We start from the raw sequence: 144,179 nt of genomic DNA on the forward strand, positions 1-144,179 counted from the left end.
CACATCAGGTTTTCTTGCAAATTGCATATTAACATTGCCAATATCAATGTATCTAATGGTTTATTGCTATTCATAACACTGCTGCGAATACTGGTACACTTACTAATATAAACAATATTAACATATATTTTTTAAAACTAATTTCCAATTTATTCACACAAGTTAAGTTTACAAATATTTATGAATAACGAACAATAACAGGAAATACAGGAAACAATAATGTCAAAATACATATGATGATCTCTACAATTGCATTTTAATGCTTCATTTTATATTAATATTTTATAACAAGAACAACAATGAAATTTAAACATGATTTCTAAGGAGCAAAGGCAATTTGAATATATATTATGTTACAGGGAGATGGATCAACATCTATTATTTGTATTTCTAGTGCTGTATGCGACAGTAAGTTAACTCGTAATCACGATATTAGAAACACAAGGCAAGAAAATGGGGAGAAAAAGAAGCAATGTTTATGGATAAGCATCCACTATAAAACAGTAAGACTCTTAAAGCAAGCAAATGTAAACTCCATAGTGTTTTTGAATTTGTGCTCTCATCTGCGCCATTTTAAATGAGGAAATAACACACCCATAGGTCATGACGTGCAGCACAAATATCCACACTAGTGGGTTTTTACGCCTCTTCCCTGAGAAACTGAGTCTTGTCGCGGCACGCTTGTGACTAGTGGCACAATCTCTGCAACAACTATCAGTAGTCTGCAAGCATGTTGCAATTTCACTTTCCTTGATAACGACGTTCGAGTTCCTTGAGGTCCTGATGAAATTTCTCTCCTTGTTCCTCACTCACGACTCCAAGATTGTCTGGAAAATAGTCCAAATGGGAAAACAGCATATGCACTTTCAAACTCATGTTACAACCCAATTCTTTACAACACAGTAGCATTCTCTCCACCATGTCTTTATAGTTTGGATCCTTTCTGTTGCCAAGAAAGTTTTTCGCTACATCTCGGAAAGCTTGCCATGATGAACGCTCGTCCTGGTTCATGACATTTTCAAAATTTGAGCCACCAAAAAGTTTGGACCATCGAAGATGCCCTCTAATTTTTGCATTACTGATGCCAGGAAATTTTTGACACAGATATTTGAGGCACTCACCTTCAGTATCTAGAGCTTTTACGAATGCTTCAAGTCAAGCTTAATGTGAAGGGGAGGTAAGAGTATATCATGTGCATTAACAAGACTTGCGCGTTGTAAGTTTTTCGAACCAACATTCCACTGCCTATCTGGCCATTCCTTTTGAGTCCAGTGGACTGCCCTGCCTGACTGTCCCACTCACACAGAAAACATGGGAATTTGGTATAGCCTGGGAATTTGGGACTTTTGACCCAACAGAAGGCCGATGACTTTAAAATCCCCACATATTTGCCATTGATGTTCGTGGTACTTTATCTTGCTCAATATCAAATCAAGGTTGTTGTAGCTTTCCCTCATGACAACAGAATAAGCAACTGGAACGGATGCTGGCTTGTTTCCGTTGTGTGGTAGTACACAATTCAAACTCCGCTTGGAAGCATCGATGAAAAGTCTCCATTGGGATCGATCATAGTCAGGCGATCCTAATTCTAGTATTAACTCCGTAATGTTGTTGGAAAATACTATATTATCTTCTTCAGAAACGAAAGCAGCAAATTCTTGTTCACGATGCCTGTACCAATAGTACGTCGTCTCAGGCATCAACAGGTTTCTCTCCTTTAGTTGTGATCCCAGTAGTTCGACAGATTCCTTTATGAGACCAAGGTCACGAACTAAATCATTTAAACCGCTCTGTCCGAAAAGTATAGGCTCTGTTGATTCTTGTGGGTCAAAGTCCGAATCGTCATTGTTGTCAATAGGAGATTCGGAAGAGGCTTCGATTAATTGGTTTGGTGGCTGTGGGACAAGTATGTCAGGACCATGGGATACTGGTAGACTGACGGATGGAATTGTAGTTGGGTAAGCAATTTTAACCCTGTTCCTACTGTTGAAACCTTTCACATTCACAGAACAAAAGTAACAATTGGTGCTATGGTCAGTAGGCTCACGCCACACAGTGGAGATTCCAAACGGCAATGCTCGTCTGTCACATTTCATCCATTGCCGCAGTTGTTCGACAAAACTTGTGGTGCCCAAGACTTGTCCTGATCTCCCAATGCTATACCAAAATACGCAAGATAAGTCTTTCGCACAAAGGAGGTTACATTGCGCCGTTATTTCATGGGCACAAATGTCCCATATATAGAATAGAATATATCTGGATTATTCTTACAATTACGACGCTGCATTTCGAAAAATGCGAACAAGCACTTCACTTTCGTCAATAAATACTAAGCACACACCACGATATTAGGGACTTCAAAGCACTGAGCACAATTAGGTAGTTTACAACGAAACTGTGTGAATCATTCGCAGGAAAAGCAATATACTAAACAAAACAATGCCGCTAGGTATTACTATCGTACCGTACCGCTAGGCGGACACGATAAGCTGCTGTTTAGCTACTGCTACAACATTTCAAACCATGAGAATAATAGCATTTCAGCCAATCAGAATGTTTAGTCCTCCTGGCTTGAGACGCATATGAATGAATAAGTAAAATGATTATATCGATTTTGTCACAAAATGTGATGTGATGAGACAAAACTAACTTCACTTTTAGGCTTAGGTGGTAATCACCACATCACAGAAATATATTGCACTTGTGCAATAAAATCATCGCAGGCTAGTGGAATTGATAAATATCTTTCGGAATACTACCAGTAATTTATATAAAAGGTAAGGCCGTAGCTACGGGATGGGGTGTTCAGCTTGCACAAAGCTTTCGGTTGTTGCTGAGAGAAATATACAAGAAATAAGTAATTAAAACTGTAAGATTAACTCAAGCTACTCCTTTCTCTAAATTCATGTCTGCTCCCCGTGTATTAGGCCTCTTTCACACTACACGCCGCGACGTTTCTACAAAAGTCGTGCCGTGAAACATACACCTTTTGTCGTGAACATTACGACAGCTTTTTTGCGGGCCAAACTGATTTGTCGTTTTTACGATAGAGATAGGTTACATGATCGAGATAGGTTATTATCAGGGCCCGGATCTTGTTGACAAGTCAACTTTTTTCTGTTACGCATAGGACAAGGCTAGTTCAAATAGAAACGTTATCCATCAACTCTAGGTTCTAAAAATATAGTTTTTTAGGGTCAACGTTTGGTCACTTTTTGCCGTTTTGAAATTTCAGGTCATTTTTTAATATTTTAAGGTGACTTTTAGGTCACTTATGGTCTTTTTATTCTCTTTCTTCTTCATAAGGAAATCTTTAAATGAACACGGTTTACGGATGTGGAAAAGACGAAGTTGAATAATCTCTTTTCTTTCTTCCTGACTATTGGGGTGGAAAAACTGCATTCTTAACAAGCTAATGAAAACTAAGTTGTAGCTGGTTAACGAAAGGTGGGGGTTGGTAGGTGGCCAAACAGATAGTTTTGGGTTGTTGACCACAAAGGATGTGATCAATGATCAATGGATTGCCACTGACTGAAACAATTTTTTTTGAATATGAGTAGAAATGTTAATTAAAAATCCAATGGATATTAAAAAATATCAATGTTTAATGAAATAAACGTTTAAGAAAACGCAAGTTTTAAGGTCAATTTTTGTGATTTTTAGGGTCATTTTACAGGAATTTTAGTGTCATTTTATAGGTCACTTTTTAGAAAATTTTAGGTCAACAAGATCCGGGCCCTGGTTATTATATCTGTACTGGTTCTACTTAAAATCTAAAACACGAAGGCACAGAGGAAGAAAAAGGGTTCGTTTCTTGAATATTCAAAGACCTATAGCTGATGCACTTCTGCTATTATTTAGTAACTTAAGAAGTGATGAAACTAAGTTTTTGAAAATTATTTTCGTATGTCGATAGCAACCATTGATGAGTTGTTAGAGAAAATAAAAGACAAATTTTAAGGCAAAATGTCCACTTTAGACATGCCATCGACTGAAAGACTTGCCGTAGCTCTGAAGTATAGTTGGAAAGTCTACGTTTCGAAAATGTTTGATGTTCATATTTACACATTTGTATCCAATTGTAACTTGGTTTTGAAAACATACAATATATATCCTAAGTAATACAATATCAAATTTAATTTTAAAAAAGCAGGATCTAAATCGCATTCTCCAAAGTATTAATAATACAAGATTAAACTATACAATTTTATCAGGCGCATACCGTCTAGTCTGCAGAGAACGATAAGTGACAATAGTAATAAACACGCCGTAAACGGCGAGGCGCCGCGCTGCGTCTTGAAGGAATGCTTGATGTTTACGGCGGCCGCACGCGGCGGAAACTCCGTAGCCGGATAATCTGAAAAGTCTCATATATATTAATGGTAATCAAATAATCACGCCGTCGTCCCGGAAGCGGCACGCGGCAAACGCCGCATAATGTGAAAGGGGCCTTAGTGTTCTGGCTATGGATGTTACACAAGGTAACAAAAAATGTATGATGTGATAAAAAAAAAACATAGTCATAGACACAAATAGCATTGCTGCTGACGCCCAAACTAAATGTCCAATAATCAATAAATAAATAAATAAATAAATAAGACACATAAGCTTACCAGTTAATCTCCACAATTATGTGAAAGAGTAAAAGTGAGACCGTGCATCATCACCCAGGCCGTGCTACTATAGGAATGAACTTGAAATTTGTAGAGAATACTCCTTTTGTCATAAAAGCAAGGGAAAAGGAACAGTTTATGAAGACACCCTTCTCTCGTCAGGATAAGTAAAGAAGACTTCTCAATTTTGCTACGAGGGATGTATCTCAGGAATCCTTGATGTTAGACAGATGATAAGCTCTTCATAAAAAATAAGGAAACACCTGTTTCAGCTTTTTTGAACATTCAGCTCTTTAAGGGGGATGTTTTAAAGATACAATTTCTCTTCGTTTAATCACAAAGTGTCGAATGTAAGGCTTCGCGTTAGTTTTAGATCTGAAATTAGGTATTATCATCATCATCATCATCATCATAGGTATTCTGCCATTATTAACAGGTCACTTGCCGGAACTGAGAAGCTTTCAAATTCTTCATGGTTTTCTATTTACTTCGTCTTCACCTACGATTTATCTATTTTGAGTCCATATTAATTGTAGTCTCCTTCACCCCCTTCCTCTCTTTCCTGCCACTATATCCTCTAGCACATTCCTCATAATACAGTTCCTCCTTAGTCAATGTCCCAAACAGTTTCTCGTTCTCTTCTTAATAATATCTGAAACTGTTCTTTTCTCCCCCACCATTTCTAACATCCTCTCATTCGTTTTTCGCTCTACCCAGCTAATTTTCTTCATTCTTCTCCACACCCATTTTCGAAACCCAGTCTTTTTGTCATTATTTCTATCTAATGCCTATGTTTCTGCCCCATTTAGTATTTTATGAATCTTTTTCTCACCTTTTTATTTAAGGCCTCATAAAATAGTATTTTCGTCCTTCTAAGGGCTTCTTTCGCCATTCCTATCCTTGTTTTTAATTCACGTTCACACTTCATATCATCACTATTAAAAGTAAGAAAACATGTATGTGAGTGTTTGTGAAAATACAGCTTCTGAGGGGAAGAAAGGAGTAGTTTTATCAATACTGAAGTTTACTTTTACTTATTCACAGAGCGCCAAATGTACGGTATATACGGATTCGCTTGACTTAGGTGAAATTTGGAATATGAAGTCTTAAATAAAAGTAATGGAACATGTGTTTCGTATTTTCCAAAAGTTTGTTCCTAAAGAGAATAAAACAGGGTCATTTCTATAATATTCAATTACCCTTCCTTTAATGAAAAATTGCTCAATATAAGAATTTGCTTAAGTTGAAGGTAGGAAATTCTCTTAAATAAAAATAAGAATACGTATTGAACGTTTATGAAAATTCCGCTTCTATCGGCAGCAGTGGAAGGAAGAATTTCTATAATATTGAAATTTCCCTTTATTTACTTACAAAGTGTGGAATTCTGACATATACTAAAGATATGAATTTATATAAACTGTTAAATAAAAATAACTAATTGAACTTGCGCTGTCTACTCATCATTCTGTTGGGCCGCGGTGGCTCAGTGGTAGAGCGTTCACCTCTGGTGCTTGGGGTCCCGGGTTCGATCCCAGCCCCCGCCAAGTGAACTTTGTGGTGGACAAACACCGTGTGCGTGGGTTTTCTCGGGGTTCTCCCGTTTCCTCCCACTTTCTTCATTCCACCATTTCATTCATTACTCATTATCACCGTCTCCTTTAGCCTAACCGGCATAACCGTGGGACGTAAAACTCAAAGATTTCATTTCATTTTTTCATCATTCTGTTATGACCGTGAATCTCGTTCGCATTGTGCATGTCACCTTACTCACAAAGGAAGTGAATTGCTATGTAGAGATGTTGGAGTGAATTTGCAGCAAATTTGTAGAAGTAACACAATATCAAGTGGAAATATTTTTTTCTAATAAATTCATATCCGTCCGAGTACGCCTCTTTGCGTCTCTTGAGGCCTTTGAAGTGGCGATAGGGTTTGCCATTCAGATTTAAGCAAAGCGCCTGCAATGTCCGTCAACCCGCCATACGTAACTTCTCTACTGGTTGCCTAGGACCATAGTGTCGGCCTGCAACAATGTTAAACTTATCAGCTCAAAACTACCCCTACAATTTTAAATAGAACAATAACGACACACTTTTTGAAAATTTGAATGAGAACTGGACAATTTACAAAAAATTTCAAATCTATCAGCGAAAACTGCACATTTCTAGCATGTGTGGTTTTCGAGATCTCATTGTTGAAAAGATTGCGGAGAAACATACAAACCTAGCATTTTAACATATAGACTAGCTGAACCTGCGCTCTCTACACAGCGCATCATTCACATATGAGCATGAATCTCCTTGTTATTCCTCACATACACGTCCCTTTACACACACAAGTGAAAGACGTCTTGATAAAAATTGGCAAGAGATACCATAAAGGGGAGATTTTTTGGATTATTTTTTCAATATCTCGCACCATTTGCAAGATTTGAGCCTACTTCCGGTTGGAGTTTTTAATTCATGTATGATCAATGTTTTCATTCTTCTTGCCTACAATTTGTAATAAGCAAATACATTACACACACAATTAATTATAATGTCAGTGATATATGGTGTTCATTGGGCAAAACACTCCAAACAATAAAGATTCAATTTAGAGTGGAGAAATAGTTATCCTTCGTTTTTCATTATCATTTCGCCATGAAACAAACGCCTGAGAGGTATGCAACTCATGTATACAATTAAGTGGTGTTGGAATGTATGATGCGTAGGATATGATGCTTTATTTTTCTTTTAATTTCAACATTTCCAGTGTACTTGTGAAAATGTAATAAAGAAATAATAGCCATGTTTTTTAAATATCCAATTAGAACCGGACAATCTACATAAAATTTACAATCGATTAGTGAAAACGTCATCTTTCTACAGCCTGTAGTTTCCGAGACCTCATTGTCGAAAGAATTGGCACAAACATATAAACGTCCACAAACGTATAGTTTATAAGAACTCCAAAGATGGCAGCACAACTCATTTACAATGATTTCGGAAAAGGCTTATTAAAATACAAAGGCTTTGAACAATAATTTAACTTTATGAAAAAGGTCTATTTAAATATTTTTTTAAAAGTACACACAATTTAAAACTTTTGTCGTTATTAAACGTAAAATCACAAATAACCGTAAATTGAAATCAAAGGTTATAGGTTGGAGCTCAGGCGCTTTTGTTGCTACTGTAGCATTTTAATAGATAAATAGAACGCGTGTATCAGCCTTGTCGATTATTCCGATCCTAATGGGAAAATGGGATCATTTCTGTAACATTGAAACTTCCCATTCTTCATGCAGGAGTTGACAAATGTGAGGATTTGCTTTATTTAAAGAAGTGAACTCTTAAATAAAAATTCAAGTGTTCCAGCCTCTGCGAAAATTTCGCTTTTAAGAGTCTTCATCCCGGCGAAATTAAAATACCACTAATTTTACAGTAATTATGTGAGCGCCCTAGACAATATTATTTTACATGGGAAACCGTTATCACGACTCATTTATCTGCTTTCGATTTCGAACCATTTTGAAAATCGGCATTTATTTTCGCGTTTCTAAACAGCTGAAAACGGAAAGCCGCTAGGTGACTTGTGATAACGGTACCTCACCTAAAATAATATTGTCTAGGGCACTCTTGTTCCATATTTCAATTATCTTTCATCTATTTGAAGTTGTCACATAATTACTGTAAAATTAGCGGCAGTTTAATTTCGGCGGGATGAAGACTCTTAACTAGAAAGCGGGATAATTTCTGCAATTATTTCAGAATACACAGTGGGTCACAGTGCGTCAGAGTGGGTTGTGAGTCCAGTGAGTCGGGGTCAAGTTTTCATTGGTCCACACCATCTGTAGTAGAGTTCACAATTTATGCAAATATAGAATATTTTGTTGTGTTTTCTAAAAATTATACTTTCATTGAAATGTGTATTTAGAGGAGAAAAGGATATTCAAATATTTTCCATAAACATTCTTCTTGTGTTAAGAACCGACATTTCACCGCCTCTGTTTTTTCAGTGATGAAGGCATACCGTCTCTGGTTTTCCAATGATTAAAATATATTGTCACTGGAAAATAGATGCTAAATACCTTTAAAAAATCCATTTTTATACACAGTAGTTGAAGAATAGCTCTGCACGTAAAAGGTTTTATTTCTCATGTAGAAAAGTTGACAACACCCGACATTTTTCTCACCTTTTTCCTATCTTTTTTTTTTTTTTTTTTTATGAAATGCCTGCAAAGAAGTCAAGTAGTTTATATTTCGATGTGTCATATTGATTTTTTTTCTTTGTTATGTATGTGTGTGTCCTCTTGCATTAATGCATATATATGCCGTGTTTTGAGCATGGGTAGGTTTAGGACTTGTCTGGTGTGGGAGCGGACCTTCCGGGGGTTTCAAATACCCCGCGGTCGAGTGAAAGACCGGGAAAAATGAAATCTTTGAGTTTTACGTCCCACGGTTATGCCGGTTAGGCTAAAGGAGACGGTGATTATGAGAAATGAATGACAATGGTGGAATGAAGAAAGTGGGAGGAAACGGGAGAACCCCGAGAAAACCCACGCACACGGTGTTTGTCCACCACAAAGTTCATTTGGCGGGGGCTGGGATCGAACCCTGAACCCCAAGCACCAGAGGTGAACGCTCTACCACTGAGCCACCGCGGCCCCCTGGAAGACCGGGAGTTTTCCCGCAGGAAATTATTAATATCCTCGTTCGGTTTTTGAACATTTTCGTTTATAATTCTTTATAATACAACATAAGAGGATATTATTTTTTCGAAAAGTTGGAGGAGATCAAAGTCTCTCCCTGCTCCCCCCCCCCCCCGCGTTACTACAGATAAGCTCTCTAATGGTTTACAGTCATTATGTAAATAGAAATGCTATCTTTTAGGTAACATATCCTCACTGCATTTCAACCTGTATGTCAAGTCAAAATCGTAATAAAACAAACCGCCTATATTTTTTCCCCACTTCGAACACTGAGTGGGAAGAATGTTTAGGAAGGATCAGAATGAGAAAAGTGAAACTTCTAAATCGGGAAAGGAAAGAGAATGTGAATACGGGTAAAAATTTGGGAACATGTATAGTATGAAACAATATGTCTGTTTGGATCGATTAAAATTTATGTATAGGCAGGGGTGCCCACAAGGGGGGCTATGACGCAAACTGCGTCATTGAAATATTTGGGGGGGGGGTAAAAATCTATATAAATATGTTTGAGAGGGTGTAAAAATTAATCGAAAAGATTTTTTTTCAAGGAAGAACACCTACGGATAGGCAATTGAGGGGGGGGGTGCGTCGTGGACATGAGGGGGGAGGGCACCACTGGTATAGGTGTACATAGTGTATGGAAAAGATAATTGTAACTCTTTCCTCCACTTACTACGACGCTGACAGTCTTGAATTCAGACTTTTGTACAAGGATGGACTGTAAAAATTTAAGGGGGGCTCTCTTCTAGATTGCAATAGAGCAGCAGGAATCTGTCACAACAAAACTCGCGACTTGTTATTGTCTGGTTGGTTGCAATAACCAACATGTTGACATTTTCCCAAACTAACGTTGTAAAGCGTTTGTGTGCTCTAAAACTAATTTCCTAGTTTTTTTTTTTTTATTTAAGTTCGACTTTAGGGGTCTATATGAGAGCGCGGTTTGTTAATTAGAACAATTAGGTTGTTCAAAAGAATAAACTAATTTTCTTTAAGAAAAACAAAAACCCTTGCTTTTAAGACTTTTATTTCCAAAAAATAAATAAATAAATAAATAAATAAATAAATAAATAAACAGAAAAAAGCAAATATTTCAATGCAAGTGTGTAGACATTCTAGTTTGGCGCATATACAGTATATTCTCAGTCCCCCCTCTCCCGCCCCCCAGACTCAGTGAATTCAACACTGAACATCGACCAAATCTTATGATAAAAATCCCGCCTCCAGTCGTCATCCATTCAGCGCAGGAGAGGATCCTAGATGGCAGCACAAAGAGGAATTGATCTGAAATGTACGCTTCCACTCTGCCCTCTGATGAAGCCTATGTGAACTAAGTAATGGACAGCCAAGTAAAACGTGTGTTACTTGTTTATTGGGTTTGTGTTATGCAGAAGCATAGAAGGTTGAAAAGTCTGTCCGTTGGGGGTATTCCAGCGATTTGAGCCGTTAAGTTGAGGATCTTACAATGGGTGCGAGTCCCACTGAAGAGTCTCGGTGCATAGTTCTGGATAGTTCGGTCTTCATATCCCTGTTATTAATGCTCCAACTATCACTTCAAGTGAAAAGTAACCCATGCATATCAAGTGATCATTTTTAAACCATTAATAAATGGAAAGAAGTGGTGGCGAACTGTCTTTTTTACATATGAACTCTGTAACACTTGCTCTGGTACGTATTAACTATATGTTCATTTATTTGATTAGAAATTGTGAATTTTCTATTTTACCATTAGAAAAAAAACAACATATTGATCTTGCATTATATGCATCCTTGGGGAATCCGGACTGAAATTTAAATATTTAAATTTGACTGAATCTAAAATTGCTACCTTCCATTTAATTTTGACATTCATCAAACAGGGACTGAAAACAAATTTAAACTGACACGTTATAAATTTGACTACCCTCAAACCTATTACGACCCTACATCCCGAAAAGAGGTTCAATTCTCGTCGGTCTCTCCAGGTCCGTAGCCAGCCCAAAATTGTAGGGGGGGGGGCTGACTGAAGTTAGGGGGACCCGATCCAACCATATGACAGTTCACCACCATATTATAGTTCATTTGCAAGCCTACCATGAAAATTTTAGGGGGGCCAGCAAAAATCTAGGGAGGCTCGGTCCCCCTAAACCCCCCCTGAATACGGGCCTGGGTCTCTCTGTATTGGAATTGGAACTAGCAGATTGAACATTATGTTTAAATATGGGGTCGTCATAATTTTGAGAGAATCATTAACACTATTGATTGAATAGGCCAATCAATTCCTAGATTACAGAGATCATTAATAGCCTATATGTTAACAATGCAAGTAGTGTTCAGATTGTTGTTTGTTAATTGAGTGTTGTGTGTGTACTTGTAAATTCCCTTCAAAAGTTTCTAATGTCAACAACCAGTTTTCTGTTATATAAACACCTCCGAAATCAAGATCACGGTATTATTTATTATTCAACATTTCTCGAATTTACACATAGTTTTGTTTGATATGGCGGTAAAAGCTTTGGCTAGGCCTAAAAATACTGTAGTTTTCCTTTTGTTACAGTCATTTTTTTACAAATAAAGTTTACAAATTTATATTTAACTAGCTGAAATACTCATTCTTCGAATGGGTCAGATAAAATATCTATGTAAACAAACTGAACAACGAACGAAAAAAATATAGGTCATTTTCTACTACTTTTAAATATCCCGGTAAACGCCAATAAGACGCCTAGTTCGAATTTTAAAAAAAAGTCTCTAGTCTCCAGCCGGTGGGGACTGTATTTAGAAGTTAACGCCTGTGGGAGTATTATCATTCATCTCAGCAACCGCGAAAAATATGAATTTGACACTAATATCTGTCATTTTGGATTATTTTTACATGCCTAAGTAACTCCCCCCCCCCCCCGGAGGTGACCCCGGACCGCATACAATGGTAGCTGAATTTGAAAGTCATCGCTAATGGAACTGTCATCATTCATCTCAGCGGCCACGAAAACTATAGATTTGACATTAATATCGGTCATTTTGGATTATTTTTGCATGTCTTGTCTAGGTGTTTACATACTTTGGTATCCCCCGGCGACCCCCGGCCCGTAGCAGAATGGGATGAAACTGGAAGCTAATGCGATAGGAGTTTCACCATTGATCTCAGCGACCGCGAAAACTATGAATTCGATGCTAATATCGGTCATTTTCTACTACTTTTACATGTCCCGGTAACCGTCTCCTAAGACCCCCTGGTTCGTTTTTTTAAAAAAGGTTCTCGTCTGGAGCCTGGATCAAGGTACCCGTGATCAAAATTTGGTAACTCCTGGTACACTCACCTATTTCCCAGGCCGAACACAGGCACACAAACAAACTCTTTGTTGTATTTGTATTAGATGTAATAATTAATATTGCTATTACTTCGTAAAGTGATTTATGGTATAAAAAGTTTCTATGCAGATGACTATTATGTTTCTGATACATTTCACCCATAATTTAGCAAAATTACTAAATTTTACTATCTTGTTAGCATTTGATGGGAAACGGAGACGTTGAACAAAATGATACGGGTGAGGGTAGAAGCTTACGCGTAGTTTTTGAGAGAATGAATAAAAACAAATGAAGAACAAAACTTACGCCATCTGTTAGGCGTGTCGTCATATGAAGCTCTTTCTTATGATGCTAGGAAGACGACAATAGATGGCAAGGATAATAAGATACAGCCCAAAATTAACAAAAAAAAAAAAAAAAAAAATCTTACGAGGTACATTAGTGTGGAGCGTTTTGCACTTTGTTGGAAATTCGATGACGGCTAGTGCGGAAAAGGTGCCATTAGTGGCATTAATTTTACTGACTTTTTTTTTTCTTTTTTTTGGACAACCGCTTACCCTGCCCCAACAAGTTTTTTAAGTGTTTAGTTAGGCAATATGCACAACACCAATGACAGAAAAGCTACTTGTGGTCGTTTTTTAGAGTTACCTGATGGCTATAATACAATTATCTTATTAAAAGAAACTTGTAGCAATGCCAGTAAATAATTTTAAAATGTTTATGAGTCAAAGTACAGCCATATTAGCTCAGTTGTTGGAATTAATGTCCAGATTTTGTTTGGAATGCCACGTTAACGATGATTATAGGCATAGCTCTTGATATAACACGATTTGTTTTTGGCAACTCTTCGCTTGTTAATTACACCGACAAAAATTGCTATCTAGCGGCAGGCTACACAACTTCGTGGTTGCTTACTTTGGCCACGCTCTTCGAGTGTCGTCGCAACGTCCGGCTGCGTCCAAAAGATTCGCGCACTTCCCGCTTGCCTCGTTGGCTCCAGAACCTACGCCGACGTTTCTAGAGCCGCAGCCAGAAGACCGACGCCGCCCACGTGACTTCATTGTTCCGAAATTAAACTTTACAACTGAAAATTACTACGTAACACGGTGGTACGAAATGTTTAAAACGTGGCCAAACAAAGTGCACATCAATGAGTGTGCTACAGTTTATGACCTCACTGATCACGAACTCGATGCCAAAATTGAAAACTTCAAAATGGCGGATCCAATATGGCAGATCAAATTTTGAAAAAAGTGGAATAAAGTAACAAAAAATTTTATGCTGGAGCTTTTAACCATCTACAGAATAACTCAATTGAACAGAAATAAATATATAACATCCAATATTTAACGTTTAAACGACATTTAACAAAAAAAAAAAAAAAAAAAAAAAAACATACCGCCTTGAGAAAGAAAACTTCTGTAACGGGACAAGCAATTACGCATGAAATATTCAGACTTTCTTCCTTCTGATAATGGATCACGAAAATTGGTACCGTTTCGTGTAAAAGTAGGAAATTAGATCATTACAGGTATTTTTCTCAAATTAATCCAACTTGTGAATTGTAGTTGAAATATTTTATTTTTCGATATGGATTCTCGACACATATTTATAATGAAATGGACTTGTAAGAAACAAATAGGGCATTTTCTGAATAATAACAAAAAAGAGCTTAAGATTGCTAATTGTTTGGTACATTTAAAAGCAAAGGAAAATCTCGTATTTATGAAATCATTGCACAGTAAGTACTGGATATTCCAGCAAAAGAAAGAAGCTCAAAGATAGAACATAATAAATTTCATTCAGCTGGGCACACTGATTTGGGTGCAAATAAATTGGCATGCGTAGTCTTCGACAAAATCCACAAAAGCAATCCTGAAAATATATGCTCCACTGTAAATACATTACACTCTAAAATGAAACTAATCCTAAGATATCCACTAATCGAACCCATGTCCACGCGCACCAAAACGTAAGTAAGTATATTGTGTAAGGTTGCACACAAGCTTATTGGGCGATAACAATTCAATCTTTATTATTTTAGTTATTTCTTTTATTCAAAAGATGTTTTATTCCACGAATGATTAAATATACATTTCAATTTAGAAAAGAGAATAGAAACACAGAAAAAAAGCTAAATAATTCAAATATTAAAGTGATACCTAATACTGGAAATATTAAAATGTTATCTATGTTGTACTTTTTGGACTGAAATGAAATGAAATATTACGTCCCACGGTTATGCCGGCTAGGTTAAAGCAGACGGTGATGATGAGAAATGAAGAAAGTGGGAGGTAACGGGAGAACCCCAAGAAAACTCATGAACACGGTGTTTGTCCACCACAAAATTTCATTTGGTGCGAGCTGGGATCGAACCAAGAACCCCATGCACCAGAGGTGAACGCTCTACCACTTAGCACTTTTACGACTGAGTGTCAATACCAACCTCTCAAGTACAAAAAATGTTTTGTGTGGGATATTATGGGCAAAGAGAAATCCAAAGAATTGTTGACGATCAGACGGTGGCAGAGGAACCTCCATTGTTGAGCCGTTAAAAAATTCGTACTCTAATTTTCACATTGGATACTTGCGAGAAACCAAACTCCTTACCGCGATATACACTGTGACATTTCTTGTTTCTTTCTTTTTTCTTTTTCTTTTCTTTTCTTTCTTTCTTTTTTTCACTCTTTCTTTCTTTCTTTTTCTTTTTCTTTTCTTTCTTTCTTTTTTTTTTTTTTTTTTTGGTTATAAGTGAGATACGTAAGTAAAATTGAGTTCCTGAAACAACTGGAATGGGCTCTGTTGGTTTTGCATTGTAACCTGCATTTCAACCATTCCGCGCCATAGTAAACATTTGAGTGAAATTTTAATTTTCTTTGTATTAATTTGAAAAGTATCTGATAAGGGTGATAAATATTCTAATTATTGAAGTAGAACAAATTCCGCTTATTTGTTTTGTTTTCTGAATATTACAATGTCTAACTTAACGTGGAGCCTGACGAGCTTCTTCTGAGACATGTAGGGGACGTCAGTTTGAAACACGTGACAACTTAAAACGGCCAGTTTTGGAGGGAAACAGTCATTCTGTACTTTATTGTCAGACACTGTTGTTCGCAAGAAAAAGCTTGTGGTTCTCTTGGAAATAGCTCCGAACTTGTCGCTGCATTTGGTGTCCCGTCCGTAGGGAAAAAGTTAAAAAAAAAAACATTTTACATAATATAAAATAATAATATCATTCTGAAAACATGTAAGCAAAGCAAATAACCTAACATCAATTTGAACTCGAAGTTTAATCAACCAGTTGGTCGTATTTAACATATAAAAGACTTGAAATTGTGTCCCGTCCGTAAGATTTGGTATGTCCTTCCGTAAATACTACCCGGCACTATTAAAATTGCTGTTTGATAGCATTTGTATTTGTTGCAAGAGGTTTGACTTTTAGTTTTAGTACCTTTACTTCAAATTTCAAAAACCAAATCTGATAAAATGACTTGAAAGCAGTTTTTTTTTTTTTTTTAACCGATAGATGGTAGAACTCCCTTTCTTTCCCATGTACTTTTTTGTGTCTACGAAAAATCAAAATTGCTCTTACAAATTTTAACCAAGAGAACTTTCAGAGAAGAACCTTCAAAGCCGATGTTGATTTTATATTTTTTCATTGTTGAAGGTTTACTTGTTCAGTGAAACAAGTAAGCTATTTCAACAATGAAAGAAGTACAAAGTCAAACCATGTAACTGGTGAATGGAGTTTTCTTTGCAACGTCACACGGGAAAGGACCCTTCGGCAGGATATGTGCACATTGAAGCAGTGTTGCCAATTTGGGGGAAAAGTCGCTAAATCTAGGGGATTTGCCTTCCAGGATAGCGACAAAAAATAATTTTTCCGATTAGCGACTTTTTTGGTGATTTTAAAATGACTATTTGGCGACTTACTTACAAATCTAGCGACTTTGCGCTGAGATAAACTTGTCATAAAATAAGTACTATTAACTCGAATCAGTTCAGATACAGTATATGTTTATTTTTCTTTTGCTTATTTGAATCAGTGCAGATGTTGACGAGCTGGGAAAGTACGTAACATTTATCTCTCTATTCCCGCTTTGATTGCTGTTATCTCTTACCTTCCTTCTAACGGGGATGAACTCCAGCTTTTAATGTCCTTTAGTTTACAGAGCTTCCGTTTAGAGGCACAAATAATACATTACCGATAGCAAACATATTATCTGTAGAAGCGTGTATAGACCTTTTAGACCAAGATTTTTTTCTAGACCTTTAATTTTGCTCGTTTTTCTAAACTCATTTTTGATTTTGTTGAAGCAAAATTGATCATAAAGTTAAAAATATATAAAAGTGAAATTATTGTTAGTTATATATGAGTCTTTGAGTCTTTTATATACGTTCTTGTAGCGTAGATAGCACTATGGCTTGAATTGATAACGTATCTTATATATATGTATCTTATATATATGAGACGAAATTCCACGAACATTTTTTAGCGACTTTTCACCCAAAATTGGAGTCATTTTATCTCCAATTTAGCGACTTTTGGTATCAACTTGTTGGCAGCACTGCATTGAAGAGAATAGTCTGAGAAATAGTAAGGACATGGCAAATGGATATGTCCACAGCAAGGGATTTTTACAAATGTTGCAGCGAACTTTCAACTTTGTAAACCTCAAGGAATTCAACTCTTTGTTGGTGAAGAAACTGTGGGTGAACACCGTAAAATACTAGAAAAATGTGGAATAATGTTTGTTCTATTCTACAAGGTCAGTCTCGATATTACTTTCGCCCTGTTGATGAACGTTGCATTGAAACCGGGAGAACTGTTCACTCTCAAGAACATCAGTACACAGCACGGGCGGATCCAGGACGGACTCCTGCGGGGGGGGGGGAGGCTGTAATACTGCTACTTAGAGCTACTTTTAAGAGCTCCAAACTCTGGGATGGGTTTAATTTATATATAAAATAAAAAAATACCTCTTCTGGGGGGGGGCAATCGCCCCGATCGCCACCCCCTGGATCCGCCACTGGTACTGTACACAGTGTGGAAGCATAGTAAGGAAGTATCATCAGATTCAGATTTCATTGATGATCACCTTCAAACAGCGGGTGAGGGTTTATTCGAATTCTGAAGAAGAAAATGGAATTCTACATGTTAAGCAGGGTGACATTAGAAGTGGTCATTAAAAGTTGCAGAGTTACTGCAAGTGCAATGTCATATGTAAATGATGAGACGCAATTTGTGTGAGACGTTTCGACTGTATAATATCATTCTGTAATTTAAGTCTGGAAATATTAAGTGTAGTTTTACTTCCTTTTAGAATAACAATTAATATAAGTGTGCAATAAAGAGCACATTAAAGGAGACCTTATGCATTCGAGTCCCGTCGGTAAGATATTTTTTGTCCCGTCCGTAAGATTAGTTGATTTCTTTTTCAATTTAGAGAAAGTATTTTTTTTTTTTTTTTAAGTTAAACGTAGGCCAATATATAGGGAAACATGTTCCACAAATCATAAGAAAAATGTAGCCTACTACGATTTTACAAGTCAGCAAATTAAGCTAAAATCAGTGCGTGTGACAAAACGTGTCAGAAAAATGTCCCGTCCTTAAGATTAATTACTGATCATTATAAATGCCGTAAAATATTTCCGTTATTAATAATAATAAGGCTGTAGCTGCAAAATGTCTTTGGTGATCACTCTGAGTTATCGGAACTGTACATTTTAGCAACTATCAACAATTTTTATTAAAGGTCTCGCTGACTTATAGGCCAGAATGTCCCGTCCGTAAGAACGGGATGGCTGATTTACATTTACGATTATATTTATAAAAACGTATTTAATCCCGTACTGGTTCTGTTGCTTGTAATTAACTGACTATATAAGTCTGTCTCTTCGTCGTATAAAAGTTATTACTCCCCCTTTTAAAATTAGTTTTCGAAATTTAGTAGACCTATTTTAGTTTTGACATTTACCTTTAATTTTTTTTTTATAGGAAGTCACAAACCGCATGTTTCCCAATAATAATAATTAAGAAAGAAAGATAATTAAGAAATAATATAGACATTTATTCCTATGTACAAACATAGAACGGCCGAACAAAATAAATAACTATTTGAACATGGAATCTGTAACCTTGTTCGTTATTTATGAGAGATTGGGCAATATACTGTAAGTCACGATGTTTGTTGTTACCCTCTGTTTATGTTCTGACTTCGTTCTTCCCAACGATCACCTGCCTCACAGAGCAACTCTTTAAAACGCCAGCCTTTACGTACCATATAATCACACATTTTCCGTGACTAGACAACGGAATTTGTCTCGTCGGTATGTGAGACCACGGGAGAAGAGGAGAACCTGCTAAGAAAATATGTGATATTTCATAAAGGATTAGACGAATGCACGGTAGAATTCCCAACGTGATGCTCATATTCCAATTATTACGAAGGAAAAATTAAAAATACAGTAGGACGTCGATAATCCGAACGTCAAAAACTCGAACGCGGTTCCTAGAAGTTAGTGACAGTACACTAATTCAATTTTCTTTGTGTGAAGCAGGGGCGGATCCAGGGGGGGCGATCGGGGTGATCGCTCCCCCAGAAGAGGAAACTTCCTTATTTTATATATATAAATAAAACCCATCCTAAAGTTTGGAGCCCTTAAAAGTAGCAGTATGACAACCCACCGCCCCCCCTCAGAAGTCGGTCCTGGATCCGCCCGTGGTGTGAAGTCAGTGTTTTTGCAAAAGCTCATTCATATGTAATTGTTTGTCATACATTTTTTATTTTTATTTTCACTTAGGCCTATACAAGTTAAGTTTTAAGTGTGAGTTACAAGAACAGTGTAATTTAGTATTCGAGCAGATTCTTCAGAAACATGAAATATAAGTAGCCTTACCTATGGTACTGTAATTACTGTATGAACTGTATAAGCACTGTATCGATAAAAGAGCATACCGTACAGTATATTTAAGCCTAAATGGCATTTTATTGGTCATTTTCGAAAATCCGAACTACTTGTGATTCCAAATAGTTCGCATTTTCGACTTCCCACTGTTTTTTCTTAGTATAATTTACGATTTTGGAATTTAATAACATTTGATGCATTTTTATCTAACTTTTTCCGCAAGCATTTGGAGAACGATTGAATTATTTTATATTGGTTTAAAACTGAAATATTACTGAGAAAGCAGATACAGAAAGCTACTGAGAAATAAGTAACTGTTACACTCGTAATTCATATAAATAATAATAAAATAACAATAAGAAGAGAACAACCAATTATTAACTCATGCTGGGTAGGTTTAGGGTAGACAATACTCACAGGGTTTAGTGAATTTGGTCTCGAGTAGACTTGCAGAAATATGCATATATTGAAGCTTTATCATGGATATATGCTTTGAAAATGCATGAGAAGGGATACTAGGGCATGGGATACCAGGGTTCAGATAAGATTTTATACATATGTAAACAGAAAAGATATTTCTTTTAAAAATATCCAAAAACAGGTCACAGTCAATAACATAGTAAAAAATACAATTTCTTCAAACTTGTTAGTTACATCTTCTGAAGCTAAGTCTTCATTTTCAGGACTTATTTTAATAACAGAGACCATAGAAAGAATACGCGTATCTGTGGCATATATTTTTTATTGCTTTACCCTCATTGCAGATCATGGAAAGGATAAGGCATTGAAAACTGAAACTAACAAAATCCAGCCGACAGCAAGTGTGAAGTAGAGTGGGTTTTTGTGAGTGCAGAAAGCCGTTAGAGGCAGCGACCGCGAAGACGTTTGGATATTGTTGTATTATACAATTGTCCCTCGTTTCAGCATCATTTCTCTGGCATAAAGACATTTGTCGACCACAGTTAATTTAAAATGTAAAGCATTATCAAATATTTTTAAAAGTAATCACGTGCCCAAATCGTAAGACTTATTTGTTATTTATACATGCAAGGATGTTTTACGAAGTCAATATGGCAGTTCATACACTGAGAAAAAAAATGTAAGTGGCGTACTTAAAAAGATAGGTTACATGCGTAATTCCTGTAGTTTTTGGACTTAACGTACAGCAGACGTATAACTGAAAACGCATTTTTTATAGTACTTTCCGTATAAGTGTTTCATCTATACGTACTTTCCGTATGAAACAATATAAGCGGTCAGGATCTCACATACAAATGGATGTATATAACATATAGCTGACGAAGGTAACATAAGTATATGCATGTCATATACGGAAAACTGTTAGATGTCAGACATCCAGCAATGGCATGATGTAACACCTAAGGGCAGTGCCTATGTAGCATACGGATAATGTATGTCCGTACTGATTTCTATAGTATGCAAGAGGATACCGTATATTTGTACAATATACAGCTGTCCGGAGAACGGATTTTTCTCTGTGTAAAATTGCAAAAGTCAACGAAAATACATACATTTGGAAGGAACATTTTTAAGCATTTTCTTTGTGTCAAACTAAACAGTAACTAGTCCAAAAAATGATTTATTTTAATTTATCAACTTTTTCTAGTTTTTAATGTACTTTCGTATTTTACGCGTTACTTACATAAGTAGAGTTGCAAGTTTCAGCACAATTTTCCGCCAATGAATTTTCTAGACAAAAAACAAATGAAAACACTTTTTTAAATACACTTTGAACATGCATTAAAATAATTTACTATTATTTCTTCTGTTCCTTGGATATTTGATAAGTTTTGAAATCCGTTTTCGTCTAATACTTATTCAACAGAGCTATTTCTAATTTAAATATAGACATAAAATTTTTTGAGAGTCCACATTAGATATTTTAACATACTTCTCGTGTTGTGTCGATTCTCGTCTTGAAAACGGAGAATTATAATCTATCTCGTCTGGTCTCGAATTTAATAGCCCTATATGCATTTTCGTGTTGTTTTCGACACGAGAAGCGAGATGAAACAGGAAATATTTTCCGGGTAATACTATTCACTTTTCCATTACGTTAGTTTCTCTATCATCTATTCCTTGCATTTATGAGCTGTTTCCTGGAAACTGCGGTAAACGGACGAGCCCGCCGGGAAACCGAGCAAATTTCCAGTGTACGGCGTCCCCCAGTTATATACATAGTATCAGCATTAAAAGTATCCTGCAAAGTCATTATCAAATTATATTATTACAAGAAGACAGTTATAGATGTGTAACAATTATTTTCGACATGAGTGTACCACCATCCTTTACATGGACCCACTCAGGGGGGACGGTAACTTAGTCAGGGGTGCCCACAAGGGGGGGCTATGACGCAAACTGCGTCATTGAAATATTGTGGGGGGGTTAAAAATCCATATAAATATGTTTGATGGGGGGGGTAAAATTAATCGAAAAGAAGATTTTTTTCATGGAAGAACACCTACGGATAGACACTTGGGGGGGTGCGTCATGGACATAAGGGGGGGTGGGCACCACTGACTTAGTGGTAGAAAACTTACTTCTGGTGTATGGCTTGTCTTTAAAGCACGGAGACTATATGAGACGTGGGTAGACCCTACGTATACAGCTAAAGATAGAATCTGAATCATCGTATTGGGTTGAAGTTTCAGTCCTCTTCCACTCAACCGAACCGAGGACTCCGTATCAAAGTCACTTGCGCGCTAGCCACTAGACCACTGGTAATTGCTATTTTTTTTTAAATGTTGGTAATAAAAGAAGAAAATACAGAGTTTATTAGAATGTTTTAAATAGTTGAACTCTATCGAGAAATATCAAAAAAGTTGTTTTATCTTTATGGTATTAAATTATGTACAAATTATTATTTGTGTAAAGGACACGTATTTAAGATTCTCAACTGTAATGTGTGACCCGCAGTTGCAGGAGCGGATCCAGGACAGACTTCTGGGAGGGCCGGTGGGTTGTAATAATGCTACTTAGAGCTACTTTTAAGAGCTCCAAACTCTGGGATGGTTTTCATTTATATATAAAACAAAAAAAGTTTCCTCTTCTGGGGGGGCAATTGCCCCGATCGCCCCCTCGATCCACCCTTGAGCAGTTGACTTGAATTTTATTTTTTTCTGCCGTTTTTACTAATGTTCAATCTAAGAAGACCACTGTTTGAGAAACTCTGGGCATCAAATGTTTCATTTCACTCCGTCAAACAAGAAGGCCGAAGCTTTCTCTTTGCATTTGTTGACTACGCTTTGGAATCTTCTTAGGTGGCACCACTGTAGCTTTCCCGCTCATAGTTTGTTACTGAAATTGTTACGCCATTTTTTTTTATATATATACTTTCCTTTTTCACAGTTACTTTATTCACTAAATATCAAACATTATTATTAAGGGACTGGTGACGTAATTCTTACGTTTGGAAGGAGAAGGAATGTGGAATTGTATGTGAAATGGCAATCAGATTCTAACTTCGGCGCCTGACACGATTCAACTGCGAAGTCTTCGGTGATCGTCAATGGTTTTTGCGGTTAAATCATCAAGATCTGCATAGATTCAGCAGGGAAGGAAGGAACCAACTTTTAAGGTATGTGTTTTTATTTTTATTTTATTTATTTATTTATTTATTTTAAATGTAGAACAGTCTTTGCATGTAAATGGTAACGATCGAAACTTTAGTTCTTGTTCTGTACGTGAAGTAGGCCTATTCATTGCAGAAGCTGAAACTTTCTGCTAATACGTAGAACACTCCGGTACCAATTCCGTATTCAATGGTGAAATGAAATGCAATCTTTAAGTTTTACGTCCCACGTTTATACCGGCTAGGCTAAAGGAGATGGTGAGGATGAGAAATGTATGAAATGATGCAATGAAGAAAGTGGTAAGAAACGGGACAGCCCCTGATAAAACCCAAACACACGGTGTTTGTCACTTGGCGCGAGGTGGGATTGAACCAAGGATCCCATGCACCAGAAGTGAATGCTGAGCCACTGCGGCCTCCGTATTCAGTGGTGTAGGGTTAAATCAGCGTACGCAATCGTGACTGTAGAATATTTCCCCCAGGGGGACTCTCAATTCACGAGAATGAAGGAAATACTGTTAATATACTGGTAACCAGGCAGTCAACCAGCCAAAAATATAATTAGAGAAGGAGAAGTCACTAAAAATTATAAATACGTTTACATCAATAGTTATTCACATTATCATTATATTTCTTCATTCTACTTCCAAGCTATTATTATTATTATTATTATTATTATTATTAATAATAATAATAATAATAATAATAATAATAATAATAATAATAATAATAATAATAATAATAATAATAAACATTTCAAATAAGTTTCTAACCCATTATACATATAAAATATACAAAGACAAACACTCCTGTTGGGTGTTTGAGAGACTTCCAATATTTAAATTTTATCCATTGAAGTATGTAGTAGGTAACTCAGCATCTTCGTACCGCAATGGAGCTATTAATTTTATATACACTCATATCCAAAATGATTGTCGCATATCTATAACAGTCTTGTGGGAATATGATTGGATAATGATATCGCAGGGTACTTTTAACACACTTCCTATGTGTATAATCGGCAGAGACATGTGTGTGGCAAATTGCATGTCAAAAGAGCTGTAAAATAAGAACAATATAATGAAAAAAAACTGTTTCTTGTCCATTTAGCAACATTTTGTTTTACTCATTCTAATTTTCGTATTCATAATTTTTTTTTTCTATGAAATTTACCACAAATATACATTTCCCGATAATACACATAGTATCAGTGTTAACAGTACCCTGCGATATCATGATCCAATTATATTCACACTACAAGACTGTTAAAGATATGCGATAATCATTTTGGACATGAGTGTACATTAACTCTATTTTAAAACTTTTTCTTTTGTCACAATTTCTTTTCCACCAAATACCATTAAACTGTTTTTTTCTCCTTAAGAGTCTTCATCCCGGCGAAATTAAAATACCGCTAATTTTACATTAATTATGTGATATCTTCAAATAGATAAAAGATAATCAAAATGTGGAACAAGAGCGCCCTAGACAATATCATTTTACATGAGAAACCGTTATCACGACTCACTTATCTGCAATCTATTTCGAGCCATTTTGAAAATCGGCATGTATTTTCGCGTGTCTAAACAGCTGAAAACATAAAGCCACAAGGTGACTTGTGATAACGGTACCTCACGCAAAATAATATTGTCTAGGGCGCTCTTGTTCCATATTTCAATTATCTTTTATCTATTTGAAGATATCACATAATTACTGTAAAATTAGCGGTATTTTAATTTCGCCGGGATGAGGACTCTTAAATTAGAAATAGATTAGAATATTTTATGCATAATAACTCTTACTTAAAGAACTATTTAGAATCCGAAAATATCCTGAAAACAACTAAAAATAGACGTAAAACGAAACAAGTAAAAGTACGGACTCTCTCACTAAACTTTCTCTCGCTTCAACTTTCAGTGACTCAGCTTATATTGCAGTTATTACTGAAACATTTATTCATGAAATTTCAATAAAATTATAATAGACATTTTCGGAAAACTTCGAAGAAACCAACAATAAACTAGCCGTTGTGGAGTTTTCATTAGAAATGAATTACATCATATATATAGGGGTTATTATTAAATATATACACACATATATATATATATATATATATATATATATATATATATATATATATATATATATATATATATATATATGAAAATGAACAAAATTGCTTCAGCAGTGTTTGGGAAAATTATCCAAAAAATTTGCCCCACAGAACAAACTACCCCTTATTAGTCTTTTCAGGAGGAATAACACGTTCCACTTTATAGGGTTATTGATGAAATATTCAGTTCTATGAAATAAGCTCAAAATCATTATATATGGTAAAATGGCCTGGAAAAACTGATTTCCAAAAATAAACTAGTTGTTCTGGAATTTTAAATGACAAACCATTTACCACATTGTAGTGATATTGATAAAAATACATGATTATGAAATATGAACAAAATTATTTAAGATGTATTTTTAAAAAATCTTCCCCAAAATCTGCCCTCCAAGAATAAACTATCCCTTGTTATTAGTGTTGTCTACGATAGGAGAAATACATTTTTTTAATTTGAGACGAGACTAGAAACATTACAATGACTAGAATCGAGACGAGACATTTCTCGAATCTCGTAGGGAATACTAATTCAGTCAAGCTTTATATCTCAAAGACTGTCTTAGTTCTAAGTGATTCATAATATTAATACTATAAATTGATAAAGTGATTCCACGAACAGAATGAGAGCATTTATCAACGCAAGCCATATGGTTTAAATGTTGTTATATCACACACCCCTCGTGGATTTCTCGTGAGGATTGAGGTAACTTCTAAAATAAAATAAAAAATTAGGAAAATAAATGTTGTACAACCCGCAGCAAAAAAACTGCAACATGAGCATGTAAGTTTATTGTGAAACAACGAAGTCTTTTCCAAAATAAGTATGCAGGGGAGGACGCCGGGGGTTCTCTTGGCGTGATTCGTGCCACGTAGGCGCTATGTTGATTTCCTGCGCTGTTAGGCGTAGTTTCACAATAAACTTACATGCTCATGTTGCAGGTTTTTTGCTGCGGACTGTACATAGTAAATATACAAAATGAGACAAGAAAATGTGTTCCGAGATTCGAGACGAGACCACAAAGAAATATTCGAGAATCGAGGTGACACGAGAATTCAATAAAACAAATTACGAGACAGAACGAGAAAACGCTATTCTTTGGGTTGTTTTCGTCTTGTGCGCAACAGTAGTGTTTACGTAGTCTATTTCTTTGTAAAATTTGAATTTTTTTTTCCCCCACATTTTGCTGTTCTTTACTTACTTTTTCTTTTGAAACTATTTATTTCAATTAAAGATTTAACTTACATATTTGTCTGTAGCTTTCTATCCATGCTTTCCCATTGACATTTCACAGGTCAATCAGTTTAAAATGCACTTTAAGAATATTGCTTCGTTAATTAAATACTTGCAAGGTAAAAAAAAAAAAAAAAAAAAAAAAAACTTACATCAACTGTTATTAAAGTCCTGAATTGTAAAATGCATTAAGTCAATATTTTATTTCTTCCCTTACTATATATATATGAGCGTCACAAAGCAAACAATTACTTTTTGAAAACCTACCGCGGAGCCTTCTCGCCTTGAATGACTGACGTCAGTCTTTCTTCTGCCGTTCGTCTGAGGCTCTCCTTCCATAACAAGCAACATACATGTCTTTAAATTACGATAAAATCCATCAAAAAATCATCTAATGTTTGTGAACTTCAACAGCCATTTTATCAGTTGAATTGAAATAACTCATCATCGATTCGAGAACTGGATGCACCATCGTTGGATTGTGAATTGGTTGTGTTTGTGCAGACTGCTATTGTCCCAATTTTCAGTAGTGCTTCTTTCGGCAGGTCATAATCCTTATAAATACTTCTTATTTCTTCGAACACCCACGTGAATCATAATGATTACATTGAGATTTTTCAAGCTAATTAGCAGTGGTGTATTTACGATTTTGTTTCGGGAGGGGCTTTGCTAACTTTCGGGGGGGCTTTGCCTGGAAATGTGAAAATTCTGCAAGATATTTCATTTACTTTACTATACTAAGCAAGATTTCGGGGAGGCTTAAGCCCGGAAGTCAGGCCCCTAAATACGCCCTTGTTAATTAGATATCCTGTTTTTTTTCCTTTAATAAACAAAAACAATCTCTGTGGCTTGAAGAACCAAACAGTTTACTAGATTTGTATTAGAAAACCTTCATTCTCGCATGAAATACGAAAATTATAATAGGTCTAGTTAAGAAGTAACAAACGGGGCCGTTACGGAGCGACATTAAAGTTCTTTGAGTCGATAAGTATTGTTAAGTAGTTGTAAATCTGTAGGTGGGAAGAGGGAAAAAGAATAAAAAAAGAAGTGTTTGTTGCGTAATAAAACACCCTCTGTCTAGAGAACTCAATTAATACGATATAATGACAAGTAGGCTAATTTAAAAAAATACATTTCATTTTCAAATTAAAAAAAATACTTTTAGAATTAATTTAACGACTAATAAAAAAGCCAAAAAATGGCAAAACAGTTTCATAAAACAAGCAATATTTAAGGCTGTAAACATTTTGTAGATTTGTAAGGCTAAATGCTTCTCCAAATAGGCTAGATTCAGCCAAAAAAATAGGAAAATTGACATCACTGCATGTCAGAACTTGTTCTACAAGTAATTGCAGTCGCTATATTTCAGTACTCATATTGTATTGCTCAAATACAGTAAAGAAATAATTATTAAATTAAAAATTAACTGTCAAAATAGTCACTGGAAACTTAGTTTCGTAAGGCGACTAAGAGGGGAAAAAATGTTTTTCTTTTACAAAGCTTACATCTTCACGCACTTATTTCAAGTTATTCGTAATCCTCCATCGATATTATTTCTTCTCTCACTCGCTAGAGGGGGTTAGATTATGTAAACAGGACAACACCCACTTGTGCATAATAAAGAAAATAAATGTACGATTTGTTTGGTTTCGATAAACTAATTTCATTGTTGTAAAGGGAAATGATCAAAATACAGTAAAAACACTTCTTTCAAAACACTGAAAATTACCAAATTTTTAAAAATTCTGTAAATAAATGATATTATCAAAAGGTATTTATATATATTATATATTGTATATTCCTACTACTCTTCTGTTACATGGGTACATGACGTAATCGTGTCGTGATCACAACTAGAAAATCTTAATTATTATTTCAACTAACACGTAACTAATCATTAAAGAAATATGTTAATAGCCGACTAAATGTGAGTAGTTATAATGGAACTCAACAAAGACTTGCTTTCTGCAAATTCCTTATGAATAATCTAAAGATGTTTTTAAACTATATTTTCTAAAGGCAAGAGGAATAACTTTCACAGTCTATAAAGAAAGGCAGTAGAACTGGCTGCCACAGAGAAGATTGGTATCATTCCAACTTCTTAAATGCAATTTCTAGGTGTTCAGATTGTACGCCATTACTTCCAGGTACGCTTCATGCTTTCATACAGTAATTCTTGTCGGAAACGTCATAATCAGGATTAGAATTTTTAAAAGGAAGGAAAATATGCTATTCTGTTCTTTGTTGGTTGGGATTGAAATTTTTCCATTTATTTTTTTTAAACAAAGATACTTCTTTTTGCTCGTTTCTGCAACACATTAGTATAATATATCCTAAACTGAGCAGGAGTAATAGTATAAGTCAAAAAACAGGTTTTCAGGAGGCGATTTTTTTATTTTACCAGGCATAAGTATGAATCACTTATACTAATAGTTCCAAGACGCGATTATTCAACTCACGTTTAGAGCTGACTTATACCAAGTTAAGCGGAAGTGGAGCATGACACATAGATATTCAATTTTGACTTACGTATCTAATTTTGTCCAGTTTCTAACTAATATTGTTTCTTCTGCATAGTCTAGAATTACAATATATATATATATAAAATACAACGTGAGGCAAAAGTCCCGCGCCACTCTTGTATTTTTGAAATGACTTGAGGAAAGATGACGAAGGTTTCGATATGGGTAATTGGGTTGGGGGTGCACCAGATGGTGCCATTTGACATTATTAACATGTGGCCATCTTGAAATCCGCCATTTCGAATTCAGACCCAATATTTCAAATGAAGAGGGGCATATGACACATGACTTTAGACTAGAATTTCACCAGAAATACGAATCTGAAATTAATTTTCACCTAACTTTAATCAATAATGAAATTTTGTAAAGTAAACGTTGCATATTCCATCATGTAATGAATTTTGAATTGTGCCTTTAGGTGATGTAATATGACTCTTACCCGCCAAGATAGGATTGAAATTGTTCTCAACAGTGTGGAACGCAGTACATCGCTGATTACTTCAATGCCCGGCATGCACATGACAACATTGCATATACTACATTGTCGAGTATTTTGCAGAAATTTAGAGTTTCTGGATCTGTACACGGCAAATAACACAGAGAACAACCAAGGACTGCAACGTATGAGGCAACAGAAACGGCAGTTGTAGCACCCTTGGTGAAAAGTCCGAAAGGCAGTACGAGACGTATAGCTGCAGATGGATACACAGTCAAGTAACATCCATAAAACTCCAACTGCAGCAATACCTAACGGAGGATGACCCAGATAGAAGAATGCAATTTGCAGAATGAGCTGTGATGAAGTGTAACGAGGATCAAATGTTTCCTCTTAGTGTGTTTAGTGTTGAGGTTCTGTTCCATAGGAACGGTGAGGTCAATGAACAGAATCACTGTTATTGGTCAGATAGAAATCCAGCACGGACAGTTGCCTCAAGAGTAATTGGTGCGGGAAAGGTGATGGTATGGTGTAGCATTTGGAATATTCGTATCATCAGGCTGTTCTTTATCCATGGGAACCTAAATGAGGACAGATATCTTGATGTTGCAAGAACAGATTTTCCCATCACTGCTGAATCCAAAAGGTGACTTCCTTTACCATTTTCCAACAAGATGGTATGCCTCCTCAGTACGCATTGTGTCAGGCAATGATTTGATGCACAGTTTCTGGGGCACTGGATTGGTCATCGACCGCCAATTAAGTGGCCGCCCCGTTCGCCCAACCTGAAGACTCTTAGACATATATTTGTGGGGCCATCTCAAATGACTTGTTTATCAAGAAAAAAAATTACTGATCTCCGATACTTTGAACAACGAGTCGGGCACGGAGATGGTCGATAATTTTCCGAGATATCCTGCTCCGGATAATTTTCGGAGATGGTTGAGCAACCATTTTCACTACCTTTGGACCACTTCAGACGGATTGACGCATCGGCAAAACCTTCTGCATGCGTTGCACGAATGTGATCCGGACCGACGTGTTGAGTTCTGTGAGTAGTTTCTCGTTCTGAAAGAAGCTAACAGAGACTTCTGGAACTGTTGGACGGTTCGGAAGAATTTAAAGATTTGTTGTTAATCATAAAGAAGCTTCTGGTTTTCTCTCATGGACAGGCTGCTGTCGAACGAGGCTACAGCATAAAGATCTGCTTGTTGAAAATATGAAGGAGAAATCATTGGTCGATTTGAAAAAATGAAATGAAATCTTTGAGTTTTACGTCCCATGTTTATGCCGGTTAGGCTAAAGGAGACGGTGATGATGAGAAATTAATAAAATGATGGATTGAAGAAAGTGGAAGGAAACGGGGAACCCAGAGAAAACGCACGAGTACGGTGTTTGCCCACCACAAAGTCCACACGGCGCGAGCTGGGATCGAATCAGGGACCCCAAGCACCGGAGGTAAACGCTCTACCACTGACCCAACACGCCCCTTGGTCGGTTTGAGATTAGTATATGAAAACATTTTCCATAAGGACCTCACTTCATTCAACATCACGAAAGAAATGATGCATCATGCCTTCCTATACGGCAGAGCTGGAAAACATAAGAACTGTTGAAAGAGAGAGTCAAATGCAAAGCAAGAGGAAAGAGATAAGTGAAAATGTACAGCAGCTGCAGAGAAAGAAAAGGAAATTGATGTAAACAAGAAAAGCTTTGGAGACTGAAGCAAACCAGCTTGCACATGAAGTAGAACAGAAATCTTGTTTTACTTTATTGACAAAAGTCAAATTCTATCCGTAGAGCAGGTTGGCTAAAGAAGAAAGATATTATGTTTACATATGAGGAAATTACACAACTCCGTACTCAGTTTTTTTTAAATGCCATATACAAAAAATAAATTCTTGTTGTTTGTTTTATTCTGTGCACCATTAAAATGTGATGTAGAAAGAATGAAAATACATGTGTTGGATGTAGGTAAAGCGGATGGATATAAGGATAGTTGGGAAGCCACACACACACAAAAAAAAAGCACCATGTTACGATCCGCTTTGTGTATTAATACTGTCCTTGTTTTAATATTAACTGGATAACGTACTGTACTTTTCATTTCACTGCTGTGAGTTTTGAACCTACAGTTGCAATCCTGTTATATTCTCCTTTGTTGATGTCCTGGAAAATTGGTGATTTGTCCTGGGAATGTCCTGGAATTTTTTTTTGGGGGGGAAAGAAAGTGAGAACCCTGAAATTAACTCAACATGTAGATCACTATTTAACATCAGAGGCGAAGGCGAAGGAGATATTGAGGACTACATCAAAAGTAAGAAGCAGAACGTGTTGCACCAGCGAAATGCTCAAATTAGATATCGCTCACATTCCGTAAAGGAAAAGAAGTATGAGTAAACTCTGCTAAATATTTACATGTGTGGAGGATCACGCGAAATGTTTACATGTACGAAATATTGATACTAATAGTTAAAATCGTCGTTACCCACTAAAACCATTCAAAAATTTGCTTGTATGGAATATGGGCTGTATGTAGTCTCCGTTCAAGTCTTCGCTATTCGTTAACGAGTTGACTCCACTAAGAACTTACTCTAGTAATCTATTGCAAAAAAAAAAAGAAAAGAAAAGAAAAGAAAAAGAAAGAAAGAAAGAAAGAAAAGAAAAAGAAAAAAGAAAAAAACAGAATTTTAAAAATTCACGTTCTTTCAAGATCGTGGGGTGTAACGGACGAAGGGACTAGCAACATAATCTTATCACTTTCAATGCGTGATCCTAATGAACTATAAACTTTCATCTTGTGGCCCGGTTTCTAGTCTGAAAATCCGGGAACGTAATATTGTCACCCCTTTAATTAAAACAATATAAAAAGAGACTCTGTTGTCAATTACATTTATTGTGCCTATAGGTATCCAGGCTTGACTAGAAAACACAGGAAACCAAGGGAGACATTTGTTTACACACTTTACAACACGAATCCCATCGTCACGCTTGCAAGCTACCCAGGAGAAAAGGGATTCGAGCACTTCACGAAGCCAAAGATCATCAGTAACTGTAACTTGTCTGTCAGATGTCTTGCAGTGTAGTTGGTGCATAGTCTGGATGACAATAGACAATCCATAATATACGATGCCGTGTCCTGAGGGGGAAAGGCGAGGGGTGACGGCCCCGGGTGCCGAAGTAAGGGGGCGCAAAATTCGGAAGAAAAAAGAAAAGAAAAGAAGGAAAGGAAAAAGAGAGAGGAAAATGTTACTCATGTTACGAAAATGCATATGCCATATATAAAATGAAAGGAAAAAAGTAATAAAAAGTAATGAAAAATAATCAAGGGAAAGCAGGGTTTATTTTTGAAAATTTTCTTAGACCGCGCCAACCATGATGGCGCTTCGCGGCTGGTCTGTCAACATCATATGTACGGCGGCGCCCTCGTATACTGTCGCTCTGGGCACTGAGTTTCCATCGCACTGGTAATATAGTACTATCCAGAGATGGAGTGGGTCAGTGGGTCAAGTGGGTCAAGTTTTCTGAGTGGGTCAGTGGGTCGTGGCTCAACAGCATGTGACCCACTGTGACCCACCACCCACCATGACCCACTGCGACTCACCACCCACCGTGACCCACTGCGACCCACCGACTCAGTATGATCTATCGACCCTCTCTGCTCACTGCATTGTAGACAGTATCTTCTGAAGACTGGTAAATTTGTCTCCGTTTTACTTTCAAGACCTTCATTTCCCTTCCTTTTCCATTTGTTTCTGTCTACTTACCTGAGGTGAGTATATCTAACCAAGTGGAAAAAGAACTTCAGGCACTTTTGAATATTGATATTTTTAATAGTAATAATAGCAATAGGACTTACACTACAACTTGGCTCTCGAGACCTGTGAGTTTTTAGTGCTAACTACTGGAAAAAAAATACATTTTTGAATCACTGTAATATATAAATTGTTATATAAAAAATTGAATGTAACTATGTGTACCTGATCATCACGGTCAAATTGCAAAGTCAAATGAAATTACTTTTGGTATATAGTTAGGCCTTAATCCAAACTGGGATGTTATATTGCTTTCATTATAATGTAAAATATCCTAAGGGGGTAGTGAGGATCCGAATTTTTGCCCCCCCCCCCCAAAAAAAAATGAGTATCTCGCAAGCCGTTAAACTTACGGAGCTGAAATTCAGTGTATTAACTCTTTATTAAAAATAAACAGAATGTGTCCTAGCATTTTTTTAAATTCTCCTTTATGTGGGGGTGGGGGGGCACTTTCTATATATGGAAAATCGGTAGTGAGTTGGTTTGTAAAAATGATCGAAAACGATCGATGTTATTTAAGAAAAAAATCAGAAACAAAAAATACAGTGGTTGGCTTCATATATCCATTGCTTTCTGCTATAATAATTGCTGAAGCTTATGTTTATTATATGGAGCGCTTACAGCACAGGGCAATCAATCCATAAAGTTGTGAGAAAAATAGGCATAAAATTTGTATTGTAAGCTTAATTACACGGAAATTTGAAGTTTGGATTGTACGCATAATTGTATGGAAAATTTTACACTTTTTTTCCCTTTACGTTAGTCTACTTACTTTCATTTGGAACTTTGAAATTTCATCCTTTTTTCCACTGAAAAGTATTGATAATTCAACAAAGAAATAATTATACTATGATAATTAAATTGAAATTCATCGTAATTTGGCCCATGGCAAACAGCAGTGTGGTAATTGAAGTTGAAGAAGGAGGGAAATTCCCATTCACCTTCGTTCCCTTTCGCTTTCTAGACGGGGGAGGGAACTTGGTAATGGTATCAAACCTTCATGTGTAATTACAAAAATTAAATTTATAAACAAATAAGAAATCATCAGTTTATCAGGCTTTAATTGATAATTTACTCACAAGATTCCCTATCAAAGGCGTGGTAGATGAAGTTTCTGTTCTACATGGGTCGACATTGCCAACTGACATGGTCGATATGGGAAAGATGTTGTATGGTGATAGAGAGATGATACTTCTTGCTGAGTATTTCAAACCTGGCCAAGAAAAATCGTTATCAGACTTAAGTCTAACAAGCAGATAGTCGATGAGGAGTTGCAGAAATCGGGTAGAAGTATTATCAATTTCCATAACAGAGTGCGAACGGGGATTTTCCCTTATGAATTTACAGATGACTGATATTAGAAATAGATTAAGTGCTCAAACATTGTATAACTTGTTGCTCATCAATGTTAATGGCCCACCGCTAGACATGCTCAAAGTAGACGAGCTAGTTATTTTTTGGATGTCCATCTGCGGATGATTTACCGCCAAAAAGTTACCAACAGGAAATAAATCTGATTTCAGATTTGTTTTAAGGTGGAAAATTACGAGTTACGGAAAATGTATATTTGTATTACTAATGGCTTATTTGTGTTATTCAACTTTGTACCTAATTTTTAGTAAGTCTCTTCTTTGCTTTAGGTAAACTACTTTGAATAAATATTCATAATAATTGCAATTATGCATATTTGTAACTTAAATTTAACGTGGTGTTTTAGTGATTATACAAATTACAATTACGAGCATACTTTATGGAGATGCTCTCACAGAGGGTACCCGAGCACCTTACCCTATGAACAACTGATTTTTCAAGTCTTTTGTGAGAAAAACACTGTGAACTGAGAAACCATAACCTTTTCCATATTGCACAGGGGTATTTTCCTGCGAATAGAAGTTTCTTGTGGAATGCGTTCAGAAATTAACACTTGCAAGAATACTCTCTTAGTACAAGTATATTTTAGGCACACGCTAATTTCCTCCCACCTCGAACTGTTTCAATTTCCTCACTGACAAACACTACCATTTTATATCGTAAAGGTCAGATCCACCGTTATTGTAATAGAGTGGTCTTGAGCGATTGACTAGAAATTCAAACTCCGATTAGTGATAATTTCACAGTCTTGTTTTATTACAAGTGTAAACTCTTTAGTCAGTACAGAAGGGGCCGAGGATCGTGTTCAGAGTTGATGACGATGGATTTTGGTGAGTCAGAGTAGGTCAAAGTGGATGAGAGTGGTTCATGGTTGGTGGTGGGTCACGGTGGGTCAGTGGGTCGTGGGTCAAGTTTTCATTGACCTACGCCAACTCTGGCGGTTCCTACGTTTTTGTAGAAATTGATTTTTATAGACAAATTTAACCCCCTTTCCCGTTGTTTTGTTAATATCCTCAAATGTAAAACAGCAAAAGATATACTGGAAAAGTTTGAAAGAAATAAAAATTACTCTAGTGCAGCCAAGTTCCAACATAGACAACTGGTCAATCTAACAAAGTAACAAATAACTTGTGTTTTAGAGGAAGAAGCAGGTTTCTCAAAAATGAGGCCCAGGTTAGGCCGTTAGTCAACCTACAGAGATATTTTCCTATAAATGTCGGTCCCGGCGTCCCCCACAAAGGACATAAAATATGACGATATTATTCTTTCTTTACAACTTTAAAATCAGACTGGCAGACGATCAGACAGATGATCATAAATGGATCGTGGCCTGTAAACAGTTTTCAATGTTGCCAGTCTGATTTTAAAGTTGTAAAGAAAGAATAATATCGTCATATTTTATGTCTCCTGTGGGGGACAACGGAACTGACATGGTATATAATATCTTGATTGTAGCCATTTGTTTAAGTCTGACGTTAAAAACAACGAAACTACATGCATTTTTATAGAAACGACAATATCCTGCATAATGTATCTTGACTACATTACCAAGTTTGCCATGAAAATAATAATAATCTATTTTTAGTGCTACGAACAGCTTTGAGCACACACACACACAAAAAGTTCAGTATCATTATGTAAAGGAAAAGAAAGAAAAAGAGAGAGAAAGCTAATAACATACAATGGAAAATTAAGGCCAATTAAAGCAGAAAAAAGTACAACATTCCACCTTTTTAAATTCAATATGTGTAGAACAGACAAATAAAAAATAAACTAAAGGAAGTAGTTTTTAAAGTAACATCTACTGGAATGTTTCTATTCAACACAGTTCAGTCAAGTTACGTAAAAGAATGAACCAATCTTTTTTTTTTTTTTTTTTTTTTTTTTAAATTTCGTATTTCTATTGTAGTAGGACTAAACTTGTATTACTTCACATATTCTGGTTTGAAACTTTGAAGTTAATGTTATGTAAACAATATTTTCTGTGGTATATACAGTAGACTCCCTAAAACCCAGCACTCGACAACCCAGCAGTCCGGACCAGAGAGGTCATTTTTTCCTAACCCTCCCTCACCCTCACCCTCAATTGACGCCCATCACACTCACCCTCCATTGACGCCCTCCCCTCACCCTCCCTCACACTCACCCTCCATTGACGTTCTCACACTCACCCTTCCTCACACATCACCCTAGATTGACGCCCTCCCCTCACCCTCCCAGACACTCACCCTCCATTGACGCCCTCACACTCACCTTCCTTCACACTCACCCTCCATTGACGCCCTCACACTCACCCTCCATTGACGCCCTCACACTTACGTTCCCTCACACTCACCCTCCATTGACGCGCTCACACTTACCCTCCCTCACACTCACCCTCAATTACTTTATCGCCCTCACCTTCCAACGCCCTCACCCTCAACTACTAAAATGAGGGTGAGGGCGGCCCTCATGAGGGCAAAATGAGGGAGGATGACCATCTCTGGTCCGGACAACTCGTCCACACCCTGACAGGGCGAGGAAACCCCGCGCGTAGACGCGCTTATGCCTTCATAAAGTATTTTTCTGAGGTCTGTCTTATCAAGTAAATTACTGTTCATTAATTTTCTTTTTCATGTATAGTAAAAGCTCTATACCTTCATAAAGTACGTACTTTTCCTTTGTTTAAGGGTAATTGGATAGTTTATTCTCTGTTGTATTCTCAAGCAATTAATACAAACAAGTACAGTACTCTATTTTCTGAGGAAACACTCGTACTTATTCTTGTTTTCAACCACATTCCCGATAACCCGGCATTTTCACAAACTCGGTCAATTGTGTTTGTCAAAGTTTTAGAAATACTAGTCCATGATACAAATCCAAATTTTAGTTTCGGTGTAACAAGTAATTTGTATAAATTCACAAATGTTCTAACGTTTAGAAAAGCATGGCTCTTTTAAAAGTAAAACTTGTTGTCCTTCCAGCCAGTGCTGCCACCAATAGTATGATTAAGTCCCTACAACTAAGTTAAAACGTCTCAATCTTACACCGAAAAGTCCCTACAGGAAATTTTAACTTAAATAATAACACTGAATATGTGATAATACATTATTAACGACACTATTTATAATGTCACTACATCATCTTCTTATTGAAACGTTTTTGCCAGTTAGCTAGGGTAAACTTTTCAGATCGCTGTCTTCCACTTTTTCTATCTTGCATTATATCTACTGTGACACCACACTGCAACCTATCATTCTTCACAAAATCTCCTCACTTCTTCTTTGGCCGGTCTCACAAGGTACATTCGCGAAGTGTCCCCTCGGGATTCGTCTAAAATTTATTTAAATGCAAAGTTCTCCGCGGCCCAAAGTGTATTGTACTAATTTTAGCGGCCCATACGGGTAATTTGCATATTTATGGGCCTTCTTATGTCCGGAATTCATACACTACTATAATGCTTGGTCACAAAATTGCTTTTAGTTTCTTTAGATGTAACTGAACATGAATGTGGGTATATGCAAAACAATTTGGATCAAGTACTGCTTCTCTGACATGTGTTACCCACCCAGCCGCCATCTTGGATCCGCCATATTAGATTCAACTTTCGTTTTTTCAAATAGTAATAGGTGCATGTGATACATCAAATTCATACAATATTTTCTCGGAAATTCATTGGTGTACTGAGTTTTACGGTAGATTGTATCATTTGCAAGATATTGCATGTTAAATGTGAGGCCCTTCACAACTGCAACCATTAAAAAGTTGTGCAGGGCCCTGTATGTATATGTGATCTATTATGTGATTTATTGTTGACGAAATGTTTTCTGAATTTACATACATACAGACACACAGACGTAAATAGGATATAGTAGATCTTCACCAAAATCTGGTCATATCTAGATTTACATTAGGCAGTTTGTTCGTAATACAATACTTCCTTGTTATAGTATAACATGGAAGTAATAACAATCACTTACAGAAATGTAAGATTATGACACCAATGTTGTAGAGAGTTTGTTTATACCTACAGTACTTTTCCACTTAGAAATTGTTTTGATTTGTCAACATCAAAAATGTGAGCGTAACTGATATTACTCTGCAATGTCTATTTGCGAAGTGCCTAGAGGGATTCAACATGTAATATCTCGCAAATGGTACAAGATACCGTAAAACTCACTACACCAATGAATTTCCGAGAAAATTTTATATGAATTTGATGTATCACATGCACCTATTCCCATTTGAAAAACTGAAAGGTGAATCCAATATGGCGGATCCAAGATGGCGTCCGGTGTGGATAACACGTGTCAGAGAAGCAGTACTTGAGCCAATTTGTTTTGCATATGCCCACATTCATGTTCAGCTACATCTAAAGAAACTAAAAGCAATTTTGTGACCGAGCGTTATAGTAGTGTATGAATGAATTCCGGGTATATGAAGGCTCATAAAGATGCAAATTACCCATATGGGCCGCTAAATTTAGTACAATACATATTGAGCCATGGAGAACTTTGCATTTAAATCAGTTTTATATGAATCCCGAGGTGACACTTCGCGAATGTACCTTGTCAGACTACTTTCCCATTCATTTCTATAGCGTCCACTCGGTGAGCTACATATTCCGAAGGTATTCTTCTTACATGCCCAAACTATCTCAGTATGCTTCCTTGTAGTTTTTTTTTCTAGTATTGGTTTCACTTTTACAGTTTCCAGCATCACTTCGTTCTTAATTCTGTCCTTCCGTGTCACTCCCACACATCCACCGCAGTATCTTCATTTTCACAACTTCTGTCCCTCTCTCTTTTTTCCCGTTCAATATTCCATTTCACATAATATGGCAGTTCTCATTAGTGTTTTGTAAACGTTTCCTTTAAGGGGTATCGGTACTCTATGATCATACAATACTCCTGCGCCTTTTCTCCATTTTCTCCAAGCACTGATAAATTCTGCTGTTTGCAACTTCTTCTATTTATGCATTTTCTTGTAGTATTGATCCCAAGTACTTCAATTTTTCGTCAATACCACCTCTTCTCCGTCCATTCGTATTCTTGTACTCTCGATTACATTTTTTTCTGGAAGTACAATGTAAATATTCTGTCTTGGTTCCACTAATTCTAAGTCGTTCCTCTCCAATGCTTCTCACTAGGCACGTAATTTCTCTTGCAGTGCTACCTTGTCTCAACCAACAGCATGATGTCATCCGGAAATAGCATATTCTAAGGAGCTAACTCTTGGATATCCTTTGTAAGGTCGTCCACCACCACTGCAAGAAAAAAAAAGTGGGCTAAGATTAGATCCCTAATAAAGTTCCGCCTTAACTGTGAATTCTTCTTTTACTCCACACGCGCTTTTCACTCCTGTCCTACATCCATCATACATATTTTGGATTACACACATGTATGTGTTCGGAACATCCTTCTTGTTCAGTGTAGAGCATATAAGAATCCCATGGCACCCTATCATACGCTTTCTCTAGATCGATGAAAACTATATGGATTTCCTGGTGGTATTCTGTGTACTTTTTCATTAGCATCCTAAGTGCAAATATTGCATCCGATCGATCGTCCTGGCATGAAAGCAAATTAATTCTCCGTTAATTTGAAGTGCTTTCCTCACTCTCTGCCAGAGCTTCATTGCATGGCTCATAAGTTTAATTTTCCTGTAGTTAACACATTCTTGCACATCTGCTTTGTTTTTAAAAACCAGTACAATATAGCTGATTCTCCACTCGTTTGGCATATTTCGTGTTTCCAATATCCTATTAGAAAGAGGAAAATGAAAGTGTCATCTTTAAGTTTTACGTCCCACGATTATGCCGGCTAGGCAAAAGGAGACCATGATGGTGAGAAATGAATGAAATGGTGGAATGAAGATATTAGAAGGAAACAGAAGAACCCCAAGAAAATCCATGCACGCGGTGTTTATCCACCACAAAGTTCACTTGAGGCGAGCTGGAATCAAACCAAGGATCCCATGCACCAGAAGTGAACGCTTTACCACTGAGCCACCACAACCCCCTATTAAAAATTCAAGTAAACAACAGCATTCCTTCTCTACCTATACGTAACACGAGTGTGTATTTTTACTCACTAGAAATCCTTCATTCATGCTGATATTTCCTGTTCATTATATTCTTTGCTAAAAACATCACTGCGAAATTAAAATACCGCTAATTTTACAGTAATTATGTAATATCTTCAAATAGATAAAAGATAATCGAAAAGTGGATCAAGATCTCCCTAGACATTATTAATTTGCGTGAGATACCGTTATTGCGACGCATTTATATGCTTTCGATTTCCAGCCATTTTGAAAATCGGCATTTATTTTCGCGTTTCTAAACAGCTGAAAACATAAAGCCACTAGGTGACTTGTGATAACGGTACCTCATGCTAAATAACATCGTCTAGGGAGGTCTTGATCCACTTTTCGATTATCATTTGTCTATTTGAAGATATCACATAATTATTGTAAAATTAGCGGTATTTTAATTTCGCAGTGATAGGGACTCTTAAATGTATGCTTCTAATTCATATGTGGCTCTTTTCTAACATCTCTAGTTTCCACTATCGTGAAGAACAAGCGAACTTTTATAATACTTTGGTTGTAAAGATATATGCGCTTATCCGTTATGTCAAAGATTCTACAGACTCTTTCTTGAACATTTACATTTACGTTGTTGAACGCCTTCATTGAACATTTACAATTAGAAGCCTCTGGCACCATTTTGTTTCTCTTCTTTGTTTTAGAGTCATGACCATACTGGAAATTCGTTTCAGTCAGCTCAAAGTCTACAGCATTTTCTTCTTTGTTTTCTAAAGTTGGAATCTGATTGGTTCGAAATTAAGGTTGGTAACTCTGATACAATTACAATTTATGACGATAATGTGAAATACAAGTGACATTGAGCAATTAATATTACCAGTATAACAGTAAGTTGTGTTTTATTTTCATTCATTAAATGCTATTGAAAATTTCCAGATTTCCTACCAATGTACAAAATACGCTCCTTTAGTTATCAAAAATGTCTAAATATCCGTATGTTTATAGACATATCCTTACAGTTGGCAACACTATGGGTATTAACATTTATATGGCAAAAAAAAAAAAAAAAACTGTCTGTCAAATGTGATTCTTAAATCTTTAGTAGTCTTTTTGCTCTGTGTTTACACCATTAACCTTGTCTAATTACTAATTATTATTTTTTGTTTTCTTTGAACATGTCATAAAATTTGTTTTCATAGTATTGATTTGCAGTAAATTACTTTTATAGCATGCATTTATTGCATGTAGGTCTGTTATTATATTCGTTGTTAACTGCTCTAAAATATTAATAATAACTAGCTGAACCTTCGCTACTTACACCGCACACAGTTCTAATATGAGCATCAATCTCCTTTGCACTTATCCTTATATCTGTGCAAGTCCCTTTACGAACACAAGTAAAGCACGGGAAAACTCTCAAAGGGAGTGAATTGCTATAGACAAACATATAAATGGAGTATTTTAATATATGGAATGTTGGGAGAGTTTGTGGCAAACTTGGATAAGGTGATAAATGATACCAAATGCATTTTTTTTCTTATAATTTCATATCCGAATACGCCTCATTGTGGCTCCACAAGCCTTCGCATTTGCCAGCTTGCAATAGGTTTCCTCATTCAAATTAAAGCAAAGCGCCTGAAATGTCCAGCAACCCGCTATACATAGCTCCTCTACTGGTTGCCTTTCACAAGGGTATCAACCTTAAGGTCCTAGTGGCAATACTAGAGTCAAAACGACGCTTAAATGTGGAATAGAAAAATAAAGACAAGTTTTTGAAAATTTGAATGAGAACTGGGAAACCTACATAAAATTTGGAATCGACCAACGAAAACAGCACGTTTGTAGCACTTGTGATTTTCGAGATCTCATTGTCGAAAGGATTGGCCACCAACATAAGAAACTTCTCTTGACTAGAAAGATGTAAACCTAGCATTTTAATATATAGACTAAGTGAATCTGCGCTCTCTATACAGTTGCATCATTCACATATGAGCATGAATTTCCTTGTCATTCCTCACAACATCTGTACATGTCCCTTTACAGACACAATTGAAAGACGTCTTGATAAAGATCGGCAAGATGTGTCATAAAAGGATGATTTTTTCGATTATTTTTTCAATATCTCGCATCGTTTGCAAGATTTGAACCTACTTTCGGTTGGAGTTTCTAATCCATATATGATAAGTGTTTTCTTGCTTCTTGTATGCAGTATGTAATAAGCAAATACATTACATACAGAATTAATTATAATGTCAGTGATACATGGTGTTCATTGCGCAAAATATTCCAAACAATAAAGATTCATCCTAGATTGAAGAAATGGTTATGCTTCGTTTTTCTTATTATTTGGCCATGAAACAAGTACCTGATAGATAAACAACCTCTATGTGCAAATATGTGGTGTTGGAATGTACAACTCGTAGGAAATGATGCATCACTTTTTTTTTAAATCACAACCAACACTTCCAGTGTAGCCCTAAAATGTAATAAAGAAATAAAGTCCGTGTTTTTTAAAAATATTCAATTAGTAACTGAACAATCTATACAAAATTTGGAATCGATCAATGAAAACGGTACTTTTGTAGCACTTGTAGTTTTCGAGATCTCATTGACAAAAAGATTGGCCATAAACATATAAACTATTCTTGAGCACAAATATATGAACCTCTCATTTTAATATATAGATAATCTCTTGTGCCATGGTATTATAACTATTAACGTAAGAATATTCTCTTGAAATTTGTTTTTAGACTTCCAAACTATGCTACGCATGACTATCAGAAGTTTTATAGATCTGTTATATGCTCTTTTGTTCATCCATCTTTTTCAAAGCAAAAACGATAAGTGATACCAAGAAACTTTTGGAATTGATTTAGTGTTCAAGGAATGACTTTAAGTTGACCTTTTGTTCAAATCGAAAGTGGTTTTAATTAACTATTTGAAGTTTCAACCATCGCCATAGATCGAAAAGTAAAAGATAGCAACAAGCGCTTTTATGGAATCAAATCATTGTTTTAGGAAGATTTACTCTCTTTCCCCGCATGTCTCTACTAAAACTGCAACGGATTGAAAGTTGCATGGGCATCTCTGACATATAAATATTGAGGATGACGACTAGAACAAAGAATATTTGTAGAACTAAATTCAAATTTACGTCAAAATGTTGGGGTAAATGGAAAGCTAAAAGAGCTAGCAGGATCGGGTTTCTACTTCTTCGAGTACCATTAATGATAATTTTCTTCCATTACTTGTAAATCACTTACTACATACTTAGGACTTTCACGTGGGTTTTCTCGGAGTACTCCCGTTTCCTCCCACTTTCTTTATTCCACCATTTCACTCATTTCTCATCATCACCGTCTCCTTTAGCCTCACCGGCATAACCGTCGGACGTAAAACTTAAAGATTTCATTTCATTTCATTTTCGATGTTGTCCTTTCTTTCTTCATTTGTAACGTTGCATATATGAATGTATCCGTCTTTATCCCCACATTTGAATCTCTCTCTTTCAATGTCGTTCGCCACGAACTCACATGGCATGAGATCAAATCTCCGACTCATGGTACTAGATAGATGTAAGCGTTCTACCAACAGGAAATCGTGAATTACTATACATTTGTTGTTAGTAGGCTGCGTATATTTAGGCATTTCAAACAGGAAACATGGACATAAAATTAGTAAAATCAAGAACTAAAAATAGACATATAAAATAGCCAAGTCAACATAGACATAACATACATAAAATTTACATGTATGAATATTTGAATGGCGAAAGGAAGAAAACTGGTTTCATAAAAGAACACTGATTTCTTTCAGTAGTTTGTCAGTAAATGAGTCCAGGGGAATTTATTTGTGAACGGAAGGAGTATATTACGTCATAGCAGCAATAAGTTGACGATGGCTGCTTCATGCAATTTGCATTTTTACCGAAATCAAATTGTAAAATGTAGCGCAGTTCTTTGGAAAGTTAACTCATCTTTACGGAGCAATACATTTCGTCTGGATCTAAAAATTCCAACAGTTTGCACATCTACCATCCTCAGCTATCAGCTATTAAATGATGTTAGGACGAATCAGCTGCAATTTACATTAACGCCATCTCACGCACAAAAAAGCTAATTACATTACAGACTACATAACATTTTGTTGCGGTATTTCGCTAATGTAATGAGCTAATGTAATGGGAAGGCTGTTACCCATAATAAAAACAAACTATTTCAATAGGTTGATAATTAACGCATATTTTCACGTATGTTTTGTAAGGAAATCCATTTTATAGGGAATTTGTACTAATTGAGGTGTGAAACTAAATTATTGGGTAACGCAAAATAAAAAAAAATAAAAAAAACTTAGAAGAAACATAACTTTCAAACACACTAAAAAGCAAAAAATGAAAACTTCTTTTTAAATATGAAGCGAGTTCAAAAAAGACACTAAAAACAACGTTAGAAACAAGACTTTATTATTATTATTATTATTATTATTATTATTATTATTATTATTATTATTATTATTATTATTATTATTATTATTATTATTATTATTATTATTATTATTATTATTAAAGCGCTTGAAAGCAGAAAAAATTCTACTATTATCCTTATTTTTTTTTTCAAGTTGTGTGAAGCCAAACATATTAGTGACTTATGTAATTACGATCAAAATACTTTTATGTTATGCAATAATTTGTTCGTCTTGGCACGACTTCAAAAAGTTTTCATACATAATAGTAATAAATTATTATTTGCTTTCAACCGCTTTGTTATTATTATTATCGTCTGTTGTTCAGATATCTTATTATTTTTTTTTAGTTATAGTTGTATTACGTAAATAATTCTATAGTAGTTAGGAATGTGTTAATAATATTTCATCTCTGCTGCCACTCTCTTGTTCTTTTTACATGTAGGTATCCATTGGTTTTGAATAATCCATTGTGCATTTTAACCCTAGGAATTCAAGGTCATCTCAAGGCAGGCCCGTAGCCAGCTCAAAAATGTGGGGGGGTGGGCAGAAGTTAGGGGGAGCCCGATCCAACCATATTATAGTTCATTTGCAAGCCTACCGTGAAAATTTTAGGGAGCCAGCAAACCTTTAGGGGGGCCCGGCTCCCCCTAGATCCCCCTGGATACAGACCTGTCTCAAGTGAACCTCAGTTCAAGCTTGTCGATCCCACTTAGTAATCTCTGTATATAAAAATGAAAGTGACTGTCTTTGTGACTTCATGTCTCTTAAACCACCCAACTGATCTCGATCGAATTTTCAAGATACATGAGATCCGGATCAGTGGTGGCTTTTACCATTTCAGTTTGACGGTGCAACTTAGGGGAGGGAAAAGATATTTAAAAACGGTCGAAAATGACCTATATTAGTGTCAAATCCATAGTATTTCAGGTCCCTGAGACAAACAGTCACACTTTCGATGCCGTTTAAATCCAAATTCTTCCCTTTATGTCCAAAATAAGACATAGTCTTCTCGTACGAAAAATTGGTATTCTGATAGTAGTTATATATATACAGGATGGTCCATAAGTCTTAGTACAGTGGATTATTTTCGAAACAAACATGATTAAAGCAAATCTGACTAGCGGAGGGTTGACTTGGGTAAAGGAGCTACCGATTGATGCATATGTGGTGAATGGCGACCATCTTGATGGCCACCATCGTGGATCCAGGTTAAATTTTTCAAATAGGAAGGTAGGCATGTTACACATCAATTAACACTGTTTTTTTGCAACTGAATGCAGTCTCGCAAGCAAAAATGCGTTATCATGTCCCGTTTCAAAGTTATGACGCCCCAAATTTGACGGTTTTCTGTTTCCCTGCAGGGAGAGCGACATGGCACTAACGCTACAAGAAAGACGCGACGCCCCAAATTTGACAGGTTTTCTTTTCGTTGAAGGTAGAGCCAGATGGCACTGACGAAGCAGGAAAGAATTGAGATCATCCTAATGTCTGAGGAAAGAAGCAGTCGTGTGATTGCCCAGGACTTAAACGTGCGCCATCTCGAAAGACCTTCAATAAACCACAACACCGTTAGCTACCTCATTAGGAAATTCAGTGTAACTGGTAATGTTGCCGACAGACCACGGTCAGGTCCCTCACGATCCGCGACAGATTAGGTGACATCTACAATGGTGCTTGCTGCGAGTGTGAAAAGTCCGAAGCGCAGCACAAGACAACTAACAGCGATAACAGGCGTGCCACGTGCTTCCGTGATGAGGATGTTCCATACGAACAAGTGGCATCCCTTCAATCTGCAGCTTGTCCACAACCTTTCAGAGGATGGTCCAGACTAGCGTATGGAATTCGCCAATTGGGCTTTGTCACAATATGACCGAGAACTGCATTTCCTTGCCAGCGTTCTCTTCACAGATGAGACAAACTTTTATTTGAATGGAGAAGTGAATTGCCAGAATATACGATATTGGTTGGATGCAAACCTACATGCGATCAATCCCTGCAAAAGTGTTACCCCTGCTCATATCATGGTGTGGTATGGCATATGAAACACGTCGATCATAGGACCCTCATTCATTCCTGATACCCTAAATGGTGTCCGATATCTGGACATGTTACATTAGTTGGTGTTTCCGTTGCTTCTCCGCCCTGATGCCACCTTGCCGCGATATTTTCAGCAAGATTGTGCCCCACCGCTACCGCACTATGCACTGCCTATGCGGGATTGCTTGGATCTGCATTTTCGTGGACGTTGGATCGGTCGCTGAGGCCCTGTGTCGTGGCCAGCCCGGTCGCCAGGCCTCACTTCCTTGGATTATTTTTATGGGGACACTTAAAACACCTGGTGTATCAGGAGAATATTCGGGATGTTACACACCTACAGGGACGTATTCAGGACGCCTGTGATAGCTGTGTTATTACGGGTTTAGGAGGACTGAATTAAGAGACTCCGGTTGTGTGTTGCAATGGACGGGCAACATGTGGAGCACATCGTGTAGATGGACTTTGGGGCATCATAACTTTGGCACGGGACATGATAACGCATTTCTGTTTGCGTATCTGCATTTCCATGCAAAAAATAGTGTTAATTTGCCTTTCACATGCCTACCTTCCTATTTGAAAAAAGTGACCTGGATCCAAGATAGCGGCCATTAAGATGGCCGCCATTTACCACGCATGCATCAATCGGTAGCCCCTTTACCCAAGTCAACCCTCCGCGAGTCAGATTTGCTTTAAACATGCTTGTTTCCAAAATAATCCACTGTACTAATAGTAAGAGTTATGGATCACGCTGTATAGTAATTATGGGTTTTAAAAAAATAATTTTCTTAGCCCATGAGCGTACATGTGCTTTCCTATGTAAAATACATAAAATTTGTTTATTTTTCTCTATAGGAAGCTACAGAATTCTTTGTTATCTGCTGAGACACTCAACTGCAGCCGTTAGTACAATACTTTTGGCTGGTTGGTCAGTATAACCAAAATTAATTCGGGGACATGGGAGATAAAATTACTTTCTTTATCCTAGTCTGGTCTGCTACTTAAATTATATAGGTCATGACCTTCAAATGAAATGTTTCCAGATAGTCCCAAGAAGGGGAAGGGCTCCTTAGATCTACTATCCTATTTTCAAAGCTACTTATGAACTAGTTTTTATACCACTATAGCAAATTGTCTAAGTAATCGCAACTAACAAGTACAAGTAAGTAAAAAGAAAGAACAACTGGCTGATAATGTTTTGTTGGAATCTTTTAAAACAAATTATCTTCTGAAGAGCTGCGGTGGCTCAGTGGTAGAGCTTTCATCTCTGGTGCGTGAGGTCCCTGGTTCGATTCCCGCTCAAGCCAAATGAGCTTTGTGGTGGACAAACGCCACGTGCGAGAGTTTTCTGTATTCTCTTCAGGTTATGATTTTCTATATCTTCCCACTTTCTTCATTCCACTATTTCATTTATCTCTCATCATCACCGTCTCCTTTAGCTTAGCCGGTATAATCGTGGGACGTAAAACTAAAAGATTTCATTTTCATATAAACTACATTGTAGGTTCGACGAACTCCGCCCTTTCACCAACGCCACTTCTTGGGATTCCTATGATTAATAAATCCTAACCTGGCAACAAGTAACTATGGTAATAAATCCTATGGTAATAAGTCCTAACGAACTACTTTTCATCCTCTACATAACATTAAACATTCAATACCACTTGTCAACCTTAATCTTAGTTACAACTTAATATATTCCAACAACAGGTTGAAACATTTAACGCAATGTGCAAGTAAAATATCGTATAACAGACATCTATTTTATACATAGGATGCCCACCACATCACCCCTCTGAATTTCCCTACCGACGTACCTCTCTTCAAAAAAGCTGAATTCTTTGTATATTTACTGTCTGTCTGTGTGTTCGTCCGTTCAGGAGACAAAAACCCTTCAAGAACTACTTCGTAGAACATCATCAATTTTTGCCAGAGTGTAGAAAGTCAGAAGTAAGGGGTCGAGATTGTTGATGAAGGTGATCTATCTACCGAAACTCTTAGAAACAAAACACATTCGGTTTAGTGTTGTCATTATAGAACAAGATCGGCAATAGATAGCGATTAGCAATACATTTAATCTCATCCTTAAGTACTTACTAAAACCGGAAATGAAAGAAGTCAACTATAATTATAAGTTTCCGGGTTCCATTCCCGACGGGAGCTCATGTTCGGATTCCACATTAATCAGTCGGTCCAGTCTCATATAGCCTTGCTGCTGAGAGGGCCGTTAAACTCAAAATCAACTCTATTATGATTAATGTGACATTAACCTATTATCTTTAAATTGCGTTTCTGTTTCTTATTGTTCTGAAGTGACACTACCTTCTTGTTGTTTTTCTTTTCTCTCTACTGCATCTTTCATTTAGATTTGAGATTTTTTGGTTAGACATAAAAAGCAGTTGGTTACAAGGCCTGGATAAATACGTATTTGTTTGCATCAGCTCTAAATTATAGATAAACTGCTCGTATGTTTTAAGATTCTTTATAAACACATTGGTTGCTCTTGTTTCTTTCAGACTGACCATGGTGAAATTGAACATACTGTTCCAAGAGTTAGTGCACTCTATAATCAGCCTGTGGATAGGGCTCATGGAAACAATCGGAGCCCTGTGTTTTAAGGTCCAATACACGAACAAGAGGAGGATGGACGGGAAAACAGTCCTCATTACTGGAGGAGCTACAGGTCAGACGATGATATTAATCTTAATATCCTAATGGTATTCAGCATTCTTTTTTGTGTATAGGGTCCCATGTTTGATACCCGACTATTTTCAGTATTGAACCAGCCTCGTGTGACAATAGAGGAGTTCACAGCAATCAAGATGTTTATTATTATTATTATTATTATTATTATTATTATTATTATTATTATTATTATTATTATTATTATTATTATTATTATTATTATTATTATTATTATATTATTATTATTATTATTATTATTATTATTATTATTATTATTATTATTATTATTATTACGACTTGAAGATCTAACGTTGTTCCGTTTTCTCTCAGGGCCATATTTTGGTCTTCTCACAGTGGTCTATGTGTTGTGGTTTATACAACAGGTGGAATCCCCATACTAGCATCCATGTCAATCTGATACTCTAAATATAAAAAGGCTGTATACAGTAGGCGATTTATTTTCAAAACAAATACTTACAAAGAATAAGGCTCACAAATATACATGGTGAATTTATTCGTAACTAAGTATTCATTGCTCTTGGCTTTAGTGTAGAAGACCCAGAAATTTCCCGCGTCGAAGTCGTTGTGGTTGAGTGCAGAGGCGGTAATCAAAAGAAAAGGAAAGCCGAAACACTCTAGAAATCTTTTCAGCTTCAGGGAATGTGTCTCGAGTGGTTCAGAGTATGAAACGTCATCAAACTTTTCTTCTAAAATAATTTTTTGCTAATATATATATATAACTAAATACAATTTTTTGCGTAAGATTAGTGAGCGACATCCCCGATTGCTATTTTGATGGTGCTTCATTTGTGGCTTAGTTCGAAATGTCTCGAATTTCAATCCAGTGAAAATTGTTGTTGGTAAGGATTCTGTTCCACATCGTGAAAGTTGGTATGATGATATTTAAATATAAATCATCATCTACATCTTTTCCACTGTAGTCGCTAGGAATTTGCTAATTATTACAGACTAAAATGGATTCGACTGATTCGACATGTAACTAACTCTAGTCAAAACAATACCATTTTAAAATTATAACACTTATTAATTCCTAAATATATATGTTAGAAAAATTCTTGTGCTTTCACAGCTTTATCAAGAATTTAAATCTGAGTTTACATTTATCATATTATGCACGGATGTAGAATGTTTTCGAGCAACGGACAACGATCAGATTGACAAAAACACTTACTTAAGGCTACTGGATTTTTTTTTTTTTAAATCGAGTGTTTTGGCAAATATTAGATCTCAACCTGAGTTTTATTTTCTGTCAGGAACATGGTGATATAATGAATGTCCCATTAAACAATACTGAACATGAGCCTTCTTATTGTCACTTGAATTGCGTATATTTTCTGTGATCACTATCACTAACTCTATGGTCTATGGAACTCGGAGGTTCAATGCTGCCTTCATAAAAGCCCTCCACTGACTTCTATCCTGAGCCAACTGGATCCAGTTTCTACCTTGTAATTCTGTTTCTACGGGGTTCATCTTAATAGTGTCCTCCCATCTGCGCCTAGGTCTTTCTAATGGTCTTTCCCCGATTGAGTTTCCACTAAAAACTTTTAAAGCGTATGTATGTTCTTTCACTCTGGCTACATGATCTGAAATTCCTAAAGTTAATGCCTCTAACAATGCTAGATAATCTCTATAAATTATGCGGTTATGAAATTTCCACCATTTTCCATTTTTGTCACTCTTGGGTCCGAATATTTGTCTTAAGTTTATATTTTCAAATATTTTCAGTCTGCGTTCTTCCCTCAAATTAAGTGACTATATTTCGTAATCGTATAGTACAACACACATAATTATCATTTTATATATATATATATATATATATATATATATATATATATATATATATATATATATATATATATATATATATATATATATATATATATATATATATTATTTTAAGCTTCAAATTCTTCGGCAGGATTCGCGAAGACAAAAGATTTTGTCCGAATAATAGCACGAAATTCCTGCTTTGATTCGACATTTAATTTCTTCGTGGATAAGGACTTGGGCTGTTAATATTGATCCTAAATATTTGAAAGTCCAGTATTACAATCACACCGAACTTCCATTTATTTCCCTGATGATTATCACTGGCTCCTAAAAATAATATTATGAACTTAATGCGTTAGGCATTTACAAACAATTCACTATATGTATTAGAGTGAAATTCACGTACCCGGTAAGGAGTCTATGTACCAGTGATTATGGCTAGAACTTTCTGTCGGTACATGATTGACCCTTATTCTTTTCGCTAAATTCCTGATTTAGGGCTACTATACGCTGAACTATAAATATATTAGTTGGGCATACGCTATATACTCCTCCTCATCTTCCTGTTATGTACAGTCCGCAGCAAAAAAACCTGCAACATGAGCATGTAAGTTTATTGTGAAGCTACGCCTAACAGCGCAGGGAATCAACATAACGTCTAAGTGGCACGAATCTCGCCAGGAGAAACTTCGGCGTCTTCCCCTGTACACTTATTTTGGAGCAAAAGACTTCGTCGTTTCACAATAAACTTACATGCTCATGTTGCAGGTTTTTTGCTGCGGACTGTACCAATTGGATGCTCAGGATTTTGTGTCCTTGTGCCCTATTCTTGTCGATATGTGCTTGCAAAATGTTGAAAAATCCTAAGAAGGAAGAGTGAAGAGCATTGTGTTGGCTTCGTCACGTTCTGTATTTGCAGATACCACCCGATACCACCCGATAGCCGAAACTAAAGAGTTCCTTTATTTCAGATATACTTTTCAGTTATGTTCATTGGCAGACGTTGCTGAAATTTTGTCCATAGTAGAAACCAAAGAATGGGCCTGTTAAAATCAAATAATGGCATAATAGTCTTTAACTCTTTTAAAACATTGATGTATTAACTTTTACATTAATGAGCTCTCGTTAATTAATCTTATAAAGATAAGAAGTAAAAAATTGTAGTTCATATTAAGAGTTAAATCCAAATATTAATGGAGAGGGTTGTAAAAATAATGAAAGGATATTTTTCGTTAGACTATTTTATACCAAATTGATTGTTATGATTTCCGTTGATTTAGGTCTGGGGAAGGCGACAGCCATTGACTTAGCCAACAGAGGTGCCAAAGTGATCTTAGGTTGTCTCTACATGGACGAAGCCAGGGATGCCAAAGGTAAGGAATAAGTAGTTCTAACGTCCAAATCTAATCATCTACAGTGGCAAATGGGCTTTCCTTTGCAGCCTGAGTAAGTGCACTAATTAACGTACTCTTGTTTGGGTCACTAATCACCTTACGAAGCAAATGTTACTCATACTTGCGAAAAAATCATGATATAAAAGCACGGTGATTTGATAGTAGTCTAATTTCTGGTAGATTCGATAGGCAATGCAGTCAAGCAGAAAATCCGAGAAACTTTACTTAATAGAAAATGTTTCTCCAAGCAAATATAATGTACATTTTTTACTGAATTCAACACTTCGAAGTGTAAACTTAAAATGATGGTTAATGTAATGTGGTTGAAATTGGAAGAAAGAAAGAAGGAAAAAGTTGAGTTGAGTTGATTTTAACTTTAACGTCCCTTTCAGCGGCGAGGCCATTTGAGACGGAACCTACTGATTAAGAAAATTATTTGTAGATAGGCATTATAGCTGAGAAACAGAAGCAACACACATGATCTTTGAAAGTAGAACGTTACTTTAATTGTCACGAGGTTGTCAATAATTGATTCCATGGAAAACTCAGAATGGCTATTCATTATAAGATTCCTATTAGAGGGGGGATAAGAGATGGTGCTGTAAACACTTAAGTATTGGGGAGCTTTGCTCTCAGCTTTTATTCAATTTTTACTATTTACATTTCAATATTTTTGACAATTTTGTGATTTGTTACAATTTTAATATATTGTTCTTCAATTACAATATGTTCATGCGCCACTTATCCTTCTTATTACATTAATAGCGTAAAAAACAATTATTATTAAAACAGACTAATTCGGCCATTTTGGCACGAGCCATCTTAATACATAATTTTATTTCAAACAATTTTCATTTAAAAAAACATTAGTGACGCAGTCCACAGGGCTCTAAGGCCGGGACTTCCTTTATATATAAATCTCCCGTAAGGGAGGTAACTGGAACTGGATTCCTATTACTATTCTTAATACATTTATGATTTTTGAAATTACTACTTTCCTAAATATTGAGTGCGCTATAGCCCTGACAACCTAGACGATTCAGCCGCCTCTACAGCCAGACACTTCAGTTATAGCAGACGAAATAGTAGTCGCACGCGAATTTTCACTTGTAATTTCCTGGTCGTAGTCTGTCCTCCGTCGTCCTCCGTAGTCCTGCCAATGAGTATTCTCCTGAGACCTGGACTTACCTGGGTAGGATGTTGAAGAACCTCTCCAAGAAGGGATTACAAAATTGTTCCCAAATTGCTCGCCGGTCTCAATGATAAGATGAGCATTAGGCGCCGAGAGGTTTGGATGTCTCGTCTCGAAAACCTCACGGACGATCAGACGGTCATCCAGACCATAACGCACACAAACATCGCTCATACACACAACGAAAAAACACTGGGTAAAATGACACTATACTTATTTATTAGAATACTATTAAAAATAAAAATAACGAGGAGAAACGATCACAACGCTTAACACTGATTATGTATAATTATTTGCTTTATAAAAATCACACTTTACTTTTTACTATACTGTAGTCCTTACCACTTTGATACACACACACACACACACACACACACACACACACATATATATATATATATATATATATATATATATATATATATATATATATATATATATATATATATATATATATATATATATATATATATATAAAGATTATAATTGAGATTTCACTATAAATGCTTTTCTCACACCATTGACGCACTTGTAGGATTAGCACTGGGGGAAGTGTCGCGGGGATAATCCCACGTAGTAATATGGTTGCTGCTCCAAACAGTCCTGAAGAGCCGACATGAGTCTTCAGCAAAATTAAATAGTCTCCAAAGTGGAATGATAATGTTGGAGGGCGCGTTTATAACTTTAACGCACTACGTATATGAACCTGGGACTTATTGATTGGGGCTAGCAGTAAGAAAGCGTCCTTCACCGGCTAACAGCTTGTGCCCCTTAGCACAATATTATACTTGAAGCTCGACGCGACATGCGTGGTTGCTACTTCGAAACGTAGAGTAACACTCCCTAAACCAAGAGATTCGAGATACGAGCTGCATTGGTCCATCAATCAATGTTGACAGTTCATTCTTAAAAGCACTCAGGTTAAATCACCTGTAGGGATGCATTCGAGTCGAGTCGAGTCGAGATTTAAGCCTGTCTCGACTCGTCTCGAGAAAATGTTGTTTCGACTCGTGTCTCGACTCGAAAATATGTTTCTGTCTCGACTCGTGTCTCGACTCGACAGTCTCTGTCTCGACTCGACTCGAATTCGAGTCGAGACGTCTCGAAATTCGAGTCGAGACAAAATGTACGAGTTAAAATATACGCACACATCAGCCAGACCATCATGACTACCTACCTAATTGTCAGTATGTCGACTTTTGGCATGGATAAAAACGGCGACACGTCTTGGCATACACGTAATGATCCTTGATAGGTCGCTGGAGAGAGCTGGCACCACATGTGCTCACACAGCTCACCTAATTCCCGTAAATTCCGGGAAGGGGGGCGATGTGTTCTGACGTGACGTTCAATCACATCCCACAAGGGACATCACTCAAATGTCCGGCTCCAATTTCAATGAAACTTTTTTTGCTGATAGAAGGCATGTGTGCATCATTACTTGTGATGACAAATTTTTGCCATGGTGCATGTTTTCTATTTTTTTAAAAATAACTTTTAAGAGTTGTGATGTGGTTATTAGAGATTACTACAGAAGTCCCTTACTACCCTTTGTAAACGGAGCGTTAATGAAGAAAAGTGAAGAAAAACCATGTGGATACATATAAGTCCTGGGGGGAAGTCGTATGGTAGATATGACCTTGATGGCAGCCATCTTGAAACCCGCAATTTTGAATTAAGGTCAAGTTTTCAAAATGGGAATAGGGTAATATGATACATAATTTCGGGCTAGAATTTAATTAGAAAAATAATGGTGAGGTTAGTTTTAAGATACACCCATTTGGGGGAAAGTTACAGGCATATTAATTGTTTTACTTACTGTGTGCGTAAGTCCCTTCTTACTTTCGTCTCAAGACCTGTAAATCGATCGCAACGGCAGAGCCCGGTTTCGCACTAGTGTTTTGAAATCTTTAAACTCACTTGAGGCAATATTTGAGGATTATTGTATTGTATTTTGCCTTTAATTAAATTTGAACCCACTTCATGATCTTGTGTAAAGTATCACTAAAAGAGAATTTCTGTTTTTATGGAGAACGTAAGCATAGCAATTATAAAAGGTGAGTAAGGTGCGTATGTATTTATAAGAAAGTTTATTTTACGAGTCTTTTGTGGTTCCGTCAACCTATTCTTTAGTTGTTTTTTTTTTCAAAATACTCATATCTCATAAATAAAAGAGCTATTATAAAATCTCTTACCACTATTCTTTAATACTTATAAAATTTTATTTATTGTAAAAGCACTGGCGAGATATTTCTTATCGCCCACTAAAATTATGGTGGAGCTCCTTCGTGGCTAACGGTTAGCATACTTGCCTTTGGCGTGGGAAACCTGGGCTTGATTCCCGGTGGGAGTTCATGTGGTTCGGATTCCACGTTAATCAGTAGGTCCACGTCTCACATAGCCTCGCTGCTGAACGGGACGTTAAACTCAGAATCAATTCAACTCAAAATTATGGTTTTGACTTTATTATGATGTCATTAGTTTAAACGCCCAACTGCCCAGTAATTATAAACATTGACTACATTATAAAATTGTAATTTGTGACGACTAAAATATCAGAAATTAAAGATTATTCTTTGGTTTTGGAACATTTTGAAAAACGTGAAAAACTGGTTCTGCACCGATACAACACACCTTTTGGATTTGTCATTGTGTAAAGTGATACAAACTAAAGAAGAATTACAACTTTATGAAGTTGTATTAGGACTTATTATTTAGAAATAAACGCCAAATAAGTGTAATAGTTCATATCCTATCAAATACCAAGTTTATGATGAATCAACTACACAAAGTAGGATCCAAAAACGCTCATTGCAATTTGTTCCATCCTTCAGTCGAACCAGGAACTGAAACATAAAGAGTGACATTTTCTTTTTAAAGATACTTTGTCCAGCTAAGTATTGTGAAGGTTTATGTCAGTAGAAGGAATTGCATTCCATTATACAAGCGTAATTTCACAACTTTATGTACACATTACTAATTATCGAACACCCTTGTCCATATGATTAGCGTACGCGTCTTTGGTGCGGGAGACCTAGGTTCGATTTCCGATGGGAACTCCTGTGGTTCTGAACCCACGTTAATTTGTAAGTTCACGTCTCATATAGCCTTGATGCTGAAAGGGACACTAAACTCTAATCTAATACTAAATACAAATATTTAAAGAAAAATGATGACGCACCAAGATGACGTGAATTTGGCTATCAAATCCATTTTGTGTTTTCAGTTATTTTATAGTAGTATTTTTTCTAGGCATCCTTTCAAAAGACAGTGATGCAAATTTCGTAACTGCGAATTCCTGTTAGAAGCCATGAAATTATCCGATTAGATGCAAAATTTCCCGTCCATTAAAATAGATACCGTAAATTTACAATATCTAACAATAAATAATTTTGAAACATATTGCTTTCGAGGGAAAAAATGAAGTGAAATCTTTGAGTTTTACGTCCCACGTTTATGCCGGTTAGGCTGAAGGAGAGGGGTGATGATGAGAAATTAGTGAAATCGTGGAATGAAGAAAGTGGGAGGAACGGAAGAACCCCGAGGAAACCCACGCACATGGTGTTTGTCCACCACAAAGTTCACTTGGTGCGAGCTGGGATCGAACCAGGGTCCCCAAGCACCAGACACTGGCGGATCCACGTGGGGGGCGGAGGAGGCGACCGCCTCCCCCCAAAGGTCTTGTACTTCCAGCATGTATCGTTCGGAAATACAAATATTGTCTTTTCCCGGCCGATTCAATCTGTGTAACAAACCTAGTAGAGTCTAATCAAAATGTGTGGTACTTAATGGTACTTAATACAGACATATTTGAATTGTGAATACTTCTGTCCCTAGTTCCTTGAGACGGTTACCATAAGCCGCAAATGAGAGAGAATGATTCATACGTTGAACGAACAGCTGTAGGAAGAAGGAAAGACGGCCCACTCTGTGAACTAAAAATATATATATTTATTGCGTCCTAGAAAAAAAAGAAGAAAAAAGATGTGGCGATGGAATTCAAATACTGAAACTTGAATAAAGAGAAATATAGAATATTCAGAACTCCTTACTGTAAAGCTTTCTGAATCTGAGATGAGACTTTTAGGTTGGTTGATTGATTTATATATATTTACGTCGTTCGTCAAAAGTGATGCTTTACAGAACGTGAACTAGAGTTTAAAGTTGGATCTGGACCACTGTAGTGTGTTCGATGTTCACTCACCGGGTATCAAACCACAGAACCTCCTGCATCAAAGATCAAAGGTACTCACGCTAGATGCTACATCAACAAAGAACTGTGACTTTTGAGGTTCAACACGGGAACATTCATTGTGACTTTTAATGGCATTTCATATTTTCTTGGGAAATAATACACGCTGTTATTATAATCATATATAACAGAAGTCGTCCTGATCTTCGCACAGGCCAAACCGCTTAAGCTAGAAATTTGAAATTCGGACAGTAGATAGGATTTGTGATCTAGGGTACCACTAAGGAAGGATTTTTGGGAAATTCAAAGAAAGGAAAGGGGAAAGGGGTGTACATTATTTTAATAAGGTGGTCATCTCTCCAAATCCCTTAATACTGTGTTGGATACTGTGTTGAAGTTGGGAAAAACTGTTAAACCTGTTTATGGTTGTTTATTAGATATTTCCAAGGCTTTTGATACAATTCCACACCAAGCAATAATAGATGCCTTGAGAAATAGAGCTATACCAGCAAATTATGTAAACACTGTTGCTAATTTATATGAAAATAATCAAACTGAATTTAGTAATTTTAATGTTAATATTCAGATTAAGCGCGGTGTTCGTCAGGGGGACCCACTTAGTCCATTGTTATTCAATTTGGTATTAGACAGTGTTATAAGGCAATTGGATATAAAGCAGATGGGGTTTAGTTTTCAAAATGCCCGTATTCCTCTACTCGCATATGCCGATGACGCATTGCTAGTTGCTAATTCGCAGCATGAACTTGCGGAGATGTTACAACTCGTATGTGAGTTTTTAGACAAACTTGATATGAAAATTGCTGTGGATAAATGTTTGTCATTTGGTATTAAGCCACATAGAAAATCGTGGATTATTGATGGTTGTAACTTTAAGCTGGGCAATAGTTATATAAGGAATTTAGAAGTAGATGAAGCTTTCGAGTATCTTGGCTGCAAATACACTTTATGTAATGGTATACAGAACAAATATCATTTAGACGAATTAAGTAGAATACTGTGTGTGGTAGATAAACTTTCTTTAAAGACACGCCAGAAAATTTATTTTATTCAAACATATTTGCTCCCAAAGCTTTTTTACGTCTGGATTGCTAGTTTTAGCGAGCCTTCATTTTTGAATTCTGTTGATGACTTAATTAGAAAGTTTTTAAAAAAATGGTTGCATTTGGTAAACTCAACTGTAGACAGTGTATTTTATTCAAAGAAAAGAGACGGTGGACTAGGGTTCCCCAATATTCACAATATTATATTGCTCGCCCAGGTCAAGTTTATTTATACATTAAGATCCCTGGAAAATGATAACTTTTTGATTGAATTGGTAAAGGTATCAAACTTAAATAAAATTGAAGATAAGATTATAAAGAAACTAGATATCGAAAGACCATATAATTTAGTAGTGTTAAATCAAATGAAGTCAAAGTTAAAAGATAAATGTTTTGAAATATGGAAGGGGAAGCAAAGTCAAGGGTAAGGTATTCAGTATTTTCATAATGACCCTATCTCTAATTGTTTCCTTTTTGACAATGAGGTTCTTCCAGATAACCGGTTTATAGACGCACTGAAGATGCGTACAAACACTTATGGCGTTAGGGTAGCTCTGGCTAGAGCTCAGCCAAATTTAAATGTTGAATGTAGAATTTGCAAGGAACCGATTGAGTCTATGGCCCATGTTTTGGGAAAATGTATTCAACATGCTAATCGCCGTATATTTAGACACAATCAAGTAGTTAATATCCTGGAGAAGCATTGTCAGATTAAGGAGTTTAGAACTGGCAAAGAGTTAGAATTCGATACCAGTAAGGGTAAACTGAAACCGGATCTCGTAGTTAAAAATCTCACTCATAGATATATCCTTGATGTTACTATTCGATTTGAAGAAGCTAATATGGAAGAGACAGCTTTATTAGAGAAAATTACTAAATATGAAGTTTTAAAGGAAAAATTTAATGATAACAAGAAATTCAAGGTAATTCCGGTGATTATTGGTTCCAGGGGAGCAATTAGTAAAAGTGCTAAAAAATTTTTGAAAGAATTTAATGTGCCTAATTTTATTGTCAAGCGTATTGCTGTACTAGCTCTGAAATCAAGTATTGAAATTCTTAATGCGCATTTAGATTATACCAACTAGTTTTATTAGTTTACAAACAAGGATGATTTAGAAATTTTTAATGTAGTGTTGAGACGATTATGTTTATATATAACAGAATCAAAGGCTTTTAATGAGTTTAGGTATTTTAATAATTGGTTTCTTGTTCATTATATTTATTTATTGCCTTTTTATACTGGAAATGTTGGTTGGATAATTTTATCATGTTACTTGTTATAATGTTGTTGCTGTATATAAATGTTTGGAAAAATTTATTACAATTATAGATAGTTCTTTTTTTATTGTTATTATTTATGCTTTATCTTTCATAACTTGGTCTGTGGTGTACTTGATAATGTTTTTAGTTTTTGACTTGTCTGTTTGGGTATTATTGGATTATTAAAACTTTGTATTTTATTGAGGGTTACACAACTATGAGTATTAAAAGGTTGTATGATATGTGTTGTAACAGAAGTAACAGTCAGAACGAAGGTAGTAAGAGAGAGAAGGGAACTGAATAGAGTTATACATATACCTATTACTATACAAATTTCTTTTACGAAGTACCATTGCATTTTACTATTGTTTTTGTATATATAATGTGTGTTAGTTTAAATGAATGTATTGGTTTTTAAAACTGAATAAAGATAAGAGGGGGTCAAAGTGGTTCCTAAGATGCTTAAATTTTTACCAGCTCTGGGAATACCCCTTTGGGCCTTTATGTTAGAGATTTGAAATTTGGATTTGGATTTCTCATTTAAAGTAATTTGACACGCGTTACAACATTTTTGGATACTTTAGTACAATGGAGAAAAGAGGTGGAAAGAAAAGGGGACGGAGATTGCAATTATTATAATAAGATATCTACGAATCTTTGAAGGTTAGAAACATGGAATTTAGTATATGGACTTCTCACTTAAAACAATGCAATACGTATTTCAGAGTTTTTGTATTCTTCTTCTTCTTCTTCTTCTTCTTCTTCTTCTTATTATTATTATTATTATTATTATTATTATTATTATTATTATTATTATTATTATTATTATTATTATTATTATTACAAGATCCCTATATTTCAGGATCACTTACGGCTAGATATATGAAAGTTGCTAGTTTGATTATTCATTTAAAATAATGAAACATGGATTTGAGCATTTTTTGCCACTTAACGTAGAAGGGCAAAAACAGAGGTGAGGGTTCACTAAAATGTTTGTGAGGTGTTTGAATTTCGTAACAGCGTTTTAGCTCAATCCAATTCTATATGAAAGACACAGAAGTGAGAACGCGAAGTATTGTGCCACAGTATCACGTAGAAGCATTTGCTATATTGTGCGAAGCCGTATTCCGAACAAATTGGGGGTCTGGGAGCGAAATCCTACCTAAGCGAAGACTACTATTATATACTTTTATTGTTGTTGTAAGCATAACTATAATTATACATGTTTCTAAATTCTGCTTTTAAGAAATTATCTAATAGAGCCAATTTCCACCCCCTGTTCCTAATCTGGTCTAATGCGTTTTTTTTTCTTTACGTACCCAATTATACCACTGCAAAAGCGGAGTTCGGACAAAATACCCTATACGGTGCTCATGGTCCCGGGTTCGATTCCCGGTGAGGGTACATTTTAACGAAAAAAGTGGTTCGAATTCCACTATAATCAGTAAGTGCACGTCTTCTTTAGCCGTCATGTCATTACCGTGGAACGTTAAATTCAAGCAACAAATCAAATTACCCTATGTACAAAGGTCTATACTTTTGTAATAATGTCCTATATTTGTCTTCTTGCTCTCTCCTGTTTAAGTGAAAAATTCCTGGATGTGCCAGAAATTGAATTCCTTACACAATTCCTTCTTCTTTAAATACATCAATTGAGTACAGTTGGGAGCTTTTCTTGAGAAATGAATAATTCCATTTGTGTCAAAGTTTATTAGTCAGTGACTCCCCAACTTCTCGTGAATCCTGGGTTATATACCAATCATAGAAATGTTTTCTTCACCTTTGATACATCAGAAGATTTTGGTACGATTTATGTAGCCGCAATCTTGACGCGCACTTAAGAAAATGTCAACGATGTTGACAAACTGAAATCATGGTGAAAAACGAAACGTAACGGAAATTCAACATCTTGCCCTCAGGAAATGTTCTTCGCATAGCGCCAGAGATCAAAGATAATGTCTCTCTCAGAGAGGCACTGAAAAAAAAAAATGTCATGGATACGGATCGACGACCGGAACATACCCTCGCATTCTATTGGATAATGAGATTGACAGATTTGTCAAGCTTCATGCTTTCTTGCTATCACTTTAGTGAAACAAAGGGAAGCTATATTTATGTACACAGAGGAGAAATGGGACAGGCTTCGTGGCAGATAACAAATTTCAGGATAAATACCATCGTCAATATAGCACTTTCTTTTGTGTAAGTACTGTCCAATACAGCGCATCTGATAAATCGCGGTGACTAAGTGTGAAGTGAATCATGATAGCACCACGCCTCCGAAACGAAAGTGCGTATTTAATTTAAATCTAGAGAAAGAATATAATTTCATTTTTTTTTAAAAAAACTTACAAATTCGGGTCATAAAATATAATCTGGGAATCAAGTTTACACCCCCCCCTTCCCCGTCCAGCCTCGGATTCATATGTGTCCCATTTTTGCAAATTGAAATTCTGGTAACTTTGAGGATACGCTCATCTTCCAGGAAGCGAACCGCCCCCTCCAAATGATTCTTCTGGATCCGCTAGTGGCACCAGAGGTGTACGATCTACCACTGAGCCACCGCGGCCCCGCTTTAGAGGGGCCATGACGTATAGTTGAACTCATTCTCGTAGTATGAAAGGCATTATTTATAATTATGCATGATAGGATCACAAACAAAATTTAAAAATATTATGTGCACTTTCTTTTAACAAACATTATATTGTCTTTTATGGTGTGGAAGGGAATGTTATGTTCGAAAAAAAGTCCTTAACACGATTCTTGTTGCTACACACTGCATGTTCCTAGCCACAGAAAAGATGCAGCGATAGGTAGGCTATTTTTCAATTGCTTTATATTAGCTTGATGTTTCAAGTCTTTTGTGTGTTTCTGAAGTTCACTTTTACCACAAAAGAGCTCAATATTAACATGTCTTACATAGCTTTGGTTCGATTCTCAACACGGACTGCAACTACCCGTTAAATTGTGCATCCGAAAGGCACTCTTTGTTAAACCTCGCTTATCACCGCTCATCTTAATAATATATATAACTTCACCGCGAAGCAAATGTTGCATTTTTCTCTTTCATCCTAACACAAAACAAAACTAACCACAGCTGTGACACGAAGGAGCTATTTCGAAAAGAAACAAGCTGTGCTTCATAGAGATGTGTACCAAATGATAGAAGTATAAAGTATTGTTTTCTTTCCTGTTTATTGATATCAGTTGGTGTTCTTAATGAGTTTACTCATTAGTTTAGAAAGAGTATATATGGAATTTGGACATATGTTGTACTATTCTCCTGAGAAATTGATGAGACCAGAAAAATTATAAGGACAGATGGAATAGGTTTAAGCGCATCTACGCGACTTTATCAAATATTTATTCTCCATAATGATACCACGCGGAAAACTTGGTATAGGCCTACTTTTATCTTTGCCTCCCTCTGTTAGCTGTTTTGTATCATATATATCGGATGGTTTTGATATTTCTTCTGATCATTAAAACAACAATGGTACCTGTGTGCGTGCAGAAATGCAAAAGCACAAGGTAACTTCCTATTTGTTTTGGAAACAACAAACCCATTTCACGTGTGCGAGAGAAATTGAGCACAGCGAGATCGGGTGTTTACTCACGGTCAGTTCGCAGGAGGAGTCCATGGTAAAAGATTTGACTATCTTGAAAACACTCGCAAAACCTTACAAATACAAAAGACTGCGCTTCAAAGAAAGTTTAGACACAGATGTTTCAATTTTCTTTTAGCATCTTTCTTCAGCAAAAGAGTCGGTTCATTGTATTCGAAAAAGGGAACGGAGAAAGGGTGAATTTATATTTTATGTGGGGGGTAACGTTGTAAGTAGTATAAACAATACATACCGCAATACGACATACTGAAGCACTTCCTTTAGCGGTATATCACTAGATCTATCCTGACCTTCATCCCACCTCAAGTTGTAAAGTAGAAAGGGACAGAAGTATTCAACATGACTGCGCACTTGAGTTTCAGTTCACAATACTAAAACCAGTGAGCAAGTAAACAGTCTTTTGTAGGATCGTGTTTTACTTCTTGAATTTATTTTTGAACATTTCTGTGAATTCAACAACAGAACGCAGTAGAAATACGGACTAGTTTTTACTTCAACCATTACTTTCGCTCCAACCCAGGGATGCCACATTTATGATTTCGTATAATACTAGATTTAGTGATTTTACTATTGAACTAGTGATCTAGTACGTACTTTGGGTAAATAGGCACATTCTAGTGATTTTTTGCATTTTTTTCTGATGCAGACAAATGGGAAGGAAATGGTTCTTAAAATAAAAGGAAGAAGTATATTGCAGTTCAAAACAAATGTAGAAACCTTAAATTATTTTTTCTTTTCCCTCTGACTGAATGAAACCCCTGCTGTGTAACGACCTTAGGTAAACAACGGCTATCTTTGGTCCGCTACCTCCTTTTGTTAGCCGACATGAGATGGGTTACTTTTTTTTTCTGGAAGAAAGTGAAGAAATAATTATCCAGTACATTTACGTTTTGTCAGGCACACAGGCGCAGTCTGTACTTGTTTCCTAACGAATTTTAGCAACATAACATAAATGAAACATATGTACCAGAAAATAGAGGCAGTACAAACGAAAATTTTCATCTGTGACACATTTGATGAGAAATATAGTTAGATGTCACGTGCAAGCACTCTAAACATGTCCTATCCTGTAATTCTATTCGTATGTTTATATAGGTGAGACTGAGAAATCAAGAAACAATAATAACTTGTTTTCTTCCAGGGGAAAAATCTAAATGTGAAGGGGTGTTACACTGGGACTTTAATTGCGTCCTTTGTACAAGATTAACAAGTAATAGCAATGTTTTAATTTATTTTAGTTCTTGGGGAGAGGAAGATGGAAGCGAACCCTCGTAAGGACCTCTGCAAGGAAACATGAATACTATCCGCCACTGTTTGTTACATTACACAAAATAGTTTTATATATATATATATATATATATATATATATATATATATATAGAGAGAGAGAGAGAGAGAGAGTTTTAGTCAGGGTTTCCATTCTGCAGGAGAGGGGGGGATAGTAATACCTGACGAACATTTTCTATTCTCAGAGTGTTGCAATGATAGCATTTCCTCCATTATAACTTGGCCAAGCTAGTTGCATTATATGTAAGGATTAAGTTAGCCTAAAAAGCTTAAATTTCTATGGCTGTTTTACTCTGTAGCCATGTTTCTCATTTTCGGTCTACGGGACTCTGTGTCCGGAAATTTTCGATGGCTTCCAAGTCGGAAAATAAGTGTATCAAAGGCATATATATTATATCTATGGTTATATGAGGCATGGATCTACAGTTTAAAGTGGGATACCGGTAACAACTTCATGAGCTTCCACCGTAAATCGAACCAGAGTCTCCCGCGATCAAGGCGTATGTGTTAACCATACAGCCACGAGGAAATTCACATAAGCACACACACATATATATTGTTGAGTTGATTTTGACTTTACCGTCTCTTTCAGCAGCGAGGATATATGAAATGTAGCCCTACTGATTAACGTGGAATCCGAACTACATGAGCTCGCGCCGGGAATTGAACCCGAGTCTTCCACGGCAAAGACGCATACACTAGCCGCGGAGTTCACACACACACACAGAATCAGAGTCCTCACACACCAAGGGTGAGAGCTGTGTCACTGAGTCACAGCGGCCACGGGGCTAGGTCGAGTCCACTTTATGTTCATAGTTTCTTAGTACATAAATGATACGATTATGAAATAGATTTTCCTTAATGAGCTGCATAAAAACAAAAGCTTTCGAAATGCATTAAACAATTAGCTCGATTTGAGTGTGAACTTAAAGTTATATCAGAGTGTAAATACGGATACGCACCAAAGCTCGAAAACTTAATACAGTATTTCTCCTATATAGTCAGCATGTATCAAGCAATCGTTCAGCTTTCATTTGAGAGGATGGAAATCGAAGGCCCCTGAACAACTATGTTACTAATGTTGCGAATGTATTTATCTTACAGTGAACTGCTTTGATGCCAAGTGGCCTAACTCCAAAATTGAAATTTTCCAGGAGTGAAAGTTGAAGTTCAATATCTCATGAACAATCCATATTTCTTTTATGTTGGGAACCAAAACCATAACTACTGTATGTAGTTCATTGTTTTATAACTTAGTGTTTACAAAAATCCTTTAAAAAATACCTATTCATAGAAGTGAATGGTACTTATCTGTATTAGTTCTTGGCATCCAAGCAGTCCATTTATTGTAATACTAGCTTAATATACCCATTCTTCGCATGGGGGCTGTATTTGGAAGTCAACACCTGTGGAAGTATCACCATTCATTTCAGTGACCGCGAATACCGCGACAGACAAACACAGAAACAAACTCTTTATTTCATTTATATTAGATAAGATATACTATGTAAAATAGTCTCGTATCATAATATGTGATGTACAACAAATGTTACATTATATATTATCCGTAGTTCGTGATATGCTGCAACATATTAAAGCCTCAGAATAGTTGGGCAAGCGAATAATCCAGAAGTTACGTAACCCTATTGCGTTCATGGGAACGAAAATACAATAATTATAACTATGCTAAATTACTATAGACTACCAACTGCTCATTCAGAGAATTTATGAAGTTCACTTTATCGCAATAGTTTTATACAAACTAGATTTAGACTACGGATAATAGTTTTATACAAACTAGATAATCAATTATTATTATTATTATTATCATTATATTTGCAGTACAACCAAATACAACATTAACTATTAGTTCTAATTAACTGAATTGAGCTGAAAATTAAATCTTGATCTTTAAAGATTAACTATTAATTTTATGCGTTCTGTACCTTTCTGAAGGAATAAAAGCTGGAATTGGTTTCAAGGCTGTTTCTGAGTGAATACTTTCTTCAAAATAATATTAAAAATTATAGAAAGATTTTCGAGACATTCGAGTCGAGTCGAGATTTTTAAGAGCCGTCTCGACTCGACTCGTGTCTCGACTCGAAAATTCGAGTCGAGAAATACGTTTGTCTCGACTCGTCTCGAATTTTACAAAGTGTGTCTCGACTCGAATCTCGACTCGAATTCGAGTCGAGTCGAGTCGAGATTCGAGACATGTCTCGACTCGAGCGCATCCCTAATCACCTGTATGTACATACAAATAGAACATAAAAGAGAGTTGACGGTAATGTTAGTCCACTGGCCACGACGCACGAGACAGTGTGATAACTTTACTGTGAGAATGTTTAGATAACAAATTGGTAAAGCGATGTGGCTGGCGACGATCTGACGCTCCTGAACCTGGTTTACTTTGATCTGCTCTAATCTACTGCAATAAATGATTCAAGAAAGCACTTAATTCAGTTTCAAATAACTGTAGAATATATACTGTGCATATTAACAAGTCAGGGAGAAATCACTAATCACTGTCTTTACGAAATATACAGAGCGTCCACAAAAAATACTTCTATTACCTAGTGGCGGTTATACACTTAACCAGCTTTTAAAATTTAAGACGTGGCTTCTTGCTGCTTTCCGCGAAAAGTATTTGAGTCAATTATATTTACCTAAAAGCACCTGAGACAATGTGTATCTACCCAAAAGCATGTGAGGCAAAATGTATCTATCGAAAAGCACGTGAGTCAATGTGTATTTACCCAAAGGCATGTGAGACAATGTGTATTTATCCAAAAGCATGAAAGACAATGTATCTATTGAAAAGTATGTGAGACAATGTGTATTTACCCAAAAGCATGTGAGACAATGTACCTACCTAAAAGCATTCGAGGGAACTTGTATCTATCCAAAAGCATGTAAGACAATGTGTATGTACTCAAAAGCGTTAACAATTATTATTTGCTTTTCTTTTTTCCAGCTGAGATCATAAAAGCCACAGGCAACGAAAAGGTCTTCGTGAAGTTCCTGGACGTAAGCAGCATGGAAAGTGTCCGGAGCTTTGCTAAAAAGTTTCTGGAAACAGAGGACCGATTAGACGTTCTCATTATCAACGCAGGGGTTGCAATGATACCAGGGAAGACCAAGGATGGGTTGATGAAGTTGATGGCTACTAACTACTTGGGACACTTTTTGCTCACGCATTTGTTGGCAGGTAAAAACTAATTTTCCTTCTTCATATGAGTGTTTTTGTGCGTGTATATATCCAATAGCATACGCAGGTTTCATCAACGGGAAGTGAGGAAAGGGGGAAGTTTTCAAACTTGTAAGTCCATATCGTTCTAGGATTTGTGCTTACATATCTTAACATGTTCAATCCTTATGAAAGGAATGGGATTTGTTGTTTAACGTCCCACTATCATGCACTGAGGTTAAGGGAGAAGGCGTTGATGACAATGAATGAAATGGTGCAATAAAGAAAGTGGGGAGAAACGGAAGAAGCCCGAGAAAACCCAACGCAAGATGTGTAAAAGTTTTTCTTTAAATATCTTGTTCATGGAGAGAGTTAAAACCCTTTGCATACGCTACTGTATATATGTGAGAGAGTACGACTTCCTCTTTGTAAATTTTTAGATTTTCAGCAAATTCGTATTCCCCTTCGTTAGTAGAATAACAAAATTATGCTCCTATGCGTACAAGTACCATACGCTCATTATTTCTTAAGCATCAAAGAGCCACACTTAAGATTAAGCCTTAAAATACCAGCAAGAGTCATTTGACTTCGTCTTGAAAGTTGATAATATTGCTGTTTACTTAGAATTATTTTATTGTTTGTTTGTTTTGTGGCTTTCATGTTTCATTCTCAAGTTAAAACATAAAAATCAAAACATAAGTGTTCATTACAAACAAGAATTTTAGGAATGATTTAAAAAAAATGGATCAAGAGATTACAATCTTAGCCAATAATTAGTTTTTGAATCAAGGACCACAAAATTTTTCAACGGTAACTAAATCGAGTTTTTGTATTTTCTACGCAATAAATACATGATACCAAGATAACTGATAGTTAGGGTTTGGCTACAGCGTATATAGTTCTCCAAATATATTAGCCTACAAGAAAAATTTTGATTGAGATATATTGGATCTTTTGATTCAATAAAACATGTCATTGATATAAATAGAATGGTAGAGATGCAGGGGCATAACTGCAGGCATGCAGCCAGCCTCACCTTCTCTCTCTTCTGGTTTCTAGATTTTTGCAATTTACTTTCTTACAAATTTTATAACAAAAGAATTATGTTTATATCCCATATATTGGAAACGACTTAAACACTAGCTCGTGTGGAAAATACTATAACTTACTTCTAGTTCAATGGTTTTATAAATATATTTTAGTATTCTATAATCATAGCTGGCCTTAGGCTTTGCGGGGCCCAGGTTGGGAGTTCATCGTATGATAATATCAAAAGTTAAAGTCTCGGCGACAGAATACCATCCGTCAAAATATCAATAAAATACAGTATTATTCTCGATTTCAGCGGCGTCTTGTTTACAGACGCCAATATTAGAAACAGCTTCTTAATATAACCAAAATATCATATAGAATCAAGTATAATGGGGTCTTACTTGTTTTTTTAACAACTTTAATTTTGCTTGACATTAGCTTTCTGTATTCATTTTGAGTATTTCTTTCGAGATGACTTCTGAATGATAAATTGTATGAAGTTAGAAACTGAACACTATCTAATAAATTGCCTCTCCAACATATTGTAAAAGTTCTGCTAGTGCTGGTATGGGTAGAGCTAAAATGATAATATCAAAGTTTGGAATCGACTCCCACTATCGGTTTATTTTATAAAAGTACTCTGGTAATAACAGGATTTACAGAAATATTTTCTCTATTGTGAGGTAGAAATTAGGTAGTCCAAGACCGTGCGGTCAAGGATAGGATCTCTACAGAGTTCGGGGGCAAGCTAAGTAGGGTGGCGTAGGAATCCCCCAATGCTCCGCAGCAAGCAGTGAGGGGGATAAAGTTACTGAGCCCCGAAGCAGGCTAAGCAACTGAGGTTGAGATTCCGACAGAGCTTCGAAGCAGGCTAAGCCAGGAGGAAAGGTATAACCAGGAGTCCCGTAGCAGACTAGAGGTTGTGTTACTTCTAGTGCTCCAGGCAAGCAAGACGAGGAAGACCAATCGAAAACTGGTGCCTATCCGCTGGGTGCCGTCCATTATATAATATAAGCGTGATTACTTGTTCAAAATTGTATAAAAATGTTAATATCAAACCACGGGAAGTAGATGGACACCTACTGTCGCCAGGCGGCGTTGATATCACTTGTTTAGTTAGAAAAATAAATAAAACTAAAACAATTAGCTGAATGAAAAAGAGCAGTAAATTATTACGTGCATTATACGAGGGGAAGTCAACAAGTAAAGAATCAACAAGTCAACAAGTTATTCTAATGATAGACAAGTAAAACATACATTATTTTTTCACATAATCTCCCTGCGCTTCAATGCACTTCTCCCAACGTTTTACAAGTTTTTTGATTCCGTTGGAAAAAAAAAAGTTTTTCGGTTGAATCTGTAACCAATTTTGCAAAGCATCAATGATTAACTGGTGGTTGACGTTTAATTTCTTAACTTCTGGTGATGATAGGTGTTCCCAAACCATGCTCACAGCCTTAGTGTCCGGTTCGTAATGATGTCCCATCGTTGACGTCGATGACCTTCCCGATCTTTCCTCGTTACATAAAGAAGTTCTTTCCTGTTTGAAACGATCTATCCATTCGTAGATCTTGCTTCGCGACAAACAACTGTCACCATACTGCGCTTGCATTCGACGAATAATTTCCGCAGGTTTAACACGTTCCGCAAACAAAAACGAATCACTGCCCTCATTTCCTCCTTGGTGCAGATCGACAATGGAGCTGCCATGTTTAGCAGTCCGCTACACTCCAGCAACTAACGCGGGAATAAGAGTGACAGGTTACATCGAAGTGTTACAGACGACACTAATTCAGTATTGGATACTAGCAGTGTTACCAAATCCTAGTGTGAGAAATTGCAAAAGTTCTTTTACTTTTTCACTTCTTCTCGTATAATGAAAGCCTCTCCCTTTGTCAACATAAGAAACTAAAGCTTTTTCTTTTTTGTTTTGCGAATGAGGTACACATGTGATTTGAAAGAACGCTAATGAAACGCGAGTCTCTCCGGAAACGAAAACCAAAGACGATGGCTTGAGGAGGCAGTTGAATGTCAGTGACGTTCAACGTGAGTTGAAACCACTACAAACAAAACCAGTAACTTTATATATAACACAAAAAATTGGTATGAAGGTTCTGATTAGTTGGCGGATTTAATCTTTATAAGTCAGAAGTTATTTGTCATGAAACAATAGTGAAAATTGTAAATAATAATAATTAAAAGAAATAATTTTGTTATGAATCTCTGATGTTAATAGTGCATAATTCTGTACTGTGTCTACAGTTTTAATGCAGTATCTATCTTCATATTTATTATAAAATTTCGCTTCGAAAAACTATATACTGATCAGAAATAAGAACATTTTTTAAATGAACCGACATAATGCACTAAAAGGCAAAAATAATAAAAGTACTAAAAAAAGGAGACAATAATAATAATATTAATGCAGCACTTGGAAGTAGAAAATGATTTATTACTATTATCTATAAAAAGTTGAAGTCATGACAAGTCGAACAAATTTTATGGGTCATAAAATTAATTGATGGTAATTTTATGAGTCATTAATATGTTTAGCTTCACAGGACGTGGAAAGTTTTTATAGATAGTAGTAATAAATCATTTTCTACGTTCAAGTGCTTTATTAGGCCTATTATTTATTTATTTTTAAATGTTTTTTGTTATTTTTTTTCCGTTTAGTGTCGTTTTTGAGGTTGGTTCATTTTTTGAGAGAAGCTTTTATTTTTATTTATTTTTTATTTATTTTTTTTGCTTTCTAGTATGTTTTGAAGCTGGTTGTTGTTTTCTGCTTTTTAGTGCGTCTTTAAGTCAGCCTCTAGATATAACGGTTAGCTGTGAATACATTGAATAAACAGTCGCGGACAGACGACAAGGGTGGTGCTCTAGCTTGGGAGTTTGACATAAGGCTAATAGACTCATCCTTTTTTTTTTAAACGCTTGTTTAAAAACATTCACAGAACCTTCAGACCGGGACTGTCAACTTGGCACAAGCTCAGAAAAAATAAAATGGACATGAGATTTGGAACATGGCATATAAAAAGTCTTTATAGGGCAGGTACATTAAAGTCCATAATGAATGACTTAGAGAAATACAAGATGGATCTAGTAGGGGATCAGGAAGTTAGATGGGATGGAAAGAGAGCAGTAAAGTCCAATCATTTTACGTTATTTTAGAAGGAAATAAAAAAAACACCAACTAGGACAAAATTTGCTGTTCACAAATGAATAATATCAGCAATTAAACGAATTGAATTTGTTTAATAATAGATTTTCTTTTATTATTGTTGAAGGTCGGTGGTATGATATTATTGTTCTAAATGTACATGCTCCAACAGAAGATAAAGATGGTATAAAAGACAGTTTTTACGAAGTAGTAGTAGGACAGGTATTTGACCAACTCCCGCGATACCATATGAAGATTTTATTAGGGGATTTCAATGCGAAGATAGGACGAGAAGATATGTTCAGACAGATTATAGGGAATGAAAGTCTGCATAGGAAAGTAATGGCAATGGTATTAGTCTCGTAAACTTTGTAACATCCAAAAGCTTGATCGTGAAGATTACAAAATTTCCACATCATAACATTCATAAATACTTATAGACATCAACCGATGGAAGAACACATAATCAAATTGATTACGTTTTAGTAAGTGAAAAAAGACAGTTTAGTATAATTGATGTTCGGTCGTTCAGACACGATGACTGTAACACTGATCACTACCTGGTAGCAGCGATAATAAGTGAGATATTGTCGTTGAATAAAGGAAATGTTAAGATTTGAAAACGGAGAGGTTCAATTTAAAGAAGTTAGAGGAGAACCAGGCGAGAGGGTAATACCAGACTGAAGTGTCAAATAGATTCTCGGTTTAGAAAGTTTGGAGTGCACTAGTGTCGAGTATAGTTTGATTGAAATTAGGATTTCATCAGAAGAAAAATTGGGGAAATACATAGGAACAAATCATGCTTTGATCAGGAATGTCCAAACTAGAAGAGAAGAGAAATCAGACGACACTGCGATGGCTAAAAAAACCCGGACGATATAACTACAGAAAATTTCGTTTATATCAGACGGAAAGCTCCCAAATTGTTTAGAACAAATAAATGCGATTTAAAAGAAATAAATAAAATTAATGAACTTGAAGAAAATAGCAGAAACAAAAATATTTGGGGTATGTACCCGAATTTAAGGGCATCAACGAATTTAAGAAAGGGTATCAACTTCGCAATTATACTGTATATTAAAGAGAGACAACAGAACAATTCTCACTGATACAGGTAGCACCTTGAATATATTTAACGATTCTTTGACGATTTCTTTCACTCGCAGCCAAAAAATAATGTTTGTGGGGAAAGGGAAATGCACACAGCTGAATCTAACCGAACAGAAGTAGAAATCGCTATAAAGAAATTAAAAGTAAAACGCAAATCTCCGAGTCTAGAAAAAATTTCGGCTGAGATAATTTTAGCTGAAGGAGACAAATTGTGGAAGATACACAAACTCATTCTCCTTATCTCGAAAAGAGAAAGAATTGAAACAAAAGTGGAAAGAATCAATCATTGTTCTTATCCACAAAAAAAAAAAAAAAAAAAAAAAAAAAAAAAAAGGCGACAAAACTAATTGTAATAATTATCGAGACATTTCTGTTCTGGCAACTTCCTATAAAATCCTGTCATTCTATTAGCAAGATTGGCCCCATAAGCAGTTGAAATTATTGGAAATTATCAGTGCGTATTTAGGCAAAATCGACCAACTATCGACCAGATATTTACCAATCGACAAATACTCGAAAGGAAATGGGAATACAATACCCCAGTACATCAATTATTTATTGATTTCAGAAAGGCCTACGACTCTATTATTAGGAAAACATTGTACAACATTCTTACAGAATTTTGATTACCGGAAAAGCTTGTTAGATTAATTAAGATGTGTTTGTATGAATTCCAAAGTAGGAAATTTCTTCTCCACGAGTTTTCACGTTGTGAATGAGCTGAAATAAAAGAGATATGTTGTCTCCATTATTATTCAACTTTGTTCTGGAGTACTCTATAAGAAAAATCAAAGATAAAAACCAGGGCCTAGAGCTGAATGGTATTCACCAGGTTATGGCGTATGCTGATGATGTAAATTTAATAGGGGATGATAGGAGAACAATAGAAAGAAATGCAGAAGTCTTATTAAACGCTTGTAGGGCAATGATTTAGAGTAAATGCAAACAAAACTAAATACATGGAAATTCGTCAAAATCGTAAAAATACTGCAAATTATGGATGCATCAAAGTATCAAATAATAGGTTTAGAGGTTTAGAGGTAAAAGCAGAGAAAACTAAATACATGGAAGTTCGTCGGTATCGTAATACAGAAAATTATAGAGGCGTTAAAATATGGAATAATACTTTTGATAAAGTGGATACTTTCAAATAGCTAGGATGAATGTTACAGGACCAAAACAAAATTCACGAAGAAACTATATGTCGACTGAAGACATGGAATTCATGTTATTATTCAATTCAAACTCTTTTGTCGTCGCGAATTCTGTCGAGGAATTTGAAGCTTAAAATATATAAAACGGTTACCATGCCTGTTGTGATCTATGGTGGCGGAACATTGTCATCTACTCAGAGACAAGAACGCAGACCTAAGGTATTTATGAATAAAATCCTGAGACGAGTATTCGGATCCAAGAGTAACGGGAATGAGGAAGAGCAGAGACTTCATAACGAGAAACTGTATAATTTGTACCGATTACCAAACATTGTTAGGGTGATCGAGTCTAGGAGGCTTAGTTGGGCAAGTCATGTTGCAAGAATGGAAGAAAGTAGCAACACTTTCAAAGTTTTGACTGAAAATCTGATCGGGAAACGTTCATTGGGAAGACATAGGCGCAGATGGAAGCACATAGTAAGATAGATCTCTCAGAAATAAAAATACAAATTAGAAACTGGATCCCGTTGGCTAAGGGCAGAAGTCAATGGTGAGATTTTGTGAATGCGGAATTGAACCTCCGGCTTCAATAGGCCAAAGAGTTAGTTAGTTATATTTCTTCTGTTTTTCATTTTTTTCATTTTTGTGTTATCCAGTAGTTTAGTCAGATGCCGAAATTAATGGTAAAACAAACTCCCAATAACAGAGGCCTCCCTACGAAACATAAAGGAAAAACATGCGTAATAATTAATTATCAAATTATTGAAATATTTATTTTACCACAGATAACAGTTTTTCTTTAGAATAGCTCATTACATAAACGAGGAGACCTCAAACTCATATCTTAATATTGTAAATGTGTACTTTTCCATATCATGCTGGAGGGACACTAAAACCCGGAATCCCCTTTGCGTAAGTTATTGGAGATACGCAAGAGCCTTCATTATTACCTGTACAGTATAACATGCTAACTGTTTGAGTAAGGAACCTTCTCTTGACAGTCATTCAACTTCCTGTGAAGGTAAAATCAAACAAAAGTTTTTTTTTTTTTTTTCAGAAACTGTGAAGGATGGAATCAAATTAACGCTACGTGGCCTTCGACTGCTAATTTTAAATATTAAAAATTGTGTAATTTCCGTTTTCAGAGTTATTGGTGAAAACTGCGCCTAGCCGCGTAGTTATCGTGAGTTCCTGTATGCACAGAGTTCCTGCCTGGAATGATCTCAGAAGACTGAAGATGTTCACCAAAACCGCATCCTACTCTTATTCCAAGCTTTTTCTTCTCATGTTCAGCATAGATCTCGCCCAGAAATTAAAGAACAAAGGTAAGCTATCAAGGAATTAAAAGGAAAAGCAAAGAAATGTTTAATTTCTTTCTTTCTTTTTTCCTTTTCTCTTTTTTCTTTTCTTTTTCTTTTCTTTTTTTTTTTTTTGAATAAACGACGAAAACTTTTGTACAAAATCTTTGCCATATAAGAATAATTAAGCCATGTTATACTACTCAGACTATTGCCAGCTACAGCAATTCTAATACATTTTTCTTTCTTTCAGTTACTTCTTAAATATCAGTTGCTTTTTAAAAGCAAACGATTTGTCACAATCAGTAGATAATTATCTCGAACATTGTCAGAGACACAAAGCGTATGTATAAAAGGACAGTAGTATGAGCGACACTTGGTTAAACCTTTGTGCATCTGAGTTCCATGGTCCCTAGCAGGGCAACTAAATTTTGGCAGGGGAACCTTGGCTCATCCCCTAAATTTTGGGAGAATTACATAGGACTGAACCCCTTAAAGTTCGTAAATTTTCAAATTTTCAAATTTAATATATTATCGGGGGGGGGGGTGTAGCTCTATAAGTTTGGGTTGTGCATCTCGTTTCCTTACATGGCTAAAAAAATTGCCAAAAATATAAAATTCGGAGTTCTTCTTTTACCTATTTTATCCTCTCTGATAAGGCCTTATTACCTTATATGGTTGCGTATAAGGGTCTATTCTCTTTTATAGAACATGTGTAATTGACACTCCTTTTAAATTCCAAGAGGGGTACAAAGGATCACACTTTAGATTTATTAATTGTCAAAAAACAAACACGGGTGAATTTTATGTAGAACCCAAATATGTACCCCTGTAAATTTGGTCTGTCCATCTTGTTACCTTTTATGAGTATAAAATTGTCAATTAATTCAAAATTTGGAGGTTTTTGACCTAATTTTTCACCTTTGACGATAGTTGATCACGTTATGTGGTTATATAGTTCAATATAGGAATCCATTCTCTTTTATAAGACTTGTGTACATTGATGCCCTCTTTTGAATTTTCGGGAGTAGTACATTGGCCTACCCCTTACATTTTGGATTTGCCAAAAGCAAATTTTGATAAATGTTTTCTAGGACCCAAATACATATTACTGTGTGTTTGGCTGGTCCTGTGGGTAAAAACTTGCCAAATATTAGCCAAACATTGCCATTTAGTCATCTTTAACGAGGGTTTAATGCTATATGAATATATATGTGATTACAGGGATCTATTTTCTTTCATGGGGCGTGGATGCATTCATGCATTACTCTTAATTTTTGGGGGAGGGGTACATTAGCTCGCCTTTAAATTGAGAAATTGTGTAAAAACAAAATTTGGTAAATGTTCTAGGACTCAAATATACAATATTTCTGTAAATTTTATTGTTCCAGCGTATTCCCTTCTATGGGTAAAAAAAATGTGAAAAATTCAAAATTTGAAGGTTTTTGATCTTTGATTAGTTGTTAGTGTATTATATGCTTATATAGATAAGTAGGGCTACTTGGGTCAGTTCTCTTTTATAAACATAGTTATAATGATTCTCCTTTTTAAAATTTGGGAGGGGTACATAGGACCTGTCTTAAATTTGGGAATTGTAATAAATATAACATTTTGTAAATGTTCTCTAAGATTCGACGATATAACTTTGTAAATTTGAGTAGTCCTACTTATCCCTTATTAAGGGTAAAAAATTGGCAAAATATTCATATTACCATGTGCTCATTATGCTTCTGGTTATTGATCTAATGTATCTTCTTTGATGAGGCTTTAACACGTCATATGATCAGATGGTTGAATGCAGGATTCTATTCTGTTTCAGGGGGCCGCGGTGGCTCAGTGGTGGCCGGTGGCAATAGCCGAGTGGTCTCGGGCGTTCGGCTTCGGATCATGAGGCGCAATCCACTGGGGGTTCGAATCCCCCTGAAGAGCAAGGTCGGAATTTTAACTGTCCTGGATCGTTCTGTGTTTGTGTCCCTGTCGTATTTGGATTACGCAGAAATTGCGCGAATTGCCAATGGCGAACAGTAGGTTGGGACGAACTTTTAAAAAGAAAAAAAAAGTGGTAGAGCGTTCACTTCTGGTGCATGGGGTCCCGGGTTCAAACCCTGCTCCCGCCAAGTGAACTTTGTGGTGGACAAACACCGTGTGCGTGGGTTTTCTCGGGGTTCTCCCGTTTCCTCCCACTTTCTTCATTCCACCATTTCATTCATTTCTCATAATCACCGTCTCCTTTAGCCTAACCGGCATAACCGTGGGACGTAAAACTCAAAGATTTCATTTTTTTCTATTCTGTTTCACAGGACATAGATGCATTCATTTACTACTCTTAATTTTTGGGGAGGGGAACACTGAACCATACCTTAAATACAGGAATTGTCGTTAAAAAAAATGTCATAGGTGGTCTCTACAATCCATATATATATATATATATATATATATATATATTTCTGTAAATTTGATTGGTACTGCTTGCTCCATTTTATGGGTAAGAAATGCCAAGAAATTAAAATTTGGAGGTTTTGGACTTATTATATATGAAACTTTAGTTGTACTATTGCTTATAGATGAGTACAGAAGTCAATTTTATTTCACAATGTATTTATATTTTTCTTTTGAAATTTGGGAGTGGTATATTGATTGGCCTTCCTCTTAAATTGGGAACTGTCAGAAATATATATTGATAAATGTTCTGTAGGACTTACAAACATACTTCTCTAAATCTGGTTGGTCCTATTTATCCCGTTTTATGGGTATAAAAATGTAAATCGTATATTATCAAAAATAACACTTTATATTTTGCAGATGTTTTAAATTTTGGCAAGAAAATTTCTGTAGCATGAGACGCGAATTTTGAATGTTGTGCTTGATATTCATTAAGATAAATTGTAAGATATAATCATATGGATAAATACAAGGTTTCACTGCCTTTCACTGAACATGCGTATGTTGAGATTCTTTTTAAATTTTAGAAGTAATACATTTGATTCATCCTTAAATTTTGGAATTGTCCATCTCGTTCTAATTCTAGGTTCTAATTCCATGGTTTGAAGTGTGAAATTATTATGTATATCAATTGGTTTTAATAATTACCTATCAGTTTCCAATCCTAACATTTTCACATCAATAAGTTTAGACTCTGAGTTGTTCCTTAGCTACAGTGTTAAGTGATATATTAGGTCCACACCCTCAATTTGAATTTTGGCAATTTTTTTATCTAACAAAGGACACAAGTTAGATCATCCAAATTCACCAGTGTTCTCGAGAACAATTACTGTTTTTTCACTACCAAGATTTAAGGATGGATATCTAATGTACTTCTTTCTCCCGGTCTCAAAGTACTCATGTTCAATAAAAGACACTGGGAGTTTGTGTTCATTGATACGATTGTATGTTACAATCATCTTAGTTAACGTTAAGCACAACATTCAAAATTACACCTCGTAATAATTCAATTATCCTGCCAATATTTAAATTTTCCGCTAAATATGAATTGTGTTACTTTTGACAATTTTGTACCCATAAAAGAGGAATAAGCAGACCCAACAGAATTTTAAGGAAGTATATATTCAAATCCTAGAGAACATTTACCAATATTTTTTTACCAATTCTGAAACTTAAAAGGTGGGCCAATGTACCCTACCCAAATTTTAAAGAAAACCATCAATATGCCCGTATTCTATCAAGAAGAATTGACCCTTGCATTCATCTATACGTATAAATATATAATACACTAAAGCTTCATGAAAGAAGACATGACAGGTCAAGAACTTCCAAATTTTAAATTGTTGACAATGTTTTACCTGTAAAAGGGGAACAAATAGTGACTACCAAATTTGCACAAATATGTATTCGAGTCCTAGAAAACGTTTACCAGATTTTATTATTATTATTATTATTATTATTATTATTATTATTATTATTATTATTATTATTATTATTATTATTATTATTATTATTTTGACAATTCCCAATTTTCGGTCAATGCATCCCTCCCAAAATTTAGAACTAGTGCATCAACGCATCTAAGTTCTATGGAAAGAGAATTGACCCTGTAAACAAGCGTATAAACATATCTTGTGTTGAAAAAAAAATTATTTAAGAATTTATATTGGGTCAATAACCCACCACATGGTAATAATTATGAATATTTTGGCAATTGTTCACCCGTAGAAGGGGGTAAGCTGAACCACACATATTTACAAAGTTATATATTTAAGAACTAGAGAACTTTTTACCGAATTTCTTTTTTTTTCTTTTTACAATTGAAGGGTGTGGTGTAAGGAGGAGGTAACTCCATCATGGTGTGTTTTTGAGTTATAAGTGCGACCTTCTTTAAAAAAAAATAGTTTCCGTTTGGTTCAAGAAAGATGTTAGTTCCTGTGTTCCAAGGCATAAATTACGACAACATTTTTTAAAGTATCTCACAATTTCAAATTTTCAGAACGTTTTGTCCAGTTTCTCGAAAATTCATGAAATTGGAGCTACCTCTTCTTGCAGCAGACCATTCAATTTCTAAATTTAAGGAGTGGTCCTATATACACCTCCCAAATTTTAAGAAGTGTACATCAATATACCAAAGTCCTACAAAAAGAGAATATATCTCTGTACTCCTCCATATAATCATATAAGACAATAAGGGCGTATCAAGGAGAATAAAATAGGTCAAAAACTTCTAAATTTTAAAATTTTGGCAATTTTATACCCAAGAAAGGCGACGAGATTGACTACCAAGGTTTATAGTGATATATTTTTGTGACCTAAACAACATTTATCAAATTTTTTTTCTTTGACAATTCCCAAATTTAAAGAATGGTCGTAGATATCCCTCCTAAAATTGAGGAAGGGTGCAACATGGATCCCTATACTTTCCATACAATAATAAAAAGTAATAAGGCCTCATCTAAGTGGATAAAATAGAGCAAACATCTCCGAAATGTATATTTTCGTCAATTTTTCAACCCATGAAAGGGAAAGAGATAGACCACCCAAACTTTCACAGGTGCATATCCTGGTTCTATAATACCACACCAAATTTTTAAATTTGGGAATTTCCAAAATATAATTGGAGTGCTTCGGCAAAAATTTAGAGTGTTGGTCCTATGCACCCCAGGACCATAGCCTCTGAGCCAATGAAAAAATGGACAAAAGTTAGGTCAACTGATGGATTTATTCGGTTTCTTCCCAACAATCCTGTCAAGCTTTTATGTAATGGTTCATACTTTTGATTCTGTGATTTTTACTTTCTATGTGCAATTGCGAAACTTCAAAATTTCGAGATTTCGACGTCCTTGAATTCAGAAATTGAATTAATGACTTTCTAATGCTACCTATTAGACCCATGCTGGTTCTTATGTCATAAAACCTCAGATTGGAAATGTTGAACGAAATAAAATTACGCTTTTTATTCTCTCGTGTAAAGTGTGAGAAGAAATGCTAGTAATTTCAAAAGAGTAGAACATACCGCTTTACTCAAATTATACAGAAGATAATGCATTGTAATATGCGTAACTGCATTAGACGAATAAAGTGCATATATAATAATACACAACTTAGCAGTGAATTAAGTAAAACCAGATTTAGCAAATATATTTAGCTATTATAATACTATCTTTAAGAATAAACCCCATGCTGCAATGAGAATATTGAGAAAACATGCGTATGACAAATAAACAACACACATTTATGCATTGCCATTAAACATTTAACTTAATTTGTTTATCTTTCACGTATAATATATCGATGTTCTGTCAACACCTAGCACATGTCAGATGTTATATTTTAAACCATAATATTTTCGTCTTCAAATAATAATATAAATACAAATACGACTGATTTATTTTAATGTAATTATTTTATATAATTACTTATGCATTGACGAATACATCATTACGTACCAAAAAGTTCCTCCCAAACTAGAATCGAACTCTGCACCTTACGATTTGAAGTGCCTCGTTCTACCACTGCGTTAACAGCCGAATTCTTTCTATAAATATATAACTCCGCCGAATTCTTTCTACTAATATATAACTGAATTTGTAAGACAATAACATCCATATTCATTGCAAATGCTGTTGGTATTATTCCCTTTTTCTTTTTATGGATGCAGATGTGTTCCCTGTCTCTCTTTCATTGGAAATGTTCTTCAACGTACGGAAATGTAGGTGACAAAACCAACATATTCATAGTTTCAAAATACTGTATCATTACGTATTTCAATGACTGTTATATTTGCTACGCTTAATAACATTTCAGCATGACTTATTACACTTATAAGAAGGAAAAACACCTGCACATACTATTGTTATTAGCTAATATGTTTCTACAAAAGTCTACATTACGAGACTTTCTGCTTGGCCTTCATAGTTACTTGATGTAAACAAACTGTGAGGCTTCTTCTTGGGACATGAAACGTCAATGTACGAATTCTACACAGCCACAAGTTCATATTTGAAAACTTTCTCTACACTTTTACGAAAATATATGTCATGTGATTGTACATCTCTTCATAGCACGGAAACCCACCTTTTTGTGGATTTTTTTTTTTTTTTTTGCTTCTCTACATCTGAGAAATACATGGCGATGGCTATATTAAAAGAAAATGTTCTTAGTAGAAGTTATATACTTAACTAATAACATTATGATATGAAGTTAATGACGTTCAGATCCTAATGAAAGTGTATCCTTTGTACAGGTGTAACAGTAAACGCTTTGCATCCAGGTGCAGTCAACACAGAGCTCTTTACCGGAAAGCACAGCTGGGAGCTTCTTCTGGCAAAACCCATTACATCCACCTTATATAAGGTAAGAAGCTTTAATTTGTTGCAACGCTCACTGGAATCCACCAGGTAAAAGTGAATATTAGTAATATTAATACAATTATAACAGTTGTGTATGAAAAACCCTAATTATTGGCTAATTGCAGCTGTTGCATTGCATAAGACATATTTTAACTTCGTCATTATTTTACAGAGTCCAAAAGAGGCAGCTGCTACCCATATTTACTTGGCAGTGGATGAAGATGTTGAATCAGTGACTGGGAAGTACTTCGTCGATTGTAAAGTAAGTAATGGGATACAAATTAACAGTATTATCCCCTTTACTTTTTTTAAAAATTCTTTATCGTGGCACATTCATTAGCATGTATATTATCAGTCTATATGCAGTTATTTCGGCATGCGTCAGGAAAATAACCTCCCCGACAAATCCCATCCTTACAAAGTCACTTGCGTGTCGGATGAAGAGGATTGCGTGCTACAGTGAAATTTAGATTTATGTTGGCAGTAGTGCACTATTAGAACGGCCATCCCAACCGAATTAGTCTAAATGGAGTAGCCAGACGAAGAGTGTTCTGGGAGACGGCAGCAGTTCTCCAGTAGTCAAATTAGCGGAAATATAGCGATTGGTACGGCAATTTTTAAATTAGTCCCTCACGTGGTCAGAATGACTTTAACGGCCGGGATACTGTGAAATGGAAGGTAACTAAAAATCACCATTCTATTTTTTCCTAGTTAGTTGACAGAAAAAAAAGAGCATATATACAATGTTTTTTCAGATCAAAATATAGTTCTGGAGGTAAAATGTTCCCCCTTCCCCCATTCGGATCTCTGGGAGAGAGATCGCTTGGGAAGAACTATTGGATGAGAAAGTAACAATTTAGGACAGATAAAGATAGAAAGAAAGACACATAATTCTTGGTAAGCACTTAAAAGACAAGATAGTGAAAATAGAATTTGTTGATGCTAGAGTTACTATATTAAGACTTAATGGGGAAAAGAAGGATCTAGTGGTAATACAAACATACGCACCGACGACTTTGCACATAACTGAAAATGTAGCGTAAAATTATGAGTAAATAGAAGAAATTATAGAAAGGGAGAACAGGGCTGCATGTCTAATTGTAATGGGAGATTCATTGCAGTTGTGGGAGAAAAACAGGAAGGTAGTGTCGTAGGCAATTATGGATTAAGTGAAAGAAATGAAAGTGGAGAAAGAATTGGTAAGTTTCTGTAAACGGAATTCACTAGTAATTGAGAACACTTGGTTCAGTCAGCAGAACAAAAGAAAATATTCCTGAAAATCCTCAGTAGACGGCCGAAGATATCAAATAGACTATGTTATGATTCAGGACAGGTATCGGAATAGCCGGAAAGACGCGAATACTTCCCGGAGACCGACATGTTCTCTGATCATAACCTTGTGCAGGCTGAAAAGGATATTGAACTGAAAAATGAAGGCAGAACAAAAGTAGGCAACAAGATATTGAATACTAAAAGTTTGAAAACGAGAAACTAAGCAATCTTTTCATTGTAAAATTCGAAGGCGAAGTACTCAAACGAGGAAATGAAAAGTGCTGGGAGTAACAGACGGTTGGGGATATTAAACTTCGCACACAGCAGATTGCAGAAAAAGTAGTAAGTTACCTCGAACACAAAACGGGTAAAAACCATGGGTTACAGAACAGATGTTGCAGAAAAGGAAAATGTGGAAACAGGTTGATACAGAACAGAGCAAAAAGATGTGAAGGAAATTAAACAACGAGTTACAAAGGGAAAGAGGCAGAGCAAGGGAATAGTAGAAAATGCGATGACATAGAATTATTAGAAAGAGTACCGGAAAGAAGGAATATTACGATGCCAAAGGAAAATAAGAATGGGAATGTAGACAGCGAGAGAAGTAAAGTCTTAGAAAGATGGAAAGAATATGTTGAGAACTTATATGGAAGTAGAAATAGACCGTGTAGCCTAGCTGTTGAATACGCGAGCATAATAAAAATTTTAGTATTCGGGATAAGTTTGAAAAAGCTATATCCGAGATTAGGAATGGAAAGACAACCGGAATAGATAATATGCCGATCGAATTCATTAAGAATATAGGAGACAAGGGGAAGAAGGAATTGTTCCGATCCTACAATGAAATATATGAAATAGGAGAGTGGTCAAAACAATTCCTGAAGACGATCATGATACCGATGGCTAAAAAATCGATTCCAGAGAGAGGTGAATTATAGAACTATTAAGTCTCATATCGCATAAAGCAAAAATTTTCTTCGAATACTGAAAAGAAGGTTGTATGGAAGAACAAATGAAAAAGTTGGAGAGGAACAGTTTGGGTTCAGAAGAGGTAAGGGAACAATTGGATTATTCTGGCTCATATCTCCGGAACAAAACTCCTTCATATGTAACGTCTAGTGCTTGCTCACAAAACTAACAGTCACATTTTAATTGATATGTAATATATTTACAGATAGCATTCCTCGAATCTCCTTATACATGGTCCAGGCGTATACCCGCATTGTGCACTGCCAAATAGTGATACACGATAGTGGACATGACAAACTTTACATGCATATGGAATACACGATGGCACACGTAACATTCTTTTACTCCTCTTTGGCGTGGGAGGCCCGGGTTCGATTCCCGGCGGGAGCTCATGTGGTTCGGATTCCACGTTCATCAGTAGGTCCACGTCTCATATAGCCTCGCTGCTGAACGGGACGTTAAACTCAACTCAACTCAACAGCTCAATTCTTTTACTCCATCAAGTTTTCCTTGTATCACAAGGGAGGTAAAGTATGAAAACAGCTGGTTAAAGTCCACTTGTACTTCACAAAGAAAGAACACACATTGTATTTCGTACACTTTTGTGCTGTTCTATTCTTTAACAATCACATATGTTTAAACATGCACACGCACTTCTTCAGCATACCAATGTACCAAATCACACAAATCCAAAAGGTTTCTTACTTCTTTGTCAGAATCTCTCTTTTGTAAAGGATAGACTCCTTCTTTAATTAGGTTTCCATCACGTAACTTTGTTGTAAACATTTCGTGTGGATGTGTTGTATCCAGATGTGCTATCTTCTATACTTTGCAGATAAAGAAGATTCACATGAGTCGCAATTCCTGATTGGAATTTTATAAGGCGACATCCTGATCTTCTGAGTTAAAAGACCTTGCTAGGCAAACACTAAGTGAAGTATCTCTTTGGATGAAGAACAATAATCTCTTTGTTAATGTTGAAAAATCCATTGCTATAAATTTTCATAACAAGTCCAGTAAACTAATATACCCTAACCTATATCTGAACCAAAATAAAATTAACTATACAACACACTGTTCGTTTTTAGGTCTTACTATAGATCATGGGAATTTCATATAGAGTCAGTTATTAATAAATTAAATAGAATATGTTATGCACTAAGGATTATTAGAAAGAAGGTAAATTTAAAATTAGCTGAAACCTTGTACCATTCGTGTTTTAACTCTATCTTGCAATATGGTATCATGTTCTGGGAAAATTCAAATCAGAGATTTAATGTTTTCAAAATTCAGAAGAAAGCCATAAGAATACTTTGTGATAAGAAGCCGAATTTTTCTTGTAGACATTTGTTTAAGGAGGTCAATATACTTCCTCTGGATAGCTTATATTTGTATCGTCTCTTTTTGTATTTGAAAGAACACTCATCGGCATTCGTATCAAATAAGGATGTACATAATCATAATACGAGAAATAAGAATGATTTTCATTTGTGTAATCACCGGTCAGCAATGTATGAAAAAAGTGTAAGTTATGGTGGTGTTAAGTTGTACAACATGTTGCCTATTGATATAAAGTGTGAAGAAAATATGAAAAGGTTCAGACAAAAGTTAAAATTATTTCTATTAAAAAATTCTTGTTATACGATTGAGGAGTACGTAAATATCATGACAAGGTAATATTACTTTATTTTACTCATGTAAATTTTTTGTACATATGACGCATGTTACACTTACTTCAGGACATTCCTCGTACTTGTAAGTTCATACAAAAGAAATAAATACAATACAATACAATAACTTGTCGTGGCTTCAGATGAGATAACTTTCTCTTTAATTTTTGACATCAGTTTCGTCATGTGTCAACCAAAACATCCAGAGTTGTATCCTTCCTATTGCCATGCACACACATTTGTTCTTTACTAGACATTATGATTGGCCCAGTGATTAATTTACAACTAAAGAAAGTCTCTTTCAGAGGACAAACAGTACACCTCATCACTACTATTTTCTGTTCTTCTTAACAAATAATTTTTCCCTCTACAGGTTCGAAAGCATTTAGAAACAAATGACTATAGACAAAACAAAACAATTATCACTGTTATCGATACTAGCGCCAAAACGTTGATTCGTACTTGTTAATGATATTAAGTAAATGTTTCATGGGTATCACAACGACAACGTTGTACATTATATATTTTTGTTCGTAATCAGGGCAGCAGTGCTCAAGCATTTTTCCATAATATACAAGAAAGAAAGAAATAATGTAAGCAATATCTATGGATTGATATCAAGGATCTTATAAAATAGAGGATGTGCCCCATATAAATCTTCATCCTATTAAATAATGAAGCCAAAAAACAACCGAGCATCGGCACGTCTGATTGGCTGCTCTCGTTTCCGATATCGTCTGATTGGTTACTTTCGTTTCCGCCATGTTTGTTGGCTCAAAACATTGCGATCCTATTGGGTGGAGTGGGCAGAGTAGGGGTGGCGAAACTGTGAAGTATGGCTTCAAGATTTTATTGTAAGGGCAGATCCTCTATTTATAAAATCCTTGATTGATATTTATATTTCTGTTTGTACGTTGCTATATTGATGTAAACCATTATCAAGGAGATGTCTTATAATAATTGAGAGAATCGCCATGACAGTTAAATGTCTGATTTTGAACTATGCTGTAAAATAATAAACTTCTTATCAAATATAGTGATTTAGAAGTTGAAATTGAGATATGTTTCAGTGTAACTATTTCTTATATACATACTAATTAGAATACACTAACCAAATATACGAACTGTGACGTAATAAATAGTTATAGCATGTTACAGCTACATTTCAAAATTAAAAGTGATCTTACACATACTACTAACAACTTTTTCAACTCCAAGGTAACCACTTTTAAGTCTCCTTTCCCAGTATTGTTTTAATTATGCTTTCTTATTGATTCAATTTCTATGACCTTTAATTTTAAGTTCACATACCGGTACTTAAAATCCATGTCACGATAACGTAGATACTGTAAATACAATAATTACTATAAAAGCAAAATGAGTCCCTCTCTGAATAAAACTAATTTCTAATAGATGACGCGAGCGACTCTGTTACATGTATTGCCTTCCTACGAAGTCAAACACCGAGTATTGAATATTAGGAATTGGAGTTAGTACATAGAGGGACATTTTTCTTTTATATTATAACTAGGATCATTTTCCTTCTTCACTGGGTTAAATTAAGAAAAAAAATAGTAATATGCTCTGTTAGTCAGTCACTTTCTACTATTACTAAAACACTCTTTGATATCGGTCATTTTTAATGATTTTTATATAGCCCCCTGTTCTCTCCATGTTGCAGGGCACGTCATCCGAAATGTCATTATTCATCTCAGCGATCCCGAAAACTATGAATTCGACACTGATATTGGTAATTTCGATGATTTTTATATATCTCTCCCTCCCCAAGCCCTTCAAGTTGCGAAACTGCATTTGGATTTAAACGGCATCAGATGTGTCACTGTTCATCTTTGCGACCCCGAAAACTATAGATTCGCCACTAATATCGGTCATTTTCGATCCTTTTTAAATGCCTTTCCCCTCCCCCTTTTAAGTTACACCGTCAAAGTGATATGACAAAAACCATCTCAGGTTTAAACTTCATCTAGAGTGTAAATTTGATGGAGATCACTCCGATAGTTCAAGAGTTACTAAGTTTTATTTACTTTTTACAATTTCTCTCCTCCCCTTCCCCTACGTTGGACCGTCGAAGTTAAATGACAAAATTATTCCAGGCCTAAACGTAATCCATGTTAAAAATTTGGTCAAGATGGTTGGGTGATTCAAGAGTTAAATTTTATTTATTTTTATATATAAATCTCCCCCTCCCTTCCCCCTCCCCTAGGCTCTACCGTCAAAGCGAAAATAGAAAAAAAAAACTTTCCAAGCCCGAACCTCATCTATGTTGAAAATTTGATCGGGATCGGTCGGGTGGTTCAAGAGTAGTTAAGTTTTATTTTATTTTATAGATCTCTCCCCTCCCCTCCGCCTCTCCTAAGTTCTACTGTAAAAGTGATATGATAGAAAGCACCCCAGCTCCGAACCTCCTCCATGTGAAAAATTTGGTTAAGATCGGTCAAGTGGTTTAAGTGTGATGAAGTCACAAACACAATCACTATTTTTATTTTTGAAACATATGTCTTCTCCCCCCCCCCCTCCCGTACGTTGCACCGTAAAACTGAAATGACGAAAACATCCTAGACCCAAACCTTGTTATGTTGAAAGTTTGATCGAGATTGGTCGTACGGTTCAAGAGTTATTAAGTTTTATTTACTTTTTATAATCTCTCCCCCCCCCCCCCCGAAGTTCTACCGTCAAAGTGAATAGCTAAAAACACTTCAAGGCCAGAACTGCATCTACGTCAAAAATTTGATCGAGATACGTCGGGCGGTTCAATAGATTAAGAGTCACAATCATAGTCGCTTTCAATTTTATAATAAAGATAAAGATTCTGAATTTTCCAATCAGTTTTCACAAAATTACTGATCCCACCAACAAAACATGTTCCCAAAAACTAAATCATTTTCTTTTACCCATCTTAGAATTTACTTATTAACATTACTTATAAACAATTGATTCTAATCTAATATTTATTAATTTATTTCTTGACCAGCCGGCGAAAGTGAGTTCTCTTGTGAAAGATGCTGCCTTCAGGAAGCAGTTATGGCTGAAGAGTGAAGAGCTTGTGCAGATGAAGCCAGAGGAGAAATTGGACAGGATTTTAAGGAACGAGGCATAATGCCGGACAATATTGAGAACCACAAGGTGTCCAAGTCATGAGGTTAGGTCCCGGTTAGGGCATGTGGGTTTCTAATCATTTCACTGTTCATTTCATCATCATATTCTTCATCATTCTTTTAATTTATAGGGTGTAATCATAAGTGGTAACATTCAAATAAGGAATGAAGTTATGAAGTAAAAATTACGACCATCACTGAATGTCACGACTTGTTTCGAACTAGTTCCTTTCCGTGATAAACGATTCTAAAGACTGAGTGAATTGGCCTTCGTAATAGAATGTGCAGTACAATGGGGAATGAAGTGAGCCACCATTAACGTACCTCACGTACGCATCAAGGATGACTTCGAACTCGTCTACTTTTCAAGGAACAATCTTATAGGCTAACAAGTAACACATCTGCCGTAATGAGAGACATATTGTTTTCTAACATGGAGTCTTTTAGCTCCCTCGTGGCAATATGGTTAGCGTACATACTCTCACTGGGAGAGATTATAGGTTCGATTCTCATTAGGAGCTTATGTGATTCGGATTCCACGTGAAATTGTAGATCAAAGTCTCATATAGCCACAGATCTGCAAGGGACGCTAAACTCACATCAAGCAACTAACCAAAGAAAGAGTCATATATATAATGTTATTTTAAACTAATCTTCGATACAGAGAAGCTCGTTCATTTTCCCTTCTCTTAACAAGATCATAGCAAAATATGGTAACATTGGACTGTAAGCTTCTTCAAATTTCCAAAACATTGAATGATTAAAGTATGGAATCCACACTGGCTTTGGATTGATTCAGAACTGAGAGTGTAAAACAGAATTTTATGAAAGCACTGTAATTTGCGTTACAGTTTCGTCAATTCATCGTTGCCTTCATCTAACACATTATCAACATCTCTGACACCATGGACTATGTAGAGATACAGAGAACTCACGAGCCCTATGGTCGATCTGAGCAAATGTGCACGAGCCATACCTATGGATGTTGAGCCAGAGCAAGAGTGTAAGTGCAAGAATCATTCAGAATAGTGCACTCTAGAGAGTACAAGCGTAATTAAGGATGGTCATCTTTGGCTCTGATAAAGGCAGTGATTGGTTGGCGAGACTTAACACAAATTATTATCTGTGTACATTTAGTGCTTTTATAACATTCGATGTTTATTTATGGAAAATGAGCTCTTAACCTTTGCCAAATCTTTCGGCTAATACAGAAAATTTGTTGGTATTCAGTTACGACGTTTTAATCCTCTGAAATTTCTATATGGTAAGAAAGGATCTGAAAACTATTAACATTGTTATTAGTATTGATTATGTTTTTTATATTAACGTAAGTACGTGGAATCCAATGGAACACCTACTAAACCTGTGTCCTAAAGTTACGAAAAAAAGTTACCCTCAAATTGGGATATTTATATTTATTACTATCTCAATTTTGAAGTGATTTTTCGCGTGATACAGTGGACCAATATATTTAAGAAATAATTCAATTGGATTCTTCGTCCTCAAACTGATGTAAGAACCGCAAATTTATCAAAGCGTGGACACTTTTACTATTGGTATGAGAAATTCTTTTACTAACAAAGACAGTTTTTTTTAATTATTAAACTAGAATTTCTTTCTTCCGAAGATCTCGTCGCATATATGGCGCAGCAAATGACATGAAATAAAATGTTGGAACGAAATGAACCAGGGGCGGATCCAGGACAGACTTCTGGGGGGCGGTGGGTTGTAATTTTATTTATATATAAAATAAAGTTTTCTCTTCTTGGAAGGGGGGGGGCAATTGCCCCGATCGTCCCCCCTGGATCCGCCCCTCAAATGAACAATTGAAATTCTGTTTCCAAATTTATCATTCTTGGCGTAAAGCACTTCAAGTCACAAGTGCTTAAAATAACATATTTATTCTCTCTCTCTCTCTCTCTCTCTCTCTCTGCACTATATTAAAACAATCATAAATTATTACACATATTTAAGATAGTAAAAACCTGGAGTATGAGTTGTAAATCTGAAACGTTAAGATGCAACCAGTACAATTAGAACGTTGTACAGAAAGGATCGTGATCACAGAAAGGACTTAGTTTTAAAGGTCAAATTTATTTTCAGTATATTATGTATTGGTATGAAATCTAAAATTACAAAATGTATTGTTTTACATATATGTATATATGAACGTATTATAAAATAGCGCAAAGTATATGTTATTTTTTAAAAAAATAATAAATAAAATTATATTTCCTAATTAACTTTAAAGCTTTTATTACGTAACTTTAATGTTTTCCCCACAAATTATTTTAAAAATATTTGCAACGAGGATAAAAAATTATTAATACTATAAAACAAGGTACCTTTAGGACAGCCGGGGTAACCTTTAGGGACGCTAATATATTTTTGCATATTTAGCATGGAGTGGAATACGTTGTTATCGCCGAAAGCGGAATTCCATGGCCTCGTCAGAAACGTAGGCTTTTGCTCTCCAATGACAACTTCCGAAATCACTGGACAGCACCTTCCCACAAGCACAGCAGTCTGAAACAGTGATGCCAAACCCGTTGGAACAATTCCATTTTGGGGAATTTTTTTGAAAATCATTAGAGATGGGATAAAGGGAAATTTTGTCGAAATTGGAAACATATATGGGATTTTCGAAATTGGAAACATATATGGGATTTTACAGTATATGTATAATACTCGCCAACAAAATCTCTACGAGTGGAAAGTACCCATAACGAGGCACCAATAACTTATTAATGTTGTCAACTTTTAGACTCAAGTCCTTTTTTTATTATCACCAAAGTCCATGCTAGTGGGAAGTGAATATAATTATAATATACAACTAGCAGAACCTGCGCTCTCTACATAGCGCATCATTCACATATAAGCATGGATCTCCTTGTCATTGCTCACAACATCTGTACATGTCCCTTTACAGACACAAGTGAAGGACGTCTTGATAAAAATCTTCAAAGGATTCCATAAAGGGAAGATTTTTTCGCGATTATTTGCTTTCATTATCTCGCACCGTTTGCAAGATTTGAGCCTACTTCTGGTTGGAGTTTCTAATTCATGTATGATCAGTGTTTTCTTTCTTCTTGCACGAAGTGTATAATAAACAAATACATTACATACACAATTAATTATAATGTCTGTGATGTATGGTGTTCATTGGACAACACACTCCAAACAATAAAGATTCATCTTAGACTGGAGAACTGGTTATCCTTCATTTTTCATTATCATTTGGCCATAAAGCAGACGCCTGAGAGATATACAACCACAATATACAAATATGTGGTGTTGGAATGTATAACTCGTAGGATATTATTTTTTAAAAATTTCAGCACTTCCAGTGTACAACTAAAAATGTAATAAAGAAATAACGGCGATGTTTTTTTAAATATTCAATTAGAACTGATCACACAAAATTTACAATCAATCAGTGAAAACGGCATCTTTCTAGAGCCTATGGTTTTCGAGAACTCACTGTGAAAATCATTGGCCACAAACATATAAACATATACAAATATTTTTATATACAGAAAGTTCTTGTTTTTTTTAGGGGGGCAGAAGTATCATGTTTTGTCTATTTCCGATACCTTCCCTCGCTATTCTTGTTAAAACTTCGTGTTTTAGCCGCATAAAAAAAACTCAAAGATGTGTCTAGTATTGATTGGTGGAGCTTGTCAAACCAATCTGAGAGAGCAAACAAACTGACCACCAACAAAAGAGGAAATTAACTGTTTTCAGAGTTTCTGGAGGATGACAACTCCACATCAAAATGATAGACCTATAGGTAATGAAATGTATGTAAATATTTGTATGTAAACTTGTATGAAGCTGAATCTAATTTAATAAGTTGTAATTAGGAAAATTGTTAGAATTGAGCAGAAGTTTCAAAACAAGAACCATATGTCACTGTGTTCAGTATAGTTTCATATTTTCTTCGCTAGAGGGCTTTGACTAGGCGGGTACAAAGCGGAAATGGTCAAACTGCAAGAGAAATAAACAGATAGCACATTTTCATACTGTAATTTATGTGTAAAATCAGAAAGGTGCAACATCGTTTGAGGTATCTATAGAACCATAAAAGATAGTAATTTATTGTACAATAATGGAAAAGAGATAACACATTAATATTTATTGTGATATTAGTCAACAAATTCATCAAAATTGGAGATAGTGGTACATCACCCTTCCAGAACCATTAAACTTTAGAAAAGAATAGGAGTAGGGGATTCCATTGAAAAACGGACAACTGTAGTGAGAGCCAATAATTTTAGGAGCTGCAAGAGGTTGACAAAAAGAGAAGACGGAAGTATCTGTCACTTATTTGGTTGCTGGATATCCCTCGATATCTGTGAGTTATTTAGTTTAGTTGCTATTTCTCTGTAACCACGAGTTAATTGCTATTTCTTGGTATGCGCGAGTGAGTTTTGAATTTACGAATTTAAGACTCAAGGAGATAGAACAGATCCTTGAGGTATTCTTGCTCGTAAGAGAAATTGGTGTGATGGTTCCTGATTGGTTTGTATAAATACACAGCGTTGATAAAGAAAATTAGCTATCAGTCGGATGTAATGAATTGGTAGAAGATGTTTCAGTTTATAAAATTAACCCCTCATACTAGACGTTATCAAAGGCATGTTCGATGCCAAAGGAAATAAGCACAGATGAAAGATGCCTATTATAATCGTTTACTATGAGGAAAGAAAGTTTAAGTAGCTGATGGTTAGTACCAAAGAAGGGTTGAAATCTCGCTTGAGTAAGAGAAAGCATATTGCAGTACCAGAGCTAAAGAGCCTTATGCAGAGTCATTCTGACGCGTGATTAGTGCCATGCTAAAGAGTTCTACTAACATGTTTCCTGTAATTGTCACGCCTTTAGTATGACGCTAATCATACATCAAAACGACTCTGTATAAGGACCAGAGTCTTTAACCAGAATTCTTTCCAATGTTTTACTGAAGGCGGAAGTTAAGCTAATGGGTTTGTAGGAATTAACTAATGTCGGATCTTTCTGTAGTTTTAAGAAGACTGTGAGTTTATGAAGTTTCCAATGGCTAGGAAAGTGTCCTGTTGAAAGGATGGTGATACAGAGAAGGGCAAGTAGTATATACACAATATAGGTGGCGCCTGTGAAAGTTGACTGTAGCTGATGGAGTCTGCTCCGGGTGAGGTATTGCGTCTGTTATATAGAGCATTGTGTATATCCTCAAGTGTAATTGGTACTAGGATTTAATCGACACTATTGAGTGGAGCGCTAAATTGGTGTTGTAGTAGCTGTAGATTTGGATTTCCCTCTACTTCCATATATTAATGAGAAAGATGCGCAAAAAATCGGAGCTGAGTGGGGTGTAAAAATGTCTTCGAAGTACGTTGTAAATGCTGTTGCTTTGTCATTATCAGTTATTGAAGCCAGACCATTAACGAGGAGAGGATATTGAGGTCCATATTTCTGTAATATCAGACGCTTAAACAAGTTCTAAACTTTTTTCGAATTTCGCTAATTTTGAACATGATTACAAGAATTGCGCCAGGTAAGACGTTTCTTCGCTATTATATAATGTTTTACAATTCTTTGGAACTGTTGTTTAAATGAAAAAAAATATGGATCATGTATTCGTCTGTACTCTCTAAGGTAATCGTGAGGAGGATCTAGAAATGTAAGTGCGTATGCAGGTAAATTCGGCCGTAACTAATGAGAAGTACATTTAGGAAAAAGATGTTTGGTACCATGTGTAATAGCTTCTGTTGCTTCTGTTAACGTCTCCGTTAGTAGATTTATTGATTCAAATGTGATATTCGTATCTTTGAGCCTTACTGTGATGTGTATTTTGTATTTATGCCAGTTGGCCTTGTAGAAATTATATTCGAGAGGTGAAGACTCGTGAGTCGGAGTGATTTCAGGTTATTTAACAGTAAATTGAATTGGAAGATGATCTCTACCTATCAGGAATCGACGGTAGAAGTTAAGAAATTATTTGAGAGTATTACTACATTGGGAATGGTTCTACTTTCGGAGCGTGTGGGCTGTAGGATTTCAGTGAAAGAGATATTTGTAGTGAGAAGAAAGTCAGTCATGAAAACGTTGTTTTTGAACTGCGGTACTAGAATGGTAATTTACGTTAGCCAGAAGAGCGTAGGTTTTGAAATGTGTTTCCAGATATGTAAGGAGACCAGTGTCTGTTATCTCATGTATGTAAGGTAAGCAGTGCATATCCAAAGGTAAAACAACCACAAAACATTATTATAATTTTATTTTTTCTTACCTTCTTTTTTATTTCAACTGATTTCCAAAATCACTCTTTTGCTTTTATTCCTTGACATTGGAACTGAGTAGTTGTTGTGAGTTCCTCATACTGTTACTAGAGAGCAGCATAATAGCATAGACCTGTCCTCTAGCGTCATTTTGTGGTACGTACTGCTTGCGGGTCTGGAAGCAATTCTTCGCACGACTTACCCTGCCGAAAGTTGAAAGAGAAAGACTGTGAAAAAGTGTCAAATCCTCTTCTTACCCTCTTCTTAAAATTTGCACTAAAACTATTCAAAAATGATTTCTAAATTGTGTTAATTTGAGTTTGTTTTACTGGGATGTTAGGTTGTTTAATAGTCTAATGATAAACTTGAATCTTGCGCAATGTATAGTAGGAAAGTATGCAATAGGAATTTCTGATTCTTACAGTAGAGCAAAAAGCCTGTGAACTCGAGGCAAAAGTTAGGAGCTAGAGGTAATTGTGACGGCGTAATTTCTTATCTTTGGCGATCTCAGTTTTGCTTCTCGAGCTTACGAATATAAAAAGGTGATTGTGCACAATGATTGTCCTACTCCTCAACTTAATATTTCTATTAAAGTGAAAACATATATTCGACATTTTCATATTACAATTTATGGTTATGTGATAGTTCTACAAACAAGTAATGTTATTTTTCTCAAATGATAAAAATATTTGAAACAACGGGGAATAAAACGGCATTAATAATGTATACAATGCTTTAAAATACTCAATTTTTTAATTCGTGTGGTCTATAATATATCTTGTACGCTGGTTTCTAAATACAATATTATCCGAAGTCATTTAATCCATACCCTAAATAAACAGAATAAGATATTCTTAGTGTAAGATACACATTTTAATTCTTACCAAGATTACTAATTTACAACAGAATGTACCTTATACAATCTTATGTAGCAAAGTTTTCCTACAACGTTTGAATTAAGAATCTTAGTAATTCATGAATATGATAAGAATGTTATTTCAACTGCAAAGTATTTACCTATGGAGTTGTTGAAACAAGAACTATCAAGATTCTTAAACACAAAATCTGTATATTTGTTCTAAAACGGGGAAGTTGAAAGAGGTTACCAATTACAATTTAGCACACCAATAATAATATTTAGTCGATTTGTTTTTATGTTCTTTGAATCTTACAAAGTTAGTAACATTGCATTTCATGACGGGTCAGCATGACATCATCAACATGTATGGTTTGTGATTAAATCATTCCAGAAAGAGCATTCTGGTTAAAAAGATATGTACTGCTAACGTTAAAAATTCTTCTTTGCCTCCTATTATTCAGTAAATGTATTTAAAATGGAACACGCAATTACTTGTATCAGTGCTACTTCGTTTGAACATATCATTAAATTGGGCAAAGCAGAACAGTTCCTTGTGGAATTGGACTTTGAAGAACGGGAAACATTACTAACTCACCAAATTAGTGATTATTTTCATGGTGAAACGAATGTCAAATTGTCAAATCATTAGGCACTAACCATAAAGTGGTGCTACATACAATCCTTAGTAAGAAAATTGTGATGTTACGTAAGAAAAGAAAATTACATGTGCCTCGCAATATTGTGTAACTGTCACAAAATGAATTGACCAAATTCAGAAATGCATTCAAAAGTGTAAAACCTTCTGATAAAGTGTGCTGCAAAACAAGTGTATTTCTGAAAGAGTACCATTTAGAGAAATGTGTAATGCATATTGTGCAACATTCATATAGATTATGTGAAGCATGTCAACACCGTTCATGGATATATACATATATTAAACAGTTTATTTGTAACAATATAGACATTGATTTTCCACCTATTGGCATTGCTATAGACCTCAGAAGACTTAAATTCGAACTAAAATTATACGCTAAATACCAACTGCTACAAGAAGTGCAAAATAAACTGTATGAACAATATCCCTATCTTTTATCTGGCATAGATGTATGTGGTTAACCAGTGTAGTATGTATGTGTTTATAAATAAAATTATCATTTTAATTTATTTCGCTTCTTTCATTTCAAGTACAATCCAAAGGAATCAGTTATACACGGTGTGATATAATTGTGTTGACGTAGCATAAACTTGTCATGACAAGTACAAATGCATCATGATGGTGAAATAAAATTTTGAATGAGTGACATTTTCAAACCTGAAAAATTTAAGCACAGATATTCAATCCAAATATTTTTCAACAAAAATGTAAACCAAAAGTTTTAAAGTAAAAATTTTTCCAAACAAAAGTTTTAAAATTATAAATTTTCAAACCAAAAATTTCGAACTAAAATATTTCAAACAAAACATTTCAAACTAAAAATAATGGAAATAAATTTTCAAACAATTGCTTTAAACAAAAATTTCCAAAATACAATTTTAAACCAAAATTTTCAAACCAAGGTTTTTAAAAACTAAACATTTTAAAAGTTAAAGTGATCGAAATGTAATGGAAAAGTTTTGAAACTTTTTAAAATATATATCAAGCAAAGTTTAGAAAGTGATCCGCCAATCAGATTGCATCAAGAATTACTTTCCACTAATAATCTCAAACAGTGAATTGTGACAAAAATCAAAAGTGTTGTTACATATCAATCGATTTATCAGGTATGATGTGTTAAAAAAATCACACAACAATCTTAGCCTATGAGTCATAACTACAATTTTAAGATTTATATTGTGAAATTGTTAATGCATACCAATATTACTTATCAGGATTCAAGTGCAAAATTTAAAGCTAGAGGTAGGAATCAACCAATCAGATTACACCAAGAATAATGACTTTAAACTGTTAGTTGTGACAAAAGTTCAAAGTGTTGTTGCATATTAATCTATTTTAACAGTTACATATCGGGTATTATGTTTCTAAACTTTCTAAGATGAATGATTTTAGACTATAAGTTGTCCTAGTGCTCAATGTGTGAAATTGTTATGTACAGTACAACAATAGGTTACCTATCAGGTTTCAAGTCCGAAATGTGAAATTTGAAGTAGGGATTAACCAATCAGCTTTCAATAAAGTTAACTTTCCACCAATGACTTTAGACTACGAATTGTGACTAAAGTTCAAAGTGTGAAATTGAGATCAAAAACCTCCACAGTTTGATTTTTTGCGATTTTATACACTTGAAAGGACACAACTTGGATTATTGAAACTTACCAGAGTCTTAAAGAAAAATTACGAATTTTTATTTAAATTTTACAATTTCAATTTTTAAGGATGAGTCAACTGTACTTCTCTCAGTATTCATGTTCAATGAAACACAATGGAACATTGTTCTGGTAATGTTACAATCTATTTTAGTGAAAGTTAACCATAACTTCGAACCTCATTCTAGAACATTTACAAATTTTGTTTTATCAAAATTCCAAAATTTAAAAGTACATTCTTCCCAAAATTTGTCAGAAGTACATCAATGTAAATAAGTGTTATGAAAAAGAAAATTGGCTCTGTACTTAACCATATGATCACATATTATATCTAGGTAGTAAAGCCTCATCTAATAAAATAAATTAGAACATTAACCCCCAATTTGGTAATTGTTTACAGTGGAAAGCGATAAGTAAAACCATCCAAATTTACAAAGTTATATGTATGAGTCGTAGAGAACGTTTACGTCAATCTCAAATTTAAAGAGTGGTCCTATGTACACTTCCTAATTTTAAGAATGAAGCTGTCATATGAAAAGAGAATGGACATCTCTATTATATTATATGCTCATAAACGTTCATCGAAGAACATAAATTAGGTCAGTAATCGACCACGTGACAATGTTAATATTTGACAATATTTTTAGCCACAAAATGAATAAGTAGGACCACCCAAAATTTACAGAGAGTCCTAGAGAACATTTATGAAATTTTCTGTTTTGCGATTCCCAAATTTTAAGGAGTGGTCCTATGTACCCTTGCCAAAACATAAAAGAAGGACATCAACATACTCAAGTCTTATATAAAAAAGAATGAACTCCTATATTCACATCTATGATTAGGCCTTATCAAAGGGGAGATCAGAAACCACCAAATTTTGAATTTTTAGCAATTTAAAATTGCATTTATCAAATTTTAATTTTTGACAATTCCTACATTTAAGAAGTGGCCCTATGAACCGTTCCAAATTCTAAGAAAGGAGCATCCATGTCCTATAAAATAGAATATACCCTTGTATCCAGTCATACAACATCAGAACATGATAGAACTTCATCAAAGAAGATAAAAAGGAAATATTTTAAGTTTTACGTCTCACATTATACTGATTGGACTAAAGTAGAAGGTAATGATGAGAAATGAATGAAATGGTGAAATGAAGAAAGTAAGCGGAAATGGGAGAACCCCGAGGAAACCCACGCGCAAAGTATTTGTCCACCACAAAGTTCACTTGGCGCGAGCTGGGATCGAACCAGGGCCCCATGCACCTAATCAAAGAATATAAGTTAGGTCAATAACGTATCACCACATATTGCTTACGTTTATATTTTGGTAATTTTTACCCATAGGAGGGAACAATCAGGACTAACGAAATTTACAGAAATGTGTATTTGGATTCTGGAGAACATTTAAAAAATTTCGTTTTTTCGACAATTTCCAAATTTAAGGGATAGTTCTATGTATCCTGCAAAAATTTAAGAGGGAAGCATCAATGTACCCATGTCTTATGTAAGAGAATGGATCTTTAATATCTCCCATTTAAAAATATAAAGTAATAAGATTTCATCGAAAAGGGAGAAAATATGTTAATAACCAACCACGTGGGGAACACCTGACCACACTAATATTTGGCACTTCTTTACCCACAAAAGGAAATAAGATGAACCGTCCAAATTTACAGTGGGATGTACCGAACATCTACAAAATTTTGCTTTTTCACAATTACCAAATTTAAGAGGTGGGCAATGTACCCCTCCTAAAATTTAAGAAGGATCCGCGAATGTACCCGTATCTTATGAAAGGTAATGAACCCCTGTACTCACTCACATACACATATAAGGTAATAAAGCCTTATCAAAGGAGATAAATCAGGTAAATAACCGAGCTCATGGCGAACGCGTGGCCGTACTAATATTTGACAATTTTATACCCATGAAAGGAGAGGAGATGAAGTACCCAAATTTACAATAGTATGTATTAGGGTCGTTGAGAATATTTATCAATTATTGTTTTGTCTATTCTCAAATTTAAGAGGTGAGCTAAAATTTCAAACTTCGGAAGTTTTTGACAATTTTTTATCTATAACAGAACGAGATGAACGACCCAAACTAACAAGTATATACTGAGATACAATAGATCATTTATTAAAATTATTGTTTTTCGACGATTCTCAAATTTAAGTGGTGAACCAATGGACCTCTCCCAAAATGTAACAGAGGAACATCAATGCCTTATGAAAGGGAATGGACCCCTGTACACAAATATATAGTCATATAAGGTAATAACACATCATCAAAGAGGATAAATTGGGTCAAAACCTCCTAAATTTGAAAGTTTGGCTATTTTTTTACCCATAAAAGTGAACGAGATGACCACTAAAACTTAAAGAGGTACATATACCAGTCCTATGCTACGATACCGAATTTTTAGTTTTGGCAATTTCCAAAATTTAAGGGGGTTAGGTGCAAGGGCGCTGATTTCTCTGTAAATTTGGGGGGGGCATTCAGATGCAGAAGGTATATATATTAAAATTTTAAGACATGTTGCACTCAAATTATGCCAAATATTGTATATTCACAAATACAATAGGGGCCCACATGAGCTTTGGGGGAGGGCCGGGCCCCCTCGGCCCCCAGGATCGGCGCCCTTGGTTAGGTGCTAGGTAACCCTGCAAAATTTAGGTGGTGACCAACATACATCTGACAAAATATAGAGGGGGTTGTCCTAGATACTGATAGGTCATTGAGGATGGGTCAGGAACCTAGGTCATTTAGTCCGGGCCATCAAAAAATTTTTGCAGATTCGGCGAGATGTACGGGGTTCAGCACTACTAATGGAAAATTTAACTGAAGATTTCTTTCTTTCTTAAACATTGGCAACTTTGGTTTGGAAACCTAGTCGTACAGTTGAAGGAACAACATTTTGGAAAGTATATGGTTCACCTATTTTTATTATTTTTTCAGCTAGTTCTATTATTTTTTCTAAGAATATAGGTAGCAGTACTTAGTAGTATTTACTATGTTTCGGGTGTAGAATACATTGGTTCAATACTAAGCTATAGTGTCTTGTAGTAATGAACTTCTCCCAAACTTTCGACCCCACCCAAGAAAAAAATTGGGTGTGCGCTTGCCCACTACTACCTATACTTGAGTATGTACGGTACAAATTGTATTGCTGCTTGCATTAAATTGAAATGAACGTAAAGGATGTTTTCTGGGCTATGAGTTTCGTGAACACTGAGAAACAAAAACGTATGTGCTGTACATAAAAACGTAGGTTACATGTGTAAATCTTGTGGTTTTTGGACTTGACGTACAGCAAATGTATAACTGAAAAAGTATATTTTATACCTACTTTCCGTATAAGTGTTCGATTAAATTACTTTCTGTACGAACGAAAGAAACTGTACATAGACGGTCAGGATTTCACATACAGATGGACGTATGTAACATATAGCTGACGTATGTAACATACGTATACGTATGTAATATACTGAAGACTGTTAGATGTCAGATATCCTGCAACGGCATGATGTAACAGGACGGGCAGTACATAGGAGTACATATGGCAGTACATAGGCAGTACATGTGGAGGATATGGATAACGTGTCCTCCGTAACCGTACATTTGTACAATGTACCGCTGTCCGGATAACGGATTTTTCTCAGTGCATGAAAATTTCTTAATTAAAGATTTTCAGAATATGCTGACATATCAGTTTCTCTTATATTAGTGAACATGTAACATTAACGACTTGAGGGATGGTATGTTAAAGGTTTAGCAGTGCAGTGGTACCATTATCTCCATCTTCAAAATCTCGCCTTCGGTGCGAGCAGTCCCGGGTTCGATTCCCGGTAGGGCCACTCGGTCGAAAAAGTGTACAACGCTTTTTCAGGCCAGCCACCCTGAATGAGGTTTTCCTGGATTTTCCTCACTCACACCAGGCAAATGCCGGGGTGGTATCTAACTTATAGGTCCCAGGCTGCTTCCTTCCTTCCCCAATCCTTTCTTCCTTCCATTTCCCCGGATTGTATGCTCGCCGACGGACGTCATCCCTCAAAACGTGACGGGCTAAATGGCCTTAGATGCCGAAAGACCAAAAATCTAAAATCCTAATCCTAATCCATCTTCAAGATTTTGTGGGTTGCGGGTTTCATGCATGGTGCCACAGAATTGCAGAAAATTTGATACAACAAATATTGTTTCAGGCTGAAATTGGTACTTTCACAATCATCATAAATTTGTTCGTGAAACTGTACTCCCTTACTTCCAGAATATTATTCCCACCCATCAGCACTTTTTCTCAATGCTGTTTATATTCCAGTGCTCCTAGCCCTACGCAATCAAAAATATCCTACTACAACGACGAACCACAAACATCAGTAGCTGCATTTTTGTCAACTTACAGGAACATTTGATTCATTTGCTTTATAATATTTCATTCGGTTACATATATATGCAATCAATTCGTGTTAAGTAATAATAAATAAATAAATACTGTATTTTTGTCCTATTTTAAAAACATTTAATTTTTTACCAATGCAAAATGTTGAATGTTCATGTATTTTTTTAGAGCTGTAGCTGGGTGGGGGGACGGCGAGCGGAGCCGTTGCCCCGCTCACTAATAGCAAGTGGGAGCCGAACGAGCAAGCAGAAATAAAGAATGTTGTAAAAGAGTAAACTTCGCGACGCCCCGTAAAAGTATTGGCGCCCTATTAAATCAATATTGTCAGTTTGTGATAAAAAAAAAATGCATCCCGAACGGTTCAATAAGAAAATGAAATGAAATCTTTGAGTTTTACGTCCCAGTTTTATGCCAGCAAGGCTAAAGGAGATGATGCTGAGAAATGAATGAAATGGTGGAATGAAGAAGGTGGGAGGAAACGGGAGAACCTAGAGGAAACTCCCGCACACGGTGTTTGTCCACCACGAAGTTCACTTGGCACGAACTGGGATCGAACCAAGGACCACACACAACAGAGATTAACACTCTACCACTTTTTTCTTTTTAAAGTTAACTGAGTCACCGAACGTGCCTCATTAACTTGCTTATCTACTTGTTGCTAGTTTCTACTTAATTTTATTCAGTTTTCACTTGTTTAACTCAATCTACCTGTAACTAAGAACGACAGGGACACGAACACAGAAACATCGAGGACAGTTAAAATTCCAAAGGCTTTCCCACCGGGAATCGAACCCGGGACCCCGTACACCAAAGGCGCACGTGCCAGCCACTAGACTAGCGGGAAGGGCGCCATTGAGCCACATTTTAATAAGAGTTACAATAAGTTTTTACTTATTACTTTGAAAAAAAGTTATTATATATGATTTCTTATTGACGATGTGATACACAAGGTGCCAATTAATGACTTATAGTGTACGCAAGAGCGTTTCCAAAATCAGAAACAATCAAAGTCTAATGGCGTTTTGATTGTGATGAGTTTGGTTAGTTAATCCTGCTTTTCTACACAATCAGATTAATAACGACCGACAGTAAGAATGAAGGTATGAAAATGACAGGATGAAGAGATACACGAAAGCTGCTATTTGCGGGGGAATATCAAAAACGAAGGTAAAAAAAGGGCAATAATAGCATTTTTGAACTTGAAGCAGTTCAAATAGCTTCTTAAGGAGTAGAATTTAATCCAACGAATTTCGTCAGTTTGAAAGACTGAGTTTTACCAGTTACGTTTTAAAGCATTGACATATGAAATGCTTCCAATTTGAAGAAATTTACTCATTTCTCCATCGACCACTTCTATCTCCTGGATTTTTTGCGTGTATTCGTATCTACTGCAGTTTTCTAACATTTTTATCTATTTACATACATACAAAAATTATACATACATTATAGGTTATATATGTTTGTGTATATGTGTTATTATATTTTTAAAAAGTTAATAAATAGTAAATAGCAATAAATTCGGAACTTTCATTCATTAAGACGTTAAGTAATCACTGTAGTTTCAAAACCATACTATATTTTGGTTTTTAAATAGAAAAATTATACATATTTATCAGCTCCATCGATCAATATTGAGAAATTCACAAAGAATGCTCATTCTGAATTTCCGTTACATTTCACAAAATAATTTTTACCCTAAAAGAATCGAAATTAAAATGTTATTTGTGTGGTCAGATACAGAACAAAATTACAAAAGTTTACAATTATTCCTGGAAATGAATGATGTCACCGACTTCGAACATTTTGAAAGAACATAGTTTCAAATGTATTAAAATTTCATTTCTCATAGATACTATGAAACGTAAATAGTTGTATCGTAAATTTCCATAACAGCTCTTATTTTTAAAGAATATACAATGATCGCTTTGGCTGTTGCAATGATCTGTTCAAGCACCTTGATATAAATTCAGCGTAGCGTATATATATATATATATATTAAAATGCTAGGTTTATTTATTTGTGGTGAAGAAAAGCTTCTATGTTTGTGGACGTTTATAAGTTTGTGGCCAATTCTTTCGATAATGAGTTCTAGGGACCATAAGCATTAGAAAGATACCGTTTTCACTGATCGATCGCAAATTTTCTCTCGATTGTTCAGTTCTAATTGAATATTTAAGAAATGTGGGCATTATTTCTTTATTACATTTTTTAGGGGTACACTGGAAGTATTGGAATTAAAAAAAAAAGTAAAGTATCATATCCTACGAGTTATTAATTTCAACACCACATATTTTTATAAGGGGTTGTATATCACTCAGGCGTTTGTTTCATGGCCAAATGATAATGAAAAACGAAGGATAACAATTTCTCCAGTCTAAAATGAATATTTATTGTTTGGTTTGTTTTTCCCAATGAACAACATATGTCACTGACATTATAATTAATTGTGTGTGTAAGGTATTTGCTTATTACATACTGCATTTAAGAAGAAAGAAAAAAAAACACTGATCATACATGACTTAGAAATTCCAACCGGAAGTAGATTCAGATCTTGCAAACGGTGCGAGATATTGAAAGAAAATAATTGAAAAAAATCTTCCCTTTATGGAATCCTTCGAAGATTTTTATCAAGACGTCCTTCACTTGTGTCTGTAAAGGGACATGTAGGACCTACAGATGTGAGGAATGGCAAGAAGATTCATGCTCATATGTGAATGATGCGCTGTGTAGAAAGCACATGTTTAGCAAGTAACAATCAAAGGTGCTTCTCTTATATCTAAAGAAAAAAAATTGATAAAATTAGTATAGGGAGCACCAAATTCTACTTCGCCCTGGGCGCCGAAATCTCTAGCTACGGCTCTGTTTTTTTTTCTGGCAAGTAAATAAAACATGCGATAAATTTCAAAGATTGATATCCGAAGTTACCTTGACAAGCTTAAATATGTTACCTCATCCATTTTCAGGTAGCTGTGCTAATCTTTGGGGGAAAACTTTAGCTCTGAATGAAGGTTGATACGCATGTATTTTTTTTTTCAATCCTTCACCACTGTTTCTTATTACGCCTTTTAAGATTTTTAAAGTTCATAGCAAGCAGAAATCCCAAATTGTAACAGCATCATCTGGAGACGACATATTGTGACGGACTGCATAGTTATTCCTGTCTGGATTTTTGGAACATGTGCACTGAGAAAAAAAATGTAGCTGGCGTACTTAAAACGTAGGTTACATTCGTAATTCCTGTAGTTTTTTGGACTTAACGTACAACCGTATATAATATCCTGTAGCAAACGTAAGCTGAAAAAGTATGTATTATACGCACTGTCTGCATAAGTGCAATGACGTCATTCGTGTAACGTCATCTACAGTAATAAATATATACGGAGGTGATATCTGGCTTTGTGGCGTCAGGACCATATGTAGTATGTGGGTTAATAATGACGACACACATTAACTATCAGGACGGAGCATAATTACAAGAAGTATGCAGTATACGTTCTGTACATATGTTTCTTGCGTTCAACCCCGAGATAGCATCTATTTTGTACATATGGCCCATACGTACGACTAGGTGCAGTATACGTATTGTACGTGTGTATTATACAGATTTTCCTTATGTCGCACACAGCTTGTCCAGATACAGCATACCGAATATCCGTATGCACCATACAGAGTGCACATATGTAGCTTACAGACTGTCTGCATGCAGCATATAGATTAATACGTACGTCGCGTACAGGTTGGCCATATGTAATGTATAGATTGGATGTATGTAGCTTATAGGTTGTCCATATGAAATATACGGATTTTATCTGTATCGCATACGTATTGTCTTCTTGTAATATATGGACTGGACATATGCAGGATCTAGATTGTACGTATAGTGCACCATTATTGAAGTGCTGCAACATACTGCAAAATGCATGCTGCATTATTACTGTAATATTGTCACATACTGTTTTACTCTGCATGAAAACAAACATAGCTCAAAATATGGATATCTTCTTTATGCCAATAATAACAAAATTAAAAATACTACACTTTTCAATCTTAGTTTGGAGCAGTGAAACTGCCCAGAGAAATATATTTACCTACAGGGTGTCCTATAAGTTTGGACTTCCTGCTAATTAGGTGGAAAGCTACTGAAGCCAAGTGTTGAAAAGTGGCACAAGCGTTAATTTTAAAATTATTGGCACAAAGGAGGTTAACCATATGTTAAACTATTTTCGTTTTCATACAGAGTAAATCAATATGTGACAATATTACTGTAAGAATTTATCATACCTTTTGCAATAACTTAGTTGGAGCACATCAATAATAATGCAAAATGCACAACTATGTACAATCCTATATTTAAACTCAAACAAGACTTACGTACAATCATTTATTAAGCCGTTATCATCCATTGCTTGTACAGTCACGAAAGAAAGTATTCGTCAGTTGACAAAATTTGTTTTCTTAAAAACTCAACAATAAATTAACCTATTAGAGTACCAACTTTGGCAAGTTGGGCAAGTTGTCAAGTTATAACTATTCTAGGGATAACAACAAAAAGATCCAAATTAATTCATTTGTACCCGAGTTATTGGCAAAAGAAAATTTGTCAACTGTCAAATACTTTCTTTTCCGTGTGTACTATATAAAGAGACGACTTTACCTCATTCTTTTCCTTAATAGTATTCTCTTCCAAAATGCAGAAGTTGTTACCACAAGTGGTCCGAATAGGGTTTTCCAGAAATAACTTCTCTGCACATTTTAATTAACAGATAAGTTATTTTTTAAATGTCGCTATAATTAAAAACATGGTGTCAGCTGAAAACGTGTTCCCTCACAAGATGTTTCCTACACAGTACTCGCCATTAAAAATACAACATCAAGGAGACAGGGTAGCTACGCCAAATATCCCAGGCCGATACCTAATAGTAAGTGTAGAATATGCTTAAACTTACTGCTGTATTCACTGTGTGACAACGTGGTGACAGCAGAGCAGAACTGACGATAGTAAATGGCCTTAAGAGTCTTCATCCCGGCGAAATTAAAATACCGCTAACTTTACAGTAATTATGTGATATCTTCAAATAGATAAAAGATAATCGAAATGTGGAAGAAGAGTGCCCTAGACAATATTATTTTACATGAGAAACCGTTATCACGACTCACTTATCTGCTTTCGATTTCGAGAAATTTTGAAAGTCGGCATTTATTTTTCGTTTCTAAACAGCTGAAAACGGAAAGCCACTAGGTGACTTGTGATAACGGTACCTCACGCAAAATAACATTGTCTAGGACGCTCTTGTTCTATATTTCAATTATCTTTTATCTATTTGAAGATATCACATAATTACTGTAAAATTAGCGGTATTTTAATTTCGCCGGGATGAAGACTCTTAGCCCAACACTGAAAGCCAGAACGACTGTAACACAGCGAGATATCGAGAGGATGTTCTCTTCTGGTATGGTAAGCCATGCGTCTTACGATCCAATGCCACAGCTCATCAACTGTAGCTGGCGGAGTTCACAGATATGAGAAGTTGTGCAGCCATCGCCAAACATATTTATCCTTTCTTGCTCTACACATTCTGCAAACTCGGACTTTCCTGGATGTATCCTTCTCAGTGCAACATTTTAAGCAATGGGCAGTGTAACAGTCTCATACATTATTTAAAGAAAGAGCGATGATACTCAGAATTACTTGGAAGTTTCAAGTTTACAATTCTCTCTCTCTCTCTCTCTCTCGCTCTATATCAAAGTTTGTAATTCAGAGCACGAAAAGAAGTATAGCTAATGGAACACTGATTTTAGCCAGCTAATAACTAGTAGAGTCAACTACACTCAGTACTGTTAGTTGCTTGGTATTGTCTATGAGTCAAATATCATCGTATCTCATTGCGTGTAGATTTTTGTATGTGTTTAACGCTAAACATTTTTTGTTGCTAATCGAACCCAGTAACATATATATACCTACAGGACGTACGTTAGTCACAAGGTTACATGAGTGAAATACTAAATTATTCGGTTGACACTTGCGACCTTGTCAACACTAGAGAAAGTTACAAAGTGATTAAATAAATACGGAACATAGTTCATACAAAGTATAGCGATGTATGAAGTCTCCGTTTCATACGATTTGGATAAAGGATACATCTGAAGAGAGCAACATAACTGATTTCTCTGGATAATTTGGATTAGTCCAGAATTCGAACCAAAATAATTTTGAAATATGTTCTTTACACATATACGTTGGTAAGCCCAACATTTTTTCTTTCTTTCTTTCTTCGGATTCTCAATAAAGTTAACTACTGAAAAGCTGAGTTTCAGATTTTATGTTAAAACAACAACCTCGCCAAACATGTTCACTATACCATTGCTTTATATACAGAACAATATATTAGTTATTAATGTATGTCTGAAATAATAGTGCTTCGTACAGAATTTTACTTTATCCAATCGGAATTGCACAATGATAAAAAAAAAATATTGCAAGGTATAATGTTCTTATTTACAGAGAAAAAGAGTTGAAAGGACTTAACACTAACAAACACTTTCTTTAAACAGACATACATTTATTCTAATTTATGGGAGAAAGAAATAATTTGTGGAGCAGTATATTTATTAAGGTTACATATTCGTACAAAAGAATGTAAATACAATGGGGTCTGCCTTCAGAAAGGACGTGCTTCTTCAAGCTGCTACACTGCTTCTTTTCGCTGTCTATCAAACAGAATCCTGGTTTTGTTTTGATACATGAAATACCTGAAACAAAAATCCAAAAATATTTAAAAATGTTACATCAATGTGCTGAACTTGGTTGTACTTAACGATACAAAGTATCTTATCATTTTTTAGATTAAATGGACAAACTCTGTTCCGTCAGGTATGTACTTTTGGGTTTCTGGTTGGAAAAATGATAAATTTTGAAAAAGTGTTTATTGATGCTGAACAACTCAAAATGTATTACTATCCAAAATTAAGTAGATACCCAATGGCGTTCGCAGGTACCATGGGGTACCTAATGTCTGCATTTTTAGATATGTGGAAATATATGTCTCTAAAATGTAAAGAACTGATATCTGTTTAGTACAGAAAACCGCAACTCGGTAAGCCTTATGGATACCGAGGTATGGGAAAATAAAGAACGACACGATAGAAGTGTGAGGTTTGCGTACTAGATGGTGCAGTTTCGAAAACGTAATTACTGAGGGCTAACAACAATCTCAAAAGTAGTTTCAATTCAATACACTACACACATCCGTCCTTATGGGGGGTTTCGGGTACTATGACATTCGCAGATGTCCCATTTCTAAACATTCTAAAATATATCTTAATAAACTTATAAAGAACGTTACATCTGTGTGTTTACCGAAAACGCAAGTCGGTACGCTTAACAGTTACCGAAATATGGTGAAATAAAGAGCAACACCATAGGTATGTGGGGCTTGCATAGTTGACAGTACAGTTTAGAAAATTAATTAAAATATGACTAATGGCTATCAAGATATTGTCAAATAAAGGGAGGACCCACACAGTTATAGGGTTTTCGTGTTAGGGGTAAAATTTCCGAAACCTGTCCTGGAATGTTAATAAGCACCAGTAGCAATTTCATCCTAAAGTAATTAGGTATTTCCATGGGGTTTTAGATCATGGGGTCTAAAAAGATTAAATTTTAAAAGCTTTGGAAAATATAATTTGACATTTGTAAAGAGTATTAGAAAAGAGAATAGAGTTACCCAAAACTCCCAACCAGTACATCTTACAGCTAGAGAGATACCTTGAAATAAAAGAGTATTAGATCTTGAAATTTCAGAAAACAATTATGGATCCTAACAAAAGTTAAATAAGATGGTACTTATATGGGTTAAGTGAGTACCTCACACTCGTCAGTGAAATTCTGATCGAAAGATTAATTCAGCTCTAAGTTTTTTTTCGGGTAATTCCAAGCGTTCATCAAGCTCTGAAAAAAAGAGTGAAAATTCTTTGTCAATATCTAACATAGCAACCGAGATATAAGGCATTATGTATTTTATGACGTCGTAAAAATAGAGACCCACATGGATTTGTACTTTTGGGTCTTTGCTGTAAGAAGAAGAAATTTCAGAAAACTACCGTATATACCTTAATAGAAAATTAAATGGTTCGATCCGCGGCCAAGTCAGTTTGTAGTCGACATCGTATTCGTGGATATTCTCGGGGTACTCCCGTTTCCTCCCACCTTTGCACTCCATCAATTCTATCAACAACCTTCACTTGCCTTAATTTCATTTTAAAATTAAATAGGCAGTTAAGTGTGATCGTATCTCTATGGATTAAGTGAATACTCCAGTGTAGTTTCTGCAAAACATACTAGGTAAACACCCTACCACTAAGTTACTGTGTCCCCACTCATTTAATTGTCTATTAAGGTATATACAGTAGTTTTTTTTAAATTTCTTTCTTATAGCAAAGACCCAGAAGTACAAATCCTTAAAGATATATAATTTTACGTCAAAAAATATATAACTCCTTATATCTTGGTTACTATATAAGATATTCACAGGGAATTTTCATTCTTTTACACAGCTCAATGAACCTTTGGAATTGCCTGAAGAAAACCTAGAACTAATCTTTCTATCGAAATTATGTTGAGGTACTCAACCCATAGAAGTACCATCTTATTTAATTTTGTTGAGACCAATAAATTTTTCCGAAATTTCAAGATCTCATACTCTTTTATTTCACGGTGTTTCTGTAGATGTTAGAAGTATACTGGCTGGAAGTTTTGGGTAAATACATATTTCTAATACTCTTTACAAATGTCAAGTTATATTTTCAAAAGCTTTTAAAATTTAATCTTGGTAGACTCTAAGATGTTCTAACACCCCATGAAAATATCTAATTACTTTAAGATGGAATTGCTACTGGTGCTTATTAACTTTCCATGACCGATTTCGGAAATTTTACCATCTAACACGAAAATCCCATACCTGTATTGGTTCTCCCTTTATTTAACAACATCTTGATAGCCGTTAGTCATATTTTAATTTATTTTCCAAATTGTACCGTCAAGTATGCAAGCCTCATATACATATCGTGTCGCTCTTTATTTTGCCCATATCTTGGTATCCATAAGGCTTACCGAGTTGCAGTTTTCGGTAAACAAATATCAGTTCTTTACATTTGAGAGACATTTATTTCCATATATCTAAAATGAAGAAATTAGGTACCGCATGGTACACCCTGAACCCCATTGGGGTACCCACTTACTTTTGCATACCAGGGTAAAAACACCAGTGGTCGTCACTTTAAGGTTGAAAACATACTATTTTGTCTCTTCTGTGAGCATCGTTAATCGGTCGGAGCTGTACCATAGTTGGAAGGACACACTGCCCCTTGCTGTATATGACAATGTAGTCAGAATTCAAAATCGAATAGCCGTTGAAGGAAAAACAATATTTTAAAATCCCTTGTATTGCACCAGTAGTATTCACCTCAAAATCGAAATGTTCCAGTGGTAGTTAGGGTTTTGTACCAGTGTTTGTCACTCAAATAACTTGACATAATTTATTCAAAAATGGACTATTTATCAGTTAAAATTAAGAATAGAGTATAAAGTACTAATCTTAATAACTGTGCATCACTTTTGCCACTCAAGAAAGAAAATAAAGTTTCTACATACTTTTCAAAGCAATTTCAGAAAGAAAAATATTAACTGAATTCAAAAGTTAACTGTATATTACTTTAACGTCAAGAGTACAATATTAAATACTATGCTTAATAACTATACGTGACTTTAAGCACTCAAGAATGAAAATAAACATGTTTGTACATACATTTTTAAAACAATTTGAGAAATAAAATAAGTTAACTGAATTCAAAACTTAATTATACATCACCTTAAGATTAAGAATACACTATAAAATACTGAGATTAATAATAATGCATTACTGAAGAATGAAAACAAAAATGTTTTTAGCTACCTATGTTGTATTTACATGTTGTTATTTCTCATTAACATGTTTTTTGATAACTCACGATATGACCTAGGGGTGCGCACGAGAAATGATTTAAGACTCGCAAAGGTGTCGCGAAAGTTGTCTCGTCTCGAAAACTGTTTCTATTGGAAGAGCTCTGCCTCGTCTCGAATTTCCTAACAAAAATTCTGTCTTGTTTCGTGTCGTGCGCAACCCTAATCAGAGCCATAGACAAAACTTAATTTGGGCGGGGGGTTTGATATGGCTTTGTGATATCCAAATTTAAAAATAGATAATCGATATTGACAAACTATTAAAACTTGTTCGAAATATCGAAAAATACAGCAATATCGAAATATAAACAATATCAAAAATCGAAAATATAGAAATATGATAAAGATAAAAATATCGATATATCGATCAAAAATTTCGATATCGATAGTTTGATATTTGAAAATATTAATCCGTAAGTACCTTAAGACGGGGTTACTTTGCACTTCAGGGTTAACTTCGCACAAAATACGAAAAAGTGGCAACAGTTGAAACCTAGGGCTGTGGATATTTCGATCGAACGATTTACATTTTCAAATATCAAACTATCGATATCGAAATTTTTGATCGATATATCGATATTTTTTATCTTTATCATATTTCTATATTTTCGATTTTTGATATTGCTTATATTTCGAAATTGACGTATTTTTCGATATTTCGAACATGTTTCAATAGTTTGTCAATGGGACGACTTGGGCAATGGGGAGCAGTTGCCGACAAAGACGAGAAGGGTATCATTCAGTTAATATTAACAAGTAGATCAGTAATTGGTGTGCCATTTTCCCGAAAATTCAATTTTACCCGGGATATTAATGAAAATTCGGGATTTAGCGCAGTAAGGACCATTTCTCGACAGGTACGAGAAGGTATTATTTGATTCGTATTAACAAGTAGATCAGTAATCGGCATGCCATTTTCCCAAAAATTCAATTTTTACCCGGGAATTAAAAAATTCGGGATTTTGGGCAATGGGGACCAGTTGTCGACAGGGACGAGATGGATATCATTCGATTCGAATTAACAAGTAGATCAATAGGTGGTATGCCATTTTCCCGAAAATTCAATTTTTACCCGGGAAAATAATAAAAAATAGGGATTTTGGGCAATGGGAACAAGTTGTCGACAGGGACGTGACGGGCATCATTCGATTCCTATTAACAAGTAGACCAATAATGATACCCATCTCGTCCCTGTCGACAACTGTTCCCCATTGCTCAAAATCGCGAATTTTCATTAATTTACCCAGTAAAAATTGAATTTTCGGGAAAATGCCATACCAATTATTGATCTTGTTAATACGAATCTAATGATACCCGTCTCGTCCCTGTTGACAACTAGTCCCCATTGCCCAAGTCGTCCCAAAACTTCATTTCGGAGGAGGTTCGATAGGGCTTTGTGATATCCAAATTTAGAAATAGATAATCGATATTGACAAACTATTGAAACTTGTTTGAAATATCGAAAAATACAGCAATATCGAAATATAAGCAATATCAAAAATCGAAAATGTAGAAATATGATAAAGATAAAAATATCGATCAAAAATTTCGATATCGATAGTTTGATATTTGAAAATATCAATTGTTCGATCGAAATATCGCACAGCCCTAGGCTCCAACTGTTGCCAACTTAAAAATGAATGTGAAAATTGCTAATTAATCTTCTGTAAGTAACTTAAGACGGGGTTACTTTGCACTTCAGGGTTAACTTCGCACAAAATACGAAAAAAGTTGTACAGTCCTCCGTCGGTTAACTCATGAACTGTAAAGAGAAAGTTTCAACTGCCACCATAAGATAGAACATCTAACTGGATTTTGGCTATAATGTTGGAGGTTAACATCAGTTCTAATTACCTGAATGGTTTGTTGTTGTAGAGGTATAGAAAGCACTCACTGTAAATGCCGACAAAATTTGGAAGATATCACCTACAGGAATTTCCGTCAAAATTAAGTCGGTTTCGGAGAATTCTACTGTGTATGATGGGACTTCCAAGCAATAGTTGAAACTGAAGTGTGAAACATTGTAAAGTCATGGTGTGGCGGGCCGGCGGTATGCGTTTGCGTAGACCGGCACCCACAAAAGAGAGTTTAGTAATTAACCAAAATACTCCTAATTGGTCAACAAAATTTCTGCAAAATCACCAATTATAACTCGAGCGGCAAAGTTATACTGGAACAGGAACTCAGCTAACAACAAATCTGAAGATTCTAGCTTTACAAGGTAACGTTGGCCTCGGCCAAGACTTAACTTCTAATAGAGAACAGTGGAATCGTTATCTCGACGAAAACTCGATAGTTACAAACCCTTTGGGATATCACTTGAAAGCAAAATTCAGAAATAAAGTTCCTTGCAGTAACCCTGCAGTTTATTGGTCCTAATGATTTTACAAGTCCACGATCTGGGGCGCTAAGTGTAACTATGTGTTTATAGAAAGAGTTTATAACTTACGTGACAGATTCCAATCGATAAATATTTGCACAGAGAAACACTCACAAGATAAAATGAAGCTTCACTAGACTGGGAGGGCACGAGTCAGTCCTAGTAGAAGGATAAGTGCACAGGTGTAACTATTTTACCGAACCGGTATGCTTTAGGCCAGCTAGGCAATGGATCTAGAGTCTGTCAAAGCACACATCAAATAGGGGAGCTTACCGGAGAAGGTTTAGGTGTACAGGTGTTACTATTTGATCGGATAAGTATGTTCAGGCCAACTAGGCAATGAACCTAGAGTCTGTCAAAACACACATCAAATAAGGGAGTGACAGAACTTCGACCGTCAACTTCCTAAGCTCGCCAGCAGTTTCTGGGCGCACAGTTCCCGGCTGTAGCTAAGCTTTCAGAAGTAGATTGCCAAGTTCGAAGTAGATAACTTTGACCGTCAGTTTCCTAAGCCGACCACCAATTATGGGCAGACCCCTGGCTGTCGTTAAGCTTTCAGAAACAGAGTGCCAAGTTAGTCACTATGGTAACCAAGAGAGTAGGGAGGCCTCCGGAGAAACCGAGAGAGTGAGAGGCAGAGTGACGGCTAGAACAACTAGGAGCTTGCTTGGAAATCCTGAACTAAGTCGTGCCTAAGACATTGCGGACTCCGTCTAGATAGCACGACTTTGAGGGATCAGGATAGGGGACGTTGTCTGACGATCGAGCCAAAAGCACGAGCTTTTAAGGGGCTCGATCGGCTTTGCAGATGGCACCAATTTACGTGTCAGGTGCAGGGTTTGTGTCGTGTGTAGACATTGCACTCAGACCGTGAGGTCAGAGGTTGGACATGCGTGGTAGTCTTGAAGTTCCCTGGGGAGGAACCCAAGAGTAGCCAGCAGCCTGAGAAGAAAGCTGATTGATGTGCGCACGACACTAAAGGCAAAGTCAGCTGAGAAAAGTGCTTCTCCGTTGAGCGGAGAGAATATCGATTGGAACATATCATGCTCCTAACACCAAGATTGGTTTACGATAGGGTGCCTGGGTGGCGCTAACTGAGAAGAGATTATGTTGGTGCGCATGCGTGTATATGTACTCCATGTATATGTACTTGGATGTGTTGTCCCCAAACTCTGGAAGAGTGATATACATCTAGATATACAATATTCATACATTGAATCACTTAAAATATAAAACATAAAAGGTTTTAAGTATTAAAGAACAAAGATTTTATATATGTTTGACTCAAGGATCTTCTTACTGTAATTTATCTTTAGGCCCTTCCAAGATAACATATATAAAGATCTGCAGTTTGAGGACAGAAAAAGAATCTTTTTAGAAGCAAAAACGAAAAGATTTTAAACATACAGATTATATGGACTTCGTTAAAAGTCTTCTACCACTCATAATAATAATAATAATAATATAACTAATACAAAGACTACATATATGTCAGACACAGAGCCAGACATCTCCCTGTTACAGAGGGGATGTTATAATTTACCAGAGAGTTGACCCCGGAGGTCAAGCAGTAGTAGCACAGATGCGAGGAACGGGAAGACGAGAAGTCATTCGTTCTAACTAAGAGAAAACAACAAACACTCAACACGAATTTGGATTTTAAAAGAAGTAAATAAAATACTAATTGTGTTGCAGTTTAAAAATGCAAAAAAAGAAAAAAATAAAGCAAAAAAATTTGCGAATCTGCGTACACTACAATGGAAAAAATAAAACTGGGAGAAGCCTGTTTTGTGCCTTTAAATCGTGGTTACTTTGCACCGGTCAAACGTAACCTCTTAGATAGGAAATCCTTACTACTGGTACCTCCTGAAGTCTAACTTTAGGAAAATTTTCTATTTAGGTAGATGCCGGAATTGATTTCTTCTTGGATAATAAATTACGAACAGCGGCGGATTGAGAAGAATAGTTTGAGAGGCACTTCACACAGAAAGACTTCGTTTATTTAGAAATCACTGGACTTTTTGAAGGGCTTGACGCGTATACTCATAGGAATGACTAACATTATTTTTTTAAAAAAGAAATCATGCAATTTGTGTGGGCTTCAGCCTGAAAGCCCCAAATACCGTAAATCGTCCACTGATGACGGTTGGAATGATATTCTTGAATATAAAGAGCAACCAAGGCAAATCAGTTCACGGAGATTTTTTCTGTTTTTGAGTTGTCATTTTTGTGGGCCATGCTAAACTATCAGTATATGGCTCTTATTTCGGTACCACAAAATACATAATTTTCTTTACAAATATCATACTAAGTACTGATAGCGGTACCATAATTCTAACATCAATATTTGTAGACTGCATGCAGTTTTGTGTAGAAAGTGAAATGTATAAATACAGGAGAGAAAATATTGCACAGAAACATTATGTTCGTATGTTGAACATACTCTTTTGTATGTGGTGCAAAGTATTTTCATCTATGGGGTTACTTTGCACCAAAGTTTATATGAAATTGAGTTTTACGTTTCATGGTTTTGCCGGATATGCTAAAGGAGACGATGATCATGAGAATGAATGAAATAGTAGAATGAAAACTGTAAGAGAAACCGGGAAAACCCCGAGAAAACCACACATTTTGTTTGTCCAACACAAAGCCCATTTGGCACGTGCTGGGATCGATCCAGGAACTCCACGCAGGAGAGGTAAATGCTCCACCACTGAGCTACCACGCCTCCCAAAACACAACCTCAGAATATACTTCATATAGAGTAGACGTAACAATATGTTGTAAAAAAAAATGGCCGGTCTGGAGGACATGTAAGCTAAATACCAATACAATAGCTACTCGATTTATTTACTAGCACTGTTTAATTATCTACGGTGCTGAACATCGCAACACCAATATCATTATGTCACATCCTTTCAAAACTATGTCAACTGCAAAGTAGACCTGCTTTGCTTCGTAATGTCCAAATAGTTGATTACTGTACTCGAAAGCAGGCAAGTAGCATACGAATTTCTGCATGTTATTTTTCACAGCTATGGAGAAAAGACATGGAAACAAAAAATAAAAATAAATCTTTATCTATCCTTGGTTTTACGTCCTATGAGTATGCTATGTAGGGCTGACGGTGACAAGTGATTATTGAAAATTGATAATCTTGGAATACGAATTGGTGGAATAATGAGGGAGAATAATAGACATTGATTAAATATAAAATTGAAAAGAAATAAGGGCCTGACGCTCAAATATTTATCTATCCGGCAACCATCTTGATCCCTCTAAAATATCATGAAATACTTGATTGATTCTAAACCCAATAATAGTAATAGTAATTATAAGAATAAACACAGAATATACCTAGGTATAATTTACGCACCTTGAAATATAGAAATTAATGATTGTAACCCCCAGTTTTCTAATAGAACTTTGATTTCTCCAAATGAAGATTCGGACATCTGTTTTCTTCTCAAGCAATAATGGCTTACAATAATCAGTTGCAGTCCGAAGCCAAGTCACTAAGTTAAGCATGACTATAAAAGATTTTGTGTTAAATATTCCAATGTAAATTTTATGAAATAGAATTCATTAGTTAGTTATATACAAAATCCTACGCATGTAAGTCAGAATCTACTTGTATTAAATTGTAAATTTAAACAAAATAAATAATACTAAAGTTATAGTGACATCAAACATATATTCTATAAGATATATAGGGTGTCTCAAAAGTCCCCTGACATAAGGTAACTCTGTTATTAACAGAGTTACAACAAAATGAAAGTGGGGAAACCGTCTCCAAATATGATGTTTTCAATCTAAGTTGAAGGAATTTTTAAAATCGGATAAGCCGTTTGGCTGTACACTCTTTAGCGCCCAATGTTAAATGAAAATGCAACGTTGCCATTTACCTGGACCCACAACATAACTGAATGATCTTACTGTCTTTTACGCTAACATGTCGATGGCCAGCCTCCATTTCAAACAGTAACTTCATTCACATATGTTGTGGGTCCAGGTAAATGGTAATTTTCATTCAACATTGGATGCATAAAGAGTGTACAGTCCAAACGGCTCCTCCGATTTTAAAAAAAAAATGTTCACTTTAGATTGAAAACATCATATTTAGAGATGGTTTTTCCTCTTCCATTTTGTTGTAACTCTGATAACAGAGTTACCCTATGTCAGGGGATTTTCCAAACAACCTGTATACATCATACGAAGTTCCTTTCTAAATTCTACACCGATGTAGTTTAATTGAATGCGAGATGGGTGATACATATTAGGCCGTTTGGGAATACGTCACACAGACGGCTGCCATTTTGGTTTCAAAATTTTTATTATAAAGTGGTGGTAATGTGATATATATGGCCACGGGCTAGAATTTTCTCAGTATGTCAAATATGCAATCAGATTTTATGCAGCTTAATTTGGTGAAAAGTTATTGCCAATTGAACGTTGTATCTACCTCCTTCTTCCAGATGTTGAACCATACCGTTAGCACGTAAGGAATGTATCGAAATATTCAAACTGTAGAGCGGGAGGAGTGCATGTGCAGTGGTTACCGATTGCAAACAGAGTCGTCCACAATGTGACTGTGTAACATGTTGCAGTGTCACAGTGCGTTGCAGTGTCAATTAACTAAATTTGAGAAGACGGGCACGTTCGTGGATATACGCCGTAGCGGACGATCGTAGACGGCTACGGATGAAGCAACATCTACTGCAGTGCTGGCTTCCTTCTCTTTGTGGCCCCAGAGGACACACGTCATTTATTAATACAATGTGGGGTGAGTCATAAAGTGCTGCGCATAATAAGTGCATCCGTACAAGGTGCAAATGAAGCAACATCTCCACGAGAACGATCTTGATCGCCAAGTGCAATTTTGTGACCGAGTTATCGAGTACTTATGGTTGAACTCTTAACATTTTTATGCAAATACTCTTTTCAGATAAAGCTGACCTCTGCGTAAATAGGGAGGTTAATAGGTAGAACATGCACTATTGGTCACCTGACAACCCCGCTTGAAAGACCCCTCGAACACGACCAGCGCAAAGAAAATTATGGTGTTGGCAGACAAATGAGGAATACGTATAATCAGTCACTTTTTCATTCCATAAACTTTAATTGCGGAATAATACCTCACGCTCGTACAGGGATAGATATTGCGAGCTGCGATGCCCCAGGATGGTACATTCTCGCAGTTTTTTCAACACCATGGCGCTTTCTTCATTATGGATTCGTGGTGCGTCACTACTTGAACGATTCCCTAGAACATGAATTGATCGACGAGAGGCAGTTGAATGACCTGCCCGATCACCAGACCTAATGCAGTTCAATTTCTAGCTTTGTGCACATGTTAAGGCTATGGTTTATGCAGTAAATATTCATAATTTTTATCATTTAGAACAAAGGATCGCCATCGTCTATGCACAAATTTGACTCTATATTCTACTTTGTGTCCACAGCAATTGGAAGAAGCTTCTGCATATGTTCATTGCTCAGTAGGAACATGTGGAACATATACTATAACCAGGGGTAAAAGTGGATCTGAAAAGGTGGGGGGACGGTAGGTAGCGGCATCACGCCATGCCGTTCCCCCTGCCTATCTTTGCCCATTATACTTTTTTAGGAACTGGGGAGATGCCGTATATATTTTTTCGAGGTGGGGGGACGGCGTTCACCCTAACTTTTATCCCTGACTAACAGGGAAATGTGTTCGAAGTGGGAAAAATCAGAGATGGTATGTTTTATTACGATTTTGACTCTACATACCGGCTATATAAATGTTCAAATGCAGTGAGGTGTGGAGCCTACAAGATTGCATTTCTATTTACATAATGACTGAAAACCACTGGAAAGCTTCTTTTAGTTAAAGAGAGAAAATGGAGAGACTGATCCATCGTAAACAACTTTCTGAAAAAAAGAAAAAAAGCCCCTTACGTTGTATCAGAGAATTATACACGAAACTGTTCAGCATAGCATATTTGACATCCTCAGAAAATTTTAGTGCATGGTTATGTATCACACTACCCACTTATCGTCCGTAATTACAATTTCGAATCTAAGATGGCGACGTCTGCGTGACGTAATCCGAAAGTATCCCTCTGGCCTAATGTTTATCTCGAATTCAATGAAACTACATCCCTGTAATTTTCAGAAAGGATGACAGGGGGCTTTTGACGCATCCTGTGTATAATAGTTGTATCAAGCAGACCCCTGCACGGGCCGGGCGCGCCCGGTTCGGCCCGGAATGTGCCCGGCCCGGCCCTGTCCGTTTCAAGTAATATCAAACTGGACCGGGCCCTAACCGGGCCTGGCACAAATGCTATAGGGCTGAACCGGGCATATGTATTTCCGGATAGGGAACTAACGTTGTCATCCGTTTTTTATCTTAAATGTCCTCCACTACCCCTCCCTGCCTTTGCCGTGTTCGTACGGTCTTACTGTCAGCCTACGTTAATCGTAATGTGTTTGGGAAACTGACTCTTTATTCAAGACTGCAAAAGTACTGTAATACTACTACTATTACTACTACTACTACTTATACTATTACTACTAAGGCCACTGCTAATACTACTACAACTGCTACGACTTCGCGTCAAAAAATGAAATGAAATCTTTAAGTTTTACGTCCCACGGTTATGCCAGTTAGGCTAAAGGAGACGGTGGTTATGAATAATGAACAAAATGGTGGAATGAAGAAAGTGGGAGGAAACGGGAGAAACAGCAAGAAACCCACGCACACGGTGTTTGTCCACCACAAAGTTCACTTGGCGGGGGCTGGAATCGAACCCGAGACCCCAAGCACCAGAGGTGAACGCTCTACCACTGAGCCATCACGGGTCAGAATTGACATGTCTGGTGGTACCGAATTTACCTTCTAAGCACAGATTAAAAAAAAACAAAAACGGAGAAATGTTAGTTATTATGGTCGGTCTGCATACAATGTGAACCGATGCTTGATCTACGAGGGACAACGGTGGCTCAGTAGGAGAAGCACTCACATCAGGTGCTAGAGGTCGTCGGATCAATCCCTGCTTGTGCTATGTGAGCTTTGTGGTGGACAAACACCGTGTGCGTGGAAGTTTCCGGGGTGGTCCCGCTTCCTCCCACTGTTTTCATTCCACCAATTCATCCCATCATCATTCATACGCCCTGAGCCGTAGTTACTTAAAGAACGTATGATAAAGTCAAGTACTTGACCTACTAAGTAGAATTTGGTACGCTACCATAAGACCACGGAGGCCAAAACCGTGAACTGGCGTGCTCATAAGATCAGTACAATTTGTAGTAATGTTCAATTAGCAAGGCTTCCCGGCGGGAACTCATGTGGTTCGGATTCCACGTTAATCAGTAGGTCCACGTCTCATATAGCCTCGCTACTGAAAGGGACGCTAAACTAAAAAATCAATCAATCAATCAATTAGCAAGGCAAATACCAAATAGTGTTACATGTTCCTGTATTGTTTATAGTATGATACTACAAATATAACAAAATATAATGATCAAATAAATTACCAAGACGCCAGGTTCGATTAGGTGTTCCTGGAACGGTGGCTCAGTGGTTGAGCATTCGCCTTTGGGGGATGGGGTCCCTGGTTCGGTCCCAGCTCTCGCCAAGTGAACTTTGTGGTGGACAAACACAGTGTGTGTGTGGGTTCTCGGCGTTCTTCCGTTTCCTCCCACTTTATTCATTCAACCATTTCATTTATTTCTCACCACCACCGTCTCCTTTAGCCTAGCCAGCATAATTGTGGGACGTAAAACTCAAAGGTTTAATTTTTATTGTTTTGTTTTCGTATTACTAGTAATAGCAGTAATGGTATTCGCTGTCGTATTAGTATAGTAATGAGTAGTAGCAGTAGTTGTAGTAGTAATAGTACTAGCAGTGGCAGCAATAGTGGAATTAGCACTGGCATTCGTAATCGTAATAGTAATAGTAATATTAGCAGTAGTATTTGTAGTATTAGTATCACATACGGTGTAGCAGTTTTACATATCTTCTCTGTTACTCGTAATGCACTAATGAGTGTAGTATAAGATTTTTACGTCCATGGTCTGTACTGTATTATTGTATAATAAACATGGCTGGGCAGAGCAAGCACAGATAACAAATAGACAGACAGAATAGGGATATAGAAAACAAAACTTGGGTAACCTTTCAAACGATTTTCCCATTCGAGAAGGACAAATAGACATTGCAATATTATGAAGACACATTTCTCATTTTCCATTGCATATTGAAGGATTGACTTGACTTATCAACTTGGTTGTTCTCAAGCCGGTTACGCCCGGCCCGTTTAGAGCCCGGCTCGTTTGTAAACGGCCAGTTCAGGGTCTCGCCCGTTTGTGCCCGGTTCGGTTACAGCCTGGTCTGTCCTCTGCCCGGTTCAAGATTCGGGTTGGGCCGGGCCGTCTTCGGGCCTGGGTTTGCCGAGGTTTGGTATCAATAATGAAGTCGGGAACATGTAATCTAGTTCGTTATTCCCAATTTAACCTAATCTCTTGCTGAAAAGGGATTTTTTTTTTAAATCTTTGAGTTTTACGTCCCATTGGTATGCCGGCTAGCCTAAAGGAGACGGTGATGATGAATTAATGAATGAAATGGTGGAATGAATAAAGTGGGAGGAAACGGGAGAACCCCGAGAAAACCCACGCACACGGTGTTTGTCCACCACAAAGTTCACTTGGCGCGAGCTGGGATCAAACCAAAGACCCCAAACACCATAGGTGAACGCCACCGAGCCACCGCGGCCCGACAGGAGTATTTGTTGAAGTCTACTGTCTTCTTCAATACCAAGGTTACACAAAAATGAGCCTACGGTTTTGATGGAATTCGAACCAACATTATATGTATACTCTCTCAACTAGAATCAAAGCTGGCACCAAGTTTACATATGAGCACGCAATAATCACTAAAACAGTGGATAGAGCTATGCGAGATATCAATCCTCGGATAAAAATCCGAGTAGTGATTCATAGTCCACTTTCAACAGTATTGCTCCAGGAAAAGATCATCGACTACTACATGCCAACGTTGCACGAGCCTGTATCTAGCCTCCCACACACCTCCCTCCCTTTACCACTCTTCACTTGCCTTACCAATTCCTTCAAACTTCTATTCTATAAGCAAATTTCCATTTTCAAAAAAGAGATAAGTGAAGTTCACAGGCCATTAATTGCTTGACCACAAATAAATATATTTGAATGAACTTGAGCATGCATTCCAAGATGTGCATTTTTACTTTAGGGCATAACAAGGATCAAGTTAAGCAAGCAGAGGCGTCGTTAAGGGGGGCAAGGGAAAACCTTCCCTTCCCCCAAGTTACCAATTTCTTAACAAGATGGCAAATTAAAATACCTAGCTGGCAATTTCAAGAATGCCGTTTTGTTCAATTGACTTATTTGGTTTAATATTTTCTTAGGGACCCAGTTGCTACAAATTATTATAAGTTCTTTTATAAACTTGGCATAAATTTCGAGTAGTGGCCCGCGTAGCGTGGTCGCCAATGCTCTCGCCTTCGATATGAGCGGTCCCGGGTTCTATTCACGGTGGGATCACTCGGTCGAAAAAATGTAAAAAGCTTTTCCAGGCCAGCCATTCTGAGTAAGGTTTTTCCTGAGATTTTCCTGTAAACAACCTGTTAATCTGTAGAGAAGCATTATTAGTTCAAAGCAGTATTTATGTTCTTTCATTTCTTTTTTTCTTTTTTTCTTTTTTTTTGTTTTTTTTTGTTTGTTTTAATCAGCGCAAGTGATGAAGAGCTTGAGAATACAGCGTACCCACTCCCCCACAATACTGCATTGTTATATGTTACCCTTACCCTCTAACGGACAACAATTACAAACTTGATGTCCTCTAGTTCGCGGAGCTGCCGTTGAGAGACCAGTGTTGCCAATTTGGGGGAAAAGTCGCTAAATCTAGGGGATTCGCCTTCCAGGATAGTGACAAAAAATAATTTTTCCGATTGGTGACTTTTTTGGTGATTTTGGAATGACGATTTGGCGACTTACTTACAAATCTAGCGACTTTTGTGCTGCGAACAACTTGTCCTAAAATAAGTACTATCAGCTCGGATCAGTTCAAATATATGTTTACTTTCCTTTTACTTATTTGACTCAGTGTAGATGTTGACGAGCTGGGAAAGTACATAACATTTATCTCTATATTCTCGCTTTGATTGTTGTTATCTCTTACCTTCTAGTTGGAACCAACTCCAGCTTTTAATGTCCTTTAGTTTACAGAGCTTCTGTTTAGAGGCACAAATAATACATTATTGATAGCAAACAGATTATTTGTTGAACCGTGAGTAGAAGTGAAGTTTTTTTTTCTAGACCTTTAATTTTGTTCGTTTGTATAAACTCATCTTTGATTTCGTTGAAGCAAAATTGATCATAAAGTTAAAAATATATAAAAAGCAAATTGTTGTTAGTTATATATGAGTCTTTCATATACGTTCATATATATATAGTGGCGTATTTAGGGGGCTTCCTGGCTTAAGCCCCCCTCCCGAAATCTTACTTACTATAGTAAAGTAGCCTATATGAAATATCTTGCAGAATTTTTACATTTTCAGACAAAGCCCCCCGAAAGTTAGCAAAGCTCCCCCCGAAACAAAATCGTAAATACGCCACTGTATATATATATATATATATATATATATATATATATATATATATATATATATAGTTTTTTAGCGACTTTTCACCCAAAATTGGAGTCATTTCACCTCCTATTTACCGACTTTTTGTATCAACTTGTTGGCAACACTGAGAGAGACAAGTAATACAGCATTACCGATAGCAACGAGATTAGCTATGTATGCGTGATTAAAAGCGAAGTGGGTGTTTGTCTATTTGTCCTTTGGAATCTTTTAATTATTCTGCGCTGTCTCATTTACAAAAATTGCGTAATGTAAGTACTGTAGTGTTAATTATTTCGAAACTATTTTGACTCCAAAATGTGAAAAAAAATATCCGAAACAATGTGAAATGATCCCTAAATGCAAGGATTGGTTGCGTCGTGTTTACACAAATGTTGTTTATTTTACAACTACAACTTTAAAACAATGCTTATAGACAAAGGATTTCACGAATAACTTTTTTTTTTTTTTGCGACTTTTCACCTAAAATTAGAGTCATTTCTCCTCTCCTTTAGCGACCGTTGTTGTCAACATTTTGGCAACACTGGTGGTGGGAGCTACAATGGATGAGTTAAGTCATTTCGTCGCTTCCGCTGTGAACCTAAGTACAAGATTCCAAAGTCACATTTTTTGGTTCCAAAAAATATGACTGCTTGGTGAAAGCATAGACTGGTGTGTTTCACCTCATTTTATACAGATGTGTTGCCTTTCCTACCTTATTTTTAATCCCGTAGTTGCTTCTTTCGGAAAGTTCAACAAAAATTGCAATTCTTCCTTTCTTTATAGTATTTATAAGTCAAAGCATTACGTAAGCATTGTATGTTACTTATGTAGCTCACAGAGCCGCAGCTATAGGCGACCAAGCAAGGTACGTGCCCCGGGCGCGTGGTTGGAGGGGCTACTAAAAGAGAGGTTATATATTAGTACCTTTCCTATTGGTATTTAATACTTTTCATCAGAGTGCGAAATCATGAAATCAAAGTGGGGGAGACTGAAGGACTGAAGAGAGAGAGAGAGAGAGAGAGAGAGAGAGAGAAAAGCTCTGGCCAGTTTTACAATTCAAAGAATTGCAGTGAAATGAGGTCAGAATTCAAGATGACATTCGCATGCTTGGCACGAAGAAAAATATTGCAAGCAATTAAAAAGACTTAAATAATTATATATTTTGTAGGCTTTGGATATGTATGTTTTAGGTGGCAACAATTATTGGTTTGTTTTGTCACAATTGACAGGTTTAGCGAGAGTCTAGGCTAACTGACAATTTTAACTTTCTAAAAAAAGGAAAAAAATGAAAACAATACGTTACAAAGGATACGACTCATATTCATAGTTTGGCTTAGTATGCAACAGGGGTGGATCCAGGATGGACTTCTGGGGGGCGGTGGTTGTAATGCCACTACTTAGAAGTTAAAGCTACTTTTAAGAGGTTCAACTCTGGGTTTTATTTCATATTTAAAATACACAAAGTTTCCTCTTCTTGGGGGCAATAGCCCTTCCCTGGATCCGCCCCTGTCTCAGGACAAGCCACACCAACAAGTGGTTGGGGCAAAGATCAATTAATGACATTGGTATGCTGTTCCGTCAAAATCTCAATCTTCACCTGGTTGTAGGTTAGCCTGGTCTCTCACTGAACTTCTCAATTGTGTACTCCTAGATCACAAACAGTAAATATAACCTACCTTATTCTACGTTTTTAAATGCATTTCTACAACTGATTGTAACTTTAAAGGTTCTCGTGAAGATTAGCTGGCGGAGATTACCTAACATAGCCATTAGTTATCAAATTAACAGTTGTGCATCGTGGGTGATGGTAATGATTCTGAGGTTAGATGTTAAATTAGACTCTAGAGTGGAACAAGGGCTGTTCTCATTCGTGTCACAGACGGGGCATGGAATGGGACAAATATGAAAATAGGGTTGCTGTAATAGTTTTCCACACGGTTGATAAAAGGAAGATTTTCGAAATACTTGGCATTTTTTAAAATCAAGACTTGGCAATCTCGAGTTTCATTCCCATCCCAATCTTGTAATGCTCACTACGCCGCTGTAAGCAATACGTATTTTCACCAATATTCATTGTTAATTTGTTTCCGCTGGGTTCCAACGTGGTGAGCTGCATATTGGACTTATAATAGTGTTATTTTAATGAGAAAGAATTGCAAATTATGTTCATGTTCCTGAAAGAGTGTAGTTGAAAGAGAAATTAAATTAGAGGTAAATAAGGGAGAGAAAAGTAATTGCTTGAAAATGAAAATAAAATCTTTGAGTTTAACGTCCCACGTTTATGCTGTTAGGCTAAGGGAGACGATGATTAAAGCAAGTTAATGATTATGGAATAATTGGTAGAATGAGAAAGTAAGAGGAAACGAAGTCCTCGAGAAAACCTAAAAGCACGTATGTGAAAATGAAGTAAAACATACATTGGCCTATGCTTTCTTTGTCTTGCAGAGTCATAGTTTGGAATCAAAAATGTGTTTTGAATCCTTGTATTTACAGATTGAGAGTGTAAGTAACGAAATCACTTAATACATCCATTAAGATTTCGGAAAGCGAAATCTAAATTTAGGTAAGCTAACTCCATATACTAACTGCTTGCATCTGCTTCGTACATTGTTCGAAGGGTCACGAAGCAAATCATTTCATTTAGTCTACACATACCTAGTACTAGTGTTAATTACCTGCTTCGTTGGGTTAAAATAAGAAAACCAGTAATATGTTACGTTAGTCAGTCACTTTTATACTATTACTAAAGCGCTCTCCCATATCGGTTATTTTCGATCATTTTTATATCTATCTCCCCTCTTTTCCTCCCCAAGTTGCATGGCTGAATTTGGATAAATGGCATGACCGATGAATAGCATCTGAAGTGTCACTGTCCATTTCTGCGCCCCCGAAAACAATGGATTTAACACTACTATCGGTCATTTTGGAACATTTTTAAATATTTCCCACTCCCCCTCCTCCTCTAAGATGCAAAGTCAAAGTGAAATAATAGAAACCATCTCAGGTCCAAACCTCATCTATGTTAAATATTTGGTCGCGATCGGTCGGATGGTTCAAGAGTTATTGTCACAAACATAGTCACTTTCTTTTTATTTACCATAGATAGATAAATGAGAGATGCTGAGATAATTTTATAGCTATATCTGGCTTGGCTTCCCCTCAGCTTCATCTGCACATAGTGCAAACGGACTAAACTTCCTTAATTGACGTAGGAGTCAGTCAGTAGTTTCCAATCGAACTGTCGTGAAATTAAGTTTTTAATAATAATTAGTTAAAATTTATTTTGAGACAGATTACCACTTAACGCCTTCAGCAATATTATAGTAGTTTATGGAACCTTACATAGTATAATTTATATTATTAATTAAACATATTTATTGCATTAACCCTGCCAGCGTTTCAACGTGACAATAGTGAATAGCAAATAGGCCTAGCTTTGATTAGTTCGGGTTAGATTTGGTAGAGTTCACTTGACTTACTAAGCCTACACAGCTTTGGCACGGCTGGACTTGTCGGAAACTAATCCAAAAACTAAACAAATATATCGGTGTCGTTGGGGCTTAGTAAAGTGTGTCGTAGATCAAGAAGATTGAGAATCACTGCCTCGATTATTCACTTCAATTAATCATCAAACTCCTTTAACCTGAAGTACATAATCGTGTAATGTTTAACTAAAATTATAATTTTATATAATCTAGAAAAGGCACACATGGTACGTTACATTACATCACTATTCAATCGCAATACAGGTCATTACAGAAGTGTGGTTGGCTTGAAGTTTAGCGTCCTATTCAGCGCCAAAGCTGTGTGCGACCTGCACCTACAGCATAACATGGAATCCTACTCGCATGACCTTCGACCAAGATTTGAATCAACGGGAGGATGGGGATATATATATATATATTATACATTGAAAGTCATAAGTATTCGTACACCGACTGCAAGCTATGATTAAATGCCCCTAGCTCCGACTTTGATGAAGATAGAGCATTGAAACAAACGGCACTGCATTATCCATTAAGTTACTTATTATTTACAAAACAAACGTTCTGTGAATGCGAAAATATAGACAATAATGGCAAAAGAAACAAAAATGAACATGATTTTGATGTGTCAAAAGTATTCGTACACTTACAAAACGTCCAGAAGGAAAATGATTGCGCATGATTCAATACTTGGTTGGGTTCCCTTTGGCCCTAATTACAGCTAGAAGGCGCTACGGCATCGAGTGCACCAAACGTCGCGTATCTTCGACTATTATAGAAGCCCATTCCTCTTCGAGTGCACTTTGTAAACAACGTTTACTCGTAATGCTGCACCTGCGGAGTTTCTTTTCGAGTAAGTGCCATAAATGCTCAATCGGATTGAGGTCAGGTGATTTAGGAGGAGTGGCCAGTTGCTTTGGCACATTGTACAGTAACCATAGCTTTGTATCGTATGTTTGGGATCATTGTCCTGTTGAAATATAAAGTTATCTTGTAGGCCCATTTGATCAGCACTAGGACGTAGATTTTTCTTCAAGATGTCAATGTACATATGCTGATCCATAGTACCGTCGATAATTGTCAGCTTTCCCACTCCCGAAGCACTCATGCAACCCCAAACCAGCACTCCCCCGCATCCATGTTTGACGGTTGGCCGCAGATTTTTCGAGTCCATCTCTTTATTTAGCTTTCGCCACACCATTTGTCTACCGTCGGAACCAAAAACATTAAATTTATTCTCGTCTGAGAATATCACTTTGTTAGAGAAAGCCACATCTTTGTTCACGTAAGCTTTTGCAAACTGGAACCGCTTCTTCCTATTCACTTGGGAAACAAAAAATTTCTTTCGAGAAACACTCCTATTATACCCTTGTTTGTTGAAAGCACGACGCACACTGCTTTCTGAAACTGGCATACCTGATTTGGCTGCTTCTGCCACTATCTGAGGAGCACTGATTCTTGGGTTCTTCTTAATTTCATTCAGTAGTATACGCTCACATCGTCCAGTGATCTTCCTGGAAGTCCACTTCGCGGCATGTTTTTGACTGTATTTGTTTCGCAGTATCGATCTATGATTGACTGCACGGTCGAACGTGGTCTTCTGATAATATCTGATATCTCCCGTAAGGATTTGCAGTCTTTATGAAACCTTATAATTATTTTTCTTTCTGCTTCTCTTGCCTCTGTCCCTTTTCGACCCATTATGTCTTTCGTCTTGAATCAATCTTTGATATTGAATGATGTTTCGCTGGCCTGTGGTTGTGTTTATCTTTGCAAACCACCAGAGGGCGTTCTAACCGCCAGAGGGCGTGAACAACAGCTCGAACAGCTGGACGATTTTGCCTTTAATTTCAGTGTACGAATACTTTTGACACATCAAAAACATGTTCATTTTGGTTTCTTTTGCCATTATGTGTCTATGTTTTCGCATTCACAGAACGTTTGTTTTGTACATAATAAAGACATTAACAGAAAATGCAATGCCTTTTGTTACAAGCATTTAATCATAGCTTGCAGTCGGTGTACGAATACTTATGACTTTCACTATATATATATATATAAAATCTTGCACCACTGAGAAATAAAATGCTTAGATTGTATATCTCAAAGGTCGTCCCCTCCCCGTAGAAAGCTTTATTCGAACGCTGAATCAAACAACTGCATTTATAAAACAGCGCCCTTTTCTGCAGCGAGGCTGTGTGAGACGTGGACTTACTGATTAATATGGACTCCGAACCACTCCCGCCGGGAATCGAACCCGGGTCTCCCACACCAAAGGCACGCACGCACGCTAATCGCTTAGCCACGAAGGAACTCATCTCTAAAGCAGTGTAAGCAACGAAAAAAGAAAACGAAACACACACACACTAGAAGTTTGCGCAATTGGGGATCGAAACATTCTCAATGAAGTATGAGAAATAGTAAACGTCAATCAAAGTGGGCTTTTGCTTATTCATTATTTCGTTAATACTTCATTCCTTCTAGAAATAGTGAAACAATACTATGAAGAAACACTACTTAAGCTAATAATCGAAAGAACAACACAAGGAAACAGAGTCATTTCCGACTGATTAAACTAGTTATACAGTATATACTATATCTAATTGTTACATTGTATTTCTTACCACATTACGAAAACGATATACAGTAGAAACTCGATTAACCATCACTCTCGGGACCGGGTCCATGATGGTTAAGCGAATAGACGGATAACAGAAATATCGTTATAAACCTCTACAGTAAGTAGATTTAAAAGGTCCTGGAAGAAATAAATAACCTTATACAAGTGAATAATACATGTTTATACTGTATTTAAATTACTGTACTGTACTTACATACAAGAGTAACACTGAACTGGTAGTGAAATAACCACACATTTAAAAATAATTTGTCATCTTCTTGTGCTTCTTCGAACGCCGAGCTTTTTGTGCGGCAATGTTGCGTATTTTGCTAAGAAGAAGTATCTGCGTGGCATTCGCTTCCTCTTGTCTCTCAAACCAGTCAATGCACTGGGTTAACATTTTTCGGCTTCGGAGTGGCTAGTGGCTGGTCGTTGCTCAGTTTCAGGTTCTTCATCCCCGTCGTCAGCTTCGTCATTGGCCTGCAGAACATTAGATATAATTTCGTCGTCACTCAAAAGTTGAAAACCTCCATCCATTTTATCGCATTCTAACCAGGTTGTTATTTCTTCTGTCGTTAAAGTTTCACTGTCCAATCCATTATTGCAAAGTTGCACAATTTCCTCAACACTAACCGTATCATGAGTAGGAAGTTCAGGTTCAGGTTCAGGCCAAAGCTTATTCCACCCATTTTTCAGACTTGAATCTTTAAGATCCGCCCACGCACTGGCAAGATTAAATATAGCATCTTTAATGTTGTAGGTTTTCAAAAATTCCTTAACTGTCATTGCCTCGTCAGATGACTGCAAACTTTCAATGAAACTTCTTCTGTACCGACATTTCATGTTTTCAATGATTCCCTGGTCCATAGGTTGAATGAGGGGAGTTGTGTTGGCTGGAAGGAAGAGACACGTTATTTTACAATCGTCACTTTTAAGTTCATCAAAGGGATGTGATGGAGCGTTGTCCATAATGAGAAGTGCTTCCTGTGGCAACTTCAACTTGGCGAGATGAGCTATAACTTGCGGTAGAAACACTTTGTGAAACCATTCCGCAAAAATGGTTTGGTCCATCCTAGCGTCTTTTTTTGTGTGTATAATAGTTCACAGGAAGAGCATTCAAATTTAAGTTTTTAAATGCGCATGTTTTTTTTATTTATTTACCAATCACTGCTAAGGGTAACCTATACTTGCCAGTTGCATTCGCACAGACCATTGCAGTGATGCGATCTTTCTAGACCTTAAAGCCTGGTGCTGTCTTTTCTGAAAGTGATGCCAGTGTCTTTTGCGGCAAAGCTTTCCAGTTGAGCCTGGTTTCGTCGCAGTTGTACACTTGTTCTCTCACAAGTTTAAGAGCAGTAATTTTTGCCTGAAACTCTTCTCTGAAGTCTTCTATGACTGCGCTGTTTGAACTAAGTTTCTCGCCACTTATGTCCAGTTTTCGAATGTCGTGACGAAACTTTAATTTATCAAGCCAACTCATGCTAGCTTTAAAGTTAGGATCCCCATCTAACTTTTTATTACGTTCGATTGCTTTTGTCATTATAATTGGCGCAGAAATTGGGATTCCTTGACTTCGAGCTTGAATAAACCACTGATACACAGCATTGTCGAGTTCTTCATATCTAGCAGGTTTCATAGTTTTACGAGTTTTTACATCTCCATTGGTACTCTGTATTTTTCACACATGCTGCTCAATTTTTTCGGCATCCCATTTTATGTCATTGACGGTCGTTCTACCAACACCATAAATCAGCGCGATACTTGTTGCAGTTTCGCCCTTCCTCAAACGTTTAATAATTACGAGTTTTTGGTCAAGCTCTAACACGACTCGTTTTTGCTTTTCAGCCATCTTCCAAGCATAACAAGCAACAGTAAGTTGATAAGGAGTACAGTATGTACACTCTGTACGCTTTGTAACAGTACTCGTACTGTACACACTAAATCTGCGTAACAACTCAAGGTGTCCAGTGAAACTGACAATAACTGATTGAGTTACCAAAACAGTAGGAGTGGGGCGGGGCCTACGAAAGGGTGGGGGTGCGGATTTTCCGCGTTCAATAACAATGGACAGTCGCGTTCAATAACAATGGACTAAAAAGTCATGACGTCAGAAAAAATTAAACTTTAATTTAAACAAGGAATTTTCAATTTTACTAGATATTTATGGCGTATCTAATCAGCAATTCTCTGAAGAAAATCTTAGACACAAACCTCCAGTTTACTAACTTCTATATCTCTTATTCCATTGTATACCTGTACTAGCTAATCTTATTGGAGATGAAGTCTCGCTCTCCGCTTGTTCCGAGGGCAATCCCGCTCCAGATAGTAATTCACCAGAATAATGCATTTTGGTGCAATGCTGCCGCAAGCCGGACCGGCGTTGGAAAAAGCGGAAATCAAGCAACATCTCCTGTTTTCAAAATGGATTTTTATAAATATCCATCACAACTTATAATGATTGAACAGGACCAGAGTAAACCGTATTCCTTCCATGTTACACTGATATAGGTTCGTCTTGAAAATAATTCATAACAGTTTGGAATTTAATTTCTGGCATCTTGAGTGTTTCAAGCCCATGCTTTTCTCCATAAGGGTTTCAGTACTGTACCAAGTTTTTGTGTGGAAACCAGCATGACCGGAAGTGACGCATGACTATTTCAGTCCATTTCGCTTACACTTTATTTCGTGCTCTGCACGGCGCACGGCGTCAATTACGGCACATTTAAAGTACAGTACTGTCCGGAGCAGTGAAGGATATCAGAGAGTGACGGTTATAACGACTCTATAGAAAAACGTCGTCAACCTGGTTCGACTTTTAAAATATACGTTACGAAGCGATAATTACTTTTCTTTATGCAAAAATCAACTCAGACATTTAAAGATCATTAGTCTCACCTTTATTGCTTTGATATGTCGTAAATATTCTTTTTTTCAAACCGTGAAATACATAAATTCACTTAACTAGGTCAACACTTAACATGTACATAGCCACAAATATCCCATAATAATCTTTTACATATATTAAAGACATTCTTCCTTTCTGTTAATTTAAAATGAACATTCTACTAAGTATATTACATATTTATGAGCACTTTTTGCCCACGGTACAGGTAAATATTATGCAAACTAAAGTATTTCGTTATAGAAAATGTCGCCCGACGAAGGGACTGAATATAAAAGTCATGAGTGGGCTTGGCTTTTATATTCAAGAACCACTGGTCTGATTACATTAATGTTCGTACATTACATATGTTCTTTATATTTTAATCGCACCTTATATATATTCATTACATTTCACACTTACATATATATATAAATACATTCATAACAATTCTTTCATTTCATCAATATTTATCTTTAATCACATTAATCATATGTATTTCATTATTATCCATTATATTATTAATATATATTTTCTTATTAAAAATATCGTCGCTTATTTAATTAGTCGTCGAAGGTTGCGATTTCAAAAAAATGTAAAGGACAAACGTGGGTTACAAATAATATTAATCCTTACGGGCGCATTAAATAACAAACAAGTCAGATGTTACATTTAAAGGTATACATAGTAGCACTAAGATGTTATAATAAAGAAGAATCTTATTTAAGGTAGTCGTCGAATAATTGATTTTATAGAATAGAGCTTCCTTTTAACATAATCTTTGACAATTAAATTTTCAACACAAATCAATCTAATATAAATAATCTTTGCCTTTAATTAATTATAAATTGAATTATGATTCTTCACATTAACAAGAAAGAATAAAAATCATTTGAAAATTAATTTTCCAGTCTACGTAAAACTCTATTTAAGCATTTCAAATATTTATAAGAATCGTTTTCATTATTGATATTAACACATAAACATTAAAATGAAAATTCACAAGAATCTATAACTAATATGGGTTTAACCTAATTTCGTTGACGGTAATCATGTTACACTCGTACTTGCATATGAATCTAATAAAGTGCACTGTACTGCGCTATCATGATTAGGTTCTACATTACGTTGTACATGTCTTTCATCGTGATTTTGATGTTGATATGAAGTGTCATCTCTCGAACAACGATTATGTCTATACATAGGATTTGTAGCATCTCTAGGATTTCGCCATGTATTTCTATTGTTTTTGTGTCTACTTCGGTTGAATGATCTGACATAATTATTGTCACGATTGGTTAGGTTAGGTCGATTCCCAACATAGCTTTGTCTATTTTGTTCATTTTGATTGCTAGAGTATACTCGTCTTAGGTTCGGTTCAGTATTATTCACACTTCGGATATTCAAATTCCGAACAGGGACCAAATGATCTGAATTATTCTTATTTTTACCCATTCCTGGTTGTGTTAGATTCATAGCATGATATTGAGTTTCGTAGCATTGTACAAGCATTAATAAATGACTGAAACTCATACACTGGGTGGAAAATAAGATCTGCTGTAATTTAAATGGAAGCAAATTGCGAATCGATGCAATTATTCTTGATTCCGATTGCAAGGGATTAACAACCTTTAATTCGTTATAGACATTTACAACAAACTCTACAATTGATTTGTGCAATCGAGGATTGAAATGTTGATTTCTAAGGGTGGCATCTCTGTTTGCCAGCAAAAAGTCATTTTCGTAATTCGCGATCAATGCCGCTTTAAATTCCTCATATGTACTAATGTGATCACGTATTGCCTTAAACCATAAGGAACAAGGTGGGAGTAATACATGGGGTATTAATTTCATGTATTGTGATCGGTCGATAGACATTATATTGCATTCGTCTTGGAATTTCTCTAAGAAAGAAGTAGCATTTTCATTACACTTACCACTAAATTTGCTCATGGCTTTGATTTCGCTCATCTTGACACTTAACTTTACCTTTCTTTTCTCATTCCTTGTTCTTGTGGTGTGATAATTCCGATCCGTGGCGTGCTGTGTCATGATACCATCTATATTTCGTTCATCAGTGATCTTCGGACAATTTTCTTCTAATATAATATCCTCCTCAGATTCTGGCGAAGGCGTATTCACCTCCGGTGATTGGGGAAACTCGAAGCGATCACTGCCCAGATTATTGCGATAAATGTTGTCTCTAGCCTGTAACGTTTTAATTTCTTCCTGCATAGTAGCCAACTGGATCTTTTGCTGTTTAATGGAAGATTCTATTAACGTTAAATCTTTTTTTACAACACAGATTTCTTGATTTTGATGATCGTGCTTTTCTTGACACTCATCCGATATCCTTTTTAACTTTTCTTCAAACTGAGAGGATATGTCGTTCATCACCTGGACGATTGTTTGTTTCGTATCATCTGATTTCAGTTCTATCCGTTCTATCCGTTTACTTAATTCTTCATATTGCTTGCCAGCTTCGTTAAATTTCAGTTCTATTTTCTGTTCCATAGTCTGGGTAACTTCGTTAAATTTCAGTTCTATCTTCTGTTCCATGGTCTTGTTAGCTTCATAGAACTTCTGTTCCATGTTTGTGTTAGATTCATTGAGCTTCTGTGTTATCTCGGTCGTCATTTGCATAATTTGTCGCTGTACAGCTAACAAGAGCCGATCCTCCGATGACAAACTTGGTGTTGCACTAATTTCACCTGGATTACTGGTATTAGATTCCTGTTGCACTATTTCACTATCCATTTTTCTTTTGATGACCTTACCGCTTCGTAATACGGTTAAGTTCGTATTCATAAATGGTAATATCAAAGTAAATTCAGCCCTACTTTCCTTCTTCGGGAACTGAATTTTCAAAAGTCCCGGGTTTGGTAAACCAAATTTTTATAACGACTCTATAGAAAAACGTCGTCAACCTGGTTCGACTTTTAAAATATACGTTACGAAGCGATAATTACTTTTCTTTATGCAAAAATCAACTCAGACATTTAAAGATCATTAGTCTCACCTTTATTGCTTTGATATGTCGTAAATATTCTTTTTTTCAAACCGTGAAATACATAAATTCACTTAACTAGGTCAACACTTAACATGTACATAGCCACAAATATCCCATAATAATCTTTTACATATATTAAAGACATTCTTCCTTTCTGTTAATTTAAAATGAACATTCTACTAAGTATATTACATATTTATGAGCACTTTTTGCCCACGGTACAGGTAAATATTATGCAAACTAAAGTATTTCGTTATACGGTTAATCGAGTTTCTACTGTACTGTTTTTACCAACGATAGAAGCTGGACGCAATCCAATACTGCAATTTAGACACGCTGTAACGAAAGCTGAAATTCAAACACTGACACTCGTAGCTCTTCAAGCTGTGTTGTAGCTGTTTCACGCGGCTGCAACTTATGACCTTCAACTATGTCCTAGTAACCAAATTAATGCCATGGTATGATACAAACACTTCAACTTCCCACAATGACGTCAACACAAGGAAAAAAAGAAAAACATATAACTTTTTGGTTCCAAAATGATGAAACAATAATAATAATGTTTTAATTCTCAGTAACCCAAACATTAACTAACTAGAGAACATAAGCAAAAAAAAACTTAAAGGTGAGCTCTCCCTGACTGCTGTTTTTAAATTTCAGTGAGGCTGTAAAATATGTTCGTAGAGTTCTTTAAACAAAAGGAGGCTCTGTAGTACAGCGCTTAGCTCTGACTCCTTTTGTCCCTGGATCGATTCCTGCTCTCGACAAATAGGCTTTTGGCGAACGAACACTGTAGGTGTGGTTATTCTTAAGGCTCTTTCGTTTCCTCCCATTTTCTTGGTTCTACTATTATCATGTATCTCATCGTCACCTTCTCCCATAAATTGATGTACAATCCTAAGGCGTTAAACTAAAAAAAAGAAAAAGAAAAAAAGAAAAAAGGAAAAGAAGAAAAGAAATAAATTTTCTTGCAAATATCCTAGTAAAATTGGATATTCTAGACTACAAGGGGCCCGCGTAGCGTAGTCGCTAACGCTCTCGCCTTCGGTGCGAGTGGTCCGGCTTCGATTCCTGGTGGGGGCACAAGGTCGAAAAAGTATCAAAAGCTCTTAAGTCCAGACGTCCTGAATGAGGTTTTCTTGGGTTTTCCTCATTCGTACAAGGCAAATGCCGGGGTGGTACCTAACATATAGGTCCCAGGTCGTTTTCTTCCTTCTCTTTCCCCGAATAGTGTGCTCACCGAGGAATATCTCTCATATATAATGGGGCAACAAGGCCATTGATGCCGAAAGCACAGAAATTTTTTAAATCCTAAATCTTCACTATATAAGAAAATTTTCGGTTTCTTAGCAATTATGTTAAGTAGTCCTGTATTAAATCTCCACCAAGTAATAAACCGTCACACATGAAACGAAATGAATAAACACTTAACATTCATTTTGCGTAGCTTGAAATATAAAAAGTTTCAAAATATTAATATTGTAAAATTTCTTGGGTAGAGCAATAAAATGTACACGGGATTTGGACTTTTCCCTTCACTTTTTTATTATAAAAGTCTTTTATGTACACAAATTATAATAAGTAATTCCTCTAATATTTAGGTAAGATTAGATAGGATCCTGGTGACCAAGCGTCGTGGGCCTTGAGGTAAGGTACTCTCGGTGACCTACGTCGTGAGAGGGGTGTAGATTAGGTATCTCTCTCTCGGTGATCGTGAGAAAGAGGAAAGGAACCCGGTGACCAAGCGTCATGGGTATAAGGATGGGTACTTCTCGGTGACCAAGCGTCGTGAGAGGGGTTTTGGTGTTTCGATCAATCCGGGAAGATTTATGTTGGTCGAGGCGTGCAGGTCCCTTTTATCCTGTATTGTCGGCTTCCTTCGTAGATTCGCGTCCTTCCGACTATTGGCGATGGTGAGCGACTCCTCTTCGGGATCGTCGTCTGCTTCTTTGTGTTTATTATCAACACGTGTAGTACGCATGGCTATTGCCTGGTACGGCGACGTGGGGATCCTTACACCCCCGGGGCGTAGAAACCATAAGCCACTGGATTATTTTTTCTTGTTGTGTGCCATCATGGGGAATCTGCATATGGGGCACAGTATATTGCACTAAAACACTTAATGGAGATGCACTAAAACACTGAAACACAAATGCAAAGTTAGAAACACCGGTCACTGTATGAGACACTATCACACAAATAAAGTTTAAAATGAAAGTTGAAGTTGGAGCACTGACAGTTTGTCCTCTTAATCTAAGCAGGATCAGTATAGTACGTCATCTCCCTCAAAGGAGAGGCTGTCGAAGCTCTGGTGATTACAGTTAATAGTTATAACTACGTCACTGATGGTAATATCCGTAGAATATGTTATGAAGTTCGCACGTCATATGGTGCTATTATATAAAAGTTTCTAGTATTGGTCTAGTTCTGGCTAGTACTAGTGAATAGATGACAGAACACACTTAGAAAGCGGTTAAAGCCATTACTTTGATAATTGTAGTCACGCCGGAAAAAGTTTGCCAATCAAAAGTCCTGATTTTCTGAACATTCTGTATATCTAGGTCAATATGTTAGTGACAGTTATATGATACGCAGCAGGGAAGAGAAAATAAAAATGTTGTAGCTGGCCTTGTGAAGTTCGTTCGCTCGAAGCGGAAAAATGCTGGCTTGCAATTTTGTTCACTGAAGGAAATTGTAGGTATGGATGCTTATTTATATGACAGAATGCAGGTTAGTTAGGAATTATAAGAGTGAAAAAAGAGACAAGGAATCGCTTGCGATTTGAATACTAAGGTAGGTACTAGATTTGGTCACTTCAAATAGTTAGTTGTATCATATGGTGTATCTTGTTTTCTTCTATTCCATGTTTTATTTCTTGTCTCGCTTTTTTCTTGTCTGCCGCTGAAACATGAAGAGTGCGCATCACATGTCGCACGTTCATATCTGCTGAGATGATGATAATCTTTTTTTCCTGTCTTCTTCTTTCTGTTCGGTTCCTCATCTTATCCGCTGTGTTCTTCATTTTCCTCGTGTGGTATGTGTTCCTCACCATCATGGTAAAATTTGATTCTATTGATGGAGATATTTTGTTCTCTATCCCTGAAATTATGGGGCATGCGAACTCGATAGAGATTATTGTTTAGTTTTGAGATTATTGTAGCCGGTCCGCAGTATCTATCGGTCCATTGTGATGATTCTCCAATTCTTCGAAAGGGGAAGTAAATGAGTACTTTATCTCCAGTGTGAAAATTTTGTTGTTTATGTCTTTTATCAAAATACTTCTTTTTTTGTTCGTGAGCCTTTAGTAAGTTTTGCCGTTTCTTTTCTCGAAGTTTTACGAGTTGGTCCCGTTCAAGCTGTAGTTGAGGGGGAAATTGTAGTTTGCAATCGCTGATTGTCCTAGGTTCGTATCCAAACATGAGAAAGAAGCTTGATTTCTCCGTTCCTAATTGAGTGTAACTGTTTAAAAGTGATATGAGATAATAATTTTGGCCAAGTTTCGTGATTTTGCTGGACGAAAAATTTTAAGGAATTCTACAGTGTTTTGTTCATGACTTCGACTAATCCTATGTCTTGATGGTTGGAAGCAGGGCAGAACTTAAATTCAAAGTTATATATCTCTGCTAGTTTTTGAAGTTTCTTCGCTCTGTGCACAGGATGTCTGTCCAGATGAAGGAAACGAAAGGCGCCGAATTTCAGAATTATTTCTTCCAATAAGAACTGTTCAATTGTGTCTGCCGTAATTCCATTAACAGCCTTCGTCACTATATAACGTGTACTTATTTCGATGGCGACTAAAACATATTTTGGTTTCTCTTCTTCGTGCGGATAAGGTCCTAAGCCGTCAAACATCCATCTTGCTCCTATGTGGACTATCGGGTGGTGAAGGAGTTTTCCCTGTGGTTTTCTGGGTAGTTTTTTTCAAGAGTTGGCACTCCCTACAGTTCTTGATTCTGAATGTCAAGTATGCTTTCATGTTTGGCATGCAGTATTTGTTAAGGACAGTTTTATATGTCTTTGAACACCCAAACTGAGGCGCTGACGGGTCTTTATGAATAGACTCGAACCAAGGTCCTGCCAAGCTTTTCGGGATGCACAAAAGATGAAGTAGTCCAAGATCAGGACGTTTTTGTGTACGATACAATATTTTGTCTTTTAATCGAAAATATTTCGCTGCTCTCATGGTAGAACTTTTTGCTGGTTCTCCCCCTTCTAAAACTTATTGTATCAGCGTATGCGTCGTCCTTACGCTGCTCTTCTCGTAAGTTCTTCAAAGATCTAGAGTATTCTATTCGGAGAATGGGTTCCTCTAGTGAATTGGATCTCTATGCATGTAGATGTTCGATTGCCTGTTGTGGGTCCATGGGTTATAAAGTATCACTGCTATTCTGCTCTAAGCGGCTGATGATATCAGCCGGATGTTTCTTTCCTTCGATGTGGCAGATATCGAAATTATAGTCAGCTAAGAAAAGTCTATAGCGAGTGTATTTTCCTACTCTGTCCGGGTGCGTACGCAAAGAGGTTAGACATTGTGCGTTTGTAAACAATTTAAATTTACGATTAAGTAGGAAATACCTAAATTTGCGTAGAGCATAAATAATAGCGTATAGTTCTTTTTGCTAGACTGAGCTCGTGGTCTTAGTTTTTAAGAGACGTCTGCTACAATAGGAAACGGTTCTTTCCTCGTTAGTTTCGGGGTCATAACAGGCTACTAGCCCTCCGATCTGGTGGTAGGGTGCATCTGTGCACAGCCTTATCTCTAGCTTTTCGTCGAAATGATGGAGAGATGGGGCATTCAAAATGTCTTCTTTCCAATTTCTCAAATAATTCATCATGTTTTTCGGTCCATTTAAATTTGGTAATTTTAGTAAGAAGCTGCTGGAAAGGTTCTATCTTGGTCGTGAAGTTCTTGATATAACTTCGTAAACAAGAGCATAGGCCAATAAAGCTCTTAAGTATGCGTTTGGTAGTCGGTTTTTTAAAATTC

The 144,179-nt window shown here is 36.1% G+C and overlaps 1 protein-coding gene across 2 annotated transcripts; it reads left to right on the plus strand.

Annotated features, from left to right (window-relative positions):
- Positions 1-10,632: 10,632 nt before the first annotated feature.
- On the plus strand, positions 10,633-92,590 carry LOC145665854 (retinol dehydrogenase 14-like). 2 transcript variants are annotated; one of them, XM_081732967.1, is made up of 9 exons: positions 10,633-10,965; positions 22,904-23,095; positions 49,619-49,785; positions 52,862-52,954; positions 68,568-68,801; positions 76,382-76,561; positions 83,226-83,335; positions 83,504-83,593; positions 90,235-92,590. In XM_081732967.1, the coding sequence occupies exons 3-9, from the start codon at positions 49,626-49,628 to the stop codon at positions 90,358-90,360; spliced, it is 993 nt and encodes a 330-aa protein (XP_081589093.1). In that variant the 5' UTR covers positions 10,633-10,965; positions 22,904-23,095; positions 49,619-49,625; the 3' UTR covers positions 90,361-92,590. The 2 variants fall into 2 exon arrangements, with proteins under 2 accessions (XP_081589093.1, XP_081589094.1); XM_081732968.1 differs by lacking the exon at positions 22,904-23,095.
- The last annotated feature ends 51,589 nt before the right edge of the window (positions 92,591-144,179 follow it).

This window comes from Thermobia domestica, chromosome 12 (genome assembly GCF_964235325.1).
Source record: "Thermobia domestica chromosome 12, izTheDome1.hap1.1, whole genome shotgun sequence".
NCBI classification, from domain to species: domain Eukaryota; kingdom Metazoa; phylum Arthropoda; class Insecta; order Zygentoma; family Lepismatidae; genus Thermobia; species Thermobia domestica.

Coding starts and splice junctions, on each gene's coding strand:
- LOC145665854 (XM_081732967.1), top strand. CDS start 49,626: ATGGTGAAATTGAACATACTGTTCCAAGAGTTAGTGCACTCTATAATC. Junction 52,955..68,567: donor CGAAGCCAGGGATGCCAAAG/GTAAGGAATAAG, acceptor TCTTTTTTCCAG/CTGAGATCATAAAAGCCACA. Junction 68,802..76,381: donor GCTCACGCATTTGTTGGCAG/GTAAAAACTAAT, acceptor TTCCGTTTTCAG/AGTTATTGGTGAAAACTGCG.